The 125274-nt window shown below is 52.1% G+C and overlaps 1 long non-coding RNA gene across 1 annotated transcript; it reads left to right on the top strand.

Annotated features, from left to right (window-relative positions):
- Positions 1 to 44627: 44627 nt before the first annotated feature.
- On the top strand, positions 44628 to 90728 carry LOC118992045 (uncharacterized). The gene is made up of 5 exons (XR_005067532.1): positions 44628 to 44750; positions 48432 to 48657; positions 49950 to 50075; positions 89992 to 90039; positions 90700 to 90728. It is a non-coding gene; the product is annotated as an uncharacterized LOC118992045 (long non-coding RNA).
- The last annotated feature ends 34546 nt before the right edge of the window (positions 90729 to 125274 follow it).

The following is a 125274-nucleotide window of genomic DNA, read 5'->3' as shown; positions in this document are numbered from 1 at the left end:
ACACCCAGACTGGGCCTGCTTTGCCAGTGGTGTCGCTTCACCTGCAGCAGCTGGTACTCAGCAAGCTCTTAATTTCCCTGTTTTCTGGGCTGCTTCCCGAAGGCTGCAAGAGGAAGAGACCCCTGTCCTGAGGTAAAGGAAAGGTGGAATTGATATTCTTGGCCCCGCATTACCTGCTCGGGGCGGCTTGACCTGAGTGGCTGTCTAGCTTTGCAGGTCACTTGCATTCCAGGTGCAGGGTCACTTCTCCTCCCACCCTTAGTCAGCAGAAAGTGTGTTCATCCTTGCATCATTGAGTTTTCGGGGAACTGACCGCTCAGCTGCATCCCCTCACCCGCCTCCCAGGTGCTGAGGTTTACCCAAGTCATTCAAATGACTGTCCTTGCTGTTCTCTCTTCTGGTCTTCCGTGGGCTCAACCGCTCCTCCCAAGGTGTTCTTGCTGACCACTGGAAGGCTATGGTTTCCACAAAGCCGCTGGCCAGGACCCACACTGCGTGGGTGACACAGGCCCTTGCAGCACACAGCCCAGAATAGCCTCGGCTTTGCTGCTTTTCCAGCCGCCCCTATCACTTTGCAAACTGGGATCTAATTTGCTGTCCACCCTCCACACCCTAGTCTCTCAGCCAGTACTGCTTTCTTTGCTCATAAAATATTTATAATCACAGATTATGTTTCCCTCTGAGTATAAACTTGCTTTTGTTTTTTTCCCTTCTGTGCCCTTAAGAAGCTGCCCCTGACAGGTCAAAGGCCTCACTTCTCTGGGTTCATGGACTTTATTGCAGTGTCCACCACAGTGTCTGCTGCAGTGCCTGGCTCCACCCAGGGTTTGATTCCCTCCACTGCGCCACTGCCAAAGAAACACAGTGGAAGGGGCTGGAGATTGGTGGTTGTGGTTGGGACACCTGGGCTCCAGTTGGGCCTGTGCTGCTAACTAGATTTTGGACAAGCCACAGCTTCAGGGGGGTTGTATGGGGGCTTGGTGCTCAGGGGACCCAACAGCAGGGTACCTCCAGAGTCGGTCAGGCATGGCTCTCTGACTGTAGCCCTTGCTCCAGCCACCTTGAAGGGCGGGCCCTTGGCTGCAGATGGGGACCCAGCCAAAGAATGTGCAGAGATCATCCTGTCACCATCAACACTCCTGGAAAAACTGAGAAGCCAGCCACCTCTGGCAGGGGTGGCCTAGGCAGGCCACTTCCTGGATGACAAGCATTTCCTTCTTGAAATTCTCAAGCTCGGCCTTGCTTTGGTGAGGGAAGCTAAGGGCAGTGAGAGAGCTCCTGTTAGGCAGAACTGATCTGAGTTACACTGTCTCCTGTGTCCACGTGAGGAGGGGAGCCCCTCCCTCAGCAGGGGGCGGGGGGGTGAGTCCCTGGCTGGATGGGGGCCAGTGGGGTTCCTCCGGCCTCACCTGGGCGCAGCCTCCTTAGCTTCCTGCTCCATCCATCCTTTCATTGCCTTCTATAGCTTCTCGTGTTCTCTTGTGTTCTTCGAGAATTCTTGTTTTTGATGAAAATTGCATGATATTGGAATACTTAACTGAAATTCAAATCTGCCCCAGCAGCTGCATTTCTTTCCTTCCTCTAATTTGGTAATTCAATCTTTAACAAAAAGTTTGGGGGTTTTGTTTTATTCTTTCCTACCTGGAGGATGGCCATAGATTATAGTTGAGTTCCCCTCAGCATTTTAGACAATTGCTGAATTGTTTTGCCAAATATTAATAATTTTCCAAGTAATTGGGGCTTCTGGATTCAAAGTGGTCATAAGTTTTCTTCTCAACTCTCAACAGCAAGCCAGTTTCTCTGTGTGGAAGCCAGTGGCTGCCAGCTAGACCCAGGCACAGTGGTATTTTGTTGTCATTTGCTTGATAATATGACAGGCTACCTCATAAGACATACTGGGTGTCAAGTATTACCTTTAAAAATGAAAAGTGAATTTAAACTATTTTATTTTGAGAATTCCAGAGGAGCTCTTGAATAATTGTGTTGCCCTTGGATGTTATGAAAGCTTGACTGGCAGTTGATTTTAGGCCAGATGCTTACATGCCAAACAGAGTCAACTCTTGGTCAGTTGGGACTGACCAGAGCTGTCTGTCCTGCTCTTCACTGTTTTGTACCACCTCCTGAGGGCAGGGAGGGGAGGTAAAGAGAGACCTTGAGAGAAGGTTCTCCCATGATCTGGCCTTTTCAAGGAGTGCTGGGCCTGGCCTAAGAGTGGGCCATGCTGCCCAGTCCCGCGGGCTCGCCTAGTGCCCTTGCTGGCTGGCAGACACGGGCAGGGAGCGGAGCTTTCATCTGTCCGCTTACCTCCCTGGCGCTGTCCTTACCAGTGGAGTTAACTCAATAATTTTGCTGCCAGCTCTGGTTAAAGGTTTGCTGGTGAAGAAGAATGGAACCCTTGCTTGAAATGAGGTTCTAGGGTTGTCTGTGAATTTTGTCTCCCCAGGCTGGTCCCCGCAGTGTACAAACAATTGAGAATTATTTATATAGTTCTCCATTTATTTCAACAGCCTTTTGCTGATCTTCTGTCCTGTAGGCTTCTTTGTACTTAATTTAATTTCTTTCTGGTAGGAAACTGTTTGCCAAAGGATAGTTTGTATATCTATATTTTTTCTTTCTTCCACTGTGTATAAAAATTAATTTTAGTCTTACCCATTCTCTTTATAAAATCATGTATTTATGTTTTTAAAAGCCCGATGCTGAAATACTTAGGAGTGAGCTGTCATGATACCTGTGAAAAGTTAGCAGTCGATGAATCTAAACGACTATATGGTGATTGTACTATTCTTTCCACTTTTTTAAAGTTTAACGTTTTCAAAATAATGGTAGGGATAAAATAAAGAAAGAGGAATGATCACTTTAAAAAAATCCGATGGTGAAACCAAACCTGTGTTTGAAATGTGTGCCCCCTGGCCGGGGCCCAGGCGGCCCACGGAGCCTGCAGCTCTGCACTGACCAGTGGGGACCGAGGTCAGAGCAGGAGCTGCTGGGGCTGCCGCACTCCAGCCCCGGCTCCTCTGGCCGCACCATCCCTGCCCTTTCTTCGTGGCCTGGGCTTGGCTTGCACTCTTTTCTTCTTCCAGTTTAGGAATGTGACTATCATATTTCTTTTAAATCCGTGTTCCAAATATCTGGCACATAGTAGGTATGTGGTACTTCAGTTAATAAATTATTTTTGTTCCAGTTTGTGGTGAGTTTTTAAGGGAAAGGAGAACTTTGTGCTCCCTAGGTAGCCACTGTTAGTGGTGTATACTTTGAGTTTTCCCTTTGGTGACATGGGGTTGGGAACACATAGGGAGCCGTTCTCACCAAGGGCAGGGGCATGTCAGAGCTCACCCAGCTGTGGCTCCAGTTTATTTCAACACACAAGGGGTGCGGCTCAGGCCTTTCACCACCACCACGAAGACGTGGGGGCTGAGGAGGCCCCTGATTTCACAGATGGAGTTGGAGATTTGGGGTGAGAAACTTGGTTCTCCTGGTCCCTGGCCCAGTTTTCGGCAGTGCACCTCCCAGCGTCACTGAGCACTGTTTTTTTTTTTTAATCTTATCATGTTTTAAAATATGATGAGCTTCTTGAAAAACATGTTGGATGGGGCCATACCTACCCAGCCCACAGGGCTGGTGTTGCTGTGAGGGGCTGGGAGAGTCTGGGCTGCTCTGATGAGCCTGAGGTTCCCGGGGTGCTGCTGTGGTCTGGAGCCTCCCCTCTGACCTCTTCACCCCTGCTGGCTCCCAGAGCTTCAGAGCCAGCCTCACTGTTGCCTCTGCCTTCTGAGTAGCAGGGTGCTTCCTCCCTGGGGCCCTCCTGGTTTCTGGACGCTGCTGCTGGGGAACCTCTGCCTCTGCGGGGCATTTTCATTCTGCACAACGGTCTGACCTTCGTGATCTCACCTCCCCACTGGCAGGGTTCCTCCAGCTTTGGTGACAACTGTGGGTGGCAGGTAGGACTGACGTCCTTATTTTATAGATAGAAAACTGAGTAAGCACACAGTGGAGTTGGACCCAGTGGTCTTTTCATTGCCCTGCGGGGCCCCTGCTATGTGTGGCATCTTTTAGCGTAGCACTTCCCCACCTCTGTTGGCTCTGGAGCAGTGTCTCTCTTGTCCGCTGCCCTTCCGCTCACTGTCAGTAGGTGGACAAAACATATGGAAGCCCAAAAGTTAAAATTTGGGAGAACTTTGGCGGCATTTGCAGTGGACACAAAAATTCAGTGGCCTCAGGAAGCCAGGCCTCCGATACACAGCAATTTTGTATCATGTGATGGTGAACCACCCCCACCCTCCTGCCCCCACCCGCAAAAGGCTCAGGACGCTCTATCCACACTTACAAAAGTAAGAAGGCAGGAAAACTTGTGCTGGTGATTGGAAGAGGCATTGGTGCTGCGGTTGCACCTGAGAGGTCAGCCCTGAGCTCCTGGAAGGAGATAATTCAGGCCTTACGTTACTGAATGCGACTTATGATTTTGTTGATCTAGGAGAAGAGGAGAGGAAAATATTTGAGACACATCTCCAGGAAAACGAGGATCTTGTTCAAGTTGCCCAGGAATTTTTTTCAGAGGCTCTTATGTAATAATGAACATGACATGTATTTCAAGAACCCTTTAAATGCAGTATTCCATGGCTTGGTGTCAAAGATCAAAGATTCTGGAAAAGAGCTACTTTGGTTAGCTCTCCACCTGATGGAACATGGAGCCCTGGTATTGGCTAAAAAGCTCTCCAGCCTCCTGCAACTGTGTGCGGCAGGTCAGGGAAAACAGCTAGAATCCCTTGACTTTACTGGTGCAGAAAGGCCGTAAAGTGGGTGTGAGAGGGGCAGAAGTGGGCGTGTTGCATGTCCGTGGGGCCTGCACCAGCCCTAGAGACACCACCATTGATCCAGACGGGTACTGGGGGGGGAGTGCCCCAGTACGGGCGCGCTCTGGGAAAGCTTCGTCGTTCCCATCAGAACAAGTCGTCTGTTTTCCTGGGTCGTGGCCAGACTGTGCATGACACCACCTTCCAAGCCCTTTTTTCTGGAGGCTGCCAAGCTGAGATCTGACGCACATTTCATGCTGGGTCGGAAAAGCAGTGCAGCAGAGTCCAGGGCTCTTGGAGAAGACATGGGCCACAGGGGTTAGGGTTCTCTGTTACAGAGAGGAATGTTCTCATCTTGGAGAATATTTCAGGTGACTGACCTATGAGATCTCCCCGAACGGTAGATCAGCCAAGATGGTGAAAGGTCAGCCACCTGGTCCATCCGCAGCACACAGTCACATAAGAGGCTGCAGGGCGTGAGGGGGCTGTAGCAGCCACCACCCTCAGATCAAGGTGTGAGGCCCCACCAGGGATGACGCCTACTTCATCCTGGCCCGTTCTTGGTCTTTTTTTTTTTTGTTTTTTTGGGGTACAGAGTGAGGCTGCTGCTCTCTGTGAAGGACTTGGGATATAGATGCCATGGAATCACATGGCCCTTTTTGCACTTCTGTTAAATTTGTTTTATATAAATATATATGTAAGTATATATATTTATATATAATATATGTTCACATATGTATTTACATATATATTATATATATAGTTAAAATCTGGATTCTCAATTTAGGATTGTGTGTACAGGTAGATATCTAGTATAGGAGCTGGCAAACATGAAGACATTTATGGAGTATGTCCAAGGACCAGTGTAGGACAGGGCTACACATCTCTGTAGATCCTTACCCAGTGGATTTTACCCATGCTGGCTGGACGCCCAGTGTCTGTTGCTCATAGGATGCCTTCCCGTGCCAGGACTAGGCTGATGACCTTGCTAAACTGGAGTTCACGTCCATGCCCTAAGAGTCAATGTGTGCTTTCTTGGAGAGAACCCACAATGAGGTGTGCTTTTAGCCGTATCTTTGATGTCTGTCCAGGACTAACCAGGATGAAAAAGGAGCCCTTAACTAGAACTTGGTTTTTTTCTTTTTCAAATGTAAAATAATGTACCCTACCCTAAAGCTGCTTCCAATCGCAAACATTCTCATAGCTTCATATATACGGGCAACAATAAAAAAGATAGTCACAGGCGGGCTGTGAGGCGTTTTTCCTGCAGGGGCTTGGCAGGCAGCGGTTCCTCCAGGCTGGGCAACAGAGGGGCGGGTGGAGCGGATAAGGTGGGGCTCTCGCAGCTCCATCCTCTGCTCATGTTCTTTGGTGTCCTAGGGAGCAATCAGCTGTCCTCGGGCTTAGGCAAGGGACAGAAAGAAAGGGAGTAAGAGCAGAAGACAAATAGGAAGATGCGTGTGATGGACAGTGACAGAGCAGCACCGTGGAGTGGCTTCGGTGCTCTTCAGTGCCTAGTTGTTCATGGCTTTCTGTTGACAAAGCGTGCACACCTTCTTGAATCAACTTCCTCCGCCCTCCCCACCCAGAAGGATATTGAGTGAACATGCTTATTAGTGGACTAAAGTTGAATTTTAAAATTTTCACCACATCTAGCAGAAAAGAAAGCTGTGCAAGGGATAAGGCAGTCATCCTCAACTGGGGACACTTGTCTGGAGATGTTGCTGGTTGTTACAGCTGAGGGTGGTATCTAGGGGCTAGGGATGCTCCTAGACGTGCTGTGACATACAGGACAGAGAACCAGCCAGCTCCAAGTGCTGATAGTGCCGAGGGGGAGAAACCCTGGGGTAAGACCTGCTGGGCCCCGGCCTGGTGGCTCAGTTGGTTGGAGAAATGTCCTGTACACCAAAAGGTTGTAGGATCCATCCCTGCTCAGGGCACATACCTAGGTTGTGGGTTTGATCCCCGGTCAGGGCACGTATGGGAGGCAGCCAGTCGATGTTTCTTTCTCACACTGATGTTTCTCTCGTTCTCACAAGTCAATCAACATATCCTCAAGTGAGAATTTTTTTAAAAAAAGGGACTAGGTGGGACTTTTTGTATATAAGGGGGCAGGGTGTCTGGGAATCAGGGTGAACTGCTGGCTCCTGAATAATGGTGCAGTTGAAGGGCGAGACCCACACGGAGTCCACGGTGCTCTGCACCGGACCACTGTTCGTCTGCCCACCGTCCACCTGAGCCTTCAGATGGAGCAGGTGATGGGGAATTGGGAAAGGGTGCCGCCCACTGAAGTGTTGGGAAAGGCTGCCGCCCACTGAAGTGTTGAGAAAGCGACCAACAGAGTCAAGGCCGCCAGAGGACTGGGGCTTTGGCTCACAGAGGGCAGACAGAGGAGCTCTGTCCACATGTAAGCTCTGGGCTGGGCCTGAGGTCAGGCTGCAGGCTGAGCTCAGCCACCTGCTCACGGCTGGGTCACCTTGGCTGCCACTCTTCTCCGAGCTTTGGCTTCCGCCCTGCCCTCATCCTCCCTGACTGCCCTAGCGGTGGCATCAACCCCCTCTCGCCTTACAAATCGTACAACTATGGAGTCCCGCTTGGGTTTGTGCCGCTTTTCCTTGTCCACTTTCCGTTTCCAGCTGCCCATTCTCCAGTGGTAGAAGCTTCTCTCCTCTCCTCCTCCTCCCCCAGCTCAGGGCCCTAACCCAGCTTTGCCACTGCCGACGAGTTACCATGACAACCCGACTGCCCAGCAGAGGCAGCTCTCTGTGCAGAAATCACGTCCTTTCAGCCTGGGGTCTGTAGCACATGGTTGTAGGATCAGAGAAGACAAACCAGTGTACTGTGGGCTTACCTTGTGCCAGTTTTGTGCACACTGTGTTCCAAGTGGCCCTCACGATGGCACTGTGGTCACTGCACGTGTGTAGGGCTGAGAAGCCCAGGCTAAGATGAGTTCGGGGACAGGCCTGCCTGACCTCATAGCTCCTGCTCTTTTCTACTGCACTGACCTGTGGTGGAACTATTTTTTGGTAACATGCCCTCCCTCAGCTATTAAAATAATCTTCTGGAGGCATCAGTTGGATGACTACTGCAGATACTCACAGTTGCTTCCAGTTTCCACTTAGGTCAGCTCCCTCCAGCCAGCCAGAGGCAGTACTTCCCGCTGGAGGCCCACTCCCCGCGTGTATATCAGCACTGTTTCCTGTCCCTCGAAGCCTGAGAATCTACTCTGACCGAGGAAATGGGCCTCAGCTTCCACTCTGTGCCCAGCCAACAATGGGCTCCCTCGGGCTGGCGCCTCCTCTTGTTCACTGTGCAGCTCTCAGCACCAGTACTGAGTGGGCTCGTCAAGTTTGCTGAATGTGCGTGCTTTTACTCACCCCCATCTCAGGCTTCCTCTGCGTCTCCAAACCCACCTCTCAGCTGGGAAACTCAGCCCAAGGAAGTCCTGTACAGGTCAGCTACACAGCTCTGCTCAGCTGGTCCCTGCAGGGTGGTGGTGGGGTTTGTCATGCTCACTCTTGGTGTCTCCAACCCTGTCTACCTGACTGCTGCCTCCATGCACAGCATGAGGCAAGTGTCTTTGCGCCTGTTTGGCTTGGAATGTCCTTTTCTCCTGGAGAGGTGGTCATTCATCCTGCGCAGCCCTGCTCAATCAGTTAAATTCGGATCCACTGACATTTATTGAGCCCCAGGATTGGCATCTTAATTTGCCCTTCAGGGTCCCTCTAGCCCTTTCCACCCTGCTCTGTGCCTGGGAGACTGGCCCTTGCCTGTCAGAGGGGTTCTCAAACCCTCTGACTTCCAGGTGGGTGTGGCCAGGGGGAGGCACCAGCAGGTGAAAAGGCTGAGGGAAAGAAAGGTGTTTCTGGTGTTTATCAATGGCCATCTTACCTCCTTGCATCCGCCCCCCACCAGCTCCCACTTTCTCCCTGCACACAGGGCTGGTCTTTGTTACCACACTCCTCCCAGGAGCCACCATCCCACATTGCAGGACCCACTACTGGCCCACACCTTTGCAAACAGTCTGTTTGTCAAACCCTCCTCAAATTGTCCAAACTGGAGTGGCCCATCTATTACCTGCTCAGACACCGCCTGATACAAACATTTTCTGTGTGAACCTGGGTAGGCAAAATATGGTTCCTGCCCTGGAGAAGCTCCAGGGAGGTGATGGAATTGGAACTGGCTCACTCTATGGTAAGTGTCGGGATGCCTGGATGCCATGACTACCATTAACCCGGGAGGTTTGGAAATGCTTCCAAGAGATACCTGGGAGCTGGAAGGTCAGTCAGAGTTAGTCAAGTGACAGTCTAACATGCCAGTGCCTTCCAGCCCAGCTAAACCCAGAGGGTGACACCCAGTGGGATGTACCTGGACCTGCCAGCATTTGGGGGCCCCTAGGGGGTGGCAGTGAGTGAGGTAGTATATGGGAGGGTCACACAAGGGGCTGGGACTTGGACGTTGTCACTGCCCTGCCTTAAATACGGTATAGCCCCTCTTCCCAGATGAGCATTTGTCAAGACTGCCCAGGTGCTGTGCAGGGAGCCCTCTAAGGGGGCGGTGGGGCCAGGCAGGTGGCAGGGGGCCTGTGAGTTCGAGACGATAAGAACACTAGGGCAAGGCAAGTCAGAGGTGGAGGGTGGCAGTCAAGAAGTACTTTGGGGACTTCCAGCCAAAATGAAGGCATAGGTGGACACACTGTGCCTCCTTGCACAACCAAAATAAGGACAGTAATTTAGAAGCAAAAAACAACCAGTACTGACAGAAAATTGAACTGTATGGAAGTCTGACAACCAAGGAGTTAAAGAAGAAACATTCAACTGGTAAGAGGGGTGGAGTCAGGCAGCCGGGCAGAAAGGGGTCTTGGCAAAGTGGTGGCTGGTGGACTCTGGGTGCCCAAAGCAACAGCTGGCAGACCCAGCAAGGTGGCGGATTGTGGAGGGGCGCAGAGCACAAGGCGGCTGGTGGACCAGGTGGTCCCACATTTGTATGTAGATAAACCAGGTGAAACCAGGGAGTGAGACAGACCGACCAACCCAGGGTCCCAGCAAGGGGAAATACAGCCTCAAAACTGATTGAAAACACCTATGGATGTTGAGGTGCCGGGAGAGAGTCCCAGCCTCACAGGAGAGTTTGCTGGAGAGAGACACACAGGGTCCTAGAATGTACAAAAGCTAACCCACCCAGGAATCAGCACCAGAAGGGCCCAGTTTGCTGTGGGAAGCGGGGGAAGGGGCTGAAATCCGGCAGAGAGTGGAGCAAGTGCCATTGTTCCCTCTCTGACCCCTGCCCTAAATACAGTGTTACAACCCAGAAATGTGGGTTGCCCCACCCTGGGAAACACCTAAGGCTCCGCCCCTCACTATGTGACAGGCTCATCAAGACAAAAAAAATAGCCCAAACAAAAGAACAGATCAAAGCTCCAGAAAAAGTACAACTAAGTGCCGAAGAGATAGCCAACCTATCACATGCACAGTTCAAAGCACTGGTAATCAGGATGCTCACAGAATTGGTTGAATTTGGTCACAAATTGGATGTAAAAAGGTTACACTAAGGGAAATGAAGGAAAATGCACAGTGAACCTATAGTGATGGGAAGGACACTGGGACTCACATCAATGGTGTGGACCAGAAGGAAGAAAGAAACATCCAATCAGAAAAGAGTGAAGAAACAAGAATTCAAAATAAATAAATAAATAAATAAGGAGAGGCTTAGGAACCTCCAGGACATCTTTAAACATTCCAACATCCAAATTATAGGGGTACCAGAAGAAGAGGAAGAGCAATAAGTGGAAAACTTATTTGAGCAAATAATAAAGGAAAACTTCCCCAATCTGGCAAAGGAAATAGACTTCCAGGAAGTCTAGGAAGCTCAGAGAATCCCAAAGAAGGTGGGCCCAAGAAGGAATACACCAAGGCACATCATAATTATATTACCCAAGATTAAAGCTAGGGATAGAATCTTAAAAGCAAGACAAAAGGAGACAGTTATCTACAAAGGAGTTTCCATCAGACTGTCAATTCAAAGACAAAGACCTACATCCAAGATTGCTCTATCTAGCAAAGCTCTCATTTAGAATGGAAAGGCAGATAAAGTGCTTCTCAGATAAGGTCAAGTTCAAAGAGTTCATCATGACCAAGCCCTTATTATATGAAATGTTAAAGAGACTTATCTAAGAAAAAGTAGTTAAAAAATATGAACAGTGAAAGGACAGCAAACTCACAGTTAATAACAATCACACCTAAAAAAAAAAAAAGAAAGAAAAGCTAAACAACTAGAACAGGAACAGAACCACAGAATAGAGATCACGTGGAGGGTTAGCAACAGGGGGGTGGGAGGGGGAGAGGGGGAAAAGGTACAGAGAATAAGTAGCATAGATGGTAGGTAGAAAATAGACATGGGGATGGTAAGAGTAGTGTGGGAAATGTAGAAGCTGAAGAACTTGTGACACATGGACATGAACTAAAGGGGGGAATGTGGGTGGAGGGGGAAAAGTGGAACAACTTAACATAATCAATAAAATGTATTTTAAAAAAAGAAGTACTTTGGGAAAAATACGTATTTAGCAGGTAGAGAAAGTGTGGCCCAGAGGAGAGTCATGTTGGGAGACAGGGCAGGGGTCCAGAAATTCAAGTTAGCACAACCAACCCATCGGGAGATAGGTTATTGAGGGGTGAGCTTTGTATCCCAAGGGGCCATGTGGTGCGAAACAGTAAAGGAGGGTGGGTGGGGCGGGGAGAGCCATACCTAGGGCAAGTTGCAGGTCCTGGGGGCCAGCTCGGCCACCTCAGGGGGTGACTGGTGGTGGCCTGGGCTGGGTGGTGGGGTGTGGGGGGGATGGTGCCTGCAGCATCCCTGTGGTGGGAGGAGGCCTGCTCAGACCACCTGTTTGCCTCCCTCCCCTGCCCTGTGTGGCTCCTCAGCCCCATCCTTAAAATAAAGTGCATCCATGCATCCTGCACCCCGACTGTTAAAGCTGCTGGGTCACCCGATTGTTAAACTGCCCCAAAGGTGGAATAGGCAGATCTGGTGAGTGACTGGAAGCGGAAGGAGGCCACGGTGCCCTTTTTCTAGGTCTCCTGGCATGGGGTGCTGGTGGGACTCCTCCTGGGGTCCGGGGTTCTGGGAGAGGAGTGGAGAGGAGGAATGAGGTTCTTTTCCAGTTGTTGAGTTGTGTTTGAGGGACAGTGGGCCACGCTAAACACAAGGTCAGGGGAGATTTCAGGCTGTCAGGACACAGGTGGTTCTTGACCATGAGGTCACTGAGGGGAGGAGAGGGAGGAAGGAGCAGTAAGCCAAGGGCAGAGCTCTGAACACTGATGTTTAAGAGGTGGGTGGGGGAGGTGGAGCTGGGCAGAAGGTCAGGAAGAAATGGTCAGGGAGGGGGGAAGGGGGCTGGGAGGTGAGGCTCAGGAGGAAGTGGTCACTTGATCAGATGTGGCAGGGGCCATTCGAAGCAAGGTGTGTGGAGGGCTGGGTGCCATGACCACGTGGCCATCTTGGTGCAAAACTGGATCAGAGGCACCCATGGTAGGTTAGCGAGAGCATGGGAAAGGGGCTGGTCCCGGCAGTGTGGAGGGCTTCTTCAAGAGCAGAAGCCGGCTGCTGCTGGGGGGTGGCGTGAGGAGTGTTTCAGGCTGGAGAGGCCTGAGCAACTTTTTATAGACGCGTGGGTTCTTGCTGTGAGGGAATTTTTGGTGAGAAGACGTTAGTGTGTGTTAAAAAACAAATGGAGACCAGCCTTGAAAATCCCTTGAGTGGGCAATGCCAGTTTCATACGAGCAAATTTCATTCAGCTCACTGGGCAAGGCCTACTTAACCTGTGTGACTCCTTGTATGTGCTCTGAAAGTTGTAAGCAAAATGTAAGCTGTTGTCCAAGGTCGATATGCCATTTCCCTGCCGCTTAAGAAAATTCTAATACTAAATCCAAATCTGTGAAGGGTGAGCAGTCACTGCCTTCCCACTGCACGCGCTGCTGTTCAGCAGTGCGCCCTGTGCCACAGTCCATGTTCTGGCTGGAGGCTCCCGGTTTGGACACTGCCTTTTTGGTGTGTACACAACAAACTTTCACTCATCACTGCTTGGTGAACTCACTGTTTTAACTTCTGTGATTTCTGAACGCCTGGCGCACGGTAAGTGCTGGCAGGTCGGCACTGGCCGCATGAGAAGGCCCTTTAGAATGGTCAGCGTTTCACTCGCAAGGGCCTCTCTCCGGGGACGCTCGGGCAGCGGAAGCTGACCCTTGGGAGGACAGTGGAACCCAACTGGCTGACAGAGGGCCAGACGTGGGTGGAGGTGGCAGAGATCCTAGAAAGGACGCATTTGGGGGTTCATCTGACTTAGACTTAAGGGTGATTTGATGGGGAAAGTAAACAGCCATTTGCAGAATCAAACAACCCAGACTCTGCATCCCTGATCACCTAATGGTCATTTGGTGGGCCCTGTGCCCTTTCACATGTGGGTGTTGCCAAGGGGTTAAAGCAACAGCGGTCCCGTTCAGTGAACACTCCTGCCTGCTGCTCCCCGCTAAGCATTTTGTGTGTTGATACCACCCTGTCTTCCCGGTGCCTTAGAAGGTAGGTCTGTTAGTCTCACTGGGCACAGAGGAGGGAACTGACACTCAGACTGGTGGAGTGACTGTCTAAGGTCCCAGGCCCAGGAGATGGGGTGCTGGGGCGCTTAGCATCTACAGTGTTGCTGGGGGCAGGAGGAGGCCCCAGGACAGGGGGAAGCAGGGGAGCCTGAACAACCATAGGGCGCAACAGTCCCTGAGCCTGAAAGCAGACTGGGTGCTTGGTGAACTCTGTTTGCGTGTAGGGAGGCTGTGCGCTGAGAGTGGGGGTGGGCAGGGTGGGGATCCACTGCCCGGGAGGGAGGGCGGAGGACGGAGAAAGGATCGTCAGCGCACTGCCCAGGGTTTCCCACCTGTGCAGTGGGGAAGTCCGCCCAGCAGCACTCAGTGGCCGTGGGGGCACGGTGGGGAGAGCGGTGGCAGGGTCATCCTGGGTCAGGGTCTGCAGGGCCCCACAGGGGAAGTGCCCCCTTCCTTCCAGCAGGTCTGTGACCCCAGGACAGAGTTAATGCCACCCCCCTCCTCTCTCTCTGGGTCTGGACTACAGCTCTGTTCCTGGGGGCCATGCACAGTTCTGTGTATGTTGGGTCGTGAGTCTGACTGCAGAGGGATGGCACATCGGACTTCAGAAGGCAAATGGAGAAAGACCCCCCCCCCCCGATAAAAACAAACAAAAACATCAGCAAAACAACAAACAAAGACACTGTCTTCAGTCTTTAGCACTTGATACAATGCTGGCACCTGGGGATCTTGCTTGAATCCAACTGTCTTGTTTCCGGCCCCTGTCAGTTTCTCAAGGATAGGAACAGTGCTTGGCACCTGGTAGGTGACCTCAAATTCTCTCCACCATCCTGGAAACTGCTCAGGGAAAAGGGGCCTGGGCTCCTCTCTCTCTGGAACCCCTGACCCTCTGCTGGTCTCTGCCTCTCCCAACACATCTGTATACACTCACACGTGCACACACCAACACACAAGAGCTCACATCTACATACACAAACACACTCACACATGAGCTCACACTCCACACACACTAATACCCATGAGCTCACACTCATACACATGAGCTTATACACATGCACTCACACAAAAAGCACATGAGCTCATACACATAGGACACAAACACACCTGAGTGCACACACATGCACAAACACACATGTACTCACACCCACATTCTCACACCCATACACGAGCTCGTACACACGCACACATACACACGAGCTCACACACAAACACACACACACTCATGCACACACACACAGTACTCCCATCACACCCCCCACCCCCCACAGCAGGACCTCTCTACGGGCAGGGCCTTGCTGAGGTGTGGCCCAGAGGGGTGGGTGGGTATTCTGCTCACAGCATAATTGCTCCTAGATTTGTCCAGGGCAGATTTAGACTGAGTCAAAGGGGGTTTTAGAAGCTGGGTGAGCCTTGGTGTCTGCCTGTCCGAGGTTCTGGTTGCCCAAAGGGCTTGGCCAGAAGTGAAGGAGGCCAAGAGGAAGGACATGTAGCAGCACCTACTGTGTGCTCTAGATGATTTCTTTCACTCTTCATACCTTTGAAGAAGGTGTTACTCACCTCACTTTGTGAACTAGAACCTGAGGTGTTAATTGGTTGTCCACAGTGAGGGATGGAGCCAGGATATCAGCCCAGGCCTGACGTCAAAAGTTCTCTCAGCCCTAGGCAGAATTCTTGTTGGCGGACCCCTAGGAGGGAGGGGGCTTTGTGTGGCCCACCAGGCTCCTCCACGCACATAATTTGGTATTCCTAAGGAAAAGCACACAGATTAACATGGGCCAGTGACTCTGAAAACCTTTGAAAACCTGAAAACCTGAGGCCTGGTGAGGGTTATGGACTCTCTCCCAGGATAGTCTGCACATGCAGAGGCGCACACACATGCCTTTGGGTGCGATTCAGGGGTTCGAGGCCCCCGAACCCGCCAGTGGTTCCTAAATTGCATGTTCCCATGAGAGGTGTCCCTTAGCAGTGTGGTAGACGAGAGGAGGGACTGTCCATGCCCCGCACAGGACACATGCAGTGCACAGGGAAGCTGTTTGTGCACTTTCTTTTCAGCCCTGTTTTTGACAGCAGAACCGGAAACAGCTTGAACAACCATGGGCAGTTTGAGCCCATCGGTAGTGGGCTGCTTCAGTGCACAAAGCCTTCCATGCAACAGAACACCACACAACAGCACCAAGAAAGGGTGGCATGGGTGGAAATAGATGTAACTCTCCCAGGCATATTGTTGAGTGGGGAGAAAGCATGTTGAAGAGCGATATACACACACATCATCTATACAAAATACAGCAAAATAAGAGCACTCAGCAATACTTATTTCCTACACACATGGAAAAATGTATGTGAGCCCATGTACAAAGGCTGGAGTGCTGTCCAAGGCACTGCTAGTAGTGGGGTGCTTCGGGGAGGGTAGAAGGTCCTGGTTGAAGGTGTATAGCCCTATCTATAAGTGCTTTAGTTTTTTTTTATCAGGAGGATATACACCTTTATCATTTGTCTACTTAAAACTAATTTTGAAAGGCAGCACACACACTGGGCTTATGTAGGAGAGATGGAAGAAGGGGTTCTGAAGGAGGTGGTGTGGGGTAGGGGAAACACTTCATGTCAGACAACACTGTATTCCAGTCTTGACCTTGACAACCACCTGACAGTGACCTTGGGCAAGTCATTAGGCTTGAACTCTGAGTTCTCGAGGCTTGAGGTTGAACTCTCTGAGCCTCAGCTTCCTCATTTGTGAAATGGGGTGATAATGTATGCCTAGTAGTGCTCCTAGGAGGATAGAGTAGGAAAGAACTCAGCACATGGTAAGTGCTTCATGGATTATAGCCATTATTACTATTTCAAATTTCAGCCCAAAAGATATGAGCTCTTACTAGGTGACAGTTGGGTTAAGGGCTTTGGGGCCACACCTGATTCAATCCAAGATGACTTCTTGGAGAAGGAGGAGCTTGAGCTACTTGAATGTATGAAAAATAGGACAGCTATGAGTCAGAGAAAGGGCTATGTGCAGAGGCCAGGAGGGACATCATAGGTAAGGACACTTGGAGAGGTTAAATAAGTTGCCCCTAGACAGAGCAAAGAAGTGCTGAGCTGCTTCCAGGGAAGGAATGGGCTTAGAAAGAGAACTTGGGGAAAATGCAGAAAAATGGGTGGTTCTGTGGTCGGGAGAAGAGGGAAAGAATGGGCTTTGGTACCAGAAAAACTCCTGAAGACAGGGATGTGGGGCATTTAACAGGTTGGTGTGGCCTTGGTGAGCATTCAGTCAAGGTGGGCAGTGTAGGCCCAGGGGAGAAAGCAGGACCTAAGGTCTTCCATTTGCAAGGAGCTTTTGACAGAGGCCACTGGCCAGCAGTTCTCCAACTCCCCGAAGGCCCAAGTAGAATGGATTTGGGAGGGATGTCAGGCTGGGCCATCCCGCAGGCTGGTGGTCTTTTCCCCAGGGACCCTTCAAGAATGGGTGAGTTGAGAGCTGGCAGGGGGTGCTACATCACATTAAGTTGACATGTACCCCATGACCTGAAAATTTTGCTCCCTAAGTTCTCAGACAGGGCCATGGGGGTCACGTGCAATGGTGCTCGTGGCCAGATTGTTAAGGGGTATTAGAGGGAACCATGGTGCCCAGCACCCTCGAAGTGGAGGAGTAAATGTGGAGGATGCCCACCAGGGACTAAATATGACCATAGCAACATGGATGGGTTATAAACATACTAAGTATGAAACTGAAAATCCATGCTCATGTTTTGCAAAGACACATACAAGTGTTTGGCTCTGGGGTGTGCATGAGGAATTGGGATAAAAGGGAGATAAATACAAAGGGTGTGTGTTGAAAATTTAGTCTCTTTGGGTGAGAGGGGCAGTCGATTGGGTCAAACCTACATTTCTGTGCACATCTCGCCATCTAGTGGGCAGGAGGGCTCCCTGCTCCCTGTGTCCCAGAGTTGGTTCACAACCCTGGTGCCAGGGCATCCTGGGCGGGGGACTGACTGGCCAGGCCCCAGGAGCACAGTGGGTGGGGCGGCCTCACTGAGATTGGCCGTGGGCAGGCTCCAGGTCCGGGTGGGCCCTGCAGTAGTGCAGGGTGGGAGGGTGCAGACGGGTTTGTCCTGCTTCCCCAGAGGGGCCCTGTGACTGCCCGCCCTTGCAAAGCTGGAGAGAGGGTAGAGATGCTCAAAGTCCAGAGAGAACAGTGACTCACTGAAGACCCAGCAGTGAGGAGCGTCTACACCTAGGCCCTTGCACCAGATTGCCAGGGTTCAAATTTTCCCTCGTGCCACAATTTCCCCTCCTGGGAACACAGGGTTGGCTAAAAAGGTTGTTTTTTTTTCCATAGGATGGCTCTAGTAGTGCTTAGATGTCTTTAACTTCATTCAAAACAATTTTGTTCGACTTTTTCAGCTGTATTTTAAGAAAACAAAATTGGTAAATTTTTGTGTAGCCATTTTAATATTGAAGGTGGAAGAAAATATGCAACATTTTTGGCATATTGTGGTTTACTATTTAAAGAAAGGTAAAAACACAACTGCAATGCAAAAAAAAAGATTTGTGCAGTGCATGGAGAAAGTGCTGTGACTGATTGAACATGTCAAAATTGGTTTGGGAAGTTTCATGTTGGAGATTTCTCACTGGACAAAGCTCCATGGCTGAGTAGACCAGTTGAAGTTGATAGCGATGAAATAGAGACATTAATTGAGAACAATCAATGTTAATATCACATGAGAGATAGCCAATATACTCAAAATATCTACATCAACAAAGTTATTGATGAAAATGAAAAATGTGTCTTTTATTTTATGGAAAAGACTAAACAGACTTTTTGGCTATCCCAATATTTACCTTGTAGGGATGTCAGGAATTGACATGAGAACTAAAGATCAGAACAGGGCCCTCTCACTGAGGGAGGTGAACGGTTGGCTGCGATCAGCACCTGAGGGTCACTCACCCTTGTGAGGCCCACACCCCACCCGTTATGTTCTCCAGATAGTGGGGCTGAGGGTTGTGGGGCATGGGCAGACAGCCCTAGGCTGCTGGTGGGGGGTCACTGGCAGCAGGGTGTGGGGCTATTGGCTAAGAATGGACCAAGGACCTACGCCAGGCCTGAGGGGGCGGGTGGAGCAGAGCAGGGTGGGGCCCCGGGCTGTGACACCCCATTTTTAGGGTCTGCAAAACACCACCTTATCTATTGAGTGAGCTCCTCTGCTCTCTCAAATTCCACCCTCCCCTTCAGCCCACCGCCAGGCTGTGGAGGTTAAGTGTGATCAGGATAAATATGCCACTGTGGGGAGGGGGGGGGCACTAAAAATGCCGGTTATTTCTGGAGTGTGAGGGGCCCACCCTGCCTCCCCCCAATCCCTCTGCAGTTAATGACTCATCACTTCTCTCTTTCCTTCTCTCCTTTCCTGATTTATTTTAGCTGTCTCTTCCCCCAGCCCTGGTCTCTCCTGACTCCTGCACCAAAGGCATCTTCCTAAAGCACAGAATAGCTTAGCCTGTTTGAGAATCTTCCTTGGCTTCTCATTGCCTGTGAGACAATTCAGACATCCTGATAGGCATTTGGGGTCCCTTGTCATCTGGCCCAGCTGCCTTCTCACACCTGTCTCACCTGACTTCCATTCTTCGCAGATCATTGCCTCTCATCCCCCCACCAGGCTGTGTGCCCCCATCTCTGCCTTTGCTTGTGCTTTCTCCTTGCATTGAACATGCTTCCTCCCTCCTTCTCCACCTGGTAAAGTCCTCCTCATCCTTAAAGGCCCAGTATGGGTGTCTGCTCCTCCACGTAGATTTCCCTGGCAAACTGGCCACCCCGTGCCCCTGTTATCAGTCCGTTGTCTTTAATCACTTATCAGTTACCACATTTGGAACAGCCAGCCCGGAGCCTGTTCAGTGGGTAGAGGAAAGAAAACATGTGGACTTTGATGTCAGATTGCATGGTGGAATCTCAACTTTACCACCCACCAGCTGTGTGACCTTGGGTAAGATAGTTAACCTCTCTGAGTCTCGTTTTCTGACCTGCTACATAGGGACAACTATCTTATTACACAATCCACATTCCTTACCATGGCCTGCAAGGCCTTACCTGACCCATCATCTCTTTCCTTTCTGCCCGTGGTTCCCGTGCTGCAGCCTCGCCAGCCTCCCAGCTCTTCCTTGCACATGCCAAGACCTTTCTGGTCTCCTGGGCTTTGGCTTGCTGCTCTCTACCCAGAACACTCTTCCTCCTCATCCCCCTCCACCTCATTTTTAATGTTACCTCCTCAGAGAGGTTCTTTGTAACCACCTTCTAAATTGTCACCTTTGTTCGAATCTTTATTTTATTCTAAGGCCTACCCTAGTCTGTACTTTTCCTTCTTTTGCAATTGGTTGTCAGTTCCCTGAGGATGGGGCTAATGTCTCTAGGATTATGGGGATGAACAGACTTGATAAATGTCGGTCCTGGCCTCGCCTCTTCCACTTGCTCATCTGGGAGCCCCTCAGGGCAGGGGCTGTGTCTCTCGTGTCTGCCTTCTTGGCCCCAGCACAGGGCCTGGCCCCGAGTGGGCCCTACGTCTGTGTTTGCTGCCTGCCCTTTCATCCTGCTTTTCTCCCTTCTCTTCCCTTCACATTCCCTGTAGTCAACCAATGGCTTCTCACGCATGTTAGGCTGAGCCTGGCATCTCCTAGAAAAGGGGTATGCTGGACAGGCTCCGGGTCTCTGTCTCTGACTTTGCTTCCAAGCCAAAGACAAGATATTAAGGCGGGAGTTGGAGGTACATTCCTGGCTACAGAGGCCTGGCCGTGCCCTTGGGACAGTGGCCTAGATGGTCTGGTTTAACCCGAGAGACTTGGAGAGAGCCAGGAGGTCCCGGTGCTGCCCCTGGACCCATTTCAGGTGGGGAGCTTGGGTGCGAGTTGCCCAGGATGCATGGGGTTCACACAGTCTAATGAAACCTGATTTGGTTCACAGGAAAATTGGTCCCTGAACATGACTTGTCCTTTCTTAGGCCAGATTGGGAGATCTGGTAAATGGAAGGACGCCAGAACACTGGAAAAAGCCACCCTCCCCCCACCCACTGAGCAAGCAGGGCAGAATTCACTCCCTGTCTGAAGAGTGAGGCTTGTGTGACGAGCAGGTAGAGCCATGCGCCTCAGATTTAAAGATAAAACTTCTGATAAAATTTCAAGAAGTCATTCTGGGACTTGATGTAAGTAAGGGTAGCTAGCATCTAATTTTGTTAAATAAAGGCATGAGGATAAATTTTTAACATTTCCCATTATTACATTCCCCAAAATGAACATTTTAATGCCAAAATGATTAAACTAAATATCAGTCCTTTCCCAAGAAGGCTGATAGGCATTCCCACATGGACATTTCGAGCTGTGAACAGGAGAGAACACTGGCGGGGCCGGCTCTTGGGAACTGCGGGCGCCGGGCCTGGGGGGGTGTGGGGAAGTGGTGCGGAAGCACACAGCTGCCTCAGCGGCCTGACTGCGGGGGGGCGGGGGGGGGAACAGGTGCTTCCCACCCCAAATGTTTCTGGGGGGAGTCCAGGAATTCTTTACTTCTCGGTGTCATTTAGGCTTTCTGTGGACTAACTAGTTTTCTCTTTGAACGTGCAGATATCCCAGGGGCGGGGCCCAGTCCATCAGGGAGCCGGACCCAGCATTGTCTGTGCACTGTCTCCGGGACCGTGTTTGTGCGGGTGAAATCTCGTTGGGGGAACGCCAAGGGGGCGTGTGGGTAAAGGGAGGGAGGAAAGGGACCGCTAAGGCTCAGCCCCACTCCGGGGCCGGTGCTATGCTGGGACTACCCTACCTGTGTCAGCTCATGGAATCCTCCCAAAGACGTGGAGAGCGGCTGCTCCTTGTCTTCATTTTCCAGATGAGAAAACTGAGGCCCAGAAAGGCACAGTGTGAAGCCGAGGTCACACTTCCAACTGGCTGTAAAATCCAGGTTTCTCTGAGGTCAGAGCTAGAGGTTTTGTTTCTCCGGTGGGCCAAGGTGAAGACATGTTTAAGAACAACTGGAGTCCCACACCTGTGGGAGCATAGTGTCTGGTAGGCTTGCGTTTTATTATTTATTTATTTATTTATTTATTTAGCAGATCAATGCAATCTATAGATTGCTTTGGATGGTACGGACATTTTAGGATGTTAACTCTTTCTAACCATGAACACAGCATGTGCTTCCACTTATTTACATCTTCTTCAATTTCTTTCTTTAGTCTCTTATAATTTTCTGAGTACATGTATTTTACATCCCTTCTTAGATTTATTCCTACATATTTTTTGAAGCAATTGCGAATGGGATTGTTTTCTTTTTTTAAAAAAAATATTTTATTTATTTATTTTTAGAGAGAAGGGAAGGGAGGGAGAAAGAGAGGGAGAAAAACATTAATATGTGAGAGAAACGTGATTGGTTGCCTATTGCACGCCCCCAACTGGGAACCTGGCCCACAACCCAGGCATGTGCCCTGACCAGGAATTGAATCAGTGACATTTTGGTTTGCAGGACAATGCCCAACCCACTGAGCCATACTAGTCAGGGCTGGGATTGTTATCATAATTTCCATTTCATTTCATTATTAGCATATAAAAATGCAACTGAGCCCTGGCTGATGTGGCTTAGTGGACTGAGTGCCGGCCTGAGGATCAAAGGGTTGCTGGTTCGATTCCCAGTCAGGGTACATGCCTGGATTGTGGGCCAGGTCCCCAGTAGGGGACGCACAAGAGGCAACCATTCATTGATGTTTCTCTCTCTCTTTCTTCCCTCCCTCCTCCATCTAAAATTAATTAAATAAAATCTTTTTAAAAATTTAAAAAATGCAACTGATTTCTGTATATTAATTTTGTATCCTGCTATTTTACTGAATTCATTTATCAGTTCTAGTAGTTTCTAGTAGTTTCTTGGAATCTTTAGGGTTCTCTATGTACAGTATCATGTCATCTGCAAATGGCAGTTTTACTTCCTCCTTTCCGACTTGGATGCCTTTTATTTCTCCTCCTTGTCTAATTGTTATGGCTAGGACTTCCAGTGCTATGTTGAATAGAGAGGTGAAAGCAGACATCCTGTCTTGTTCTTGATCTTAAGGGAAATGCTTGTAGTTTTTGCCCATTGAGTGTGATGCTGGCAGTGGGTTTGTCATCACGGCGTTTATTACGTTTCGGTGTGTTCCCTCTGTTCCCACTTTGCTGGGTGCTGGATTTTATCAAATGCTTTTTCCGCATGTATTGATATGACCATGCGGTTTTTATCCTTCATTTTGTTTAAGTGGTGTGTCACATTTATTGATTTGTGAATAGGGCACCAACTTTGCATCCCAAGAATTAATTACATTTGATCATAGTGTATGATCTTTCCGACATATTCTGTGTTTGGTTTCCTAATATTTTATTGAGGATTTTAGCATCTATGTTCATTAGAAATATTGTCCTATAATTTTTTTCTTTTTTAAAAATATATTTTATTGATTATTCCATTACAGTTGTCCCATTTCCCCCCCTTCATTCCCCTCCACCCTGCACACCCCTCCTCCCATACTCCCCCCTTTTAGTTCATGTCCATGTGTCATAAATTCTTTAGCTTCTACATTTCCCACACTACTTTTGCCCTCCCCTTGTCTATTTTCTCCCCACTGTCTATGCTACTTATTCTCTATACCTTCTCTCCCCTTCTCCTCCTCCCACTCCCCTGTTGCTAACCCTCCATGTGTTCTCCATTTCTGTGGCTCCGTTCCTGATCTAGCTGTCCTCTTAGTTTGCTTTTGTTTTAGGTGTGGTCGTTAATAACTGTGAGTTTGCTGTCCTTTCACTGTTCATATTTTTGTCTTCTTTTTCTTAGATAATTCCCTTTAATATTTCATATAATAAGGGCTTGGTGATGATGAACTCCTTGAACTTGACCTTATTTGAGAAGCACTTTATGTGGCCTTCCATTCTAAATGAAAGCTTTTCTGGATAGAGCAATCTTGGATGTAGGTCCTTGGATTTCATGACTTGGAATACTTCTTTCCAGCCCCTTCTTGCCTGTAAGGTCTCTTTTGAGAAATCAGCTGACAGTCTGATGGGAAGTCCTTTGTAGGTGACTGTCCCCTTATCTCTTGCTGCTTCTAGGATTCTCTCCTTCATTTTCATCTTGGCTAATGTAATTATGATGTGCCTTGGTGTGTTTCTCCTTGGATCCAACTTCTTAGGGAGTCTGAACTTCCTGGATCTCCTAGAAGTCTATTTCCTTTGCCAGACTGGGGAAGTTCTCCTTTATTATTTGTTCAAGTAACTTTTCCACTTGTTGCTCTTCCTCTTCCCCTTCTGCTACCCCTATAATTTGGATGTTGGAATGTTTAAAGATGTCTTGGAGGTTTCTAAGCCTCTCCTCATTTTTTTTTGAATTCTTGTTTCTTCATTCTTTTCTGTTTGGTTGTTTCTTCCTTCCTTCTGATACACTCCATTGATTTGAGTCCCAGTTTTCTTTCCATCACTGTTGGTTTCCTGTGCATTTTTCTTCATTTCTCTTAGTGTAGCCTTCTTTCATCTAATTTGTGACCAAAATCAACCAATTCTGTCAGTGTCCTGATCACCAGTGTTTTGAACTGTGCATCTGATAGGTTGGCTATTTCCTGGTCACTTAGAAGTATTGGCTCTGGGGCTTTGATCTGTTCTTCTGTTTGAGCCATAATGTTTTGATCTATTTGGGTCTGTTATGTATGAGGGGTGGAACCTTAGGTGTTCACCAGGGTGGGTCAACCCAGTTGCTGGGTTGTGACATTGAATGTGGGGGCAGGGTCAGACAGGGAGCAATGGCATTTGTTCTGCTCTCTCTCAGATTTCGGTCCCCTCTGCCACTTCCCACAAGCAAATTGGGCCCTTCTGGTGCTGGTTCCCGGGTGGGTAGGCTTGTGTGTGTTCTAGGACCCTGTGGGTCTCTCCAATGAACTCTCCTGTGAGGCTGTGAGCCTCTCCCGGCACCTCAACCCCTGAAAGTTTTTTTAATCAGTGCTTTTAAGCTTTATTTCCCATCACTGAGGCCCTGGATTGCGCGATCTGTCTTACTGCTCGTTTTCTGCCTTGTTTAGCTGCACGCGAATGTGTGTCCAGGTCAGCCAGCCGCCTTGTGCACCTCACCCGGCTCTGCCAACCACCACCTCTTCCTACTGGGACCCCTCTCTGCCAGTAGCCGACTCCGCCCCTCTTACCGGTCTGGAGGAATGGTTTGTTGTTGTTGGACTTTGGTACAGTTCAATTTTCTATCTGTTCTGGTTGTGTTTTTGTTTCTAAACCTTTGTTGACCTTAAATTTGGTTGTGCGAGGAGGTACAGTATTTCTACCTGCACCTCCATTTTGGCCAGAAACCTTGTTTTTTTTCTCTGTCTTTATCTGGTTTGGGAAGTAGATAATGCTGGCCTTGTAAATTGAGCTTGGGAGTCTTTCCTCCTCTTGAATTTTTTGGAATAATTTGAGAAGGAGAGGTGTTAGTTCTTGCAATGTTCGGTAAAATTAACCTGTGAGGCCATTCAGTCCAGGGCTTTTGTTCATTGGGAGTTTTTTAATTATTATTTCAATTTTACTAGGTGTAATCTGTCTGTTAAGATTTTCTGATTCTTCCTGATTTAGTTTTGGAAGATTTTTAGTTTTGGAAGATGTTTCTAGGAGTTTATCCATTTCATCCAGATTTTCCAATTTGTTGGCATATAGTTCATAGTATTTTCTTATAAACCTTTGTATCTCTTTGGTGTCAGTTGTTATTTCTCTTCTTTCATGTCTGATTTTATTCATTTCGGTCCTCTCTTTTTCTTTGATGAGTCTGGTTAATGGTTTGTCATTTTGTTTATCTTTTTAAAGAACGAGCTCTTGGATTCATTGATCTTTTGTATCTTTTTTTAGACTCTATTTTGTTTATTTCTGCTCTGATCTTTATTATTTCCTTCTTTCTACTTACTTCAGGCTTTATTTGTTGTTCTTTTTCAAGTGCCTTTAAGTGTAAAGATAGATAGATTATTTGAGCTTTTTCTTGTTTCTTGAGATAGTCCCGTAATGCTATGAATTTCTCTCTTACAATTGCTTCCTCTGTGTCCCACAGATTTTGTGTTCTCATTTTCATTTGCCCTGTGGATCAGCGATCTACAGCATGTGCAGAAAGAACCAAGCTGTGCACAAATGCTGGCTTTTTCCAGGACTCAGCCAGTGTTAGTCAGCGAAACTCTCAAAGCTCCCCGAGATCTACCTCCTCCTGTGGCTTTCTGTTAGGCGTAATCAATGAAAGTTCCTCCAGCTGTACCCTCAGCAGTCTGGCTGAAGCTCCACAGGGTGGAATGAGAGGGATTCCACCGCCCTCAGAATCTCGTCTCCTGGCTTTAGTCTGCTCTGCTCTCCCTCGGCCAGAGCCCAGGGTAAGTGGCTGCAAACAAAATTTTGTGTATTGAGCCCTGGTGGGTGTGGCTTAGTGGATTGCGTGCCAGCCTGCATACCAAAGGGTCATGGGTTCAATTCCCAGTCAGGGCACATGCCTAGGGGTTGCAGGCCAGGGCCACAGTAGGAGGTGCTTGAGAGGCAACCACATGATGATGTTTCTCTCCCTCTCTTTCTTCTCTCCCTCCCCCCTCTCTAAAAATAAATAAACAAATAAAATCTTTTTAAAATTTTGTGTATTGGCCTTTTAAGAGGCTCTCTGTGTCTCCAGTCATCTCTCCCTTGCAGATAGAAATGCACTGCTTTTCCCTGCAGGATGTTATCTGGGTGCCCCCCTCCATTCTGGTGATCCCGACTGGAGAACCCAGTTTGGAGTTTAGACCCTGCACCTCTCAGGGGGAACGCCCCAGCCTGGCCACTGAAATATCCCTCCGGAACTTCAGCTGCCTTTTGGAGAACCCCAGCCAGCCCTCTCATGCCTCTGCAATTTTTACCAGTCTCGTTGTGGTGATGGGTTTTTCTGTCTGTCCCTGGTTGTCAGGCCTCTCTCCACCTAGTGTTCAGTTGGCTACTCAGGACTATTTTTCTATAATTTATTTGTAAGTCCAGTTTGGTCCTGGGAGGAGGTTAGTATAGCTCCCACCAACTCTGCTGGCATCTTGGGTCTCCCTAGCTCTGCTGTTTATAAGCTGAGTGAGTGACTTTGGGAAAGTTCCTACCTAGTGCCTCAGTTCCTCCATCCTAAAGTGGAAACAGTAATAACATTGGCCTCTCAGGATCATTGTGAGAATTAATTAAGACAATATGCACAAGGCAGATAGAACCCTGCTTTGTAAATGTGGTAGCCCCCTTATCTGCTGGGGGACATGTTCCAAGACCCCTGGGGTGTTCCCGAAACTGCAGATAGCACCGAGCCCTGTGTGTGCTGCATTTCCCCCACACAGACATACCCTGGTTAAACTTGGTTAATAAATCAGGCACAGCAGAGATTAACAACAATAACTGATAATAAAATAGGACAGTTGTAACAGTATACTGCCATAAAAGCTACGTGAATGAGACATCATTAAGTAAAATAAGGGTAGTTTGAACACAGGCGCTGTGATCAGCAGCAGTCCCTCCTGTAACTACCCAACAACTTAACAGGCAGGTGGTGTACATGGCACAAAGGTGCTGGACAAAGGGGGTTCCCATCCTGGGTGGGACGAGGTGGGATGGAGCAAGGTTTCATCATGGTACTCAGAATGGCATGCAATTTAAAACTTACGGATTGTTTATTTCTGGAAACTTCCATGTACTATGTCAGGCCGTGACTGACTAGATACCTGAAACCACAGAGCGAAACCACAGGGAAGGGGGCTACCACGGTAGGAGCTGCGCCAGCCAGTTGCCTCATCACTGCTGTCCTGAAAGGAGAGCCCAGGCCCCGCCCAGTTTCCTGACTCAGAGCCGCCCAGGAGCTCCCGACAGAGCCCTGAGTGTGAACACTACCCAGATGAGGTCTTTGGGCCCCTCGGTCTTCCTGGGGGCAGGACAAAAGGCTTCTGCCACCCTCTTTCCTCAGCCCTCCTCTCCTTGGCATGCGTCTTGCCAACACTGGGTTCTCGGTGTCTCTGAGCCTGGGACTGGGGCTTGGGGGAGAGAACCAGGGTTGCCACCCTGGGCTCTGAACCAGGGTACTCTGTCCATACCAGCCTGCGGGCCTCATGGTGGTGCAGGGGGCAGCTGGCACCTGCAAACGAGCCAGATCTACTGCTAGCTGGCTGTGTGCTCTTGGCTCCCCTCTTGGTCCCGGTGGCAGTATGAGCATTTATGAAACATCACCTCATTTATTCCTTAAACTCCGCAGTGATTCTGGCTCTCCTTATACAGATGTTGAAACGGGGTGGCAGAGGTGAGAAACCACAATAAGAACAGAAAGACTTGGTTGGGAAGAAGCTGGGCTTCTCCCCACTGACAGGAGCTGAATTCGCAGTCATTTCCTCTATTCTGGGCACTTGCTGTTAAGGTGAAGAGCCTGGGGTCACCAGCAGGTGGAGCTGAAACCAGAACTGGGTCTGCTTAGATGCTGGTCCAGGGCCTGACCTTCAGGCCTCAGGGTCATGGCAGAGGGTGGGGAGGGTGCTCGAGGGTGCACTGAGGGTGCTGGGACCAGGACTGTCCCCCATGTGGCCCCTGGCCAGCGAAGCTGCCTGAGAAGATGCAGCAGGGAGGCCTTGGCCCGAAGAAGGCAGAGGGCTGGTCTCCCCTGTCGGACTGGGGGCTCCCTGAGGTCAGGGGCTCCTCTCCTCACACGGGAGGCTTTCTCCCTGGGAACCTTTGAAAAGTTTCTACTGTAAAAACTATCAAACATACATGTAAGTAGAGATAAAGCATAATAAACCCCCACACCCAGGGCCAGATGCAACAACAGCTGTCATTCACAGCCAGTCTGGTTTCGTCGACTCCCACCCTCCCCGCACTGTGGATGACTTTGGAGCACACCTCAGACAGCAGATCACTGATATTTCTCACTGCGTGTCTAGAGAGAAAGACTCTTCTTCAAGAAAAAAAAAAGCCCTCAGTTATAGAAGCTCTCAAAGCCAAGGAGCTGATTCTCACACCCTCTGTGTACCCAGCTCAAGCAGGCCCCATTGCTCTAGGTTTGAGGTTCCTTCAGCTTCTGTTTCCAGGGCAAGAGCTGCACAAGCTGGGTGGGGCTGAGTGTGCATGGGAGTGACTTTGGCCAAGACCTTCCCCTTCTAGGCATCAGTGATGGGGGTGGTGACCAGTGAGGTCAGCCTAGCTCTTACCCTCATGCCCGTGGCTACAACTGTGCCCTGGTTCCGAGGTCCTTGGGGACCATCGCCCGTCATGGCCCTCAGGTGCAGGGTTAGTCTCGCTCAGTTCACAGCAGGCCTGTGGGCATCACTCCTTTCTTATTTTGTTTGTGTGTTTATTCCTTTTCATCCCCTTCCCTCACCCTTCCTTTCTTTCAGTATTCACCACTGAGCTTTCTGTTTATAGGTTTCCTGCAAATGGGTATTGCTGTTTTATAAACATGTGTCTTATTTTTTTACTTTGGTATATATTGCTGTATGGTAGATCTCCTTTACTCAGCACCATGTAAAAAAATGTAGCCTCATTGCTTCAAACAGCTCACCCCACTCTGTGATGTACAGACCCACAAATTCCTACACCCCCACCCCCTGCCATGAAGGCGCTGCATGACTCCCCGGGCCTGGCTGGTGGGACTGATCTGAGATTCTGGGGTGTAGTCAGGAGTGGAGCTGCTGGGTCACAGGACAAGCTGGTATTTCATTTCACTAAGCACGGCCAACCCGAGTGGCTGCCTGGCCTACACCTGCCGAGCAGAGGGCTTCTGTGTCCCCACACCCCTGCCAGCGCTGGGCTTCCTCCAGCTTTCTTGTTCTTGCCCATCTCCTGGACATAAAGTGATGTCAGGTTTTCAGCACCTTTTCTCTGGCTTGTTAGCATTTGAGTTTTGTCTGCTTCCACTGCCTGCTCATTTCTCTCATCCGCTTTGAAGCAGGGCCACTGTCCCCTTACTGCTCTGCGGATGCCTCTTGTGTCACCTGGTCTAGATAGTAATCCTTTGTCGGTTTTGACACGGCGAGCCTTCGCCATCATTCTGTCATCCCTAAGCACTTTGAAACCTAACCCCTCCCCCTCCCTCCTGCCTGCCTGCCGGGTCCTTTCTGAGTGGATGGCACAGGTGAGGCCCTTCTCACTGTCTCTGCCCTTTTGGTAAATGCCAGGCTCCCGGAACAGGGTACAGCCTGCACCAGGAACTTGCTCCTAGCATGGGGCCCAGCCACGGGGGAGGGAGAGACTGGCCAGGGCACACGAGCAGCTGTCCCTACACCTTGGGCGTCCTTGCCTCTGGCAGGTCTGGGCCCAACTGGTCAAGGTTCCCTCATTCTACATGCACCAGCACTAGGCTGGATCAGGTTGTCGGACCTGGGGCCCCCCGCTTGACTGAGACTGACCCTGACTTCAAAAAGTCCAGCTCAGTGGAGGGAAACAATACATCCACTGACCAGGCTGGCGACTAGGCATCAGGAAGAGAGCTCTGTGAGCCACTGTGTGGACCTCCACTGTGGCTGGTCAGGGAGGCCTTCCCGGGGGAGGTACCTTTGGTCTGCGTTTCAAAGGAAGCACAAGCCCCTGCAGGTCTCAGCATGGTCTCAGTTAAAGCCCTGAGTGGGAAGAGCGGTGGAGCTTTTTACCTCTGTTTCCAGGGCACGTGGTTTCTAGGTCTTTCTTTTTCATGGCATTTGAGGGAGTCTTTGCCCCAGCCTTCCTTCTGAACAGGGCCCAGGTGCATCACAGGGAAGAAGCAGATGGTACCATCAGACCTGCCTTGTGTCCTCACTCTGGGAGTGACCTCGGGCAGGTCCCTTTTCCTCTGTGGACCTTGGCTCCTTAGTGGATACGCCGAGGGCACAGGGTGCAGAGAAGCTCACCCGAGAGCCTCTGGAACCCACAGGAATCTGCAGGAATGGTGTCAGCGTGCAGGCACTGGCTCTCTTGCCCTCTCTTTGTCCCTTCACCCCCTTCAAGGGATGGGGCATTGAAAGCACAGGTTGCCCTGAGTCCAGGACCCATGACCCTCCCTGCCTCTTTGCTCCGCACATCCCCTGTTCCCTGGGCTCAGGACAGGCTGGGCTTTGTTCTCAGGGTTTGCTCTTAGAGCCTATCTGGATGTTCCTCATAATGGCCCCTGTGAATTGAACGTGAGCAGGTCCTGTGTGCCAGGCACCCTGCCTAGTGTTTTGCACCCATGACTGAATTTACTTCCCACAAGTTTGTGAGGTCAGGACCGTTATTACCCCCATTTTGCAGAGGAGCTTAGAGAGAGTAAGCCACCTGCCCAAGGGCAGCCTGCTTATCTGTGGCAGGACTAAGATCTCACCCCAGCTTTGCCTGCTCCAGAATCTCTTTCCTATCCACCTCTTCCCGTTCCCCCATGGGTCTTCGATTTCCTAAATTCCAGCTGCCCTGTTAGCATCCCTTGGCTAAACTCTCCCCATACAGCTCCTTGATTCCAAAGCACAACTTCCCATAGACACCTCTACCTTTTCCAGGTTCACTCTTACTTTCCCCTCTGCAACCCCCTTTTCCTGCTGGAGCCCTGCTGTCCCCTCTAGAGCATCCTTGTTTCTCTGTATCTCCCTGGAGGGTGCCCGGGGCTGGGTTCCCATGAAGCTCCTCCTTAAGTCGCAGCCCTACTGCCCATGCTGGCTCTGAGAAAGGGCTTGGGTGGGGGCCCTGGGCCTACATCTTGGCAGTCACCCTCCTTTCTGAGGTTGAGAAGGGTCAGAGTTAGGGGAAGTCACCCTCTAGGGCCCAGAGGGGCTAGCAACCTGGGCCTTTGACACTGGCCTGGCACAAGTCAGACGGGGGCAGCCTGAAGGGTTGAGTCTGTCCTTCTGGAAGCTGCTGAGTTATCAGAGGGAAATGAGGGGCTAGGACACATGGGACGTGCAGGGACTCACACCACCTGAGGGTGTCTGTGCACACATGCGTGTGCCATCCATGCCAGCCCAGGGCATTGCAGGCCTGACCCCAAGGGAGGGTGGTGGGAGTTCCGGGTTTAACACTCAGCCTCCCTGCATTTAACACACTCAGTGTTGTCTGGGGCCCAGCAGGCTTCTGACCAGTCAGCACTGTTATTATTTTTATAGTTAGGAGCCTAAATCACACTTTCTTTCCCCCTGGGCAAAGCCTGCTTTCTACATGAAACCCCAGCTGGTGGAGGGCTGGGAGTGGGCGTGTAAAGCGAGCCCTGGGCTGGGCCCTGACTCCGCCTCCCTGCCAGGTGCAAAGCCCGTCCACCTCCCTAAGCCTCAGCTTCCACCCTCCAGGATGCCCGCACACCTGACAGGCAGCTCTGAGTCTGAAGGGAAACCCCGTGTGCAAACTGTGTAAACGCCACAGCACATCGTAAATATGGTGGTGCCACTGGTCAGCGTTGTTTACTGCCACCGAGTGCTGTGTCCACATGGGAAGGCTGACCGATGGCCCCTTATTCCCTTTGTTATGGATTTAGCTCATGCCCTTGAAAATGGGTTGGGCCGCCTTGGCCCCTGAGATGTAGAAGACGGTTGGGTGAAGTTCACTGGGTAAATAAATGAGTGGATGAATATGCAGAGAGGCGTCCACGAGTGCAGGTGCTGAGGCAGAAGGCTGTCCCCCACTGAGACATCGTGGGGGTGCCGAATCATCTGATATTTGAGGTAACTTCTCACTCCCGGTCCCTTTCAGGTTCTGTGATTTGAACTGAGTTTTGCGCCCTTTTGAAGAGCTTCTTGCTCTCAAGCCTTCCTGGGTCTGGTGCTGAGCTGGGCACAGTACCTTCTGTGCCCACAGGGTCCTTTCCTTAGGCATCTCTGGGTTAAGGTATGAAGAAAACCCACAGGCAGTGGAGCTGAGACTCAGGCAAGGCCAGGGGCGAGGCAGGGGAGGAAAGCATACTGTTTAGAAGGTCAAGGCTGTGTGTGTGTGGCACCTCCAACCTTTGTGGGTCAGCCTGGAAGGCTTCCTGGAGGAATCAGTATTGAATCTCAATGTGAAAGACACTGGGCTGGCTCCTGGCCCCAGCAGTCACAGGCTGCGGTGACTAAGATACACCTACCCTCTTCCTGCCCCACCCCACACCCAGTCCATGGCCCTAGGGGGCAGGAGGGCCCAGCGTCTTGTTGTGGTAGCAGAGGGTCTCTGACCCAGGTGACTGTGAGAACTCCCAAGCCCTCAGGTTTCTGACTCACTTGGGCAGTCTCTTGGGAAGCTGGGGCTTCTAGGTGTGGTTCTGACACTGCCTGACCTGGACCGGTTCTAATCTCTCAAAACCTATTTCCTCCTTTGCAAATCAGTGGTTAGTAAAGGTGATCATTCAGGCCCCCCAGGTGAGCTCTGCCCTCTCCTCTTCCAGTGTTAGGACTGGGCAGAGGCCGGCTGGGAGCTACCTGGTCAGCTCAGCCTGAGACCTTGTGCCCTGGGGTGAGCCAGGGGTAGGGGATGACTTCTCTCTTTGCAGCTGCCACCTTCTGGGGGGCATTTTGGGGGTTGGAAAGAACACACAGCCAAATTCACTTCCTGGCATCTGTCCCCCTCCAGGCCCCTTTGTTCCGTTTTTCCCCTTGGTGGTACATTCCACAGAGGAAAGTGATCCCTCACTCAAGGCCCGGAGGATTACTGGGTGGAGAGAAGCCTGTGTTGCCCTGGGAATGTTCACGTGGCCCTTTCTAACTGGCACCCTCCCCCCACTGAAGGCCAGAGTAGGGCGATGGCCCTGGCACTCCTGGGCTGAGGGGGCAGCAGGGCCTCTGTGTTTGGGAGGCTGGTCAGCCCCTTTCTTCCTCCCTGGGATCAGTGACCCCAGGGTTGGGGGGTGAACTGTATTGAGCTTCCAATGGGCCCTCTAAAAAGGTGGCTGGGGCTAGGCGCTGGAGTCTTTGTGTGCCTGGGTTCACCTGCCTCCTCACTTCTGCCCTGAACCCCCTTCCAGGCTGAAGCCCCCCTTCCATCCCTCCTAAGCTGGGGATTTCTGCAGGCTGAGCCAACCACCTGACACTAATCATGGTGCCTTCATCCTGTGGGGGTTAAGCTCCCAGTGGCTTTCCCTGCCCCCACTCCAGAGGCCAGGCCTGGGCTCAGACATTCAGGAGGCTCAAGCCTGCTAGGACCCCTCTCAGAAGAGCTGATAGCCAGTGTTCTCTCTGGGGGCCCTGGAGGGTGGGTGAGGAGGCAGCTTATCCTGGGGGTCTTGGTGGACAAATTAAGGTGTTCAGGGAATGTTAGGGGCTGCATGGGGTGCTCCCTGGAGAGCTCTGGGGCAGAGGGATCCCAGGCAACCTGACCCCTGGAGGGCAGGGAAGTCTGAAGATGGGAAACTCCCAGAAGCCCCATTCTTAACCCAGGCTCACATAGAATCACCTAGAACAATCTTAAAAAATGCCCATACCTCAGCCCCACTCCTATTAATTTTGATTTCATCAGCCGGGGTAGTGGCAAATATTTAAAAAACTCTCCCTGGGTTATTCTCATATACAGCCAGTTTGAGAGTCGCTGCTCCATTCAACACCCCCTGGTGCCCTCGAGACTCATGCTCAGCCATCAGCAGCCCTGTGAGGGAGGACACTCTGTTTAGTTGGGCAAGGCTGGGTTGGAACTTGGGGCTTTTTGCCCAGTAGCAGGCCCCAAGATGGGAACAGAGAGTAATGTCCATTGTTTGGATGTTAGGATCTGTGTGACCCTGAGCAAGCTGCTGAGCCTCACTGTGCCTGACTTCCCTGTTGTGGTCATGGGCCAGAGTGGCAAGGAGTGAAGAGGTGGCGCATATAAGGCACCAGCAGCACTAGAACCAGGATGGGGTCTGGGCAGAGGCTTTGTTCATTATCCATCCCAAAAGTCTGTACAACCGTCAGGGCTAGAGCCTCTCCCAGGTGGAGTGGGGAGTTCCCTGGAGGTTCCCTGGTCCTTAAAAGAAGTTGTGAAGTCCGAGGAAAGTGCTGGGGAGAATGGCTCCTCACCCATCAGAAACCATGCCCTTCCTGCTGTGGGATGTCACTGGTACCAGTCCTACAGCTCCAGGAATGGCCACGAGGTGTCGCCCTCAGCTCATACTTGAAGGGAAGGCAGCTTAGCCGGGAAACTGAGTGGAGAAAAGGGATAGGACCACTCCAGGGAGTAGGTGAGGTTGGAGAGGGTCCAGCCTGTTGGGGTGGCTGTTAATTTCTCCAGGAAGGTGATCTGCAAAGGTTCATATGTCTGCTCTTAGAATTCTCATTCTCATGCTCATGGCACATCACAATTCAACAGGTTCTTTATGGGCATCTGCTGCACAAAGTGGGTAAGAATCTTATCGAATGCCTACTACGTGCTAGATCATGTGCACACAGTAGACCATACAATACTCACAACAATGCTTTATGGTAAGTGCAACTATTAGTCCTGTGTTACAGATGAGGAAACTGATGTTCATACCTGGTATGTGTTGGGCCCGAGCTGTACAAGGACAGAGGCCTGTCTAGAGACTGAATTCTTTCTCCTACACCAGGTTAAATTCCAGGACGTTCTAGGATAGAAAACCTGCACCATGTTGGAAGAGGATGTGACAGCCAGCAACCCTACCTGGCTCTGCTAATCAGGAGCTAGTGAGGAGTTCAGACGGGCCATGCTGCTGGGGGGTGGGGCAGTGGAGGGTGCAGTGCACGCTGGGTGTTAGGCACAGGCAGGCTGCAGGCGCAGCCACAATGAGAGGCTTTCTCTGTCTGTCTGTGTGCCTCTCTGGACAAACTCCCCGCCTCAGAGGTATTACGTTTTCCTCACCTGTCAGTTCTAGGGGTAGACTTGGTTTGTTCAACACTCTGTCCCTGCCCCCTGCCCTCTGCCAGGCTCTGAGCTGACCACTTCTCAAGACAGAGATTGAGGTGGTCAAGACAAGCCACTCCTACCCGCAACCACCCCACCTTATGCCTAGATCAGTGGTCTCCAAATTTTTTTGATCATGCTCATTGCAGTAAAAAAATCTGTTAAGCAGCCCTGGCTGGTGTAGCTCAGTGGATTGAGCGCGGGCCTGTGAACCAGAGGATCGAGGTTCAATTCCCAGTCAGGGCACATGCCTGGGTTGCAGGCCGGTTCCTTGCAGGCCAACTCCCAGCAGGGGATGCACGAAAGGCAACCATACATTGATGTTTCTCTCCCTCTCTCCTTCCCCTCTAAGTATAAATAAATAAATAAAATCTTTTTGAAAAAATCTGTTAAGCATGTACTTGTAATATAAGCATATCTTTTTGTTGTTTACCTTGTAAAAGACACTCACATTAAATGAAAAAAAGAAAAGATGAGAAGAAAAATGATGTCCTGACATTTTCCTCCTGCAGCCCCGTGCCCATGCGTACACAGGACTGTAAGACCCAATGTCCCAGGAGATGGGAGGGCAGAGTCAATCCCACCCCATTCAGGATGGGCGTGCAGTCACCATTCCAGAACATCCTTCCCACCCAGCAATGCCAGGGAGACTCTCCAGGGTCAGGAGGCAGCAGGAGGGATAGGCAGGGCCGTGAGTAAGGAGAGACCTGGATGACCTGAACAAGAGGCAGGTTTTTATTTTAGCTCCGAATACTGAAAGTTTTGTGATTACTTTGTCTCCTGTCCCAGGACTTACAGAACCAGGATGTCATGTCCCAAGTGGTATCTGATTTCAAGTACTTGAGGTAGTTCTAGTTCATTTCCAACAGTTTAAAAAACATCCTCCACCCCGGGAACTGAGGATCGCTCCCCATACCATGCACACTTGGGACAGGAAGGAAAGAGCCCAGCTGGGGAGGCACTTAGTGCACCTCCTCGGGGGCTTCATCCTTCACTGCCCCTCCTGGGTTTAAGGACCCTGTGACTCCCTTCCCTGAGCAAGTCCTCCTGCAGGACCCAGGCCTTGGGAGCTTCCTTGAATATGGGTTGCAAGAGAGGAAGGGCAAGAGGCAGCGTCTGAGGCACAGAAGGGAGCCCCTCTAAGAGGCCCCCTTACACGGAGAAGTCTCAATAGAAGCCCCTTCCCCCCAGCCGTGGCACCGTGCTGGAGAAGGACCAAATGGCATGTGAAAGCATCGGTCTGCTCCCAGGGTGACTGCCAGGGTGGCAGCCATGATGGCCGGGTGGTGTGGGTGCCTTTGTGCACAGTGACTGGCTATCTGTTTCTGCAGTCACTGGGCGCTTGTTCTGTGGGACGAGGGGTGTGGGGGTGGGGGCACGGCCTGTGGCTGGGCATGTACGTGAAGCTGCGCACGAACAGCCTCACTCACCAGCTCTACTCTTGCCAGGTACAACCAGCTGCTGTGTCTGACTGCCATCCGCCTCCTCCCCTCCTCGCGCGGCCAGACTTGGGGGCAAATGACTCGGCAGCGGGCATCTCCCCTTGCTTGGACCCACTGGGGCACAGCCAGGTTGGGTACTCTGCCAACCCCTCCCCCACTCCTCCCCAGGGGGATGGGGTGGTGAGGCACAGACTGGGCACAGGCAGAGAGAGCTATGCCCTCTCCTCTCCCAAACTGTGGACAGGTAGAGCGGGGCAAAGGGGGCTGAAGGAAGAGTGAGTTCACTGTTTGGGGCCAGGAAATAATTTCCATGCAAATGAGATGCAAACTCCCTAATGAGTTTCCAATTAGGAGACCGAGGCTGTCATGCCCAGGCAGCGCCTGCGAATTTTATGAATGGGCCTGGCTGGGGGATGGGGTAGCGCGCTGGCCCGCCCCGACATTTCCCTACGCTGCGCCTGCCTGCCTGCGACATGCCGAGCCGCACGTTGCTGCCTCCCGGCTGGCTGCAACCTGGCCTGCTGCCAGCCGGTCAGCTGCTTCGGATGGGGCTCGGAAAGCTGCCGGCCAGAGTCCCCGCCACACCGCCTTCGGTGGCAGCGAGGTGTTGGGAGGACAACACACCCCCTGGGGCCCTCTTTCTCCCGGTTTTTGGAGTGGTCGCTGGCACAAGAGGGAGTGAAGTTAGCCTTCAGGTCCTGTTTCCTTGAGGGTGGGCAGCCCTGGGAGGTCACTGACCACAGGAGCCGGGTAGGCCCCTAAGTTCGGTGGTGCTAGCAATGACCTTGGGTGGGCTGGAGATACAGTCTTCCCTAGGTGTCCTGGGTTTCCCAGTTGCGGATTGATTCCAGGACCACTGGGAATACCAAAATCCATGGATACTCAAGTCCCTTACATAAAATGTTGAAGTATTTGCACAGAACATACACACTCCCCCATATACTTTAAATTATCACTAGATTACTTGTAATACCTATTCCAATATAAATTCTGTGTAAATAGTAGTTATGCTATATTATTTAGGGTTTAACAAGAAAAAAGTCTGTACACATTCAGTACAGAGCAGCCATCACAGGCCTAACCGTCACCAGCAACAAGTTAACACTTTTTAAAGAACTCTTCCATCTGCAGTTGGTTGATATGCAGGACCGGAGGGCGGGCTGTGTAGGTGTAGGAGAGGGACCAGTTCTCATCCCAGAGCCCCCTGTACCTCCCCATTCCTTCTCATGCCAGTTCCCACCAGCTTATCCTCAAAAGGCCTGTTCCTAGCATACCAGGGTACCTGCTTAATTTCTGCAGGGCCGCCCCAATCTGCTCTGGGCCTTGCTCTGACCTGGGGCCCAAGAGTGGACCTCCTAGTTGGCTGGGTTCTCTCAGCTCTCTGTGGTCTGCAGGGACTCACCAGAGTTTGTCCTATTAGGCCACAGACCCTCCTTTCCCCCCGCTGCTTTCAGAGAAATTAATCACCTCTAATTAGAGTGCCTTGTTCTCTGTTCCCTCCTAGGCCTCAATCTCCACCCCTGGCAGTCCTCTTCACACTGGCTGGGTCTGGAGGGGCCTGGCCAGTAAGGTGGAAGTCAGTGCCCCAGGGAGTGGGGTAGGGGGAGGGATGAGAGGGAGGGAGCCCTCAGTGCCATTTACTTCTTGGGAGTGGTCCAGGCAGCCAAGACTTCTGTCTTCCTTAGGGTCTGGGGACTTGGATTCTTGTGGGCCTGGTGAAGGTCAGAAGCCAGGGCTGCCTTTGGAGGTAAGACCTGGGTGAAGGGTCTTACTCTTCTATTCCCATGCTGAGGCCCTCTTCAGAAGGAGCAACTTGAGAGGCAGGTTCTAGAATATGTAGTCTTCAGTGGCACCTGCTGCCTCCCTTACCCAAAATATCAGGAGAGGCCCTAGATGCCTGGGGGGCGGAGTGGGTAATCCATCCCACCGCTTTTCTCTCTGTCCCAGCCCCTCCCTCCACAGCAGTGAGAACCTGTTCATTCTGTTCCTCCTACCCTGCAGATGCCCCAAGGCACAGTCCCCATGGCGAGCATGGCCTACTCTGCCCTGACACCACCCTGACAGCACCCTGGCCCACGTGTGAGACGTGATTGGGAGGATGCCCTGTGGCTGGAGTCAGGGCGCTGGGTTGTTGACCTGGGTCTCACCTCTGGCAGAGCTGGCCTTTCCTGAGACACAGCAGAACCACACAAGGCTATGACTCAGGCCCCTGCACCACCTTGAGCCCTGCCATGCCAAAGCCAGGGCTTGGGCCATCCTTGTGTATGTGGAGTGGGGGCAGGGACAGAGATCTGTAAAACGGCAGACTTTTCTCTGGAGTCACCTGCTCTCCCAGCTGTGAGGAGCCAGGCCATGAGTGGAAGGTTCAGAGGTTTCAGTCATGGCTGTTCCTCCCAGCCCACCACCCCAGTAGAGTCTGATGTGAGGGCCCCCTGGCAGGACACAGCAGCACCAGAGTCAGCAGGTGGGTGAGCTGTCCAGCTCAGGGGCAGGTCTCTGCACGCAAGAAGGGCTGCCTCTGGGGTGTTTTAAGCCCCCATCTGCCAGCTTAGCTTGCCCTCCTTGGCCCACTGAAAGCTGGCCCAAAACTCCCACCTCCAGAAAGGCTTCAGCATGCCTCCTTGACCTGTGTCCAGCTGGCCATCGCTCTCAGCTGGCTCCCAGTTTTCTCTGGTTTCTTTGCCTCTTGTCCCTATCTCCAGACCCTTAGTGAATGCGTGGGCAGGACTCTGTTCTTTCCCGCACTTCCCAGTGGCCAGCAGAGGGCGCCGCCCCAAAAAGGAGGCTCCAGAGAGGGAAGAGGCGAATCCATTTATCTGGATCCAGGCACTGTGCTCACGGGTCCGTTTCTGCGAAATGAAGTGACCCAGGCCGCCTTTCTTCCTGGGGATCTAGACTTAACCTGTCAGCAGTGGGCCAGTGGTTAGACCACAGTTTGAACCCAGGAACCCACCCAAGGTGGCTGCCTTGGAGGCGAACAGGTGACCCTGGGCAGGAAGAGAGGATGAGGCAGCTGCTCCCCCCAATAGTTGAATGGGAAAGGGGCACTGGAAGTAGCCAGCTTCCCTCCCTTGACTCTGGGAGAAGTTTTGGGAGGAGTTGCATAGAATAGCTGGGGTCTAGGCTGCTGTGACCTCTGTGCCACAGGTGGGTTCCTGGCAGGACGAGGCAACTGGTCTGTTTGGCATTCTACAGGAATAGAAGATCCACCCTTTGGTGGCCTGGCACCATTACATTCCTCGGGAGCTCTTTACAAACAGGTGTATAGGCACAGCCCCATGATGCAGCAAATCACCCCAACCTAGGAGGGTCCCTCCTGACACGCATTTCTTTTAATGTGGGCCCAGGGGCCTGGGCAGCAGCCTGTTCTTCTGAGTTACCCCGCCTTTCTGCTGCCCTGAGTGCGCATGGCGGAATGCTGGCTTTCTCCTCGTGGAAATACTGGGGATGGGCTCTGGTGTCCATCTGTTCATGCCCCTGCCTCCAGGTGTGAGAGAGAGAAAGAGACAAGGGGAGTTCAACTATGGTACCCTTCAGGGACCCCACCCCATGAAAAGCGGAATGGGGTAGGGCTTGCTATTGGGTCACCTCACACAAAAGCCTGGGAATGGGATTGGGACAGGAAAAAGAGGTGATTTTTCCTGAGTTTGGGTTCTGGGGAGGGTATAGACACACACCCATGAACAAATGAAAAACCCTTTTGGTCGGCCGGCTGTGTTCCAGGACGCCGGGGCAAGGAACAGTGGAACGGCTGTAATGGCCTTGCAGAAGGGAGCGACGGTGAGGAGGGGGAAGTGCAGGAGGCGCGTTGTGTCTACCCGGGCTCTCTCCCAACCCCTCACCCTAAGATCTCCCTCGCCCCGCCGGCTGCGGGCCCCTCCTCCAGACCTGGGCGCCGCCTCCCCCTCCCCTCCTCCTCCTCCTCCCACCCTGCGCTGCAGCTGCTGCCGACGGACCATTCTGCACGTAGCGAATGGAGGAGACGCACAAGGGAGGCCTCAAGTGCGCGCGCGCGGGAGCTGGAGCCGCGCGGGAGGGGGGAGCGGCTGCGTGCGCGCGTGCGCGAGGTGCGGGGCCCTGAGCGCGTGCCGGCTCCGAGCTCTGGAGCGCGCGGCTCGTATGCGCTCGTAGGTTGGGGATGCTCCGTGTTGGGGCTCTCGCTCCTCCCAGACTCTGCCACTGCGTTCTGTTCCCCCTGCAACAAGCCACACCTCTACCCAGGCCTTTTACATCTTCCACCCCAATAGCACAGTCATTTGCCCGTAGTAGGCGCTTCGTGATGACTGGATGCTGAAATGAGTTGATTCCCTCGCCCTCCTCAACCTCTGGGCCACTACCACTCACGCCCCGTCCCCAGCCCCCCGTCCTCTGCCACTCAGGGGCATGGGATGAAGCATCTCCTGGTTGTGCAGGCTGTGCACAAGGCAGGTGCAAGGCCTTGCCAAGGGGTGTCTGAATAGAACTGGTTGTCCTTTGCACCTCCTGTGGTGGCAATGCAAGTGAGTTGAAGGGGACTGGTTAGTGGCATATGGATGGGGGTGAAGGGGGCTGAGGGTTCTTTGTCACATATTAACTTGAACTTGCCTGAGTTTGACATCTCTGAGCCTGAGTTTTCTGTCTGCTGGGAGTGCAGCATCCACCTAGTTGAGGACTATAATGTAGTCTGTGTGTAACATGACTCATGTGTTGAAGGCAGATGCTCAGCAAGAGCTAAATCATTATTTTATTTTATTTCTATTATGTGTGGACTGGCTAAAAGGCTGGGGGCACTTCCCTAAGCTGTGTGTCACGGACAGAGTGAATTCAAATCCCAGAGCTGACAGCTCCTTGGAATTGGAGGGGGTTTTGAGAATCCAGGGGTATGTCACACTTCTGTCATCACACAAGAATGAAACATTTCACGCTGGTTTTCCAGACACTAATATCCAAGATTTTAAAGAGAGATATTTTAGGTGGAAATCACCAGTGGACATTACACACTTTCCTGCCTTCTTAATCAGAGGTTACAGGACATGTGAGTCTTATGACTCAGAGTTGCTATGGTTACAAGAGTCCCGGTTGTAACACAGTGCAAACCCAAGATTTCATTTTTCCCGGCACCAGAGCTTCCTGCCATCACGGCTGCATTTTCATAGTTCTTGTGTCTACTTTTCATGGTTCTTCATCACTTTATCTGCTGCTTCCCCATTAGCAGTCTCTTCCACTGCCATCAGTCTGCCTGCCTCAGGGGACCGTCACCCCACCTCATTCTTCTCAGTGTGTCCCTGTCCTGCTGCGGGCCCAGGGATCGGAAGGTGACATCTGTTGGAGGATGTGAAAAACAGGATCTTTTTGAACTTGACAAATTATGTTAAAATTCATCTGGAGAAATAAACATGCAAAAAGAGCTTGAAAAATTCTGAAAGAGCGGCATTCTAAGGGACAGCCAGAGCTTACGAAAATGTCGCATAAAGTTCCATTAGTAAAACAGTCGGGCGCTGGCACAAGAACAGACAGACGGATCAAAGGGACAGAAGAGAGCACAGACACACACCCGTGGCAAATGAAAATTAAATATATGAAAAAGAGACATTTTAGGTCAGAGGAGAAAAGAAGAGTTAGTCAGTCAAAACGGACAACTGGCTAGCTGTTTAGGAAAAAAAATAAAGCCAGTTCTCCACTTCATTCCTTAGTCTGAAATAAGTTCCAGATGGGTCAAATATTTAAATGTAAAAAGAAAATCATTAGCTTACTAAAAGAAAACATTAACAAAATAATTTTTAAATATATAGTCTTGGATTGCAGAAACGATGACCCAAAATATAGTAATCATGAAGGGAAAGCTTTTTTAAAAAATTGGCTATGTACAAATGTAATATCCTAAATCTAAAGGCAAATAACAGACCAGGAAAAAGTATTTTCTATATATATGACAGATGAGTTCTTACAAGTCAATAAGGAAAAGAAAAGCAAATAGAAAACTGGGCAAAGCTCACAAACAGAAAAGGGAACAAACAGAAGGGCTAACAAACAGGCGAAAACACCCCTCAGTCAGAGTGTGAGAAATCCAAAGGCAGCCATGGTGAGGTTCTCCTTTTCCTGATCTGCATGGTGACAGCCACAACGGCAGCCCTTTGCTCTGTGCCCTCGGCATCCTGGGAATCGGTGGGCAGACAGTCACGCCTGGGACCCGGGGCCCCAGGCACTCGTATGCGAGAAGAATGAATTCACAAACTGTTGTTTAAACTACATGTACAAGTGTGTTCACTGCAATATTATTTCCAAATCTGAAAAACTGGAAGCAATGTCAAGTCCATCGAAGGGAGACTGATTAGCTAAGTTACAGGTTGTCTGAACACGGAATAGTGTGCAGTGGTGAACAGGCATGAGGTCCATCTTATTTATTTATTTATTTATAATCCTTACTTGAGAATATGCTTATTGATTTTTTTTTTAGAGAGAGGAGGAGAGAGAGACACACACACACACAGAGAGAGAAAAAACATCTATGTGAGAGAAACACTGATCAGTTGCCTCTCTTATATGCCAAACCAGGGAGCGAACGTGCAACCTAGGTTTGTGCCCTGACTGAGGACTGAGTGAGGGCACACTTCTGGTGCGCGGGATGAGGCTCCAACCAATGGAGACCCTCTGCCAGGGCAAGAATGAAGTCCATCTTTGTGCCTTGAGATTCACTAAGCAGAAAAGCGGATGGCAGGACTTTGCTTTGACGCTGCTAGTCAAAAACGCATACACCCTCCGGGCAACACCGGCCTCGCGCAGAGCTTGTGGGACACTGGGAATCTTGGGTGGCTTCAGAAATACCTGGGTCGGGAACCATGGGCTGGGGCCCAGCAGGCTGTTTTAACACTCACTCTAGAAGGTTCTGATAGATCACAGTTCAGAAGTCCTGGTGTGGGGTGTTATAATTTGTGTAAAAAATATGGATAAATCTATCTGCCCTCCGCTTGGAGGATTTGAGATTCATGAGCAGAATAAAGTGAACTTTGATTTTTCACTTTATTCACTTCTGAACTCTTCAGACTTTTTACCCTGAAAATACATTACTTCAATTTTCTTAAAAATAAAAAAGGGGGACCCTGACCATTGAGGCTTAGTTGGGTGTGGTGCCAAAAAACAGAAGTCTGGGGGTTTGATTCCCAGTCAGGGCACTCGCCGAGGTTGTGGGTTCATCGTGGTCAGAGCTGACCAACTGATGTTTCTCTCTTGCATCGATGCTTCTCTCCCTTTCTTTCTCCCTCCCTTCCCCTCTCTCTAAAAATAAATTTTAAAAAATCTTTTTTAAAAAGTGGTTAATAAACAATCTACCCCAAAAGACAAAAAATGGTTGCTATAAGCAGGGGAGTATTATTCAGCCTTGTAAAGGAAGGACATTCCAAGGTGAGACAGCGCGGCCGAATCTTGAAGACCTGCTGAGTGAATCGGCCAGTCCCACAAAGGCAAACACCACATGACTCCACTGTGATGAGGCGCCAAATTCAGGGAAACAGAAAGTGGCATGGTGGTTACCCGAGGCTGGGGGGAGGGGAGAACGAGGAGTTACTGTTTAAAAAGCACGAAGTTTCAGCTGGGGAAAGACAGAGAACTACTGGAGATGAATGAGGGCGATGGTCCCGCAAGTGTCAATTACTTAATGACACTTACAAATGGTTAAGATGGTGAATTTTCAGTGAAATGTGCACTTAAAATGGTGACTCTTATGTTCTATGTAACTTCCCATAGTTTTAAAAACTGCTAAAGAAAAGCTACCCGCCCAAAACGGTGTGTAAAGTAGGGAAATGATCGAAGCGGCCAGGTTCTGTGAGAACCTTCCTCTAGATTACAGACTATGAACTTGAGGGCTGGGCTTGGTGGCAACTCTTTGTGCTGTGGAGTCTGGTTGCAGCAAGTCTTGGCGTCCGACAAGAGCGAGGCCGTACCCTCGCTCCACAGTGGGAAGCAGGCCTGATGAACGCGCCTCCATGAGAGGTGGCAGAGGCTGGCAATTGGACAGATAGGGGAGTGGTTTAGGTGCAGAGGCATGCTAGGTTATTAGAGACGCTGGGACGCTGGTTGCCCCTTGCTGGCTCTCCATGTGGGTCAGAGCTCTGCAGAGTGTGGTGAGCCCAGGAGCCTGGGGGGAGTTGGCTCTTGTTGGGAGAGGAGGGAGAGAAGTCAGGATGAGCAGAAACTGGCAGGTAGGACATGGGTTTCTTGGGGACAAGTCTGTGCTTAGATATCTGTCTGGAGCAAGGACTGTGCTTGAAAGAGGGATGACACCAGGGTGGGGTTTGGGAGAGGAGGGCGTACTAGCTAAACTGGAGCTAGCACAGCCAGCGGCCGGGGCTCAGAGGCAGAGGAAGGCGCGTTGGCTTCCGTCAGCTCTTCTGGCAGCTTGGGGGAGAGGGCTCTTGCACTGGGCTCTGGGGACTTCTCCGGGTTGCCCGTTCTGGCCTGGATGCACATCTGCCTGTGCATCCAGAAGCCCGCCTAGCCCAGACTCTCCCTCTTCAAGGCACCGGGAGTCCAGGGCTGCCGGGAACCAAATGGAGAGGGCTTGTGGCTTGCAAGAAGGGCCCTAGAGGCGAGCTCCTGCAGCCAACAAAGGAAACAGGGAGGGATGGGGTGAATCTCCTGAACTTCTGTGAGTTCTCTAGGACTAGGGCAGGAAACATGAGTGAGGAGACTCCGTTGTAGAGATTGGAGGCTTCTTGCCTGACCCCCAATCCCGACCCCCAGGAACAGTTGGGGCCGGGCACTTAGCCTGCACCCTCTCAGCAAATTCCTTTCAGGAAGCTGGAGACCAGTGCCTGACCTCAGGGAGCTCACAGTCTGACCAGGCCACCCTGACTCAGGCAGAGTGAGCGCCCGCCAGACTGGCTGGCTCACTCCAGGGCTGCATCTACGCTGGCTCTGCAATAGCCAAAGGCCTCAGTCCCCACATCTGTGTGGTGGGTTGATAACTCAGGGCACATTAGCCATGGTGATGCCCAATTCTCAGTGCTGGGTGGGGAGGCACACTCTGACCCTGCCTGGAGGTGGGATTGTCAGTGGAACAAGGAGGGCCCAGGAGTCTTTGCTTCCACTGTGGTCACACCAGCCCTGGCACTGCGTGTCCCTGTGGTTCATGTCCCTGAAAAAGAGTGGGAGGTATGGAGGAGACAGGGGGTTTTGGAGAGAAGTCTGGGGAGAGCCCAGCTCCTGACGTGGACAGGTGATCAAGGACGTGGGGAGGGACCCCCAGGCCCATCCAAACCATTTCCTGCCTCCTTTGCTACCAGATGCATCTACTCTGGGTGGGGCTGCACCCTCTTGGTGACCCATTGGAGTAGGAGGCCACCCTGTCCTCTAATCCCAGGGTGGGGCTAGGGTTCAGGATAGGGATGAACTGATACGGTTTGGGACCCACTTCTTGTGTTGATTTGGACTCATGGAAGCAAGAGCCCGCCTAGCTTGGCCTTCCCAGGCCACAGGGACCCAGGATTGTCTGCCCATTCCCATGCTCAACGGTGGATCTAGGGGGCAGTGGACCTGCAGACCCCTCCAGCTGAGGGTGGCCAGAAGTGAGAGACTGATACCAAGAATGCTGGCTCTCTCCACTAGATCCCCACCCCGCCAGGCCCTGGCAGGCCTATGGGTCCTGCACACAAATCCTATGGGTCCATCCAGCCTGGTAGATGGTTCAGCTAGCACAAGAGACTGGGGCTAGACTGTGGGAGGGACCATCCAGAGGGGTGAGTGGGCGAACCAAGGGGGTTGCTCAGCGACTGGGGGGGTGCCCCTGTCAGTGTGTGTAATTGTCCTTTCTCAGGATGGGGTTTTGCTGAAGAAGTTGATTCCTCCTGACTCAGATTAGTCTGCAAACCCCGAATGATGTAGATGATGAATGAACCACCTGTTCTAGATCTAAAGGGGATTCATATCAGATTCATTTTGATGGGAAGGACACAGCCCCTGTCCTCATAGAAACCCCAGTCTGAGGGGAGACCTGTCCTCAGGGAGCCCCAACCTGATGGGGAAATGCCATGTACTCCCTATTTCCTGGAATGTTATTTTCCCTCCCCAGGCCCATCCTCGGCTCTCCTGGAGGTTCCCTTCCCCAGGAAGGGTTGGGTGGGGGGCACTGGACCTCCTGGCTGGTCTGCTGCTTCCTCCCTGCTGACTCTGCGCCTGCTCACTGTGCTTGCATAAAGCCTGCGGAGCCTGAGTGTGAGGGCTCCCAGAGGGGAGACTAAGTCATGGTGACTCAAGGGTCCCCTGGACCCCCTCCTCCCATTTCCTGGGGCTGTGTGAGAGGCAACAGTGGAGCCCGGGGGCAGGGAAAGCAGGGGCGCTTATCGACTCCCAGTCCAGGCTGCCCTCTCCTGTGCAGTGGGACCGTGCATGCGTGTGGGAGACTGAGGGCTGCTCCAAGCACGTCCCCGCACAGAGTGAATCACGGAGCAAGAAGTGGACGTCTGGAAGCCAGATGCAGCCCAGCTGTCCGGGGCAGCGAGCCCAGCCACCCACAGAACAGATGTGACGGCTTTTCTGTCTCCCTCTACCCTCTCTGTCTTACAGCCTCTCAGAAAGCACTTCTGGGGGATTCTCTTTCCTTACAGTGAGGCGTCCTCTCCCCCCAGGAGGGTGGTCCTGAGGAAGTGAGGACAGGGCCTCCCCACATTTACATGTTCCCACCCTCACTTACGCCTGCACGCTCCTGAGTGCACTGGCGTCAGCAACAGAGCTCAGGCTACTTCTCCCCATTGGGTTAGAGGGTCTAAAGGAAGATGTGGAAGGTGACGGCACACACGTGAACAGCAGGGGCTCCCTCAGACCAGACACCCCAGGCTGGGGCTCCCTGAGTGCAGAGGCTGAGGGAGCCAGCGTCCGGGCTGGGCTAGCTGGCTGGTGCATGTGCAAAGTCAGGCGCTGCTTCCAGCCCCATCCTGCTACCCAGGAGCTGTGTGAACCTCAGCCTGCCTGGGTTTGGATCCCGACTCTTTCTCTACAAGCTCTGGGAGCGCAGCCCCAATTTCCTCACCTATCCAATAGAGATCACACTCCCGGTCTGTATCCTAGGCTTGTGAAGATGAAATGGAGCCACATGTGGGCCACACTCCCCCCTCACGGTCTAAGCTGGAGGGTTAGGACCGGGGGCAGGAGGGCGGGGGAGGGCTGGCCTGACCAGAAAGACATGGGAGATGGGCAGAGATGCCAGAGAAGAAGCAAAGCAGAGATGCTTGCTGATCAGCTTGGGGGAGAAAGGCTGAGGGGGCTGGGTCACCAGCCACGTCACAGATGCTGGGAATCTGCTGCCTTCCCGGCCACTGGAAGTGAAGTGACCACGGGAGGCACCACAGCAGACACAGGAACACCTCGAAGGCTGGGGAGGTGGCTGAACAGGACGAGAGAGGGGACTGTGGCCGACTTCAGCTCCCTGATGGGCACCTACAGCCCTGCCCTCAGGGGGACCCCAGCCGGAGTGACACTGTGCGCTTGTGTGCTGTCACCTTTTGTGTCCTCCTCAGACCCTCCCGTCTGATGGGGAGACAAGGCCTCTGCCCACAGACTGCCCTCCCGGCGCCACTGCGAGAACTGGCAGTCTTCCTGGGGCAGGACATGGGGGACCCAGGGTTAAACGATGGTGCTTGAGCCAGCCAAGCCACCAGAACTACCTGGCTAAGCGCGCTGGTGGCCTGCGGCAGAGCCCAAGGGTCGGGGAGTGGAGCCGCTCTGTGGGTTCGGCCCACGGCAGTGGGGGCTGGGGTGGTGGATCCAACTGACCAGACAGAGCACATTCTAACCACTCCATAGAAGGACGCTTTGTGCTCTGCTAGGTGAAGGGCTGTAGCACCTTCCTGCTACTGCCTGATGCCATCACTGTGCCCACCTTATAGACAAGGAAACATTGGCCTGGAGAAGGAGTTTGCTTGGCCAAGAGTGAGAAGTCACCCGTTGAGCCCATGTTGGTCAGACTGCACACTGCTGTTCCGGGGGTTAGCAGGGAGCATGCCCAGCCCTGCCCCTGCTCCCGCTGTGCTCTGCTGGGCAGCGCTTTGCTTCTTGGCTCGGCCTGCCTGGATCTGAATCCTGCCTCTGTCTCCACCAGCTGTGTGACTGTGGGTAAGTTATGCAACCTCTCTGTGCCTCTGTTCCCCTGTATTAAATGGCTATAATGTAATAGTACATATGATATTGAAGTATAATTGGCGTTTGTGAGCTGGTGACTCAGAGCAAGCATCAGGCCTCTTCCTTCTCTCCCACCCCAAGCTCCTCAGTCTAAGGGGAGAAGAGAAGTAGAGAGACAGGACTTGGCAAGATGGGGCTAAGGTCTCTTTGGAGATGGAACATTCCCCAAAAGGTACACAGGGCCTGCTCGGGGCCCCTCTCTGGGAGCTGAGGGGGGAGCGGGAAGCCTGACTCCCCACAGGTGCCATCATCACAGGCCTCTAGTTCCCTCTCCACTGCAGAGTGAGCTTGTGGGCTCCTGGCACATACCGGGTGATAAGGGCCGCCCAGCAGGCCGGACGTGGACTACGTGAGAGGCCAGCAGAGGCGGCTGCTTGGGCCAGCAGCTGCCTGCTCAGCTCAAGGGGCCAAGGCCGAGAGGCTAGGCTGTGGGGTCCATTGTCTGCTTGTTGCCCACGCCCCTCCCTCTGGCAAACACAGACTCAGCAGCAGCCGGCAACAGGCTCTTGGCAGAAGCTCCGTCCTGCTCTCCCCACGCAGGCACGCCCTGGCCTGCACGTCCTCGCCTGGGCCTCTAGCCACTATGGTGCTACCCACTGCACTGCCCCCTGCTGCTGGTCCCCACGGGCACTGCTTGGGCCCCTGGGAAGTCCTTGGAGGGTGAGCCAGGGCCTGGGGTCTCATTTGGGGGTTGTCATGGGCTCAGTCCACCTCGTGGGACAGACTGAGAAGAGGGCAGAGGAGCTGGGGCAAAGTGACCTCTGCAATGTGGCCTTGAGAGTTATTGAAAAGTCCGTGCTGGATATGAGGTCAGTAGGTGGACGATGGAAGAGAGAGCTGGTGCTGACCAGTGGCATAACCTTGGGCATCCCCTCTTAAGATTCAGTTTCCTTAGCTGTACCACGCAGGGACTGGAGAAGATCCACCTCCAAGTTCAATATTCAGTGATTCACGGCACAGTTGCTCTTCCTGGCTGAGCACTTAACCCCAGTTGAGACCAATGGACAAGATGGGGCGTGTCCTGATCTGGGCCTCCCTCTCTCCTTCTCCGTCAAAGTGGGGTGGGGGCTAGAGTCCCTGCAGCTCAGTGCCCTTGGGAGTCATTGAGGTGAGGCTGACGGCTCCCTTACCCCTCAGAGACCCCAACCCCAGGCCACCCAGGGCCAGAGCTGTAGCCTCTGATCAACAGGTTAAAAATAACCTCATGGGCTCTTTTCCCTCCACAGGAATGGTATTTGTGTTGGCATCTGTGGCCCCTCTGGCCCTGCCAACTTCCACAGCATGTGACACTGTCAGGGGACCATAGGTGTGAGAACATCAGCCGAGGGGCTCGTGCTGCTCTCTGACAACAGGTGAGGGCATGATGCAGGGGTCAGGGATGGCTGGCAGGCCACCTGTGGCCACGGGGCTGCCACGGGGCTGGGGGTACGTGATGGGCAGGGTGAAGCCCACTTGTGGAAGGAAACTGACGCGACTGCCTGCAGGGCTGTCAGGTGCTGGGCGGGGCTGCGTGGGGCAGAGCTCTGCTGCTGAGTCGTCTCTGGTCCTCAGGTCCCAGAGTCAGACTCGGAGAATCACAGGGTTGTGGAATCAGGGAATTCTAGACTTAAAAAGAACTCAGAGACACTGACAGTCCAATCCCTGCCCGGAGCGGAGAAAAATAGCAGCTCACTAGAGAATATTTATGGAGCCTGCCCTGGGTGCCAGGCTCTCAGCTGGCAGCCGCTGAATCAATCTTCCCAGGGGCCCTATGAGCCCAGCTCTGGTTTTCTGTGCTTTAAACAGAAGAAACAAAGACTCAGAGCAATTAGGTAATTTTGTCCAAGGTGGCTTCACACTCACCTCTGTATGAGTCCCAGGCCCACGCCCAGAATCATGCCTTTGCCCTGGTCTGATTCTGTGGAGCTGGGAGCAGGGTCTGGGAGGGATTGCTGCTGGTTGGAGGCCAAACTTAGAGTTGCAGGCCGTTTTGTTCCTGACTCTGTCGCAGCTCCCTCCAGGTCAGAGCTCATCTTGTGGGCAGCCAGAATGCCCCCACAGCACCTGGAATCATGGTGACTTTAGTGTAAAATCATTTTTTCTAGTTTGCTGTCCAAGGAGACATGGCAGCCCCCAGTTCCCCTCATAAAGTCCTGTCTCACCCTTCACAGCAGTCCCGCTCATAAGTAACCACCTGCTTTTTCCGGGGAGTTTTAGGAAGGGCGTCCCTGTGCATTAGCTCATCTAACCACCAGCAGTAGCACTGAGGCCAACCCCTTCCCTTCCCTTCCCTTCCCTTCCCCAGGCAGGACAGGCCGATCCTTTCCCCTGCTTCTCAGGCCTGTGTTTGCCCTCCGTGTGGCCTCTGCTGCCCTCTCTGCTCTCTTGCCAGCTTCTTGTGACCAAACATGGACCTGACAAAGGCCTGGCCTGACCACAGTGGGACAGCAGGCTACACCTTGGCCACCCCCACCTACCAGGTCTCTCTACTGGTCTCATCCCCTACCCGTACCCTCAGGATCCTGATAAGGTGGAAGGTTCGGCTCTCCCAGGGCATTGATGTTATTTGATCTTTAGCGGCTCCTGCAAGGACTGGGCCTGCAGTTCTGGGGTCAGGAGCCCAGAGCTCTTTTCCTAAACTCGCACCACAGGCCAGCCGGTGGCAGCATTTGGTTTCTTACACTCAGGGCAGGATTTCAACATCAGCAATAGTGAACAGGGATGTTTCCTGAGCATGTGCACTAGGCCGCTCCCTGTGAGAAGCACATCACGAAGCTTGTCTCCCTGAATTCTCGCGACAACTGGTGAGATGGTCCCCCAGCTCCTCCTGGAGCTTAGTCTTTCCCACAGGGCACCCCCTGGACTTGCAGGGCACGTGGAAGGAAGGCTTCTCCAGGGGATGTCTTCTTGTCCAGGTACCTTCTGTGACTCACCCCACCCAGCCACACATGGGTTTTGAGGGGCTTATATCAGAGTTAAGTATGGCTTACACAAGATAGACATGTGTTTTTTGCTCATGTACTCAAAGACTGGAGGTAAATCCCTGGGCTGGTTTGACAACTACGTGCTGTCAGGGATCCAGTCTCCTTCTTTCTTATTGATCTGCTGGGTGTAGTTTTCATTTCCAAGGCTGCGTCATTGCTCCAGTTGGCTGCTGGAGCTCTAGCCAGCAGGAAGGAGGAAAAAGAGCTGAAGAAGGACATGCTCCTTCCTCTTAAGGAAACTTCCCGGAAATTACACACATTGCTCATATCCCATTGATGAATGCAGTTACCCTGCCACACTTAGCTGCAAGGGAAGCGGGCAATTGAGTCTTTCTATGAGGACATCTGACTGCAAATGGGGAAGAAGGGACACATGGACGTTGGGAGATCATGTCTGCCACAAGGCCCTTGTGCCCTTTAGTTTGCAGTTGGCATTGCCTAGATGGGGCCTTCCCAACTTCCTTCCTTGAGCACCTTGGTTCTCTCCCTTCCCTGAAGCCTCAGTTCTTCCCTGATACTGATCTGTTAATGGCAGCAGCACAATGCCGAGAATGGCTGCCATTGGCTGTTGTCTACCCACTGCAGCTCTAGGCCGCTGCATTCATCTGTTCTCATGGCAGCACACCAGGCATCTAGTCTTAGTCTCATTTTACGGTTGAGGAGATTGAGGCCCAGAGAAGTTGGGTAACTTTCCTAAGGGCACCCAGCTGGATTGGGAGTCCAGTTCCTATGTATTCCTTTCTTTCCTGTTGAGCTTCCCTGTAGGAGTAGATGCCCTGGGTCCTCTTAGGGTCCGACAGGAGGAACTAGAATAGTCTGGGTCCCAGGAGTAGCCGATCTAGAAGAGGGCAAGCAGGGGTGTGACCTCACTCCATAGGTATCTCCTTAGCACTTACTCAGTGCTTGGTCAGTGAACACGTACGAACAGGGTCAACTGACGGGCTGGGGATTTCTGCTGGCGCCAGTAGCTGGCCACTGTAGCCACATCCTCAGATGTCACTTTCCCCAGCATGAGCATCCTGGACCCAGCAGCGGGGAAGGGCAGGGATAAGCCACCTCCACCACTTCCCTTTTCTCCCTTCTGCTCACCCTGGTTGGGGAGGGGCAGGAGGGACTGAGTCCCAACCCAAGCTGGTCTGCTTGTGGGAGGGGGGATAGGGTATGCAATCAGCTCTGAGGGGACGGGACCAGACTCTGGGCTTTTCAGGCAGGCCAGGGTCATACAGGCCATCCACTTGCCTTTGGGACGGCCAGTCCTTGTTTGCTGCTGACCCCTAAAGGTGAGATCATTGTTTTGGCATTGGGGTCTTGGGGGAGGTGCTCTGCACGTAAGTGTGGTCACAGCTGTGACATACGGTTAGTAATTTTACTGTAATATGTGCTCCCCATCTCTAGCCAAGAGGAAAGGCTCAGGAGCTGTGTGTGAGTCACAGCTGGCAGTAGACAGTTGGAAAGGTCACGTGCAGGCGGCTGCCATGGCGGTGTGCTGGGGAAGGCCCTGAGACCCAGACATGACCTCTGCCCTCCGGGAGTTCCTGCCGGAAACAGGTGGTGAATAGGAAGAAAGATGTGAGACTTGAATCCCCTGCTCCCTGCTCATCTCCACCAGGAAGTCTTCCTTGATTAACTGCTGTGGAATTGCCCTGGGGTTGACCTTGAGTTCCCAGCTCTGTCAGAAGTGTTTCCTTTTTACTTTACATCCTGCCAAGTCTGAGTACTAACACAACCCCTATGGGTTGTGTTAGGAGCAAGGGGATGGACAGGAATGTGGCATTTTCATTCAAGTTCATTCGTTCATTCATTCATTCATTCATTCATTCATCTATCCATTCATTCAACAAATGTGCCAGGTGCTCAGAACACACACTGGTGGACTCTGAGGACTCAGTCCTGTCTCACAGAGCCTGGAGGAGGAGATACTGAAAGTAAATGATCACATAAATATAAAAGAATTACAAACCAGGCCCAGGAAAGACAAGGCTTTAGGATGGGGGCTGGTGGTAAGGGGGCTTCCCAAGGCTGGGCCGTTCCTGGTGGGCGCTGACCACGGCCCCCCCCCCCCCCCCGCAGCCTCTCTTCCACTGACAAAGGTTCTGCGGGGAGATGGCTGGCCTGCACAGTGGCAGGGTGCCCACCAATGGGGCCCGTGCCAAGCATGATGTGATGTGTGCTGATCGCTTTCCACTCCTCACTGAAGACCAGCATCTGTTGACCCTGCAGCGCAGGGAGCCCAGGGTAACTCAACCATCAGGTTGGGGTGTTTAGAGGAGGCAGAGTGGGCAGGGGGTTCCTCTTGTGCCGCAGGCAGCGGGGCAAGTCTTAAAGAGCCACCCTCCTTACACTGAGTAGATGAGGCTCCTGGGCTCTGTCCAAGGTGGCAGTCTCCTCTGCATCCCACTTGTACCCCTGCAGTGGACAGGAGGTGGCCTGTGGCCCATGTTGCTCCTCTCAGCCTCCATGCCTTGGACCTCACACTCTGACACATTGGAGACGAGTTGTCATGCCTTCTGTGGCCTTCTGCTTCTTTAAGCCCCAGTTCCACGAGTGAGCAACTGAGGGATCTTGGGATGACAGGGGTTCAGAGGAAGAGATGCTTCCACCCCCCCCAGAAATAACCAGTGCGGATGCTGTGCTACGGCTCCCTTTTCTCCCTCTGGGGTCCTGCCTCCTGAGACAGGGGCTGCGTGGGGCCTGAGAAGGTCCAAAGCAGCTGTTACATTTAAATGTAGACTCTTGGGCCCCACTCGCAGAGATCCTGAGTCTCAAAGTCTGAAAAATCTGAGGACTCTGCCTTTTGAAAAGTTCCTCAGTGTTTGTGACATGAATGGCTGAGGATCCCTCTCCACTTCGGAGGGAAGAGCTCAGATTCTGGGGGCAGGAAGTCTTGAGTCCCGACCTCAGCTCCTCTTGCCTTCTGAGTGGCTTTGGGCACTTCCTCTGGAAACTTCGGTGTTCTCATTTGTGCAGGGACCTACCTTGCAGATTAGACAGGCAAGTGCAGGTAAAGCACCAGCATCCGGCCTGGCACATAGGAGGTGCCCGATAAACCGTGCTCATTCTGGTTATTTACCCAGGCTGTCTTAAAGCAGCTGGCTCATACAGTCTCCAGGCAGGGTCGGGGCCTCTTGTCCCTCTCACCACTTGGGGATCCTGGTTGGATGAGGGAGTGGTTGCAGAGGCTGGGAATAATAGATGTGCAAGGAGGAGCTTCACAGAGGCTGCTGCTGCTGCTGACGGGAAGGGCGACAATACCCCTCCTCACTCCCTCTCTCCACTCCAGCTCACGGGGAGTCTCATCTTAAAAATAATAACCTAAACCAAACAGCACCATGTGCCAAACACTCTTCTGAGTCCATTAACTAACGCAGTTCTCGTGAGGCAATGTTATTTCATTTTACAGATGGGGAAACTGAGGCAGAGAGGGGTTAAGAAAGCTCCCCAGGTTACACAGCCAGTGATTGGCAGGGCTGGGGCTTGAATTAAGGCAGCATGGATCTGAATCACCCCCTGTCTCTGGCATGGGACCCTCGGGGAGAGTGACTGGCTGGCTTTTTTGTTCACCCCCTCTCTGGGGTATTCTGGGGCATGGTTGTCTACATGGGTCTCTTGGGCTCTGGTGGAAAGAGACAGACCCCACTGCACCTCTTGGGGTCTCCCAGACTCCAGCAGCCCTGCCCACCCTCCCCTGTGCAACTCTGCTTCTGAGCAGTTGCCCCCACCACCCAGCTCCTCCTTCCTCTAGCCCCAGGTCCATGTACACTTTCTCCAGCTGTGAGCATCTGGACCCTCCCAGAGCTGTCTCTGGGCTCTGCCTGTCCCAGGGTGCCTGGCTCAGAGCCCAGAATCAGCAAGAGAAGAGGAGCTTCCTTCTGAGCTCCAGCCTGACCCCACAGCCCAAGACCAGCGGCCTCTGTCCACTGCTTCCTCCATCCTTGGGGGCTGTGAGCACTGGCCCCCGTTGAGCTGCCGTTTATGACCCGATAAATCACTCATTTTCCCTACCCTTGGCCTTAACGAGGACCAGAGCCTGCTACAACACCCCAATTAACCACACCATCTGTTTCTCTTTAGAGGAAACAGTGTGGCTGGTGAGCTAGAGCCCAGAGTGGGGTGCTGTGGGGTGGGCTCAGGGGCTGTTTGCCTTCTCGGAAAATGACTTACCACCCACCCTGGCCTCTACCTTGCTTCTCTTCCCTCAAAAGGGAGGCTAGTGGCCCCCAGAGGGCACAATTTTCTGTCCCACCGTAGCTAGCCTCTGCAGCAGGCTGGACTGGGATGCAATGGTGACTCAGGGGGGGATGCAGTCTTCCTGGAGAGGCGGGAGGCCAGATGTCAGTATTAGCGAAGGTGTCTGAGTACGGGAATGGGCAGAGGTGAGAATGGAAAAGGGAAGCCAGTGGTTGGTGAGGTCACTCCCAAGTAATCCCGGTATTCTTTCACTGATCCACGGGTTTACCGAGCACTTCCCAAGTGCCCAGCACTGACTAGGCACTGAGACACACGAGGATGCGGTTTTGGGGGAACCTAGAGGTCAAGGCTCTTCCTGGAGGAGCTGTGGGCCGACTTTAGTTCCAGAAATTAGCCCATTCCAGTTCCAGCTCTTTCTCGAGGTCAAGTTCTGAGGCCAGAACCCTGGTAAGCGTGAGAGCTAGTGTGAGAGAGGGATTAAGTTGGGGATAGGAATCAGGAAGCATTAGGGATTGCTGGTAAAATGGGTCAACAGGAAAAGGCTGAGCTGGGGAAATGGGTGGCAGTGTCAGCAGGGGTGAAGCAGGGCTGGGGGGCTGTGTCTGGCTTAAGCGGAAAGCCCCTTCCTCCACTGCTCCCCGAATGTGTGAGTGTGCACGCTGTCAGCGCCCGCTTCTGCGCCGTGGCGGCATCCCCTGCTGATCCTTCTGAGCCCAGAAGCAGCCTCACACTTTCTCACGCACTGGCCCAGGCTGTCACTACTAGCTGATCGGAGTTGACGGAGGAAAGGAAAATGTATTTCCCACCCGGGAGTGGGATCTAAGGGACTGAGGAAATATTGGAACAAAACTCATCCGAAGGGAAGAGTTGGGAGACAATCTTGGCCCAGTGACAGGGCTTCACTGTCAAAGGACAAGGGCAGTCAGAAGCCGGGCTGAGACTGTCCCTGGGCTTGCTCTGGCCCGGCTTTCTGGGAGACTCATGTAGGGGGGTCAGGGTCGGGGGAGGGAGAGAGCGAGAGCTGGGAGCAGAACGCAAAGCACTGTGCATCAGGGCTTCATTGCAGAGCACAGAGGACCCAATCCACTCTTTTGGGTTGAAAGGAAGGAATTTATCATGGAGTGTGAACTATTGGGAGGCCCAAAGATGTAGGCTTGAGGTTGAGCTTTCAGAAACAGCTCTCAAAGCCACATGGCAGAACTGGGCCACCAAGGAAGTTGTGGCCTGTCTGGTCATCGTGAGGGCGCCAGCTCCGGGACCCCATGCAGTGCTGTCCTGGGGCAGCTGCCACTGCTGCCCTCCCCACACTGCAGATGCTGTGACCGCACTCGTGGAAGGACCACTGGGCCTCACCTCTCGACCTCCGGTGTCAGCGCTGCAGCAAAACAGCAGCAACAACAACAGCAACCAGTGGCACCCTTCCCGCTTCTTCCCGGAAAGCAGCAGGAGCTGCAGAAGCACAGTCTTGCAGATCTCGTGCAAGGGCAACTGAGTGATAAAATCCGACGCTAAATATTGAATCCTAACTGCGAAGGGTACTAGGAAAAGAAGTTTAAAAAAACTTCCCTGTGTCTGCAGTCTAGGAAGGCACCCAGCAAAGGGTGGAATGAGTGTTTGTTAAAACGCCAGTCCACTGTACCTTCGCTCCTACACTTCTGTAAGATGCCAGGCACAAGCAGCTCTGTGTTTGGATTCTCTTCATGGGCATGGAGGAGGGAGACGAATTTCCGCCTCTTTACCACGCCCCACTGCATGGCTTTACGATGGCTAACGATGGTTAACGATGCCCTTTGTGGCTGGACCTGGGGGGCTTCTGGGGCCAGTCATGGCAGCAGGTCACGAATCTCCTAGCCCTGTCAGGGAGCAGTCAGTGGGACTTCGGGAAAAGCTCGGACCAGCAAGAATTGGCTATTGGGGTCTGAGTGATTTTATTTAACTCCTGGTTGAATCCGTCTTTGGAAACGCTAACATGAGCACCTTCTATGTGCCAGGCATGGTGCAGGGTGTTGGGAATACACAGAGGAACAGAATACAGCCCAGCCGTCCTTTGTGTTTGCTTGTCAAAGAAGAAACAGGGAAAGCAGGTAACAAGATGACCATGGCGATGAAGGTGCAAAGGAGAACCCATCTGGTAGAGCCGGGGAGTGTCTCAGAGGTGACATATGAGTTGAGTCCCGAAAGTTCCGAGGATGCTGAGAGGAGGCCTGGGTGAGAGACAAGGTATAAATGAGAAAGGCACCAGCATCTCAGGGAGTAGGCAGGGAGAGTGTGGAGGGTGGAAGGAGACAGTGTTTGGGAAATCAAATCAGGGCCTTCTCCAGGTGTGAGATTCAGCCTCCGCCTCTAGACCAGGCTGGAGGCTCTGCACTGGGCCCCTGCGGCTGGCTGGCCCTGCAGTTGGTGCCCTGCTCTCCTCAGCTTGTGGGGAGGGGTTTGCTGCCTCTGCTCCCACAGACTGCCAGGGATGGCTCACAGCAAGGAGAAGCTGGTGTGGCCATGGGCCGCTGCCTAGGCTGCAGGCTATGGGGAGGTCTCTCTCCCAAGAGTGCCGGGCAACCCCATCACACCACTGCAGGCCTCCAGAGGGAGGCAATAGGGCAACTGAGGCCCCGGCATCATCCCTCCCTGCATCCCACGTCACCCCGATGCCAGCCCTCCCTGGCTCCGGCAGCTGGAGGTGCCATGTTGGGGTTATTCCAGGACATGGCCACCTGAAGGTCAGAACGAGGAGGCCCAGAGGTCAGCTGGAACCCATTAAAGGCCCAACCAAGTCCTGACAGCAGGGGAAGGCGGGTAGCTGATGAGAAAGGGGTCCCTGCTGGCCGCAGTCAGCCAGGCTCTTCTTAACCCCTCCCACTCCTATCACCAGGGCGTGCCCTGCGGTTTCCCACCAAGACCCAGTTCTTCAGCCCAGGCTGGTTAGTAGCAGTGGGGGCTGATTTAATGGAGAGACCCTTCCCCCGCCTCAGAGAGCCCAGTGTGGAGGGAAAGGAAACAGTCCCCATTTTCAGGGAGACCTTAGTCTTACGGAGGCATGCATCTCAGACCTAGTCTGAGAGGAGACACGGCCCCGACCTCAGGGTCCCCAGTCTCAGGGGGAGACAGCCCTGCCCTTAATTAGCTCAGGGTCAGAGACAGGGAGGGTTTGTCTTATTAAACTGAGAGATCAATATAACGGAATCACTTTTGACTTCTAATGCTTTTAGTGAAGAGTCAGAAACTCGAACACACACCCTCGTGCTCTAAAAACCCAGGCATGATGTGCTTGCAGCCCCAGAGAGCTGTCTCCGAGGTGCAGCTTTGTTCTCGTTGCCCTCTCCAGGTCAGCTGCGCTACTCAGCCACCTGCTCTCCCGAGACCCTCCTCATTCCAAAAACCGCTTGGCAAGTGGGTTCTTTTTAAGAGCCCATTCAACTCCTTCTTTGGTGTCTAAGAAACTTATATAACTCACGGCTTTCAATTAACCATTAAACTTGGCGAGCAAGCACACAAAAGGAAACACATCTACGTGCAACCGGCCCTTCTTCGACGGTGTGGTTTAGACGTCTCTGATTTATTTTCCACAATTAGCAGTTGGCCTTCTCCCAACTCCTCTCCCAGTTCTCTTTGTAGGGCTTGCGGCTGGCTGGGCGCAGCCACCCAGCTGAGCTTTCTGAGGGCACATTTTGCTCTGCTGGGATCACCCGAGAGTTCAGGCCTCTTGGTTACTGGGCTGCATGAAGCTAACTATCAAAATTTCTAGGGGGGCGCATCCAGGTCAGCCCGCAGGGTGAGGAGAAAAGGCTCAGAAAATGCTGGTGCCTTTGTAAGCCTTTGCTGTGCTCTTCAGCTTCAGGCAAGTCATTCTAACTCCTGGGCCTCAGTTTCTCCATCTGTTAAATGGGTGTGAACAATTGCGTTAGGGGGTTCCTGAGTCCCTTGCACTTGGACTTTGATGCTCTGGCCTGCTTCTCTCTCCACGCTACTCTGGACTCCCTACCACCCTGTTGTGACCCCACTGGGTGGGTTAATCACTGACCAGCAGCCGTCCCGAAGAGCTGCTGCCCCGTCTCCTTCAGCCTTAGTCTGGCACCGAGGACAGCGCAGCTCTACAGGCCAGTGGAGATGTTTGGCCTCCTTAACCTAGGACCCCTCTGAGCTGGCCTCTGTGCCCCATCACCTGCAGGGGCTCCCAGCACAGTGAGGTTGGTGAGCACCGGCAGCTCGGCACCGGTGTGTGCTGCAGCCGCCGAATGTTACGGAGCACCTGCTCTGAGCCAGGTCCTGGGCCGGACGGGGGTGACAAAGGTGAATAGGCAGTTGTTCCTCACGGTACTTAGAGGCATGTGTGTGGGCTCTGATGCGAGTGTGCCAGATTTAAACCCTGGTCTGCCGCCCCCTCGGGCACTGTTCTCAGCACCACTGTGCCTTGGTTTGTCCATCTGTATAATGGTGTACTAACAGTACCTCCATCACGGGGTTGTAGAGAGGATTAAATGAGTCAGTGAACAGACAGTGTTTAGAGCCCGAGGGTGGTCATTACAATTTTCATTTTATGAACACCAGCTCTGTGAGGAACTGCCGTGGTATTTGGTGTAAACTAAATTCCTTATAGGGACTAGGGGAGGTAATTTCTGCCTTCGTTGAAGGAAGAAGCTTCATGGGAGAGTGGGTGCCACAGTTTGGTCTTGAAAAATGAAGGTAAATATCACAGGTGGCGATGGGGAGAGCATCCCGGGAGGAGGGAACGGCATGAGCAAAGGCCTGGAGGCGGGAAGGCAAACGAGGCATTGAGAAAAGTCTGAGAGTACCCGAGAGACTAAAGCATAGGGGAGATGAAACCAGAAAGTGGGCTTACGCCTGATAAACTGCTAGACCACAGAACGTGGCCTTTATCCTGCAGGCAAACAGGGTCAGAGATGGTTGCTGAGTGAGGGGACCCTGCAGGGAGGTGAAGTTGCGGTATGTAAGTGAGAAGGCCGGGTTGGTCTCCCTGGGTGAGGATAGTGACAAGAGCGGTACTAAGGAGCCTTTCACTTTGGGGTCACTTAGTCCATGGGGGGCCGGACTGCGTGGGCAGACACACCCGCAGTTCCACCGCCACGGTGGCCCCGAGAGTGAGCTGGGCCAGGATTATCGCCTCCACTCTACAGAGAGCAGGACGAGACTCATCCGAGGTCACCAGCAGGCTGATGGCAGAGCCAGGAGGGAGGTAAGTCCCCACCCTGTGGCCTAACCCTAACCAGACCCCCTCCTCACGCCCCATCCTTGTGTCCTCTTCCTGTGGGGCGGCTTCTGCCTCATCTTTAGGGCTTGGCGGGCCCTTAGGTGTGTGTGCTGGGTGGGGAGGACGAGGGTGTCTGTGCAAGCCCCCACCCCATTCCCTCGTCGGGCAGAGCTGGGCCTGCCGCACTTCCGGCTCACTGCCATGGGCCAGCCCATCTAGCACACAGTAGGTGGGCATCTGACTTCTGACCGGTATTGAGAGTAGCCATGACTCGAGTGGAGGGTGACTGGGCCACTGCCAGCAGGTGTGTGTGGGAGGGCAGGGCTCCAGGGCCCGGGAGCAGCACCCACAGCTCTGTGCTTTGCCTCTGGAAGCCGCCCGCTGAGTGGCAGCCAAGGAGGACGGGAAGGAGCCTCCATCTGCTTTTCCTCTCCTGCCGGCTCCTCCGGTCTCCTCTGGCCTCTGCCCCAGGGAATCTGGCTGCTGATGCCCCAGTCTTAGCTCTTTCCTCTGTTGGAATCCTGACTGGCTGACATTCGCTTCCCTTCCACTTAGCAGGCTTCCTTCTCCCTTGTTCATTTTCCGGTCCCAGAACTTCCAGGCAGGGCCTGGGCATGAGGAAGAAAATGGTAGAGACCCTGGGTTCCTGCCCCCCCCCCCCCCCCCCCCCGCCCCTGCCGCCCACACCAGAACAGGATTGTCTGCCTTCTAGGGGACCCAGCCTCGGGCTTGCCTCTGGGTGCAGGATCTGTTGGGACTGTCTCGATGGGAGTCCAGGTGCCCTGGGGAGTGACAGTGAGTCCACTGAAAGAGGCGCATCGTGACATTGGCCTGAGAGCTGCCCAGCAGGGGTGAGGTTTGGCGCTGGAGTAGAAGCAGTCAGGGACTCCCTGGAGTGGGGTCTCTGCCTGCAGCTGAGTCTGGAAGGGTGTGGGGCTTGGCTAGGGGAGGGGACTACACAGGGAGTTCTTCCCAGAAGGTGGGGAGCTGACCTTAGGGAGCTGTAGGAAGCAATGTGCTCAGAGGGAAGAGCAGAGGGCTGTGCGCATGCTTGCCCTGGCAGCCCTGGAAGACCTGTGAGTGCACCATGGCCCTAAAAGTGGGTGGTTGTGGGTTATGGGCTGTTGATTTGTTCATTCACTCACTCATCACTCACTCATTCACAATTTCCCAGCATTTCCTCTGTGCTGGGTGCTGTGCTTAGGGCTGAAGGCGTGATGATATGTAGGACAGATGTGCTCCTTTCCGCCTGGAGCTCCTGGTTCAGCTGGAAAGGATGAAGAGCAAAGCGGCTGGTGCACTGTGCACTGTGCTCAGTGCTGGGCTAGAGCAGATGCAGGGGCCCTGAGAGCCCTGAGAGCGGAGAGGAGGGCTTGGCTTCAGACCCAGGGTGGTTACAGGAAGGCTTCGGAGGGGAGGTGCGGCAGAACCCTTTGGGACGATCAGTGCCTGGAAGGAGATACGAACATCCCAGAACTGGGGGTTGGATGGGTGGGTGATCCTTCCAATGATGAGCGTGGTGCAAGGGGGGCAGTGGGGGTGGGGCACGGTGGTGGCAGGGGCCAGATCCCTGAGTTGTGCTACATTAAAGGAATTGTCTGGGGGGCACAGGGGAACCTAAGCAAGGGCTGGATGGAGGTCACCTGAGGGAAATTCTGTACCAGGTTCAGCTCCGGGCCCTGGACACAGTGCCGTGAAGCAGGATGGTGGTCTTCTTGCTCTCACCCCACAGGCCCAGTGGGGTGTGTTGTCCAAATCCGGTGAAACGAGGCACCGCAGGGCCCTGGCCCGATGCCCGTCTTCTTGCCCTAGGGCCCTTCCTCTGGCTGGGGTACAGCAAATGTACCCCAGAACAACTCTCTGGGCATCATTGGGAAGAAGTGAGGGGCTGCACTCTGGGCAGAGGCTGCCAGGTCCCAGTGGGGAACTCTCTCGGAGGGGGCAGGGAGGAGCCAACTCTCAGAGAAACCACCAGATTAATTCAATACCTGCGTTCCCCCACCGGCCAAGTCATTCATTTGGCCTTAAAAAATAAACTCGTGATGTTTTCATTGCTGGGGGTGGGAGTTGTTGGGGAGATAGTTTGCCCCAGATTAAGCCCCGGCTGACAGCCAGGACCCAGGGATGGGGTGGAAATGAATGTCATGGTCCAGGCAACAGGTGGGCATGGGCTAGATTTCCAAGGTAGCATGCTTTGGGAAGATGGGGGTTTGTGGGGCTGTATGGGCTTTGGGGGCTGTATCCCATGTCTGAGCTCCTCTGCAGGCACCCTGTGTGGGCTGGGGCTGGGATGCCAGTGATTCGGGAAGCTTCCTTCTCCCCTACTTCCCCAAACAACCGGTCCTCCCAAGGGGAGAGGGGAATGGGAGGGCAGAGGAGGGCTGTTTGGCCAGGCCCCCAGTTCAGCCGGGCCTGGGAACCCTGCCCAAGGCGCCTGAGACAATGCTGGGAATGAAGGCTGGCCTGGCCAGAGGCGGGCCCGGGGAGAGGCATGAGCAGTGCCCACCCCATTCACAGTTCTGGCCCCCACACAGGCCTACAGCAGCCTCCTTTTCACTTTTGGGCTCCTTGCCCTGTTCCAGGCTCCTGGTCACCCACCCCTTTGGCACTTCAAGCCATGCCTTCCTCCCAGACAGCCTCTCTCCTGCCCAGCCCTGTTCTAACCCCTGACGGACAAGTGTGTGTGAGTGCGGGTGTACATGTGTATCTGAGCGTGCTGTGTGAATGTGTGTCTGTGAGCACGTGTGTGTGCGAATGGCATGTGAGTGAGTGTATGTGTGTATGAGTGTCGGAGTGTGTGTATACAAGTACTTGAGGGTGTCTCTGAGGGTGTGTGTGTATATTTGTGTGTGAGTATAATTGCATGTGAATGTGTGCTTATGAGTATGTGAATGCATATGAGTGTGTGTGTGAATGGGTGTATGAGTGTGTGTACATTATATGTGTACACACACTCATACACTCTAAGCGGGTGTGAGAATATGTGTGTCTGTGTGTGAATGTGTATGTGAATGTGCGTGTGTGTGTGTGTGTGTGTGGGAGTGAGTGGTGGGGAAGCGATGAGGACTCAGAGCTGTGCCGGTGCCCCAACCCCACCTCTCCCCCAGCTATCCCGACTGGGCAGTGGGTGCCCTGACTTCTCCTCCAGGGACGCGTGGTGGGCATGTCTTGGGACAGCCCCCAGGTAAACGGTTTAGCCCGCCCCACCAGTGCTGTTTATTTTTCTGACCCACACGCACTCTTATTCAGGAGGGAAAAGGCAGCTGCATCCCTGGGGGCGTCCTTGACTTGGGGCTGGAGGAGAGCCCACAGTCTCCCCACCAGCCCCAGAGTGGGCTGGGCAGCTGGGGAGGGGCGATTGCAGGTTCTGAGGGAGAGGGACCCCATTTCTGGGGCTCTAGGTTGTGGGGACAGGCTTCCCTGTCCCCAGTCCCAGGCCTAGCCTGGCTTTCCCTGGAGAGGATGGAGGGAGGGAGCTCTGGCCCACGGGAGAACTAGGATTTAGTTATTAAGCCAAGTGGCAAGTTCATTCAGCTTCTCAGGCCAACTTTTCTTCCCTCCTCTTTCTTCTCAAGGTAATAGAAATACTGCGGGGGAGGGCTTCCTCTCCTTGTTGGCCAGTTGGGGGAGGTGGGGCCCTGCCATTGGCCCAGGCCCCTGTCATCGAAGGCACACCCCCTGGGCCTGGGCCAGGCCCCGCCCCCTCCCCCCCCCAACACACACACACCAGGGGGAGAAGTTTCATCAGCTGCTCTCTGCAGCACCAGCTTCTCTGGGAGAGGCCTCTGACCTGCTCCTAGAGGGGACCGTTCATCCTGAAGGAGAAATGCCATTCCTGATATGGCTTCCTGACCTTTGACTGTCCCTAACCCCTGCCAGGCCTTGAAACCACGGCAGCAGCAGGGAGCAGTCGGGGCCCTGTGCCGGGGTTTGAATTCTCCTCCTGCCACTTCCAGCTGTGTGACACTGTCTGGGCCTCAGCTTTCCTATCTGTGACTGGGGATGACAATAGTGCTGTCCTGTTGGTTCTGGGGATTTGGTGAGTTAATATTTATGAGGGCCTAGTGATTTTTCTTGCTCTCTATAAGTGTTGGTTCACTAAACACATCACTTCCCTGTGACCACCAGTTAAGGAGCAGGTGGTTGGGTGGGTCACTGACCCACTAACCTCCAGCTTCATGTCTCAGCACTTACTCCTCCCTGGTAACAGCGCCTACCCTGCATGGACCCAGGGAGTCTCTGACTTCTGGCCTGTTCCCTGCATTGAAGTCCCACCCCCACCATTTCACCCTGACCCGAGCTCTTCATTTCCTGGGTCAGAAAGTAGAGTTGATGGGATTTAGGAGAAAGTCTCTCCAACCCTGAACTGTCTCCTCTCTGTTCTTTGGCCACGGCAACATCCCTAGAAGGTGGCCTGTAGGAGGAAGAGGTGCCCATATGGCAGGTCTCTCCCTGACACCTTCCAGGTCTTTGCAGCTCTGGAAAGAGGAAGGGGCAGCTTTGCCTGCTGGAGACGTGGGTTTGGGTTCGAGTTTGGAAAAGATTCACTCATGGAAACTCACCTGCCTTCCTGCGACAACGATCCTGATTCCTTGCCGACTGTTCTGTTCGTGCTGGGCTGGAGCAGGGTGCAGGGCTCCCCTCTGCCCTGCAAGGGCAGGAGCCTCTGGGAGGATTCTCTATTCTCCTGGACCCGCTCCCCTGGCTCCTCCCTCCCCGCCAGGCTCAGACCCCACTCCCTCACCACGTCACTCTTGCTGTGCTCCCTGTGGCTCTGGGCCTGGGGCTTGTCTAAAGCCTGGCTCCCTGGCGCTCAGAGTCCTTCATCTCAGCTCTGCTCTCAGCCACATTGTGAGCACCCACGTGTCCTGTGCCTGGCACTGGGGCAGGGAGATGGAAAAGGCCCAGGTGCTCCTGGTTACCAGGGAACTTCTCAACCAGAGCGCATCCCTCAGAGGGAGGCCTAAAGGCCACGGGACTCCTCCCAACCCTTCCCTTCCCCTTTTCCCCTCCGAGTGGGTTCCTGAGCCCCTCTGTTGTAGCAGGTGTGTGCTGGGCCTGATCATAAGCGAAGGCTTACCCTGCTAGGAGGTTCATTCAGAGGGAACCCTGCTGCGGAACCCAGGAGGGGTTTCCTTTTCCTGAGCTTCACAGCTCTGCTCCCTGGGGTCTCCCAGAGGCAGAGTCTGAGGCTCCACCATGAGACTCAGAGGGCTCCCTGAGGACAGGAGACCTGTCCTGTCCACCAGGAGACCTCAGGGGGAGACCTGCACTGTCTCCCCCTTCATTTCCTGCACTGATGGATTCACTGATTTATTAATTCAGTCACTCAGAGGGTGCCTACTGTGTGCTGGGCTCTTGCCTATTGGCTCGTCGTACAGATGCTGTCTAACCCTGTTCCCAGCAGATAAAAAGAAGCTGGTTTTGAGAAGGGAGTTCCAAGCAGAGGGGGCAGGATGTGCACAGCCAGGAACCTGGGGCTTTGCAGGCAGGCCCTGGAATGATATAGGAAGGGGCTTTGCGGTTGCAATGACTTATGGGAAAGTCTGTCCCAGGAACCTTAGAGAAAGGAGGTTTTGAGAGTAGTTAGAGATTTCACTACTGTAGCAGGAGATAAAACTCAGAAGAGTGTCAAGCGTCCTTGTCCAAAGGACACAGGAAAACTTGCAGAATCTCTGACCCACTGCTGGGGCAGGAGGGAGGTGGGAGAGGTGAGCTGCTCCTCTTCAGTTCTGGCCTGCCAGGGGGGGCTGGTCAGCCCCCTTCCACAGACCCGTCCCTCCCTTGCCCCTCAGACTCCCTGCCCTGTGGGGAATGCACCCTGAGGCCCTGGAGGTCACCCATTTCTCCGTGCCGTCTAATCACATCTCTCCCACTGTGTTCTTGCTCATCCTTGGTGGAGACGGACGCAAGTGGGGCCTGCAGCCTCTCTTTCCCATCTCACGAGGCCTTGGCAGAGGTCCTCTTCATCCCTTACCAGCCCCAGGCACTGTCGTGGGTCACGGGAGCTGTGTCCTTCCGGGGCGTGGGGCTAGTTCCTGGGAGACAGCTCCACCCGCAGGCCCAGGCCAAGCCTCCACCTGATCTCTAGGGTGGACCGAGGTTTTAGGTCACACTGAGGGGTGGTGGGGGTGGGGGCGGGGAAGCCTACCTCTGTTCCTGTCTCTTTCTTACCATGACTTTTAACCTTTTTTCCTGTCTTTGTCTATTTCTCCCCCCATCTCTCTCTCTACCTCTTCCCTCCAACCCCATCTTTCTTTGGTCCTGTCTCCATCTCCCTCCCTCCCAGTCTCCTTTCATCTCAACCTCTCTTCCTCCTGCCAGGTCTCGGTCTCTGTCCCCATGTCCCAATCTGTTTCCAATGGTCTCTAGCAGTGTCAGAGGATGAGAAGGGAAAACTGTGGGGCTCCAGGCACGTCTGTGCCCAGCCGTATGCAGGTAGCCCGGCAAGGGGCATGGTGCCCGGCCACCCTCTCCAGAGTCAGATCTGGGGAACAAGGTCTCAGGTCAGCAGCCTGGCTTCCATCCCAGGCTTTTAGAGGAATTCATAATTGAGGACCAGGCACCAAAGCCCCGAGCGCTTTCTAGAAGAAAGGCCATGTGGCTGCTTCTCTAAGCTGAAAACCTTGCGTGTCCAGTTGAGAGAGGGAAGAACATGCAATAACTAAACACTGTTTCCCCTGTGAAGGTTCCACCTCCCAGCTGTCGGTGGGACTGTGGATGTTGTTTTGGTGTGGGGAGGGGTAGGGTTTAGAGGCAGGAAGCAAAGGAGGAAGCTGACCAGCCTCTTCCCTGGCCGACCTGTAGAGCTGGGCTGGGTGTGCCCAGGCCCTCCTTATGAGCATCTGAAGGAGGCAGGAGATGGAAAGTGCTGAGTTCACAGAGGAAATTAAGCTCCTGGGGAAGAGACAAGCCAAGACAATGGAAACAGATTTCTGGAGGGTCCTAGGGGTGGTGTGGGGGGCCAGAAGAGCAGGCTGAGGGGATTTTTCTCTGAGTGGAAAGCAATGCATGTTAGGAAGAAGAACAGATGCTGAGCTGGCCGTGTGCTCCTGCCCCTGGAAGCCCAGTGGGCCTGGGTCCCTGGTGAGCTCAGCTCAGACCAGGAGGCGGTGGGCACGTTGATGGGGCCTTGCAGTCTGCCCCCTGCAGACCGAGCCCAAGAGCCAGGACTCGCAGAGGAAAGTGTCTTCCTCCTGGCTCAAAGGGGCGAGCGAGCCCAGGCAGTTCTGTCTGAGAGTAATAGTGGGGCAGGCGATGTGTAGGAACTTCCCTGGTGAGACGCTAAGTATGGGGGACTGAGGGTACACCTTCTTTCCATCTCTGTCACCTTCTTCCTTCTCTTGTCCTCCTGTCTCTCTCAGACCCTGACTGTCCTGTCAGGCCCTCCTGCCTGCTCTGCCTCCGTTTCTCTCCAGCCCCCCATCTTGGCCTCTTTGGGCTGTCGGATATGGGGAGAACACCCTCTCTCCATAAACGTTGCCGCCCACTGGGCACTGGGCGAAGCCTGTGTGTGAGAGAGAGAGGGAAGAGCTGCTGGTCGGATCAGGGTGGGGCTACTGCAAAGCGTCTGGATCAGTGTGGAGGGGCGAGGGCTGGGGCAGGGCTGCTGTCCCTCTGGGTAGAGGGCAGAATCAGGCTTCTGGCAGAGGCAGCCCCATCCCTAGCCCAGGCCACCGCTCATTCTAGGAAAATTACGAGAGCCAGCCCCATGGTGGCCAGCGCACACAAAACACATTGTTCCACTCCCTAGGCCTTTGCCTCTGCCCCTGTCAACTCTGTTACCAGTTCCTGGTGGCAAGCTGACAGGCTCACTTACTGAGCCTTGGACTGCCTACCTGGCTAGGTGGGGGTTCTTTCTATGCTTACTGGTTGTCCCCAGGCAGGTGGCTGAAATAGGACATGCATGCTGGCCCTGCCGACCCTCAGGAATGGCACACATGCCCCACCCTGTGAGCTGCCCACCCTGCACACCGTGCCCTATTCCAGGATCTGGCCAGGCTGCTCTACATTGCATTACCGCCCCCCCCCCGCCCCCGCCCCGCCGCCAGCTTGTTCTTTACAATGAGATGTGTGTACAGCTCACCCTTCCTTCATTCTATTTCTTAGGGTTCGATTCCTGGCTGCAAATCCCTTCCTCTGAGAAGCCTTCTTTGATTGCTCCCGTTCTACGTCAGATACCTCATTCCCCCTGGGCTCTGCCAAATGGCTGGGCCCATAGCAGACACACTGCATGACTGACACCCAAGTTTCCTGGCTGAGTGCTATTCCAGGGAACAGCCAGAGGCAAGGGGAAGGCACCAGCACTGGCCCCTACCCACCACCTGCTGTGCACTTCCTGTGCATTATCCACTTCATTCACACAGCAGCTCTTTCAGATAGAGTTTATTATTCCCATTTGACAGATGAGAAAACTGAGGCCCTGGGAGATTAGCCAACTTGCCTGAAATCACACAACACCCTGCAAACTAAGACACTTTCACAATGACATGGGAATGGCAGGAGCTTCCAGGGTGGAGGAACATGCACCCACCTCCCCACGAAGGAGATGGTGTGTCAGCTCCCAGCTGTGTTGGGATAGAAAGTCCAGGTGTTGCTACCAGAGTCTGGGGTGGAGGCAGGAGGCTAGATAAAGTGACCCCTTGAGCTCTGGCCCGGGTTTAGTCTCCTCCCTTTGCCTGTCCTATGAAGACTTCCCAGCACCCCTGGGAGGGCTCACCCTCCCTTGCTCTCTCAGGCCCTGCCCTCTTCACCCCAGGCCCTGCCTCTGGCTCCCTTTTTCAGGGTGAGATGCCCGGGAGGCCTGGTTCAGAGCAGCCTGCTTATTTCCTGCTCCAGTTGGTCCCCCACCCTGCTCCCCTGCTCCCTTTCCCGGGCCACCTGGGCTATGATTCACCCAGAATCTGGGAAGAGCCTGGATTCAGACTTCCTATTCCTGTGACCATGCACAGAGCCCACCCCTCCGCTCCCCACCCGGATTCTGCTCTTCTTCTTTCTCACCTTCGGGGCACAAACCATGTGCAAAGCTAACCAGACAAAAAGGTGAACTGATACAGCAGGAGTCCAAGCGAAGCATTGTAGGAGCTTGGGGAGAAACAATGAGCGAGGTGCGAGGTAGGCGCTAATGGTCCTGCAGAGATGGTGTGGCATTGAGCTTTGAAGGGCTCTGACAGCAAGAAAGGGCGTTTGGGTGCTGATCTGGGGGAAGGGAGCGCTTCTGGGCCGCACCCCAGATTCCAGATTTCCTCTCGGACTGTGGCTCCAGGGCAGCACACTCTGAAGCGATGCTTCTCAGACTGCCTGGGGTGGGGACTGGTGTTTTGTTTTAGATCCCAATTTACCACAGACCAATAATATTATAAAAATACAATGCAAGGGAATTAGAAAAATAAAATCCGACTTAGAAAGCACAATCTCCAATGTTTTGTTGTTAGATTTAACGGATATGAAATCACCCTGTCAAACTGCTGTTAAAGATGCTAAATGCCTGGGCTTGGTCTCGGTCCCCAGCTGGCAGGGAGCCGTGTGGAAGGGCCTGGGAGGCCATCACCATTCAGTGATGCTGCTCCAGAACAGAGTTTTCAAACTGCAGGCGGCCTGTTCCTTGGGAGGGAAATTAATTCAGTAGGTTGGGATCAGCATTTTAAAAACGTGAAATAGATTAGAGTAGAAAACAGAGTGCCCTTCCCGTGGTAGGGAGCGTGGTTTTGGGATATGTGATACGTGAAAGGTTCCTCTCAGGTGCGGGCACACGTGCCTGCGCTAGTGCCGGGCTGAGAGGTGAGTCGCAGGCCTGAGGGCTGAGGCCGGGCCCCGCCCACAGCGCTGTCTGGACTTAATCTGCTCTACGATGCCACCGTGACCACGCTTGTGTCCCACTCTCTAGAGCCGATGTCCTTCGTCTTCCCCTCTGGCCCCGCCCGTGCCACTCCTGGTCCCAGAGTGGTAACCCTGCTCGGGAGAGCTTTGCCCCTCCACTTGCTGTTTCTCTTTTCTGGACAGTCCTCGTCCTCTCTCATTTTCCCCCGATGTCCCCTTCTTCCTGGGCCCCATATAATCAGGCCCCAAATGTTGTGCTGAGCCCAGGACAGCCCTCAGACACAGAATGGGGGGGGCTCTGACCTCAAGAAGGAAGCAGCTGTGCTAGGGGTCGGAGCGGTACTGGGGGCTCAAGGAACGCAATGCACGATGTAAAGGGCTATGTGGTAGGGGCGGAGCCTGGGGCCCAGTCAAAGGCTCCTCCCCAGGCTGGGCCAGGAGAGGACCTAGCTCCCCCAGAGGCACTCCACGATGGGGGCCATGTGATCCCATACAGGGTTCCTGTTTAGCTGTCATCCCCTCTTTTAGGGCCCTGTTGATACCCCACTCCCACTTTAAGGATATACTATAATTGATTAAGCCAAATTATCTATGAATAAACCCCTAGGATCTTCTACTTTTTAAAAGAATTGTAAACAATTATAAGCAATGTGGCAATGAATAAGGTTGTACCCTTAACACATCTGAGCTGCTGGGTCCCAGAGGTCCCGTCATTCCACCTCTTGTATCTCATGTCTTTGTCCACACACGGTCCACATTCCTTCTGCCCCTCTCAGCTCCCAGATGGCTGTGCCCCATGTCAGGGGACTGAACATGAGCCAGAGGTTTGGAAAATGTGATCTTCTTCCTCAGGGCACATACCCCTCTTTCTCATAAAGACTTATTTGGTTTCTTCATCCAGGCTTTCCAAATACCCAGCTGTATCAGAAGAGTCCTTTGACTGCAAGTAACAGTAAACCCAACTTGAAATGCTGTAGACAATTCAGGAAGTGTTTATTTCATAAGAAAGGAACTCCTGAGGCAGGATGGCTCCAAGACAGTTAGATGGGCGGCCCTGCCACATCATCGAGCACCCAGGCTCCTTCTATTTTGCTCTCCTCAGGTGCTACACAGCTCCCCTCATGGCTACAAAATGCTTGCTAAAGCTCCAGACATCGCATCCAAACATGATGTATCTGATGGTTGAAGAAGGGCCATCACTTTGTGTGGGTCTATTCTTAAGATCAAGAAAACTTTCCCCTGATGTGCAAACTTACCCTTGGCTCTCACTGGCCAAGGTTGGTAGGCCACATTCCCATTCCTCTGTTAACCCTTGGTAGGGAGATTGAGGCTTCCCTGGTCAGCAAGTCATGAGGCTGTGTGAAGGGTTGGGTTGGATTTTAAAGGAGAAAAGGGGTATGGGAAGAGGCTGAATGGAGAACCACAGTGTTGGTTGTACAGGCTGGTGGAGAAAGTCTCCCCAGTGGTGAGGACTCAGTGTCTATGTTTCTCAACCAGCTCGGCCTGTGGCTCCTGCCCTGGAAACTTAGCCTGACTCTGATTCAACTAGAAGTCATTTTCTGAGGAAATGAAATATGGCTTCACCCTTGAGGGAATTTGTGGTAACGTAGGAGAAGAAAGCAGAGCCAGGGTACAGAGCCACGGGAAGAAGGAGGCATCCACTGGAATTGGAGGCAGCAAGTGCTCCAGCCCTTCTTTCTAAAGGAAGGAGTTAGTGAAGATTCCCTTTTCGTGCTGGAGACCCAGCATAAATGGACGCAGGAGACTCACTGAGTCAACCTTTCGCCTGAGCTTCTCCTAGTGCTGGGACCAACTCTGTGTTAGGGGTGGCGAGGCCGAGGTGCAGGAGGTACAGAGGTAAGGGGGGCACCTTACGTAAACTTGGGTCACCTCTGTCCTCACCCCTGAGTCACAGAGGGTCAGGAAGGGAGGAGGAGAGCTGTGAGTCAGGAGTCTACCTGAGGATACAGAATAATAACACAGGAAGTGACTCAAAGCTATAGGGCAGATAGGTGGCCTGCAGTGCCCCGGGACAGACCCTGGGGGAGTTGGCTGAGGGTCCCCTCCCCAGAGGCTGCTGGCTATTTCTGCTAACCGTGTTTCCCACAAACCCCTCCCCTCCTCACCACAGCAGGCCACCTGCCCACTCGCCCACAAACCCAGATGCCAGCTGTTGCAATTCCTGGCTCTGGTCCACCCCCTGCATCCGGGAGGGCTCATCACCTCTGACCCCAGAAGATGGGTCAACCACTTTCTATGCCTCTCCCCAGTCTGTCTCCTTCTGCCCACACACCCAGAAAGGAAAGATACTAGAGTCACAAGAAGTTGGTGTCTTTGAGCAAAGTACCTCCATCTGTGTACCCGTGTCTGACTGGGCTGTCCTCAGGGTAAAGGATGTGGCCTCAGGTGGAGTGACGGGCATAAAAGTAGACGGAGTGCAAGACTTGTGAACTGCTTGGGCCTCTGCTGTGAGAGGGGCCTTCATGCCATCCACTGGAGTTTTGGTTTGAGGCCAGGGCCCCAACCAAAACGATATTCTGCCTCCCTTTACCACTGTTCTTATACATTAAACTTCCTTAGGGACCTCTGGGAGGAGTGGCTGGACCAAGGTCATAATTAAAGCACATTATTTTACAAATGTAGATTATATTACATGTAAGTTTAGCAACTTGCTTTTTCACTTGTTATCTTAGACCTCTTTCCATAGTAATATAGCTTTCTTAATCTTTTTAATTGCTGCATAGTATTTCACTCTATGGATGTACTATAATTTATTTACCCAATCCCCTATAAAATGAACCTCTGAGTTGTTCCCTGTGGGGGCCACTTTTCCTGAAGGTCCCCTCATCTGCCACAGATGAAAGTAAACACTACCAAGACATGATCTGCTTGGGGAGGAAAGGTGGCTGATCCCTCAAAGGGGAAGGGCCTCGAGCCCCTTCCTCCAGGGGCTTTTATTGGGTTGTAAAACACAGAAATACAGGGCGGCAAGGATCAAACAGTAGATAATATTTCAAAGAAATCTGAGGGCTTAGTCTGAGTCAGTGTCTGTCAAAATGGGAGTTTTGCAGAAACTTTGGGAGACATACTCATTTCCTGCTCAGACCCTTAACATACAAATGAAAACACTGTTAGCAAAGCAGGCTTCACAGGACTTTTAGGAATTCTTTCTTATGTCTGATTACCCCGGGGAGCCCGCCATTCCCAGCACAACGCTGCACCACCTTCTGTCATTGTTTTCAGGCTTACGTCAGGCAGAGGAGGCAGATAGCCAAAGAATTCTCAGAGAATTCTCACAGACAGACTGAGGATTCAGGCTTCATCAAAGCTGGGGGGTGAGGGTCCATCACCCCCTTTCTCCATAGCCCCCTAAGTCCTTCCCTGGGGCCTCCACATGATCATACCTGTCTTAGGTCATTGCCCCTTGGGGAATCTTACCTGTCATTGGCTAACTGATCAAGCATTGGGGGCCAGTTATGGATGAAGGAGTAGAAGCAGCACTCCTTCCAGGGACATAAGCTTTGTCTCCTTAGTGGCTTATGGTCTGAAGATCGCTCACTCTGCCTTAGCCATGGTGGGGTTACAGTTCCTGAAACCAGGCAGGGTGTTCCCCAAAGGTTCCCCACAGTTTTTACAGAAATGATAAACTATGCTGCAATGAACAGCCTCGTTCATTGACATTTGGGCACTGGTATAAATGCTTCTGTAGAATAAAATTCTCAAATTTAAACAGCTAGGTCAGAGTATGAGCCTGGACACTCTAGCAGAGAAGCCCTCGGCACTTCCCAGAAGCTCTGATTTCCCTCAGTCAGCCTCGTTCGGGACGACCCGCACAGCCGGGCCTCCCGTCACTGGAAGTTATGGACCCGCTCCATCTCTGCCAATCTGATAAGGGAAAAATTAGCTCTTGTTTTCATTTGCATTTAAAATTGTGAGATGGAACATTTTGTATATTTTAATAGCCTGTTGTAACTGTGCGTGACTTGTTTATTCCCTTTGCCTATACTTCCCCATTAGAGTGGTGTCTTTTCCTTCTTGTTTTTTCTTTAAACATGTCATTTTTTTAATTTGGAAGATGAGCATTTTGACATATACTTGTTGCAGGCATCTTTCCTCTTACTTTGTCCTTTGATTTTGCTTATGAAGTTTTAAAAAAAATTTCTAGGTAAATGTGTTTACTAATCTTCTTAAATTGTGACGTCCCTGTTTTGTTGCCCGGCTAGAGAAGCCTGTGCTACCGACCTCAGGCTCGTAAAAACATTTGCACACATTTCCTTCTGGAAAATTTATGGCTTTATTTTTCAAGTGCTTTCTTCAACTTTCTTTAAGTGGTTGCTGCCGCTGGAATTTATTTCAGGTAGGGAATGTATATTTATTTATTTTGTTCCAAATATCTGGCTAGTGTCTCAATTGGTTAAATTGGATACTCGTGTTTATTTGGGGCAACTTTAAAATTTCTGCATTCTTCACTACTGACTTGTCTGCTGTACCAGTTCCATGCTGTTTTAATTACTGTGGCTGCACAATATTTTAAAAAGTGTTTTATGAGGCCGCTTTCCCGTGTTAGTTTACTCCCCACCCCAGGAGTTTTGTGGCCATTCTTTTACATTTATTTTTCCATGAATTTATAATCGTTTTATCAAGTTATCTGCAACACAGTCCACTGAATTTACAGACTTGGCGTGGGGACACCGGCACGCTTGTGATGTTGCTGACCTTCCGCCCAGGAGCAAGGCTAGAGTCTGCGTTTGGGTCCCTCCTGTGGGTTCACAGCTCTTCCCCGGTGGACCTGCACAGTGTCATCCTTCTCATGTTATGGTTTTGTTGCTTTCATGGATAGGAACCTGTTTCTGGTGTTTGGGTAGTCTCACTTTTAAAGACAGCCACCTTGCTAATTTCTCTGATTATTAATGAGAGTTCTCTGGCTGATTGTCTTGGAATATCCATGTATAGAATAATATCATCTAATGATAATAGTTATGCTCATGCTTTGTCTTCCCAATATTTATACCTCCTGTTTTGTTCTTATATAATTGCATCGTGAAGCACTTCCAGAACAGTGTTGCGTGCTGGTGGCGATGGTTTATGGTGGCAGCCGACAACGGTTTTAATACGGGACTGTGTCTAGAGTCTCCCATTAACATGATGGAGTAAAACTAACCTCTTTAGTTGACATAAAGATGGTGGGTTACGTTGTGTTTCCCAGTATTTGGCCTTCTTGCTCTTCTGGAAAGAGCCACACTTACTCTTAATGTATCCCGATTTTATTAATACAGTCCTAATAAATACACTCTTCCTTAGCTCAGAACTTCTTCCTTAGCTTATGAGTCCTCCCATAGAAAGAGAGGCAGGTGGGCAGGTGGGCAGGTGGAGGTGAGGGATGCGGCCTCGGGGAGGAGCTGAAGCTCAGGATGTGGAATCTCAGCTCTCTGTCTCCAAGGGAGTGGGGGTCCATGAGACATCCCCTCTTCCACCCCCATGGAGAAGGAAACAGCTGAGCAGGGGGTGAGGAGGGCCAGGGAAGGGAGGGGGGTTAGTGAGGGCTAAGGAGCAGGGAGCAGGGGGCAGGGGGGTTTGGAAGAAAATCAGAGAGTATGTTTGTTCCCGAGGATTTCCTGCCCCTCTGTCACCCTCAGGGCCACCTTGAGCCCTGGTCTTCTGGGGGAAAGGTCGTTCTGAACCTTGACATTCTCTCAGGTATGGTGGATATTCCTATGCCAGGGGAGTTGAGGCAGGTCAGAGGGGTCCTTGGAAGCTATCAGATCAGGGAAGATGTCTAGCCTGGTTTGGCTATTTCTTAACATCTGGACTTTACTCAGTGGCTTCTGAGAGCCATGACCATGTCTCTTCTCCACCCACCTCCTGCAGGCTCCTGAGGGCTCTTCTTCATCCTAAACACCTGACCTTGCCCCACCTTCTTCCCCTGTCCTGATACAGTAGTGGGGTCCTCCAGCCATGACCCTTTGTTAGGAACCTGACCTTCATTAGCACCCTTGGGCGATGGTTGCTATGCCCAGAGCTCGCTGGACAGAGGAGGGGAGGGAGACTTTCTGGTGTGGACCAGACAGGCACCGAGGTGGCCAGGGGCTCCTGAAGCCAGATAGCTAGAAAGAAACAAGAGGGCCCTTCAGGTGTCTTCTCTGAGCTGGCTGCCTTCTTCTTACCACAGCCGTCAGCTCCAGGAGCACAGAAGGAACAAGCCCTGGGCCCAGAATCCCTCCACCCTCCAGGCCCACGATCTCCCTCTGGCCCTTAACAAACCCGGCCATTTCAGAGGAAAGGAGGTGAGTTTGTGGCTCCGTTTATCTAGCTTGAATGGGTGTGGACACACCCCTACTCTTGTGAGAGAAGACCTAGAGCCTACAGATGGGTGTGGGGGCAAACTGAGTTGCAGGCAGAGTGAAGGGCCTGGTCGGTTGTTGTCAGGAGGCCAGCAGGAGTGAATGGTGGGCAACCTGCCTGGAGGTAGCGGGCTGAAGCCAAGTCCTCTGGATGCTGATGGCACTGTGGGGACTGATGTATTCTGAGTCTTTTCCTGCTACTGTCGGTGCATCCTAACAGAGTCGACTGGAGCAGACCTCGTTTCCTAGCCATGGGAAGCCGGAATAGAGTGGGGAGGTTGGTTAGCAGGAAGGGGCTGGACCAGACTGGAGCTCAGGGCAGGGATTCAGCTTCTGGCAGGACAGTAAGAGCAAGGCCATCCTAGTCTTGGGGGAACCTGGACCCTGGGGGACACTGGAAGCAGGGTCTTGGAAAGAAAGAGGCAAGATGGGCCCTGGAGTTTGGTCTGAGTTCCAGAATATGAAGGGGTACATGGCAGAATGAGGAGCCCTTAGGGCATTTGAATTAGCGCCTAGCAGCCACAACACAAGAAGGTTTTCCTTAGAATCATCTTGCAAAATCATGATGTATTCTTCTCTGATGTAGCTTTCTGTGGGAAAGTAAGTTTCACTGGTGAGAACTGTTCAGTAAGTACCCTGGCATGTACTCGGCAGGAGCCACCAGCGAAACTTACTTTTGAGTACTTATTTCCAGTCTTCTCAGTTTCTGCTCCAGGCCCACGCCCTCAGGGGAGCTGCTGGTAAACATGTCTCAGATGTGTGATGTGGGATGGAGCCAAGGTGGCAAGATGACTGTTTTCTTGGAAGAACAATGCAACTTCCTTGGACAGCCTTCTCCTTCGGGAAGACATCACCTGGTGTTAGCGGTTTAAAGAGACCCGAAGAGCTCTCCCTCCTCTCCCCAGGCCAGAGACCCTCAGGGGTGGGGGGTCTCTGCACTGTGCTCCAGGGGCCTTGGGGGTTTGTTGGAGCCTCCAGAGGCTGAGCCGAAAGGGCTCTGGCACCACCCCGCTCCTCTCCCTGCCCCCCCATTTGTTTGTCGTGTGTAAGGGGCTGCTGAGTGAGGGTTCTTTATACGAATACACTGGGCTCTGAATCTTAAAATACTTGGAAAAGGCCCTGGAATGGCCCCGGAGGGCCCTGTACCGCGGCGCCCGGGCCTGGGCGGGGGGATGCTGTGCTGCGCTGAGGTTTAGAGGCAGGGGTCTGTTTCCTGGCTGGCTGTCACCTGGGCGTCCCCAGCTCCTAGAGGCCCCTCTCTCTGCCCATTGCCTGTGGCACCCTACATCTCGGGCACCCTACTCAGCAACGGCACCCTACTTCCTTTTCTCACTTGGGCTTTCTCTGACTTGCCTTCTCTCCATCCTCTCCTGTCTTCCTCTTTCGCCACATCTTCTACTTTCAGCCAGAGAATGTTTTCTGCTTTTAAAGGCTTATGCGGTTAGATTGGATCTACCCAGATGATCCAGGAAAACCTCTCTATTTGAAGGTTTGTAACCTTCATCACATCTGCCAAGTCCCTTTCGCCAGATAACATAATACATTCCCAAGTCCCAGGCATTAGGGTATAGACATCTTTGAAGAGACAATATTGGTCCTATTTCGCTGTTTAAGCGTTCAGTCTTTCCTCCAGGCATATTACCTTTGTAAAGGAATAGTTGTAAAGTGTGTGGTGTTGGTTGCTGGCAACTCAGTATCATTTTCTTCCCCTGGTTTATGCTCTCCTCCATCCAGCAGGGGCTGGAAGACGGGGAAGCACAGTTCTCAGAATGCCCGGCAGACATAATGCCCAGCAGACAAGGAGAGTCACTTGCATGAGATCTGATCTGGCAGGTGGAGGAGAAGCATCAATCATAGCATTGTTCTCCTGGCAGCTGTGGGTAGACTTGGTGCTTCAGCAGAGAGAAGATTTGGGAGCAGCCCTCAGGCATTTTCTCTGCTTTGGTGCTGGAGGCTCAGGTGTCCTGCAGTTACAGCGACTTCCCTATGCCCTGGAAGCCAGCAGTGAACCTGACAGTCTTCCACAATAAAACTCCCACAGCTTGTATACACCTAACTGCTTGTACTAAGTCCCTGTCTGCTTGAAATGACTGGAGTGGTTTCTGTGAGTCTAGCTGACTGATTCAGGGATCTTGTTGACCATAACAATGTATTTATTTATTCAAATCCTCACCTGAGGGTATGTTTTATTGATTTTTTTAAAGAAGCTTTTATTTATTTACTTTCAGAGGGAGAGGAAAGGAGGGAGAAAGAGAGGCAGAGAAATATCAATAGGTTGCCTCTCGCACACCCCCAACTGAGGACCAGGCCCACAATCTGGGCATGCGCCCTGACTGGGAATTGAACTAGCGCCCACTCAGTTTGCAGGCCAGAGCTTGATGCACTGAGCCACACCAGCCAGGATTGTTTTACCGAGTTTTCAAGAGACAGGAAGGAAGAGAGAGGGAGAGGGAGAGACATCAATGTGAGAAAGAAACATCAGTCAGTTGCCTCCCCTATATACCTCGACTGGAAATAGAACCTACAACCTCTCGGTGTACGGGACCATGTTCCACCCAACTAAGCCACCCAGTCAGGGAGACTGTAACAATTTATAACTTGTTTGTGTCCACTTAATAATAGATCATCGGGATAAGTCTGTCCACAGGTTATTCAGTATTCTTAAAATATTTGAAACTGTGGGTTTCCATGGCTGTGTGCTAGCCCAACGCACGGATGCATCATAATTTATCTAACCAGCTCCCTGTTGTTAGACTTTCAGGTTGTTTCCTGCTTTTCATGTTTATAAGCCACGCTTCAAGAGCATCTTTGGCCAGGAATCTTTCTGCATGGCTAAAACTATCTACTTAGAATATAATCAGTGCAATTTTAGATACAGGCATTAACTTCTGGACAGCTTCTATGAACATTTCCAGATACGTCATCTGTTTTCTTCTCCTGCCCCCAGGACACCACACTCCTCTGGTTCCCGGTAACCTCTCCGGCTCTGCTGTTCCGCCTCCTTGGCTGTTTCTTTCCACCCCTGCTCTCTAAGCAGTGGACGGCCCTGGCGCTCAGTCTATGTGTGTCTTCTCTTTTATCTACACTTATTCCCTTGGGAACTTAATTCACTCTCATTGATTTAAATACTGTTCATGTGCTGATGACCCCTTCATTTGTATCTTAGGCCCAAGCCCCTCCCCTGAACTCCAGACTTGTATATTCAAATTGCCTGCCCAACACCTCTACCTGGGTATTCGATGGGAATATCAAAATCAGTATGACCCAATCTGAACGCTGACCTTGCCTCCCAAACCTGCTCTCCCCACAGTCTTCCTCATCTCATTGAACGACAGCTCCTTCCTCCAAGTTTCTCAGACCAAAACCCCTGATAGTCAGCCTGACACCTGTATTTTTCTCGTATGCTTTGTCCAGTACATGAGCAAATGCTATTGACTCTAACTTCACAACACATCCACAGTCCAACCACTTCTCACCAGCTCCACCATTACCACCTGGTCTCAACATCAGTTGGGTCATTCTCTGCCCCTCTTCCCCCCCCTCCCGCCCCTACATTCTTAGTCTATTCTCAACAGTGGCCAGAGTGATCCTGTTAAAACATGAGCTAGTTAATATTGTTTCTCTACTCAGAAACCTCCAGGGACTTCCATCTCCCTCAATAAAAGCCAATATCCTTACAGTGATCTGCCAAATCTTAACCAACTTCCTCCCGTTGCCCGTCTGACCTCTGCTCCCCACTCCCTGCTCATCTAATCCATTCCAGCAACTGGAGCCTCCTTGCTGTTTCCCAAGCATTCCAGGCAAGTGTCTACCTTGAGTCATTGTACCACATGTCCCTCTGCTTGGAGGGGACCTTGCCCAGACGTCCAGATGACAGGCTCTCTCACCTCCTCAGGTCAAATGTCTTTGCAGTGATGCCTTCTCTGATTCCCACAACCCATATGAAATGAAAACCCCTAGCTACCCCGAAACTCCCTTTTTCTCCTTTACTTTTCTCCAACACTAGTAATATTTTCTATCGAATATATAAATATAAAATTTACTTATTTTGTTTATTTTATTTCTCTTCCCATTTGAGGGTGGGAGACTTTGTTCATCTGTTTGGTATCCCTTAAGAGTACTAGGAACAACAGGCACTGGATAAGTATTTTTTCTAAGTATATTTTATTGATTATGCTTTTACAGTTGTTCCATTTTTTCCTCCCCTTTATTTCCCTCTGCCCTGCACCTGCCTTCCCTCCAGCACCCCCCCCACCTTAGTTCATGTCCATGGGTCATACATATAAGTTCTTTGGCTTCTACGTTTTCTATACTATTCTTCTGGTTTGCAGGCCTGTGCTCAATCCACTGAGCTACACCAGCCAGGGCTTTCTATACTGTTCTTAACATCCTCCTATCTATTTTGTACCTAATATTTATGTTTCTTATTCCCTATTCCTTTTCCCCCATTCTTCCTCTCCCCTTTCCCCACTTCATTTCTGTGACTCTGTTCCTCTTCCAGTTGTTTGCTTACTTTGTTTTTAGGTTCAGTTGTTGATAGTTGTGAATTTATTATCATTTTATGGTTCATAGTTTTGATCTTCTTTTTCTTAGATAAGTCCCTTATCTAAGAGCTTGGTGATGATGAATTCCTTTAACTTGACCTATTCTGGGAAGCATTTTAGCTGCCCTTCCATTCTAAATGATAGCTTTGCTGGACAGAGTACTCTTCAATGTAGGTCCTTGCCTTTCATGACTTCAAATACTTCTTTTAGCCCCTTCTTGCCTATAAGGTTTCTTTTGAGAAATCCGCTGACAGTCTGATGGCAACTCCTTTGTAGGCAACTGTTTCCTTCCCTCTTGCTGCTTTTAAGATTTTCTCCTTATCTTTCATCTTGGGTAATGTAATTATGATGTATGTGCCTTGGTGTGTGCTTCCTTGGGTTCAACTTCTTTGGGATTCTCTGAGATTCCTGGACTTCCTGGTAGTCTATTTACTTTGCCAGATTGGGGAAGTTCTCCTTCATTATTTTTTCCAATAAGTTTTCCATTTCTTGCTCTTCCTCTTTTCTTTCTGACACCCCTACAATTTGGATGTTGGAATGTTTGAAGTTGCCCCAGAGGTTCCTAAGCCTCTCTCCATTTTTTTGAATTCTTGTTTCTTCATTCTGTTCTAGTTGAATGTTTCTTTCTTCCTTGTGCTCCAAATCATTGATTTGAGTTCACTGTTGGTTGCCTGTATATATTTCTTTATTTTACTTTTGCGTAGCCTTTATTTTGCAGCCATACTGAATCATTTCTATGTGCATCCTGATTACCAGTGTTTTGTATTTTGGTGGGGTTTTTTTTTTGCTTTCTTAAATGTATTTTGTAGATTATGCCATTACAGTTATTCTATTCCCCCCCTTCATTCCCCTCTACCCTGCACACCCCTCCCCCACCATCCCCTCCTTTAGTTCATGTCCATGTGTCATAAGTTCTTTAGCTTCTACATTTCCCACACTACTCTTGCCCTCCCTCTGTCTATTTTCTCCCCACCGTCTATGCTACTTATTCTCTGTACCTTCTCTCCCCTTCTCCTCCTCTCACTCCCGTGTTGCTAACCCTCCATGTGATCTCCATTTCTGTGGCTCCACTCTTGTTCTAGCTGTCTGCTTAGTTTGCTTTTTTTTTAGGTGTGGTTGTTAATAACTGTGAGTTTGCTGTTCTTTCACTGTTCATATTTTTAACTACTTTTTCTTAGATAAGTCCCTTTACCATTTCATATAATAAGAGCTTGGTGATGAGGAACTCCTTGAACTTGACCTTTTTGAGAAGCACTTTATCTGCCCTTCCATTCTAAATGAAAGCTTTGCTGGATAGAGCAATCTTGGATGTAGGTCTTTGGATTTCATGACTTGGAATACTTCTTTCCAGCCCCTTCTTGCCTGCAAGATCTCTTTTGAGGAATTGGCTGACAGTCTGATGGGAAGTCCCTTGTAGGTGACTGTCCCCTTATCTCTTGCTGCCTCTAGAATTCTCTCCTTCATTTTAATATTGGCTGATGTAATTATGATGTGCCTTGGTGTGTTCTTTTTGCATCCAACTTCTTTGGGACTCTCTGAGCTTTCTGGATTTCCTGGAAATCTATTTCCTTTGCCAGATTGGGGAAGTTCTCCTTTATTATTTGTTCAAGTAACTTTTCCTCTTGTTGCTCTTCCTCTTCCCCTCTGGGACTCCTATAATTTGGATGTTGGAACGTCTAAAGATGTCCTGGAGGTCCCTAAGCCTCTCCTCGTTTTTTTGAATTCTTGTTTCTTCATTCTTTCTATTTGGTTGTTTCTTTCTTCCTTCTGGTCCACTCCATTGATTTGAGTCCCAGTTTCCTTTCCGTCGCTATTTGTTCCCTGTGCATTTTGCTTCAATTCACTAAGTGGCATGAACACATTTACATGCCCCATAGACAAGATGTGGCTTTGATGAAGCAGGTCATGTACCCAAGACTTTCCTCTGTGTTCCAAAGGGCTCTGGGGCTTTGATCTGTTCTTTTGTTTGAGCCATAATGTTTTGGTTTGTTTGTACTTGTTACATATGAGGGGCAGAGCCTTAGGTGTTCAGCAGGGCGGGTCAACCCAGTTGCTGGGTTGTGACACTGTCTGTGGGGCCAGGGACGGAGAGGGAGCAATGACACTTGTTCTGCTCTCTCTCCGATTTCGGTCTCTTCTGCCACTTCCCACAAGCAAATTGGGCCCTTCTGGTGCTGGTTCCCGGGTGGGTGGGTGGGCTTGTGTACATTCTAGGATCCTGTGAGTCTCTCCAACGAACTCTCCTGTGAGGCTGGGAGCCTCTCCCAGCACCTCAACCCCTGAAAGTTTTTTTCAATCAGTGCTTTTAGGCTTTATTTCCCGTTGCTGGGGCCCTGGGTTGCACACGCTGTCTCACTGCCCATTTTTTGCCTGGTTTATCTGCACATGAATGTGTGTCTGCGGTCAGTCATCTGCCTTGCGTGCCTCACTTGGGTCTGCCAATCATCGCCTCTTCCTGCTGGCACCCCTCTCCACTGGCCGTCCACTCTGCCCCTCTTACTGGTCTGGATGAATGGTTCGTTTTTGTTGGACTTCGGTACAGTTCGATTTTCTCTCTATTCTGGTTGTGTTTTTGTTTCTAAATCTTTGTTGTCCCTAAATTTGGTCATGTGAGGAGGTACAGTATTTTCACCTATGCCTCCATCTTGACCAGAAGTCCCAGTGTTTTGAATTGTGCACTAGATTGGTTGGCTATCTCTTCATCACTTTAGTTGCCTTTTTGGAGTTTTCATCTGTTCTTTCATTTGGGCCATATTCCTTTGTCTTGGTACATCTTACATTGTAAGGGGTGGAGCCTTAGGTATTGGCCAGGGCAGGGCAACTCACATCACTGCATTGTGGCACTGTATGTAGAGGAGGTGTCAGAGAGGGAACAATGTCACTTCCTCGGCTCTTGCCAGCTTTCAGTCACTTCTCCTGCTACCCACAAGCAGGAAAAGTGACTGAAATGGGCCCTTTTGGCGCTGATTCCCCAGGTGGGTGGGTTTGTGTACGTTCTAGGACTCGGTGAGTCTCTTTAACAAACTCTCCTGTGGGGCTGGGCATTTCTCCTGTTGTGTAATCCCCACAGATTTTTACAGCCAGAGGTTTTGAGGCTTTTTTTCTCCTGTGCTGGAATCCTGGGTTGCACAGTCTGTCTTGTTGCCCAGCTGTTCTTCCCAGTTTATCCACACACAAATGTGGGACCGCCAGCCACCGTCTCGCTTGCCCAGTCCTCCAGCCCCACTTTGCCATGCATCCTGTCTGCCCTGGCTGCCTGTCTCTGCCCCTCCTACTGGTCTGGACAAATGTGTTTTCTTTAACTCCTTGGTTGTTGGACTTCCATACAGTTCGATTTTCTGTCAGTTCTGCTTGTTTTGTTTTAAAAATATGTTGTTGTCCTTCTTTTGTTTGTGCAAGGAGGCAAAGTGTGTCTACCTATGCCTCCATCTTGACCAGAAGTTGGGTAAGTATTTGTTGAATGAGTAAATGAATTGGTATTTTTCTTTCAGTCTACAGCCCTGAGCCAGTGCACACAACTTCAATGTGGGCTACTTGTGAAGCATACTATGGTTTACAGTGTACATCTCATTTCACCTCAGAGAGCCTGACAGGTAGGGATGGTATAGGGGCAAAGAGCATTGCCTCACTGTTAACCCTTTGTGCTGGAGTTTTTCTCATCTGCAGTAATAACCTTCTCATAGGATTATTATCAAAACTAAAACATATAATTCATGCAAATAATTTGCATACTGCCTGGAATCAATTAATCACTAAATAACCATAAGCTCATTTCCATTTTTTAGTAGAGGATTCTGAGGCTCAGACAATTTAGGAATTTGATGAGGTTACACTATAAAGGGAAGAGTGAGGTTTCAACCCAGGACCTTTGATTCATGGCACTTTCTGCATTAAACCAAACTTATAAATAACCAACCTAATTAAGGGTTTGGATTCTCCCCCAAAGTCCTGAGGCCAGAGAGCTGGGGAGCCTCTTCATTTCTTCCTGTTGTTTGAATCCCTTAATGATATTTTGGCCAAATCATCATTTAACCTCTGTTTGAATGTCTCCAGGTCTGGAGGACTGCTTCCAGGCTGTGACTTTCAGAGGGAGGCATTCAGGCACCCTTGCTGTCTGCCATGCCCTGTGAGCGAGGTGGCAGACAGTGTTAGGTGTCTGCCTCCCCTACTCTCCTTACTTACACAGGTCCAGCTCTCTTCAGGGCAGAAAAACTGGACTCTCACTACTAAGGTGGGCCTGTGACATAGTTGTGGCCAAGCAGATGTAAGTCAAGATTGACTGGAGGTTTTTCCGATTAAAGCACGGAGGATCTTCGGCAGGCAGCATGCTCTGCCCTTCCCTCTTCTCCCTTTTCCTGCCTGGAATGTGGATGTAACGCCTGGAGGTCCAACAGCCGCCATCTGAACAGGAAGGGGAAAGTCACAGGATCAGTCTGCAAGGAAGGGGAGCTAGAGGAGCCTGGGCCACAGAGGGCAGTGTGGATGGGTAACATCAGTCTGAGGCTGCTACCATCTCTGTGCTTCTCACTGTGTGAGGAAAATAACCCTTGTTGGTTAAGCCTCTGAGGTCAGGTTCTGACACCTGCAGCCTAATGTGACCCTAACTGAGCAATGACTACAATTCTGTAGCACTTGCTATTCCTTAGGCATGAGCAGCTTGGACTGTAGTCCCATTTGTCATGAGGCACAAGCTTCAAGACTAAAATGTTGTAGTGTCCCTGGAAAGCATCAGGGGTTGATGCTCCTGTGATGGATAAACACGAGCTGCACCAACCCCAGCTGCACATTCCTGAACGGGTCCTGCCGAGGTGGGCCCTCCTCCGGTGCACTCATCACCAGGTGTCCTGAAGAGGGGTGTCCTGCCCTGTGGCACAAGATTTGAAAAAGTGTGCCTCCCTGTAGGTCTAGCAATTCTGCTTCTAGGACTTTGTTCTAGAATACTAATCAGAGAGATGAACAGCTATCTCTACGTGAGAATATTTGTGCACCGTAGCACTATGATTATGATTGGAAACTAATTAAACACCCAACAGTGGAGGAACAGCTAAGCAAATCACAGCATATCCACGTTATACGATATGATGTAGCCTAGTGGACGGCTGTTGGTTAAGGTGGAAAGTTATCGCTGAAAATTATAAATTGTGCGTATGCTCAATATAGTTCCAATTTTGTCAAAAACACATGTATATGACCCCCCATCCCCTGCCTCCAGCTCTGTCAGGGGTGCCCCGGAAGGAGCCACCGTGCTCACCTCATCTGCTGCTGCCTCCCCCACTGGAACTCTTGGCCTGGAGGGCGGGACCCATGCGTGGGCTCTCTGGAGCCCCAGGGCCTCTGCCACAGCACAGAGCAGGCAGACACTAAACAACCCTGAAATAAATGAATGAGGAATTGGCCGCCCGAGAGTCAGGGACTCACATTGCTCCCGTGAGAGTCTGGGGGGCCTCCCGCTCCTGTGCTTCCTACCCTGCTGACCTCTCCCTCTGGTCTCTGCCAGGCCCTGCAACTGCATTCAGGTGTCTTCCAGGCCTGAGGAGGTGGTCCCCTTTCCTGACTGCTTGTCACCTTCATCTGGGGCCTCACTCCACAGTAGTAGAACGAGAAGCTCTGGGGTGCCTGGCTTTAAAGGCAGGGATCAGGCTGCAGCTCCATGAACTGCCCTCGAGGTGCAGCAAGGAGTCAGGCCCGGTTACCATCCTGGGTGTGGGTCTCAGCTGCTGCTGGCCACTGCCGGCTGTAGAGGTCCTGTCCCCATACCGTTTTGCTGTAGACACGTAGAGTGGCCCCTGAAGGCAGCCCCCGAGGAGCAGCCATTGCCTGCCCGTGCACAGTGACTGTGAGAGGTAACACGAGGAGAGAAGTCGCAAGGGTCCGGCCCCGTTCTTAGGCTTGACCAGGATCCATTCACGTAGTCCTCACAGCCAGCTGTGAGATGACACCCCTCTGCATTTCTGAGAGGGGCCCACTCAGACACAGAGAGGCGAAATAGCCCCCCACCCAGGTCATACACTTGGCCAGGGACAGGTGGGGGCCCCATCTGAGGCAGCCAGAGGCCGGGGCTGAGTCCCTCTGCCCCCTTGGGTGAGAGTTGTACAGCCTAAATATCTTCTATGTGCTTGGGACACTCCCACAAACCTGCCATTCTAGAAACTGGAAAAGAATAAAATATGGGTAAAAATGCCAAAGGAATAAAAATATTGAAAAGAACAATTTCCTTTCCACGCTGCCTCTTCTAGATCAGTCTTTGGTGTGTACTGTTTCCAAACGTGTCCCCTCTGACTCTGACCGAGTCCTCTCTGTTTCATCCTTCTGAAAACCTTCCCTTTGTCCCCAAAGAAGCCAGGCTCTCTTTAGCAGAATTACATTACGGCCTGGGACCCGCTTGCTCGGGCTGCCGGATGCGGGGAAGGCATTTTACCGGTGAGGTTGGGGCAATGGAGACAGATGGCAACCGGAGGGAGATTTGATTACCTGCTTCTTCCCAAAGCTGATCCTCCCTGTAACTGTGTTAGGGCCCATTATTGATAGGCTTCCTCCCGGCTATTGCTTAAATTTGGTTTATCTGTGACTTGTTGTAGGCATTGGAGCTCGGAAGTGTATCAGCCGGGGCCCGGTTCGGAAATCTAGGGAGGCGGGAGGAGGGAGGTGGCCTGAGATGAGCACTGTGGGGACAAGTTGGGGACAGGGCAGCCAGGGCCAAGTCAGTTCAGGGTAAGGGGAGTCAGGTGAGACAAAGGAGAGAAAATGGGGCCGGAAGGTGGGGTGTAGGGGCTTCAGTGCCAGGCTGAGTAGGCTGGTTTAGATGTGATCAGTAATAGGGGGCTTTCATAAGCTCTTGGGTAAGGGAAGTGGCAGGTAAATATCGTTTGGGGGAAGAGGAACAAGGGAATGTGGCAGAAATCAGGCAAGACAAGGACAGTTGGCACCCTTGTCTGTCCCTTTGAAGAGTGCCCGGGATGAAACCAGGCAGGGGCCGGGACTCACGGGGTTCAGACGGAGGCAAAGGGAAGTGGGGCAGACACAACAGCCACTGCGCCAGGCCCCTGCCTGCGTTAACTCTCAGCCCCTGCAGCGACCCGCAGGCACCCGGTGTATCAAAGTGGAAGGGCAGTCTGATGAGGATGAGCCGCCGCTGGGCTTACCCAACAGAGTGGAGTAATCTGGGCCTATCTGATGCAATGACACAATCTCTTCATTGAACCACTCGGTCTTCCCGGGCTCAAGAGTCAGAGGCAAGAAATACCCATTTCTTTCTGTTACTCCTGGCACTTAGAACTCAGAACCACAATGACAAGAGTCACTGAACACCACGTATTACACGCATTCCTTTCTCACTGTGGTCAAACTTGAGGATCCTCATTTGACAAGTGAGGAAGTGAAACTCAGAGAGGCCGACGGCATGCAGAGGTCACAGAGCGAGTGTGTGCGTAGGGCCTAATGAGGGTTTCAGTGCAAGGCTGCCAGGTTCCCCTCACCACACTCTACCCCATCCTCAGACTCTGGCTCCTGTGTTCCTGGACCCCACTCACTCTAAGCCTGGGATTAGTGAGGAGGGGGAATGAGCAGAGCAGCTCAGAACAAGCTGTTCAGCACGGACACTTTTCCTGAGCGTCTCCAGGCCTGCCTCCTCTTCATCTCATTTCTTTTAAATCCCAAGAGCTCCATCTCTCCAGGCCAGAGGCCCAGAAGCCGGGGAGAGGGACAGTGAGCGGGGCTGGGGAGGGTCTGGGGCTCACGGGCCCGTGGGCTGAGGGGACCAGGCTGCAGCCCTGGGCTTCCCATCCCTGGTTGAGTTAGAAGAGGAAAGGGGGCCCTGGTGGGCAGGGAGCCTGTCCCTGCAGGGGGCACAGAGTCTCGGAGGAGAACCAGGAATGACTGGGCTGAAGCCCGGCCCTAATCCCTCTGCACACACTCCCTTCCCTAAGGATTTTCCCTCAGAAAAGTCTGTTTAGTTTTCCCAGCTCAGAGACAATAAATGGAGGACTTGGGGTGGGGTGAGAATGGGCGATGGGGGAGGCCCGCGGAGTGTGCCTTGGGAAAAGACAAGCAAATAGGAAGACAAGTTTCTGACATTCCCTTCCCCCAAGAAGCAGCCAGGAATACTGGCCTTCTGACCAGAAAACCAGCAGGGCCCCTGGCTGGCCGTGTGATCAAAACGCTGGCTGTCTTGGCTAGTTTATTTTATTGTTTGCATGTTCTTGGAATAGGAGACCCTGAAGACGCACTGCATGGGCCTGGCAGGAAATCTCGTATTGGTGAGTGTAATTATTGTGGCGCAGTGGTCATAGTGGTGGAGGCCATGGTGGGTGAGTGTGATGACGGTGGCAGTGTGGTGACAGGGGTGGTCATGATGGGAATGGGGTGGATGTTTTGTCACCGACACACCTGGGTCCCATCCTAGCCCCATCTCTCACTAGTAGTCACTTGCGTGAGCCTCATTTTCCTCATCTGAAAAGTGAGAGTAGTAATAAGAGCTCTTGGTGGAGTGCAGGGCTTCCTGGGCAGACACCGCCTCCCTCAGTTCTGCGGCATCTTTTGGACTCTTCGGTTCCTCCATCTGCCCTTGCTCCCCCGCTTTTGCCCACAAACTTCCTCTAGCCATTCTCACTGGCTCTCTCCTTAATCACTGTTCAATTCCTTCCTTCAGAGCCCCACACATTCTAAAAAAGACGTTTGTACACACTGCCTCTGCTTCCTGGCTTCCCACTCGCTCCTTAACCCCTTTTCAGTAGCCCTTGGGTTCCCGAAACTCTACGGAAACTGCTCTCAAAGTCAGCAGAGCACCCCCCCCCCCATCTCGGCCTCAGCCTCTCGGGAGAAATGAGCCCTGTGATCCCCAAGGCTTCTAGAGAGTCTCTTCCTTTTCTTTCTTTGTTTTTAATCTTCACCTAAGAACATTTTTAAATTGCTTTTAGAGAGAGAAGAAGGATGAGAGAGAGAGAGATCTGTTGCTTCCTGTATGCACCCCAACTGGGGATCGAACCCACAACCTTTTGGTGGACAGGACGACACTCCAACCGACAGAACCACACCAGCCAGGACGAGAGCCTCTTCCTAGGGCCTTTAAGACCTGCACGTTCCACCTCCCTACCACCTCTGCCTCTTTCTGCCCCCAAAGGTCAGGGCTCCGATGCATCCTCCTCTCTCTGTGCACTCTCCATCAGTGTTTAGCTCCCCTGGTTCCAAGTGCAGTCTGCACAACAGCTCCCAAACCCATTTCTCTGGTTTATCAGGTCACCCAGCTAGAACCCACTTCTGACCCCTGACTGGCTTCCCCTGCCGGACCCCCTCGGCATGCTCAGCACTGGCCGTCCATTGCTGAACTCACTGTGTCTCCCTGATCCACGTCTGTCTGTCTCCCCTCCCCATCGCCCCAGGCTCCTCATCCCTTCATTGAAATTTCTACCCATTTACCAATCCTGTCAATTTTCCCAAGTCACGGTTCTTTTAAAATGAACACAGAATTTTATTTTATTTTATTTTCAAAACACAAAACCAGGTCATCATTTAACTTTGCTCCTTTTAAATTTATTATCCTGATTAGCCCTCTTTGGTATTAAAGCCAGTCAAATTATATAAATCTTGGGTCTTTTCTTTTAACCCAGAAAAATAAACTCAGTTATGACAATCCATAAATGTTAATCTGTGTTATGTAAACTGTTGCCTTTAAAAAGAAAACCCCTTTTTAACCCTGGTGCAAATGTCTCAGAAACGTCATACAATTCATTTGCTTGCTCTCAGAAACAGCAGCTAGGTGGTGTGGATTCAGCTTCCTGCTGCAGGCAACAAGAAAAGCTATATATTAAAGCAAATGAAAACAAAACAAAAAGCTATTTGAAGGTCTGTGTGCAAATAAGAGAAATAAAGTAGTGAAGAATTATTGCACTAGGGTATGGAGAGGGCTGGGAGGAGGGGGTGAGCCTGGCTTTGAAAATGCTTTCCTTCGGGGAAGGAGGGAGCCGCTGAGAGGCTGAAAGGTTGATTGGAAAAGATAGGTGAGAGACAAGGCCTGTCAAGGGGAGTGTTTGGTGAACACTCTTGTTTTGCTGGGACGCCAGAGAGCTGCACTGGATGAACCCAAAGTAGACAGGTATCTCACAGGGCTGCAGCCCGCTTTGACTCATCTCAATTCCCGAAATCGGATTAAGGTGATTCTATGCCACTAATGCCATCAGGCTCTCGTAAATCCCCTCTGGAAGAAGTTGTCATCCTGGTGTTAGATATCTCTACAAATAATTTTGCAACTGCGATGTTCAGGGCATGCGTGCGTGCACACGCACACACACAACCTGGCAAAGACCTCAGAACCTCAGAACTATAAAACAAAACCCAGACACATGATGAGACAAGACAGTATGAACAGATGGATATATAACACCCTCTCTAGATGTTGGAGTTATGCATGCAGATCTAAAAATTTTTTAAATGCAATGCTTAGCATGACCAAGAAGATAAAAGACATGATTAAAAAATTTGGCAGAGAATTGAAACTATTTTTTTATGAATGAAAATTCTGAAACTAAAAATTATCATATCTCATACTAAGAATTCGAAGGATAGGCTTAACAGTGTATTGCACAAAGGTGAACAAAAAAATTAGTTAATTTGAAGATGAAGAAAATACCCAGAACAAAGCTTGGAGGGGCAAAAGGATGAAAACTATAAAACACAAATAGAAGACAGTGAAAAGGTTTAAGAGAATGGGACAAAAGCAATATATAAAGAAATAATGCCCGAAAACTTTCAAAAGCTGATGAAAGACATCAATTTGTATGTTCAGTAAGCTCCAAGAATCTCAATCAGGATAAATAAAAGGAATCTACATCTAGGTCTATCAGAATAAAACTATAGAGTACATCTCTCTATTAGAGTAAAACTAAAAGGTGAACATCAAAGATGGGGGAAAGTTTTAAAAATAAAGAAAAAGAGATTACCTTCAAAGAGGGCAATAATTAGGTATACGGATGATTTCTTAATGAGAACAATGGGAGCCAGGAGCCATGCAATTCTTCAGAGGGTTGAAAGAAAATAATGGCCAATTTATTTAATATCTAGAAAAAATTATTAAAGAGTGAAGATGAAATAAACACATTTTCACACTGAGAAAAACTGAGGACATTAATCACCAGCAGACCCACATTAATAGATTATTTTTTCAGGCAGAAGGACATAATCCCAAAGGGAGGTTCAGAGATGCAGGAAGGAATGAAGACAACAAAATGGTAAACATGTAGATAAATATAAAATAATATTGGCTGTATAACAATAGTAATATAGTGTTTCATGGAAGTTAATGTGCTTAGGTTCTTACCTATAATGGGGGGAAGAGAGTAAAAGAATCAATTAGTATAGAATTTGCTAAGAATTCATGCTGTAATCTCTGAGTAGCTACTAAAAAATTGTAAAAGAATGAGAGTAATTTCCAAATTAATAGAGAAAGATAATTGAATAAGATAATTCTAAAAGGAGGCAATGGAAAGAGAAAAACAGAAACATAGAGTAGGTAATGCATATAGAAAGCACTTGTAGTATGATGCTAAATATAAACCCAAATATAAAAATAATTTTATTTATGTAAAATGACTACATTTTCTCATCAATAGGCAAAGATTTTCAGCTTTTCAGACTTGTTTGGTTAAGAACCAAAATTCGACTATACACTGTTTACACAGGTGTACCTGAAATACAGAGACAAAGAAAAATGATGATAAAGGATGACAAAAGATATAAGCTAGTGTAGCTGCATTATATAAAACTAGATTTTAAAGCATTACCAAGTGTGAAGATAGTTACTTCATAATGACATAAAACTGACTTCACTAGGAAGATACAATAATTCTACACGTGTATGCTCCTGATAACTTGGCATAAAATATATAAAGCAAAATTGACCAAACCACATTATTGTACCTCCGAATCCTTCTCTGCCTTCCTGGGGTCAAGAGGCTAGGCATTTCACTGCCAAGTGAAATCTCAGAAATATCTTATCTGGTTCATGTATGGTGTCATTTTCCGATAGGAAGTCAACCGGGCTAACTCCACTTGTATGTAAAGAATGTGTGTTGTGAATATTATTGATGCCTTGCCCCATTTACAGGTACTCACTGTTTTCCTACAAGGCTATGTGGTAGCTTCCAGTTGGGAGCCCCCGAGACTATACCTCAGGCCTTTGTCTGGCTGCAGAGCTGGCTCCTGCATGGGGGGCATTCCAAAAGTGCCAGAGAGTTAATACTCCCAGGAGTCAATTCATAAACACCCCTAATCTATTGCTTTTCAAGGATTAACTCAGAGGTGTTTGTTCTCTATGTCTCCCAGAAATCTCCAGCAAGATTGATCTCCAGTTGCCCTCAGGGGTAACTGGCTTCATATAATATACTAAAAAAATAAATCCTCACCCAAGGATATATTTATTGATTTTAGAAAGAGAGGAAGAGAAACATTCATGGGAGGAAGAAACATCGATTGGTTGCCTCCCATATGTGCCCTGACAGAAGATCAAACCCACAAACTGGCTATGTGCCCTGACTGGGAATTGAACCTGCAATCTTTTGGTGTGTAAGATGACACTCCAACCAGCTGAGCCATCCAGCCAAGGCTAATAAACTTTTTTGGCTACCTTCTCTTTCCTGCATGATTTTCCCACTCCCTTGCTATTATTCCTTGAGATTATCTTCCAAATAAATTATATTCAAATACTTTTCTTAGAGTCTACTTCCAGGGGAACTCAAACAAGAAAATATCTTTTGTTTTAATGTTAAGAACATCACCGATCCCCACAATGTGGCTTGGTTCTGAAGTGGTCTCCTTTCCCTCATCCCAACCCCTTGACTCTGACATCATCTGTGACCTCATGTGTGTTTCACCTGGACTCTTCTGATTGTGCTTTCCTGCCCCCGTAATTTCCCCCCATTGCTTCTCCACAGGCAGCTGCAGTAACCTTCCTATTAAGCACACCTTCTACTCTGATATTGTCAGTGGCTTCTAATTTACCACTATTAAACATAAAATTTCAATACTTAGCTTGACATGCAAAGTCCTCTGGGATCTAGCGTCAACTCACCTTTCAGTCACTACCCCTTCTTCAGTGCTTTCTTCTCAAAGCCTGTGCTCATTTCTCAGCTACCTTCACCCCGGGGTACCAGTCCTCATTATGATTGCCCACTATGTTTCCCTCAACCACCTCCAGAAGTCACAAGTCCACGAGCCCTCCTTCAAGGCTCAGCTCAAATAAAACCTCTGTGAGGCCTTCCTGATGTCTCCCATTAATCTTTGACTCTCCCCAAGTGCCGCAGACCTGGTAACTGCTAGTGGATTTTGAGAACACATGACACTGAAATCCTCAAGAATGAGAACCCCTGGGTCCCCCTCACTGGATTGCCTATAAGACAAATTTGCTGAGTGACCTTGGGCCAGTTCCTTATCCTTCCAGGGTCTTAGCTGCTACAACCTCACAGTAAACGCTGTTGATCAGAATCAGTGTTTCTCCAAGGAAGGAAGGGAGGAATGCAGTCCTTCGTTGTGCAGACTGCCTTATGCACTGTGGGACACTCAGCCCCAGCACCCAGTGCCAGAACACCTCTAACCATCGTTACAGTGAAAGAGGCTGTAACACATTTTCAAACACCCTAGGAACTTCTGCCTCAGACTGGGTGACTCCATAGGATCTTACAGCTTAGAGACTTTGAATTCTCTCGTTGGTATGAAGGGACCCTGGTGGCCTGGAACCATGCACAGGCCTGGCCAGTGGGTCAGTGATGGGGAAAAAGCTGGAACCAAACTGGAGGGAATGCCTAGTCTATGTCCTGGCATGTGAGGCCAGGATTAATGCCCAGTGTCCCAGCTTTCAAAGGGGCACAGAATCCCAGCTGACTTTGGCTGGCATCTTGGTCTGAGGATTTCCAGTCTGCCTGATGTGTAGGAGTCCAGATGGCAGGTGATGTTCTTGGTGAGGAGTGGGCCACCCACAGTAGGACTCAATGGCTGGGGGCCACCGGGGTCGGCAGGGCCAGGGCTGGGGCTTGGTCAGCATCGTGGACTATCAATGGAGCTAGAACAACAAGTTTTGAAAAGTGAGTTTTCTTATTCAGGCCATCACAGGAGGTTGGGTGGGGTGAGTGGGGGCAGTTGTGGCTTGGGGAGCAGGAGCGGGCTGGAGACTGAGTGCCAGGCATGTGGGCAGTGGTTACTGGCAGCAGAATGGTTGTGACAGCCCTGTTGCTGGGGAAGGCAGCTGGCACACCTGGTTGTAGACTGGGCGGTAGGGTGGGGTGGGTGGCCTCTGGGATGAGAAAGGTGGCTGTTACTAAGAGAGAAAAGATGGCAAAGGTGCGTGAGACAACTGTGAACAGCCCCTCCTCGGAGGTGGTGTGTGGCTGGAGGCCCTGTGGACCCCAGGACGCTGAGAGCCCAGGGTGAGTTTTCAGGAGCTTCTGAGAATTGCATTACTGCTTGATTAACTGAGTCAGCCATCCGACAGCGTCTCCGGGCCTGGAATGAGACCACCCCGGGCTTGTATGTGTTCTGGAACCACAGCTCATCTGGTGTGAGGTGTCAGAGCTTTGGTGACTGATAAAAAAGGAACTTGGAAGGAGAAGAATTTGTCAATATTTATCCAACCGGGTCCAGGGGAGGCTGCTCTGCATTGAGATGAGACAACCGGCCTCCAGCAAATGACGTAGACAGGGTAGAGGGCGAGGGAGGAGGGGGGCCGGGCAGGACGGTGCCAGGAACTGTCACTCCATCTCATGCACTCAACCACCCCGTGAGTTAGAGGCTGCAACTTCCCCATTTTGCAGATGCACAGAGGCTGCTCTTGTGTTTAGAAGGGCAGCTTGAATGGCCCCGAGGGTCTCCGAGTGCCCTGGCTGTGATGTCTGCAATCTTTGGACCTCAGGTGGCGGCTGCCCGAATGGGAGGCAGCCAGCCACTGTGCCCACTGATGTGGCCAGCCTCTTGAAACCTGCTCACGCGATGAAACAAAATTGTGAACTCTGGGCACCGAGGACCAAGTCTTGGTGACTCCACCAAGCACCTGAGAATGTTAGCTAATGCGTTCTGAGTGCTGTTCTGTGCCCAGCACCGCTCTCAGCAACACAGACCTGGTAACGCACTGAGTCCTCACGTCAACCTGGGAGGGGGCACCATTGTCAGCCCCGTTTCACAGGTAGGGACATAGCTGTACGGAGAGGGTGAGTGACTTGCTGGTAGCCTCATAGCTGGTAACTGGCAAATCAGAATCCAAATCTAGGCATGTCTGGTGAGGGTCTGCCTGAAGCAGATTATCACCCACCCCCCTAGAGTTAAGGACAGGTAGATTTTGGCCCTCAAAGCCTACAGTCAATTCTGGCCACACTACCGTTAGCTATGTGACCTGAAACACGTCACTTGCTCTCTCTGAATCCCCATTTTCTCCCTGGTTGAGTGAAAGGGTTGAACCGCATGATCCCGAGCTTGCTTCCAGGTCTGACATTTCAAGAGGCTTCATCAGGCTAAAATAAGCAGCAAGAGGCACGCTGTGGTTGGAAAAGGGCAGCCTGGGACGTGCGTGCGTGGATGCTGGGAGGCTGTCCATGGTGAGGGGGCGTTGAGGGCTAATTACGAGTGCCTGAGCTCAGCTGGGGGCCACTTTCTCCGCTCCATGCCCACAGCTGGCCGTGAGTCATGGACAGGTCATTGGCCACAGCAGGGCTGCTGGAGACAGGCAGGCCCCGAGCATGGACGGAAGACAAGTCCAACCCAGCTCCAGCCTTGGGGCCACAGGGGGCTGCATGCTCTTCCAAGTCCCTGTCCGGTCCCTAGGAAGGTGTTCCATCTCTGTTTTCTGGGGCGGAGCGCCCCTTTCTATCTCAGCTCTGCCCCTCCTGACCCTGTGCCGCTCGCCTCACACTCACTGGGCGCCTCCTTGGTGCCAGGAGTGGGATAGAGGCGGGTTGAGACAGTCCCTGCTGTCAGGAAGCTCAGGAGGGTGGGGAGGCTGGGGGTTCCAGCGCCAGGTCACCTGCCTGCCCACCTGTCAGCCTCTGCAGACCATGTCATTGCTAAGTGAGGCCAGGTGCCAAGCTCCTCCTTCCCACTCTCAACCCTGAAGAGGAAGTTGTCAGAGAGGCATTGACCTCAGGATGGACTTAGGCTTAGGGGTTAACTCATGAGAAAGTGGCCCAAAGAGGGACCTGGAAAGTTTGGGAAAGCTGGAAGTTGTGGGAGGGGAGTTAGGACTACGTTGTTCCCAGGACTCCCTCCTTGCTTGCCCCGCTATAAATGCCATCTGGCATGAGGACTCTGGTATTGCTGGGTAGATTAGAAATGTGTTTTCCTGTATCTTTCTCTCTTTCCTCCCTCTCTCTGTCCCTTTCTTCCTCCTTTCCTTTATTCATCGCTCATTGGTTCCTTCCTTCATTCAAATAGCAACGCCTCTGAGAAGTACATATTTCTCTTGGCTCTGCTTAAACTCATCTGAGAAGCTTGGAGTCTACTGGGGTGGCCCAATCCACACTATGACCCTCTGACTTTTAAAATCTAACTGTTGATTTAAAATATGACTTTCTAAACTGACCTGCTGATTGTTCTTCCACCCGTGAAGAACCAGTTTAATCCTCCTCTGTATGGCAGCTCTCAGAGTGTTCCAGGCACACTCAACTCCCCCTCCTCCCTTCCCTTCCCTTCCCTTCCCTTCCCTTCCCTTCCCTTCCCTTCCCTTCCCTTCCCTTCCCTTCCCTTCCCTTCCCTTCCCTTCCCTTCCCTTCCCTTCCCTTCCCTTCCCTTCCCTTCCCTTCCCTTCCCTNATCAACAGTTCCCCCCACCCCTCCCCTCCTCTCTGTAGACATTTACTGAGCTTCTGCAATGTTCTAGGCACCAGGAAAACAACATTACGCAGCAGCAATACTGCCCCCACCTCCCAGTGCTTACATTAGGAAGATACTACCAACAGAGAACGGAACCACTACATGGAAAACTGTAAGCTGTCTCTGGTGAGTGTTAACCTGAGGCCAGCACAGATCAAAGTGAGACAATCCAAGTCAGAAAAGGTTGCCCTGAGGAAGTGGTGCTTTAGCCGATTTGGAGAAAGTGCAGGGCTTAACTGATTGAAGAGAAGCAGGGAACTAGCCAGTGCAGGATGTGGTGCACCCAGAGGCCACGGATGGAGAATGGGACTCCCAGGTGTCTGGGCCTTTTGTTCCCGGGACTAAACATCCTTGTATAATGGGGTTTCTCCCAACCACATCAGTCTCTTTTGTCCTGCAGAGGGGGATTCCTAGGTCTGGACTCAGTGCTCTTGGCCTGCTCCAAGCCTGGGGGCAGCCCTCACTTTGGCTGGGCGCTGCCTGAGCTTGCACCCTTCTTTGCCCCTGGGGGGACAAGTCGCCTTACAGGAATGCTCACCCCAGAGCTTACATGTGCATTCCCAGCCTGTGTCTGAACTGTGGAGTGTTGAGTCCTTGTTTTGGCTGTGTAAATGTCATCTTCCAGGAATGGCTCGTTTGCTCCAGCCTGGAGGTGCCTGTTCTGAGTCTGGGTTCTGCTGTGCCTGCAATGCCCAAGGCTCCTGGTGCAAGGAGCCTGCACGTCCTGTCTGCATATGCTAGAAGAGGACAAGGTGCCAGCAGGCCAGGTCTCATGGCATATGGTGGAGGGGAGGAGGAGGGCAAGGGGCCTGACAGCCTGGGAGGGGCTATAGAGTGACACCTGCCCCGGGGCCTCTAGAAAGGGGTGCCTAGGGCCTGAGGCCCAAGCTATGCTGGGGTTGAGCTGTTCTATGGTCTCTGACCTGCACCCTCGGCCTCTCCCCAGCCCCTCGGCACAGAGAGAGAGGTGGGGCCAGCTCCACATGCGTTTGTGTGTGTATGCTGTGCATATGTCCACATGTGTGGAGTGTGCGAGCCTATGTGGGTGATCCTGCCAGACCTTGCTATTGGCTGGTGCCCCCTGTTCACCTGACTAACCTCTTCACTCAGGGGGGAATAGTCAACAGAGCCGGAGAGGAGGCCCCACCAGACCTGCTTGACCTAACAGCCACACCAGGCAGCCCCATCTACCCTCCTGCCCTCCTTCCTGCCTGGAGAGTCCTCATGCACCATCCCTGCCCTTCAGGGAGCAAACCAGGCAGCCAGGCAAGCCCCCTTCTCAATTCTTGACTTCTGCCCACGGGTCCCCCAGCTACTGGTAGCACCCCCACCAGGCACTCCTCCTCTCATTACTTTTCCTATCACCCTCTTCTCATCCTTTCAGATTTGGCTTAGATGTGGACTCCTCCAGGAAGCCCTCTGGGACCCTCCTCTGCTCTCACAGCCCGCAGAATCTACAAGGGCAGGGCCCACGTGGGATTCATTACAGGATGTATTTCTGGAGGGTAAAACTCACAAATCTTTTAAGTGAATGAAACAATCACCTCAGTGGGCTTCACATCTCTTATCTGTCACATGAAAATACTATCTGACAAACAGGATCCTGAAGAGGCTTTGGAGAGGATGTAAGAGAATTTCCTCTCTGTGACGGACACACAGCAGACGCCCCTGCTCTTTCATGTTTATGGATATTCGCTCTGTTCTGTTTAAAACTACTGCACATTTTTGGAGTCCTTTTGGCCCCAAGGTATGACGGGCTTGTTGTAGCTCAGGTCTCCACTCAAATGTCACCTCCTCACACAGACATTCCTTGACAACCCCACCCACCCTGACACACCGCTCCCACAGTTGTCTTATCACAAACGGAGCTTTATTCTTTACTTGTTGATCAGCTGCCTTTCCCTCTGCAGAATGTGAGTGCCACGAGGGGAGAGACCTAGGCTGACTTTTCCATTCCTGGGGCCCCGGTGTCCAGAGCCGTGCCTGGCACGCAGCAACTGGCCGGGAGTTTCCAGAGCCAAGGCTGTGCCTTCTCTAAGGGACAAACACCAGAGTGTGTCTGTGCATGGGACAGAGGATGGCGTGTAGCCCTCCCCCTCTCCCATTTTAACCCTCGGGGAGGTGATGGCTCTGGGAGGCTCTGGGGCTCCCACCCACATTCCCCAAGGGAAACTGGGAGCCAAGGTGTCTCCAAGGCTGTGCTGTGCAGGCCACCTGAGGGCACAAGAGAAGGGGCAGCACTTTTGACCCCGTAACCCCAGGACGCTGGGGCTGAGGACCCCTGAGAACTTTCTCAGAACCCCTGAGCACAGTCCATCAGCTGGCAAGGACGGACGGGGCACTTCTGCTGCTCCCCACTTTGGAGGGACCTCCTGCTGCTCTAAGCCCAGGCTTGCCTGCCATTGGCGCCATTTCCCCCACTGTGTGTTGCCTCCTTCTCTCCTCACTCTTGCCTCCCTGTACCCAGTGTCTGATGGGCCCCTCATACCTCCACACACTGTGGGCACCAAACCCGCACGTGTCCAACCTCAGTGGTGCTGTGAGGTTCCCTGTCTCATGGTGGTTCACCTTCAGGGCTGCTGTCAGCTCTCACCTCCACCACCCCAGCCATGGTCCTGAGCATAAGGAGAGGGGGTCCAGAGAGAAGCTGCCAGTGGCTCCCACCTATCCCTGCGAAGGGGCATTCTAGCTCTCTACACATCTCCTCTGCCCCCGGTTAAGGGGGCCCAGTGTCAGGGCAAGTCTAGCCTACTTGACTCTGGTTCAGGTTGAGGGGAGGGCCGAGAGGGTTTGCATGGACCCAGGCCCTGGCCCAGTCTCAGTAGGGTTACCCAGCGTTGAAAGGACTTCCTCTACCAGATCAAGCCCCTACCCCGTTGCCCTGGGCCCGCTCTCTAGATGCGGGTTACCTGCAATCACTGCCTCATCTGCAGACCTGTCGGCACCTCCAGTTCTAGAGGCCCCAGCCCTGGCAGGGCCCCCGAATGCTTGCACAGGGAAGGGTTTCAGGGCTCTGAGGTTTGTGGAGTATGCTCTGCAGGGTGCCCTGGAGCTGATCTGTGTGCGTGTGTGTGAACACTCATGAGCGCACATGTGTGCCCGTGTGTAATGGGCCACACACTGGAGCTCTGGGCCCCTACTCGTATTCTGGCCAGAAAATCTCAAACTTTTTATTTGTTATGAGTGGAGACTTCACACAAGTTACTATCGAAACAAAAGAAGCCATTACTTTTTGAAAAGGTGTGAAAACCATGGAAACTAGATAAAATTCATATTACATATGGGGAAACTGAGGCTCAGGGGAGCAAATGGCTTCTCAAGGTCACAGCGGGGTCTGTAGCAGAGCTGGTATCATACCACACCACCTGGCTCATAGGCTGGTGTTTCTGCCAAGACCAGGCTGAAATGTCCTTCTTAGGAGGTGGCAGGTGTGGGCGGAGTGCCAGGGTGGCCCCATCCAGAGAAGCAGGTTAAGGTCACCACCTCCCTTCCCTTGGTTCTCCTGTGAAGTGCCTGAGAGAATGTTGCATTGGAAAGGTAACTGAAGGCTTGAGGTTTTGGAGTGAGAAGGGCAGGTGAGGGAGGAAGAGTGGGGGGCCAGGGAGTCACCTTCTGGGTCACTCATACTCCTTCCCCCAATTAAAGCACCAAATGCCCTCCAGTGAGCTTTTGCATTCCACAGGGGTCACTCTGACTGTCCTCCACGGGAAGAAAGGCTCCACGTGTGCTCCCACTGCAGCCCCTGTCCCACTGGGAGCAGCCCCCACCCCACCCCACCCACCCATGCACCTACTTCCAAGCAGAGAGAGCTGGTGTCCAGGTATGATGGGGCTGTGTGACTCTGAGGTGATGGCTTCTGGGGTAGAAAGGCTGTGAAGGAGGGAGTTGGTATTTCTGTCTCAGGGGTCCTGTGGACAACCCCCCACCCCACTGGCAACAGCAAAAATGGCACAGTAGGGGGCTCTGTGGCACTCACTGTCTCCCATAGTGTCCAGCTGGGCATCTTGGAAAATGCTGCTGAATGAATGGATGTGTCCATCCTCTTCCAACCCCTCCACAAATACCCCCCTCCCCCGCCCCATACCACTGTCCTTTAGAGGCTACAAGGACTGAGTTATTCTTAGTGGCTTTCATTCATCAAAGCATGACAAACTGTCCTGGGAGGAATGCCTGGGCATCAAGAAGAGCCAGAGAAGCGGGGTGGGGTGCAAAGGCCCCATCTGAGGGGAGGAGAATCCAGCACCTTCAGGGAGCCCCCATCGGAGGGGAAGACAGCCCTGCCCTCAAAGCTCCCTGTGACAGAGGATGCTACCCTTACACCCTACTTTCCCAGCCTTCAGTGAGATCTCAGTCTGAAGGGAGAATTCCAATATCTTGCCCTCAAGTAACCTCTGGCCTCATGGCAGAAAACCAGCTGTCATCCTGTTGGAGAAGATATGGCACATACCCAAGGGAGAGATTGAAACTCAAGATGAAAAGCGGGGGTACCAGAGGGGTATCCAGAAGCATGTGCAGCCGTCACTGCCGTCACCCTAAATGGGGAGCCTAAAGAGGGGCTCCCGCGAATAACCACCTTGGCACCGCTCACCGAGAAACATGCAAAGATTCCAAATCGGCAGGAATGGCACAGCCTGAGGTCCCAGCAGCTGACGAAAAGGGCACGGGCACAGACCGAGCCGCCTGCTCTAAATAAGGGGTTTGAAACCCAAATGCCTTCGGGGACTAGTCTGGCCTCACTGACCTTTCCAACAGGGAGGGCAACCGGAAAGCCTGTGCTGTCGGCAGACTCTCACATTGAGTATAAAAACCACATATTCATTGCAGGCCAAACCTCATTAAAGATTAAACTTGGCCAAGGCCATGAGTTTGCAAGCCCCTGGATATCAGGAAAGAATTCCTGAGAGAGGAGAGGTCTGAGCCTGGTTTGGAGAAAGAAGCTGACAGCCAAGTGGCTCCGGCTCAGTCCCCGACACCAGGTTTGGCTTCTGTGCCTCGGGGCCTCCTCGAACCCTCTCCGTGATGGCGGACTCCGGCCATTCTTCACAAGCTTTCTTGTGACAAACAGGCCGCAGCTGGTCGGCTGCCCAGGGCTTCAGGTCTCTGACGGGAGGATATCACCTTTCTTTGCAGGAAAGTAATTCCCCCGCCAGGGGAGGGAGCCTTTGGGGCTGTCGTAAAGCCACGTTAAAATCGCTGATCCGGAAGTTCTGGCCGGGTGGCCTTCCCTGAGAGCCTTTACTTTTCTGTGCCTCCTATGCAAAATGGAGATACTGTCGCCCTAGTGCCCTAACCACCCCTTCCCCTGACAGTTAACTTCCCAATAGGCCTCGGTGTTCCCGTCAACACATTGGGTCCCTGACCCCCTTCTACTCTCCCAGATCCTTCTAGCAGACTTCTTGAGAGCTAACTGCAGGCTTACAGGAGGAGGGTAGGGGCGGCTGCCACAACTTCAGGCCGGGGGGTCCGGGGTGCGGGGGGCTGTCTCCCTGAGTCCTGCATCTGCCCAATCACACACCCTGAATGCGGGTCTCACAGCTCTCTCCTGGGCCCAAGGGGCAGTCTGGGAGGGCAGCAGGAGGCGGCGGCGGCGGGCGAAGCCGCTGCGAGCGATCCTGAGACTGGGGGCCTGTTCCGGGACGAGGGAGGAGCGGCCTAATTACGACGGGTTGGCCCTGCGCCGCGGAGCGCGGAGGTGAGAGTGGCGGTGGGTAATTAGAGCGTATTAGCCGTGCCCTTGCAATCCTGTCATTTCTCCCCGCGCTCCGGGTGTGTAGTAGGAGGTGAAGCGTTGCGGGCTCGGCTCTGAGTCAGACTCTCGAAAGCCCGGGTGGGAAACGTAGGGGTCCGCAGAGGCTGCGGAGAAGGGACTCCTGTCACGGGGGGCGCATCAGCGCCTTCCAGAGGCGTGGAGTCACCTGTCCCGGGACGGCCCGCGCGGCACCCCACTTCCGCGAACATAGGGGGCGTGCTCAGAAGGGGCGTGGCCCGTGCCGCCTCCCTCCTCCAGGGGGCGCTCCAGATCCCAGTGGATGTTCCCCTGGCCTTGAGTCCCCTGCACCCAGCGGTGTGGCCTGCTCCCTCGTGCGCAGGTGGACTGTAAAAGAGACGTAGATGAATGCTCGAAACAGAGCTCCGCTCCCCGAATTCCGTTAGAGATGGGCAACAGACCTAGAGCTGCGTTAGAAAAAAAGAAGTCAAAGGCATCTGAAGAGAGTGGGACGCTTGTTCTAAAAGGGCCCTGAAATTAATTCTGGAGGAACAGGGAGGAGCCATCAGGCACTGAGGCTGGGAGGGGAGTTTATTTATTAGCCAGATTAGCCAGCATTAATAGGGGAGCAGTGGTGGCCGGCGGCGGCGGGGACATAGCTGGCATAGCTGGCATAGCGGCGGGGCCTCCCGCGGCTTGGGGTTCTGGCGGCTTCAAAGGGGCTTAAAGAGGCTGGTGGTGGCACTGCCACGGCCCCGAGGGGGGAGGGCGTGGGCGCGGGCGGCGGGGGAGAAGGCTGCCATTGTGCGCGGAGGGATTAGGGATCTGGCCTGAAAGGAATTTTAAACTGCAGCGAGCTGGCGCCCCAGGGCTCCCCTCCCGTCCCACCAGGGCTGTCCTAAGCACCAGCGTGAGCATGCTGACCTGTTTACCTGCATTTCCGTACCTGGGGTGTCCTCTCCCCTTCCTCAGACTGGAGACATCTAGGGTCGTCAGGTTTGTCAAATAAAAACGCAGGATGTCCAGTTAAATTTGAATTTCAAATAAGCAATGAATAAATTTTTAATATAAGTATATCCCAAATGTTGTGTAGGATATACTTACACTAAAATATTGTGAGTTGTTTATTTGAAATTCAAATTCTTGTATTTTTTCCCAGCAGCCTTGGAGTCACCAAAATGTCTAATCCGTGTCTGCGGCACATTGAGGTTTTCTTAAAGATTCAGCTGGACTGTATCTTCACCCTCAGACTAATTTTCTGAAGCTGGATGTGGTGTTTCACCCTTCAGAATAGAAGTGGTAGGTGTCTCTCTCATCAGACTAGGCGCTTCCTGAGGACCTGGTCTGAATCTCAGATTAGAGTTTGGAGGTCAATGTCTAGGGGTTCCCTGGGGCGGGATCAGTGTGCTTCTGGGAGGGCAGGTCAGTCTCCTTTCCTCTCTCCAGCCAAGTGGTGGCCCCTCCCCCATTGTGTAGCTTTTGGCCTAATAGGGGGCGCTAGGGCCCCAGAGGACTGACCTGCAGATGGATGGGTCCTGTTTCTCAGGACTTGGGGCTGCACCTTCTGTGGGTCCATACACCTGGGGATTTGGGGGATGGGATCCTCACCCTGTGTGGGTATGGACCCAGTCCTGGCCCTTGATCTGGCCATGGAGGGCAGTTATGCCCCAGCCAGAGCTGTGGCCAGCATGTAGGAGAAAATTCAAGTCTGACAACCCTCAGTTTCTGCCAGGAAGGGACAGTGTGGCTCTTGGTGGAGAAGGGCCCTGCTCACGTCCTCTGTCCCCATAACTATGGCAGCCAAGTCCCCAACCCTCATCAGCCGCATTAGATCTTACCACCCAGCCTTTGCTTGGGCATCACTGTTTCTCCTGGGTGCGCTGGCCTGTGGCAGGTATGGCTGAGCAGGCTTCTGTGTCTGGGGGTCTTCTGGTGTTAGAAGCCATCCATCTACTTCCTCCTTCCTCACCACCCTGAGCCACAGGGGCCAGAGGCGGCACTGCACGAAGGCAGAGGTGGAGAAGATGGGGAAGTGGGGGGAGTGGAGGGGGAGGGGCAGCAAAGAACCCTCTGCCACTGTCTCCTCTTGCTCCGCCCTCCGTAGCCCCTTCTAGCCCCTTCGCAAACCCCTTTGGAGCCTCTGAACTCTTTTCCCTTGAAGCCGAGGGAAGTCCGGGAGGAGCCCTTTCCCACGGTCACAGCCTCAACAACCCCCCCCAACCCCCGCTCCTTTGGCCACAGCCACCTCAGCCTCTGCAGAAAGCAGGCCTGGCCCACCCCATCCCTGCAGGATCCCCTCCTTGGACTGGGGTGCCTGCTTCTACAGCCAGTGGCATCATCACCCCACTCCTCAGGCCACCCAGTCGTCAGGTCAGCAATTAGCTACCTCCTTTTCTCGCTGCATGAGGCCACTGAACGTCACAGCCCCTCCCCCGCCAACTAGCGGCAGAGTGCTGGGGGTGCCCCCACACTTTGTAGTGAGTGCCAAGTCTTGGCACTCATTCCACCACAAACTACTGAGTTCTGGGTTAATGAACCTCCCATCTAGGGAGCTGGGTGCTCCAGAGGTTGGGAGAAGCCTCCCCCTCTCCATGTCACCCCATCCCTTAGAGTAAGGACACTCTCGCTGCCTGGGCGGGGCCATGAGGGCTCAAGGGCACACGAGCAGCACGAGCTGACAGGGCCCGAGGCTCAGGCTCTTTGTCCACAGTCACAGGTGGTTTTCACCAGGTTCTCACCGGGGCCCAGGAATCTGTGAAATGAGGATGGTGGCAGTTATCTGGTGAGGGTGGAAAGATGGGGGGCCACTCTACAGACACCCGACAAGCAGGGGGCAGGCTCTTCATGAACACAGGGACTTACACCTTGCCTAGGCATGCTTCCAGGCACGCCTGACTATGTGTGCCCTCATGTGTCACTGGGGGGCGAGCCCACCCAGAGGTACACCTGCATGCCCAGACACCCCTCCTCCAAATGTGCACACAAACCCAGCGACACACTCAGAGAGGCAATAAGCTTGCTGCTACCAAAAACAAAACCAGTAATCCATAGAGAGGTCCAGGGGGGTGGACCTGGAGGAGAGAATGCCTCAAATGTATCCCCTGCCCCTACCCCTCAGCCCTGCCAGCCAGGGGGTCTTCCTGGGGGCAGATTGCACTGGGAGGGTGTGTTGGGGGGGGGGAAGTTGGGCTGCAGTGTGAGAAGTGCTGGTCTTGAGCATGGAGGAGTGGGGATGCTGCAGATTTTCAGAGAAAAAACATTCCAACAATTATAAATAGATGTGTAATCTTATGCAGATAATTTAACTCCTTAGGGCTGGAGGAAAGCATCCATCAAGTAGAGGTGATTTAAATGTGGTTGTGAAGTTTAAATGGATAACCAACTCACAGCAGCCCTCCCCCCCCCACCGCCAACCATGACATTACTAGTGCAGAGACCCTCCCAGTGTCCTGTTGCTGGGTGACGGGTTTGCCTAAAAGAGTTGCCCTGGAGAGACAGGCAGCCCTCATGATCCCGGCCTTACCTGGCCTGGTGCTCCCCTCTGTCTTTCTCCTTTTCCGGGGGTCCAGCCCCAGCCCAGATGTGGGTGCTACTTTGGATTGGCCCAGGGGTGGGGCCTGGGAGGGGCTGTCTATCTGCCCCACCCCTAGCTGGCTGGCACAACAGTTAGCTGAGTGCTGGCTTCCAATCCCAGAGGGGATGAGTCAGCCAGCATCACCCAGTCCAGGCAAATGGGGTGCAGAGAAAGGGAGGTTGGGTGGAGGGGCCTTCTAGGAACATTCCTGGAAAAGGACCTGGGAACAGGCGCTGCCACCAGAGAGCCACAGCCTTGACCTACCAGTCTATGCCTAGCTCAACCAACAGCCTCGTTCTTGCTTCTCACAGTTCCCCTTCCAGATTCACAAGGCAAGGCCTGGGTTGCCCGCCTTCTGGCCTTAAGCACCTCTTTGACCCCAGGAAGAAGTTAGGCCTGCTGACATTATGCCGCCTTTTCACCCTCCTCAGCCTATCTGGCAGGTTGTCTGAGCCGTGACACAGGGACACATACACGCACTCTCATATACGTGTGCCATGCCACATAAGCAGAGTCAATGCGGACACATCCTTACAATATACACACACCCTCAGTGCTCCCTCACAGTTGTACACAGCCACACGGACACTCACGGACACCCCCACACAAACACAGTCATAGTCACCGCTGCTGGCTGCATCGTGTCTCCTTAAAGGCATGTTGAAGTCCTAACCCTTAGGACTTAGGAGTGTGACCTTAGCTGGAAATAGGGTCTTTATAGATGTAATCAAGTTAAAATGGGATCCTACTGGATTGGAGTGGGCCCTAAATCCAATGACTGGTGTCCTTTGGGAAGAGAGAGATTTGTAAACACAGTTATGGAGACGCACAGAGAGGGCCGTGTGACGATAGAAGTGGGAACATCTGCAAACGAGGGACACAGGGGTTGCCAGTGGCCGCCAGAGTCGAGTGAGGCCTGGAGCAGACTCCCTCAGAGCCTCAGTAAGGAACCACGCTTTCTGGCACCTCGATTCCCAGCGTCCAGCCTCCAGAACTGTGAGAGAATAAGCTTCTGCTGCTTAAATCCCGCTGGTTACAGTGATTTGTTATAGCAGCCACAGGAAATGAACATAAACACACTCACACACACACATGCACACACACACACACACACACAAACCAGCTGTGTGCTCGGTGATGAGGTTGGGGAAGTTCCTCTTGGGGGCTTCTCTGTCCCCGTCCTCCTTCCCTGTGACCCGTCTGCTGGGCCCAGGAAACTCAAGACCCAGGGGAGGCGCTTCCTAGTCTCCATCCTCTCCTTTCTTCCCCGGAGTTCTGAAGGAGGCCTCCGCCTCGCAGTCTGCCTTGAGCGTATGCGGCTGTATTTTTGTGCACCACAAGGTACGTCTAAGCTATGACCGCACTGGTCATATTAATTAAAACCAGAAACAACCAAATGCTCATCAACAGCAGACTGGATAAATAAATTATGGCTTAGCCACTCAGTGGAAGGCTACTCAGCCACAGAAAAGGAAGAGCTAGCACTGCAAGAACAGCGTGGATGACCCTCAGGGACCTCGCGTTGAACACACTGGGCCGGACACAGACAGTGCATGCTCTAGCTCGTTTGTCTGCGGTCCAGTCTGTGGCGGTACAAGTCAGGATGGTGGTTACCCCCGGGGGCAGGGTTGACTGGGCAGGGCTCCAGGCATCCCCTCGGGAGGCTGGAGTACTCTGTGCTTGTTGTGGATGGTGGTTACGTGGGCATATGCGTCAGCACAAACTCACCATGCTCTACCCTTGGGATGGGTTCAATCTGGTGCACGAAGCTTACACCTCAATACAAAGTAAATTAAAAAAAACTGAGCACTGGCTGGTGTGACTCAGTGGATTGAGCGAAGGCCTGCAAACCAAAGGGTTGCCGGTTCAATCCCCAGTTAGGAAACATGCCCGGCTTGCAGGCCAGGTCCCCAGTGTGGGGCGCATGAGAGGCAACCACACTTTGATGTCTCTCTCCCTCTCTTTCTTCTTCCCTTCCTTTCTCTCTAAAAATAAATAAATAAAATTAAAAAACGAACAAACAAAACAAAACGAAACAAAAAACCCTGGGTTTCCTGAAAGTCACCGACTTCCAGGAAACGAGAGCAGCATCTTCTGGGACAAGGAGGTCTGCCTTGTCCCCGGGCTGCACCGGTGTCCTCAGGCCTGAGGTCACTGTGTGTCTGACTTTTCCAGGTATGTGTTGACTGTAAACATTGAACTTGGTGCTGCCTGTGGAGACTTTGGGGTCAAAGCAGCCAGACCCTCCAGAGATGAGCCACCTCTGGATGCAAATGGGGGAGGCACAGGGTCTTAGTGCAACCTACGTTCTCAGTTAAAGACCGAATGTAGAGATTTCTTCCACAAAAAGCCTGCAATGAAGAAAAAAGCATCCTCTAGTCAGCTTTTCCTAGCTGCCAGACATTCACCAAGCACCTTCCACGGACACGGCAGTGTTGCCATTTCACAGACCAGAAAACTGAGGTTCTGAGATGTTGAGTAAACCCCCAAGGTCACTCTGGAAACTCAACAGAGGGGATTTGGTAAAATAGGTCCTCATCAGAAGGGGGCTCCCTGGGGGCAGGACTGAGTCTCTCCCTCAGTGTGGGCTCAGGAGGGGTATGGGGCAAGAGCTTGTCTTGAGCCTCAATTTTGTGGCACAGGAATGGCTTTCCTGGAGTGTCTGGGAAGGGGCTGCTGAGCTGGCTGCCCTTCTCCTCCTCACCCTGGCTCTCACCCCTAAGGCCTAGTGCGGGGCTCTCCCCACAGGTGTTCCACAGTTTGGAGTCATGGACCTGTGGGGTGACAAAGGAAGGTGGGAGATCAGAGGGGCCTGTCCTTGTGGTGGCTGCACTGGGATCAGTGCTGGAGCCCCCCTTCCTCCCTTCCCGGCCCGGCCCAGCTGGAGTGAGAACCACCATGCCAAGCTGTGTCCCTGAGCGTTTCCCAGGACCAGGTGCTTCTCACCCTGCCCGCGCCTGGCCAGCAGCAGCAGGGTCATATGATGGGGTGAGATGGCAGGTGTAACAGGAGCTGCATCCTCCTTGGCTGCCCTGTGACTATATTAAGTTCTGTGCCCTATCTCCACTCTCCCCCACCCCCAGGACTTTCCTCTTCCCCCAAGGGATCCTGGGCTGCAGATTAAGGAGTCACTCCTCTCCCCCATCCCACTGTCCTAGGAAGACAGGGCAGAAGCCTAATGAGGTCAGAGCCAATGAGTGAGGGAGCTAAGGAAGTAAATGTAGGCCTTGGGTGCTGATGAGCTGCCCAGGGAAGAGCCTGGGAGGGAGGCCACCTGCCCTTGAGGCCTGAGCACCCCGGTACTCAGTCTTCCCCCCACCAGCCCCCACACACATCCCTCGGGACTCACAAGGACATATACAGAACACACTCGCTGGCAGCTGAGAAAGGTTTACACTCTTTGAGGCCAACCATATGCACACATGCACCCCCAAGTACCCACTAGTACCCTCGTAACTGTGTTCACGTGCTCGCATCAGCACGCCCACCCATGCATGCAGACCCCCATGTAGGCTTGCTGCCTCCTGCACTCACACACGTACCACCCACCCTGTCTGCTATTTCTCCTCAGTCTCCAGAGTCTGCGGCCGAAGCAGAGGGAGCACTGGGGAGGCAGGAGGAGGGGGAAGGGGGTCTGGGGGCTACAGGGCATTTGTACCCATGCCTAGGTCTACGGGCTCAGTCTCTACTTCCCCACAATGGGGCTCAACACCCTGGGGGTAAGGGGCCAGGAGCCCCAGAAAGCCCTGCCTTCTCCCCAAGGCAAGGGCATGGGGCAGGACAGGGTTTATTAATAACCTCGCTCCTGACTGGAAAGGCTTGTGCAGAAGCCCCAAACTCACGCCAATCAGAGCACAACTTTCCAGGAATGCCACCCCAAAGCAAGCCTTCCTCTGACTCCAGGATTATTTCTCACCCCTGACTTCATCCCCTTGGTGTGTGGGGCTCCTGCCAGGCTCCACTGGCTCTGCCCAGCAGGCCCGCTGTCACCTGGCAGCTGACATCTGCCTGGGCTGCTGCCCGGAGAAGGTCACAGGGAGTCGGTGGTGGGGCCAGGATCAGAACCACTTCCTCTGTCGTCCACTCTTGCTAATTCCCTCTCCCGCAAACTGAGGACGGCCGAGCTGCTCTGTAGGGAGTGCAGAACGACCTCGCCTCCTCCCATCCATGGCATCCGGACTCGGCCATGGCATCCCACTCCGAGTGGGGACGAGCGCTGAAAGCAGAGAGCCTAGGCCAGCTCTCTGGCCTTGTGACCTTGGGCCAGCAGAACGTGACCTCTCTGTGGCTCATTGTCATCATTTATAAAATGAGGATAAAAACGCCCACTTGGAGGTAGCTGTGAAGATGAGGAACTTGTGAAGGCTGGTGCAAACCGCAAAGCGCTGTGCAGGGTGTAGAGTGGACGGGATTCACCTTTTTGCCTGTAGCACTGGCTCCATTCCCACCTTCGTCTCCACCCCCCTCACACCCCTCCTTCCCACCACCACTTCCTCTAGCCCAGACATCACTCGGTCCTCGTCAGCACCCTCTCACCTCGCTCCTCACCGACACATCCATCACGGCCACCACCCTGTCACCTCTCAATCACGTCAAGAACATTTACTCTGCACCCACGTCACGTGAGGGGCCCTTCGGAGGTTGCTCCCGCCCAGGGTCCCACACATGGGGAGTGGCCTGTGTCCACCTCCCTAAAGGCCCATCTCTGCCCAGAAACCCCCTGAATCTATGCCGAACTCGTTTAGGGACCGAGGGGCGCTGTGGCTCTGTTTCATCCACCCCCCTGCCCCGGGGCTGGGTATGTGCTCACACTCACACCTTTTGAACTAGTCCATGAAATTGGTCTCTACCCTGATCTTCCATACCTGGCATAGTGTCTTGGGTCCCAATCCGGGCTCTGCCCCTTTCTAGCTGTGTGACCTGTGACAAGTCACTTTGCCTCTGTGTGCCTCAGTCTTCCCAACTGTAAACTGGATTAATAACAGTTAATAATAGTCTCAGAGAACTGTAGAGAGGATTCCCCGAAACACTGCATATATAGCACTTAGTGCAGAAGCAGACACATAGCAAGTGCTTGATAAATGTTAGCTGTCGTTGCTGTCATTATTATTAACTGGTGGAAAACTTCCTTCCACCAGTTTCTGGCACAGGGACTTCCATCGTCAATTAAAATGAACACCTTACTGGGTGCACTCTGACTTTCTAATATAAACATCTTGGGTGGGAGGGAAGAGAGGCTGAAGCCGTCTGAGAACGGCACAGACCCCTGCCTGCTCTCCAGGTGCCTGAACTCTCTGGCTGAGAGATGGGCAATGGTTGGGGAGGACCAGGCAGGGAGGCTGGAGCCAGGCAGAGCTGAGTTTGAATCTGGACTTCACCAGCTGAGCATCCATGGGTAAGTCATCACTTAACCACTTCCAGCCTCAGTTTCCTCATCTGTAAAGTGGATCACTGTGCAGGGCCGCTGAGAGGCTGTCATCACCGTAGGCACTGGACCCAGTGCCACAGGCCGCTGTGGTGGGGAATCAGGCCGCTGTATCCTTTGGGCTTCAACCTTCCCGCACACTCAGTGGACAATCCCAGGTGGGGGCTCACTCCCCAGCATACACAGAGCAGACACTGAGTGATGGGAAGTGCTCAGGAAAGTAAAACCCTGGAGCAGTTCCAGGGGCCGCATTAGTGATGACTGGCCCAAGCGAGGCCCAGCCTGGCTCAACCTGAGAAAACAAACACACTGAGGTCCGATCTGGGCTCCTGGAGTGGGGCAGGGGCCCAGGCCCAACGGCAGGCTCGGGGAGGCCACTCTGTGCTCAGGCTCCCGTGGGCACCCGAGCGTGGTCCATGGAGAGGGGTGTGCTGCTGAGACACGGCGGCAGGGGTGGCCTGGGAGGCCTACAGGCTTTCCTGGGGCCCCCAGTACACTGACGTCTGCACAGCTGCGGCCACCTGAGGGTTGCCTGTACACTCCTCCTCGGCAGCGCCCTGGCCCTGAACCCCCGGGGGATAAACACGGGCAGCAACCAGCCGGCTGATGTGTACTCCTGGTCCCCACAGTATAAACTACTGGGACATATTTACGTTGTCTAGGCCTGGGCCGGGTCCCCTGCCCAGCTCAGAGAGGTCACGCCATGCCAAATGTCACATGGGTAGAGTAGCTCGATTCCTCCACGTGGTGGGGATGGTGGGTCAGGAAAAGGCTGGAGTGGGAGTGGAGTGGGGAGAGGAGAGTAGGGGCAGAGACCAAGGAGAGGATTGCAGAGATGGGACAAAGAGCAAGAGCCGCGGTGAGCACACAGCAGCGCCTGTTCCTAGAACAGCAGGTGGGAATCCTAGCATATCCCTGGCTTGGCCAGACCTGGGTCACCGTGCGGCCTTCCAGGGCCAGCGGTGGCCCCGGACTCTGGGGTCATGGAGCCTAGGACTCGGCCCAACTCATGACTGGCCTGAGAATTGGCCCACGAGGCCTTTCTTTGGTTTACTTTTCATTACCCTCTGCCAGGCACTGTGCCAAGTCCCTCGTGCACATTATCTCATTTAAGCCCTGCGGGCCGCCGGGGGCTAGAGCCACAGCTGTCCTGTGACCCTGTGCAGAGCCAGGGTGCGGTGTGGGGAGGAGCACAGCCCGAGGTGATGGAGCCTGGAGGTGCCAAAGCTGGAGTTAAAATCCGGATCTGTGACGAGAGCATCTCTGCTCTTAAATGCCATGCCAGGCAGGCCACTGGCCTGGAGGGCAAAGTGACACAAGAGTCACTACTAGAACCCAGGGCTGTTTGAGTCCTGGGTCAACTTTCCTCCCATTGTGCCAAAAACGGGGTGAGGAAGAGACCCAGACCTGCCCTCAGCAGATCTGGGGGAGACACAGCCCTGTCCTCAGAGAGCCCCAGTCTCCCTGAGGGGGACATAGCACAGATCCCAGGGAGCCGTCTGAGGGGGAGCCCCAGACTACAGAAAATTACCGACTGCCCACAGCACTGGGGAGGCAGGTGGAGCCAGAGGGCTTCATACAGGACTCGGTGGGGGAAGGCTTCTTGAGGGAGGGGACCGACAGTTCCTTTAGAAAGGAGGAGTTGAGCAAGGGGGTAGGAGCTCCGGGTGGGCAGCTCTCCGTGGCCCCGGAGTCCAGTGCTCCGGTCCACACTGCCCTCATTAGGAAACAAGACTCTTCCCTGATCCTTCACCCCAGGCCCCGGCCCTCTGCCCGGCCTCGGCAGGACTGCGGTCCTGGCCCTGCACAGCCTGCCCGGGAGGGGCAGGAGGAACCCAGCCGTGTGACAAGCATTCAGCTGGGAGCTGAGCACGTCTCAGGAACGACACCCAGGAGGGAAGGCTATTTTAATCTGGAAAGTTGCCTGCTTCAACTGCCCACCCCAAAATAACCTGGCTCCCGAAGGAACCTGCTGCACTGTGGGCTACCGCCAGCCTGGCGGAGTGCTTCAGCCCCTGCAGCCCCGCTCAGGCCGCCTCTGCCCTCAGCCCGGGTCTTCCCCTGGAAGAGGGCCTGTCTCCTCCCTCAGACTGGGGTCTTCCTCAGGGCGGAGGCTCTGTCTCTCATCGGATAGGAGCTCTGAAGGGCAAAGGTTGTCTCTCCCCTCTTAGACTTGGACTCCACAAAATATTCGGGTCCCTGGAACTTGCTTTCCTATGGAAATAGGGGATGGGTTGGCTCCAGGTGGCCTTTTCTTCTTGGGCTGCGTCAGAGGGGATGCCCTTGTGAAGGAGAAACCTGATCCCCTCCCCTTGTGGCCGCAAGTGCGTTTGGCTGGTGGGCTCCTGTGGGCCCCGGGTCATGCCTGGCAGGGCCAGGCTGCCCTGCTGCTGGGGGGTTCACATGTCCCAGCACCAGCCAGCCACCTGCTGCCTCTCGCCTCCCAAAATAGGAAAGCACTGGCCTTCTCCTGTTACCAGCTGCCCGCCCCACTGCCCTTGTCCTCGGGATGGGGCTCTTCCTCCTTCCCGACCTGCTCCTCCGTGGAGGATGTAGAGGGAGTCGACCCCCATCCTGACCCCGCTCAGAGCTGGACGAATGGATGGAACCAAAGCAGGGATCGTCCTGTTCCTGGGCTGGGTACCCGATGGGGAGGGGACCTGCTAACGTCAGTGTTCCTTGTAAAAAACAGTACCCACTGGTCCTATTGAAAGGGCCCTGTTGTCCCCTGACCCTCTTCTCCGCTCCCCTCACCAACATCCAATGAAATCCCATGCCTGGTGTAGGGGCTGAGGGTGGGAGTTGACCCCAGGAATATCATTAACTGCTTCTTATTGAGGGCAGAGAAACTGAGGTTCCAACTTTGAGAAGATACCTGAGTCCACACACATTCAGCCTCCCTTCCATTCATTTTACAACCATTTTAACTGAGTTCCTACTATGTCCAAGGCACTGTGCTCGAGCTCCCCATGAGTTACCGTGTTTAATCCTCACAACACCCTGTCAACAGGAGTGTTTTTGCCCCGTTTAACTGTAGGGGGAATGAGGCCGAGAGAGGTTAAGCAACTTGCCTAAGGTCACACAGCAAGGAAGTGGTAGAGTTGTTATTTGGACCTAGGTTAGGACATTTGCTTTCTTTTTTTTTCTCTCCCTTTTATTTTGATGTTTTATTATTTAAAAAAACTCTAAATATTCAGACAGAATAAAGCAATGAACTTGCAAGTATCCATGTTCAAGTTAGAACAATGAACATTTTGCCACGTTTGTTCATCCTTCTTTGTGATGAAATAATTTGAAGTAATTTATGGACATTATGACATGATGCCCTCAACCGCTTCAGAATGTATCTTTAAAAAAACCTCAATTTTCTATATAAACCTGCATGCCATTCACACACTGACAGATTAATTTCCTCCTATCATGTAATACACAGACGATGTTAGACTCCCTCCAATTAAACAAAGTCAACCCTGGATTCTTGTCACTCCAGCCCACCGCTGAGGAGTGAGGGGACAGGGTTTAGGGGAGGTCTTTGCCAGCTGCCTGAGGGACTGTGGTGGGTGATGGAAGATGTAGGGGAAGCTTAGGGGAGCCTCTTTTGTCCTGGGGTGGGGATAGAGGGATGTGAGTATCCTGAGGGGTCCGGGAGAGCCAAGGCCTGGCAGTGGGGACCTCAGCAGGGGATTCGAGGCACTGGCCCTCCTGCCAGGGTCTTAGCTGTCCCAACCCAGTGAGGCCTTGGGCCTGGAAGCCCCTCCCCCCCAGGGCCCCTTCTCCACTCTGGGCCCACAGACCAAACAGCCCACTGGCGTGCCTCAGCCACAACAAAAGCTGGAGGAAGGCCGACTTATCGGGCCTCCCCTACTCCCTCAGCCGAGGGCCTGCCTTTCACCACTATCAGATTCTTGGTGAGGGAAGTGGTTGACAGGATAGGGCAAGGCCAACTCTGTACAGAGAACCATGCATTTTAACAGGATTTGGGGAGCGCCTGAGGCTATGGAAGTGACCACGAAGAGGCCTACCTAACAGGTGGTTCTCAAGTCCCCTTCCTACTCTCTGCTTCTCCTGTCCTTAGCCTTTGGTGTGGGTGGGAAACGGAATGTAATGCAGAGATGGTTTGGGTGACGTCTTGGTCTTCACTCCCGGGATGGGATTTAGGTGTTCAAGGCCGCTGCGCCTAACCCAGAGGAAGCAGAGGCGGTGTTTCCCCGCAGACTGGCTCTTCTTCAGGGCAGGCCCATGTGTCTCCCCAGACTGGGGCTGTTTTCCATATTCGGGCTGGGACACTGTTTGAGCTTCTTCAACAGACCGTGGAAGGCCCTGCAAGATCTAATTTCTAGCTCCTGGGTTTCCCACAGCAGAGTCCAAAGTCCCCCTTCGTCAGGGAGTACCTCACTAGAGGGGTAGATCGAGTGGTCTACCGAAGCTATTTTCAATCTTTTTCATCTCTTGGCACACATAAAGTAACCACTAGAATTCTGCAGCACATCAAAAGTATACATTTTTGCCAATCTGGTAAAAAAAATAGGTATAGTTTTTATCTATCACATTACATGGCTATTGTTGTGAGGACTGCCATAATTTTTTATTTGGCAATCTGAGGGGAAAGATTGGCCCTGACTAGTTAGGTATTTCATGTTTTTAAAATTCTTGCAGCACACCATTTGAAAACCTCTGTTCTAGAGAAGGAAGAAGGACCCCTGGAGGAGGCCCTCGCTCCACCTCCCGCCTCCGCATCGGAGGTCACACCCAAAACCCTTACAGAAAGCTGATTCGACATCTCACTGGGCAGGGGGCCCCAACAAGACTGTCCCCCTACTGCTTCCCACTCAGCAAAGTGAAGGCAAAACACTTCTCTTCTCGGCTCTTCCCTGGGACCCCAGCAGTGAGAAGTTGGGGGTCTTCCGAGGGCTGTGCTCTGAAAGGAGCCACATTCAGCATGTGTGGGTGGCCTGGAGCTCCAAGAGATAACGGTGAGGGAAGGTTGGTGTTGATCAATCACAGGAAACCCACCCCCCCCACCCCCCCCCACCCCCGTCTGCAGGGAGACACAGACCTGCCCTCAGGAAGTTTACAGTCATTAAGGGAGACCTCCTTTCAGCCTGAACTCATTATCAAAGCAACGTTGGGGGAGGGGGGCAGGGAGGGGAGGACCGGGAGAGCTAATGGCTAGGGTCCTAATGACAGGGCAATTCTGAGTTAAAATTATAGACTTAGTTGATAGGCTTAAGTGATTAAGGCGTGAGGGAAGCAATTGTTCTAGCAACTGGTATGCATGACCACGCGGTTTTAGGAGGTGGACAAGCAATTCAGCCTTTGTGGTCTGCAAGCAATGGAGATGGTATCTGACCCATTGTGTTCCAGGGAGGGAACCCCTATGATGCAGATAATGCTCCTTGACCAACAGAAAAAAAGTCATAGGAAAATATCCACAGAGCCCTGGCTTGCGTGGCTCAGTGGGCTGAGCACAGGCCTGCAACTGAAATGTTGCTGGTTTGATTCCTAGTGAGGGCACGTGCCTGGGTTGTGGGCCAGGTCTCCAGCTGGGGGCAAGTGAGAGGCAACCAATCTATGTTTCTCTTACACATAGATATTTCTCTCTCTCTCTCTTTCTCCCTTCCTTCCCCTCTCTCTAAAAATAAAATAAAATCTTTTTTAAAAAATCACCACCAGACCGTAACTCTTATATCCAATTATTTTTTTCCCCAAACCCCTTACCTACCCTTTCTTTTCCTTATAAAAAGATCTGCTTGAAATGAGATGTTAAGATGGTTTTTGAGGGTGCATACCTGCTGTCTTCTCAGATACTGGCCCTCTGAATAAAGAGTTCATAAAGATTCAATTCTTGTCTCTCCTTATTGGTTCTGGTAGTGACAGGCAGCATGAATGCCAGCTTTTCTGGTTTCATTTGCATTGACTCTTTTCAGATTCCTGACAGATTTCTGTTCTTTTCCAGGAAGGGGTGAGATGAACCCTCTGCTCAGACCCTTATGAGCTTATCTCACTTCATGAAGCTGATTAACAGGAATGCCTGGGGCCTCTTCAGCCCTCGGGCATTTTTTTTTTTTTTGGTTGAAGAGCTAAGCCCTGCAGCTGAAGCACAGAGGTGCTTGTCATTGGCAGCCATTGTCATTAGTCACAGTCCTTTCTCATCCATTATATTGGATAAATCCTACACAGCCACATGTCCTAATGTGTCTCTGTTTTAAAGATGGAAAAGCTAAGACTCAGAAACTTGAGAGGATGCCTGGAGCCCCATACCTAGGAAGTGTTTGGCTGCAACTTGTGTGTTCTTCTTAGGACCCAAGCTGGGGAGGGGATTTCTCCTCCGCTCACATGCAGACAGAGCTCCCTTCACTTCCCCCCACCCCAGCTCATACAGTCCCACTGGGGAGTGTGAGGATCAGCTGCGGGGTTTCTGGAGGTCTGAGTCGTGGGCCTTTGGGAAATGCACTGTGGATACCTGGGGAGATATCGCAGAGGGGTGTCGGACAGGGTAGGGAAGAGGGAAGAGAGGGAATGTTACTGGTCACCATTGTGCAGCAGTTGGAGGCCGCCCAGAGGAACAAAAGAAACAATCTCAGCAAAGAGCAACAGGCTCCGCGACCAAGAAGTCTCCACATTCATGGACAGACTCTACATGTTAACAGGTCCCACAGGGACAATGGTGATAGGGAACCATGGAGTCCTATTGGCTGCCTGGACTGGGGGTCCCTGGGCTGGGTATATGGAGGGTCCCTAGAAGCTGCCAACTGCTTTCACTTGTGGACTTTTCTCCAGTTCTTGGCACCACATGTTACCTTCACTTCAATTGAATCACCGCGACTTACGGTTCAGGATTACAGTTCCTTGTTACAACTTAGAATAGTGTTTAGGAATTAAGGTGCTTTCTGTTTTGTGTGATACTACAGAGCTCTCTGCCTGGTAGAATGGGCGAGGAATCCTCTGTGCCAAGAAATAACACTTTGGGGCAGATTCTGGCTGATCGGTTGACCTATGCTATGAACCTAAGAAAATGTTTTTTTTTTATTGTAATACTGCTTGGCTTATGTATAATCTGGACTCAGGAGAGTGCTGGAGGCCGGATGGGTTTTTAAACTGCTATATTATACTGTAATTAGAATTGTTTTGTCAAAGGTTAGGGAAATGGGATGAAATACTTTATGTACAGGCTTTTATGACTTTACATAATAAAGATGCAGAATTAAAAGGCAGTAGATTCATAGTGCAGAAAAATGGAATTTGCCTATGGCGGATAGCAGAAGTTCAGAAGAGGGGGGCTAGGATGATGAGGATGACTGCTATGAGCATGGTCAGTGTTCCCACGGCCCCTCCTTAATTGGCTAAGGGAGATGAAGAAGGTGAGCCTGAACTGGTTTCTCCTTCCTGAACCCATCAGGGAACAAAATTTGGTGGAGGACAAACCCACATGGGGGCGGGGCACTCACATTGCAAGGGAAGAGGGCACTGGAAAAAGAAGTGCCCCAAGTGAGGGGAAAGGAGGTCAGAGTTGGAGACCTCACGTACAGTTAAGAGCGGGAGGACAACTTGTAGACCTTTTTGACTGACATTGGAGTGACATATTCCATGGCCAATTGATCTCTAACTGAAATATAACTGGAATTTCTGGAAGCCCTGAAAGCCAGTTTTTCTTGGAGCCATTAGAATGTGCTGTGGGGGATAGAGATCTCCTCTTCTGGGGAGGGACTTGTTGTCAAAACTCCACGCTCAGATCACCTTCTCTCCAGAACAGCAACAGCTCTATCCACAGGCCCCTGCAGAGCACGCCTGACAGTTCCTTGTGAAACCACGGAAGAAGGAGGAAAGTGACCTGGCCAGAAGCCATTGAGAATCAGCTAAACCCCGTTGCGTGGGGTGCTGGAAGGCCAGGGAGGGCTAAGCGAGCCGCCCCTGTTAAAGCTGGCTTCAAACGAGAGGATGAAACTCCCAATAAGCGGCAGTATCCCTTGTAAAAGGAGACCCTAGAAGGAGTACCCCCAACAATTCAGAGGTTTCAGGAATATGGACTCATTCAGCTCCGCTGCTCCTCAGACAGTACAAGATTTAAGGGCTATAACTGACATTGTACAGAATAGTGTACCCGGGGACAGCCTCTGGAATTTGTACTGGACTTAAAAGATGTTTTCTTTTGCATTCCAGTTAGCCAAGACTCTCAACCATTGTTTGCTTCTGAATGGCAGAAGCCAGAATCTCAGGTCAAGACTCAGTATTGCTGGACAGCCTTACCACAAGGGTTCGAGAACTCCCCCATGATTTGGGGGGAGACCCTGAACAAGGACTTAAAAGATCTATTAATAAAACTAGAAGAAAGAACACTGATAACCATTTGGCATCTTGTGGCTATAAAGTATCATCAGCATAGAAAGCCCTGATCTGCTAACAAGCAGTCAGATTTCTTGGGTTCCTGCTTGAACCTGGCAAAAAGAGTCTTATTGGACTTGTCAGAGAAACCAGATCACACTGTCCAGGGGTGGCTAGCCTGCTTCAGAGCTGTGGCAGCCACCTGTGAGCTTCTCCAGAAAGCTGAAAGGTTTTCCTTGGGACACCCTATCACCACTTAGGAAATCTGTGGCTCACTACTGGAAGGGTGGGCAGGTACCAAGCAATTCAGAACTGTGAGGAGGTTAAATCTCGCCTCCCTTCTCCTGGAGCCCAACTCAGCTGTGCTAATAATGAATGATTGTGCTGAAATAATTGATGAAGTTTATTCTAGGAGAATTCATTCAAAAGACAGTGAATACGTGTCTGGAAGGAAAGAAGACTATTAACCTCCAGCCAAGAGGAAATCCAGCACACAACACAAATTTCAAATTATTAGAGGCTACTCAGGTACCTTCACAGGTGGCAGTTATGCACTGCCCTGGGCATCAGAAAGAGACACCAAAGTGACTGAAGGAAGCAATCCGGCTGACAGAGCAGCGAAAGAGGCCGCGAAAGGAGTGTTTGTAATGCTTTGGGCCCCTGTTCTAGACTGGTCACAATTCAACCCTGAATATTTGACTGCGGACTCAGAGAAAGCTAAGAGCTAAGGGTTTAATCACCTACCCTAAACCACGGCTCATGGGTCCTGGAACTTCTAAAGCCATGAGTGCCAGAAGAAAAATCCAAAGACAGATCCTCATCAGAGAAAAAGAAAGGAAACAATACCCGGAGCAGGGCCTGTTTCAGGACTTGCAAATAGACTTCACCCAGAGGCCGAGGGTCCAAGAATGAAAATAGTCTTTAGTCTTTGTTAGTTTCTTTTCATGCGGGTAGAGGCCTATGCTACTAGAACTGAGAAATTCTCAGAGGTAATGAAGAAAATATTAGTAACTCCTCGCTTTGGCCTATCTAGCAACACCCAGAACAACAATGGACCTACTTTTGTTTCAGAAAGTACATGGGAAGTCAGTAATCTTTAGGAATCAAGTAGGACTCCACACAGCACGGAGACCTCAGGCTGCTGGGAAGGTAGAGATGAGGAATCAATCGCACCTTGAAGAAAAATGTAGCTGAACTGGGTCAAGAAACTCATTTCTATTGAAATCAAGTTTTACCTATTGCTCTGCTCAAGATAAGAGTGGCTGGCTCCTTGAAATGGGATTCAATTGAGTCCTTATGAAATTGTGTACAGGTGAACATTTCAGGCTATAATTGGGGTGGGAGACACGCATGTAGGTCAATAAGTGAGGGTAAAGAATTATGTACAACATCTAAGTCAGACCGCAGTTGTGATTAATAATCTTCCTTGTATTAGAGATCTCTCCCCCACAGGTTCACTACCTTCCTCTGAGCCTGGAGATTAGGTGCTACTCAAGACTTGGAAGACAGGATCCCCAGAGCGCCAACTAGAAGAAAAGTGGACTGGACCTTGGGATGTCTGATATTTATCATTAGGGCCCTATGGTAACTCTAAAGGACAGGGAAATGTTTTCTTTAAAAATCGCTAATGTAGCCCCAGCTGGAGAGTGTGCAAAATTAGCCAACTGTACTCGACACTGTTTTGTGCTTTCAGCAGATGTAGAGATACATTGCAACACCACCACTAACGTATTTTGCCTTTAGTCATGTCAAATTGCCTACGGGATGGTTTCTAGTATGTGGAAGGACTACTTATTCAACAGCAAAACGATTACTTCCATCATCTCAAAGCACTGAGATAATTAAAAACTAACAGTGGGGAACTCAGGAGTTAAAGATTTTAGCTGCAGTTATAGTTGATAGGCTTAAGTGATTAATGCGTGTGGAAAGCTGTTATTCCAGGAACTGGACTGCAAGACCAGTGACTGCGGGAGGTTGAGGAGTAACTCAAGCTTTGTGCCTTAGGGGCTGTGTAAGCCACCAGGATGGTATCTGAGCCATTGTGTTCCAGGAGGGAGCTCCCTGCGAAAGTAGTGATGCAGACAAAGAATAGTTGATCTGCAGGTAAAGAAATACCAGGAAAATCTCTGACAGACTGCATCTCTTATCTGATAAACCTTCTTCCAACCCCCTACCTACCTTTTTCTTCTCCTTATAAAAATGTCAGCTTGAGATGAGATGTTAAGACTGTTTTTAGGGTAAATAACCCACTGTCCTCTCAGATTGCCTGGTAAATCACCCATCAAGATCCAATCCTTGTCTCTCCTTATTTGTTCTGGTAGTGACAGGCACCAGGAACATAGGCTTTTCTGATTTCAATGGGAGCGAAGAGCATTATGGGGGGAGAAACATTGTGATCCAGAGGCACCAAGGCAAGTTTCCACTCACCTCAGAAGGGAAGGCAGTGATTGGTTCCCAGCAGTGGCTCTGCCCTGGTGCGGGAGTCCTGGAGGAAGATAGCCCTTCTCCCCTCCTCTCATAGCTGTCTCCAGTGCTCTCTGCCTGGTACCCTTCCCCTTAGCTGGTCACAGAGGAGCCAGGGCAGGGGGACGATGGCTAGGTAGTCCATGAGGGACGCTGGCGGGAGTAGGCATGTTGAATGGGGAGGTTCTCTCATGGGGAAGCCCGGCCCGTTGGGGAACAGGACAGTTCTGGGCTCAGGCAGACATGGGGCAGGCTGGAAGACCAGTCCTCTGTGGCCCGCGGCCCCCTGAGCTCCAGAATGCTTTCGCCTGTCAACCTCAGCCTTGGGAGCAGGGGAGGGAGTGGCGGGCGGTGAGACAGGCGAGGGAGCCAGGACTAGTGGTATAGGGAAAGTGAGACAAACCAACTGCTTTACAGTCCTCTAGTAAATCACAAAATCCTACCTTTCCTAACCAAGGGCCTGTACGAGTAAATGGTTTACACTTCTCTCCAGCCAGAGGGTAAGCAGCTTAAATCGCTCTACTCAGGGAGACAGACACCGGAAATCCAATTAGTGCCATTTGTGCCAACCACTTCCAAGGATGGGTGAAATTAGGGGAATAAATCTCATTTTGGCGCATCCGCATAAAGTCGATGAATATTTTATTCAGATCCTCCCCTAAAACCTCCCTTAAGCCCCTGAGAGAAGGACCCAGCACTCACGCTCCCTCCCGCCTTTCCCTTCCACCGCTTCTTCTCCCCCGGGCGAGTTACCTCTGCCTTTCTCGTTCCTAAACTCCACGGGCCCTTCGCTGGCTCCTGTAACTCATTTCTCGAGCCTATCCAGCCCAGCTGGCTTCCTTCTACTACGTCTGTAACTTTCTAAACAAACTTTCTCTTACAATTTGAGTTCTTGGCGCTGAATTCTTTCTTCACCAAACTCAAGAACAGAGACCCAGTTTGGCCGCCAGTACTGCTGGTAACAGGAGCAGCAGGCTTTTACAAATGGAAAATGATGAAATCTTTCGGGAAAGCTGACTTTCCCAGGCTCGGGTGGGCACAGCTGACGAGGGGAAACCTGAGCCCTGTGGGCAGACGGGGGGGCCCAGAGGCAGGGAGTTCGAGGCACCCCTCTGTGGCAGGGTCCTGGGAAGCCACTCCAGAGCTCCCCAGAATGGC

Source organism: Sturnira hondurensis, unplaced genomic scaffold (genome assembly GCF_014824575.4).
Source record: "Sturnira hondurensis isolate 20B ecotype Veracruz unplaced genomic scaffold, ASM1482457v3 Scaffold0000880, whole genome shotgun sequence".
Classification (NCBI taxonomy): Eukaryota; Metazoa; Chordata; class Mammalia; order Chiroptera; family Phyllostomidae; genus Sturnira; species Sturnira hondurensis.
This window is presented reverse-complemented; position numbering and strand designations above follow the sequence as displayed.